This window comes from Strigops habroptila, chromosome 3 (assembly GCF_004027225.2).
Source record: "Strigops habroptila isolate Jane chromosome 3, bStrHab1.2.pri, whole genome shotgun sequence".
In the NCBI taxonomy this organism is placed as follows: Eukaryota; Metazoa; Chordata; class Aves; order Psittaciformes; family Psittacidae; genus Strigops; species Strigops habroptila.
In genome coordinates this window covers 5,229,777-5,373,955 of record NC_044279.2, presented here as the reverse complement: position 1 = coordinate 5,373,955, position 144,179 = coordinate 5,229,777, and positions in this window count along the sequence as shown.

Below are 144,179 nucleotides of genomic sequence, written 5' to 3'. Positions count from 1 at the left end.
AACCCACTGTGATGTTCTGTGAGCACTGTGGTTTGGACCTCCTAGCATGGCTTTGCCTCTTTGGGGTGCTGTGTAGAGAATTGAGTGGTTGTCTTTCATAATCACTAAAACTGCTGCAAACTTGACTTTTTTTTTCCTCCAGATGAAATTTTGTGTTTTCTGGGATTATTATGACAAAGAAGAGAGAGTTTTGCAGACTCTGTGCCAGAGCTTTTATGCCCACTGGAAATTAAAAAAACCCCAAACAAATAATCACACAAGGATTTAACCACACATTTCACAAGCAGGACTATGTCTACAGGTATTTTATATCAATTACAGTGGCTGCTGATGAAAGAAATTTACAGTAAAAACAATCAGACTTGAAGGAAAACAGCAGTTGCATGAAATAACTGTGAGACACTGTTTGCAAAAGCCCTGTAATGAGGAGCTGCTCTTCCAAAGTACCACGTTATCTTTCTGCAAAGTTCCAAGCTTCTGAGTCCTTTTAAAGGTCTCAGCTGCTCATGGGTGATATCAGCCTTTAGCTGGATCACTCCCAAAATGAGCCACCCAAGGATCAGACCACACTGTTTGCAGCCAGGACCGTGCATGCATAGGCAGTTACTCCAGGAGAAAGTGATGAGAGAAAATGTAATGTAAACTCTGCACTCAGCCAATAAATCTTACAGTAGCCTAATTTCTCTAGGACTGATGCCTCAAGCAATACCTGTGTGGGCCGGAAAGGAAGGAAGAAAAAAAAGAGTCCTGAAGTTTCTAAAATTCCCTTATCCTGTTTATCAGAACGCTGCTGCTTCTCTTAAATTGTGACCTTTCCCTTGGGGATTTTGCTCTCCAGATGACACTTCAAAGCTTTTGGGTTACTGCAGGAGACCTCCTTATCCAAGAGTAGACCAGAAACACATAGCGCCCCACTGCAACTAATTTCATGCTGTCAAAGTGGAGTGTAACCCCTGAGTCAGCAGCCACTGCCTGTTTTCAAGTGACTTTTGTAAATCTGACCAATGTCAGCTGACTGAGGTTGAGAAATAAAATCTTTCTTTTGGGGTCATATTCTCTACTTTCTGGTCAAGTATTGCATATTCAACATTTCAAACAGGTAGCCAGCCCAGCTGCAATCTACTTATGAATACTATGCACTCAAAACCAAAAAGAGTTAGTTGCAGTCTTCAAGAATACAATCCCTTTTCCTGTAATGGGGGGAATATATGAGATGACTTCATCTCCCTCAGTCAATGAGGAACCCATTGTTTTTCAATAGTACTCATCAGTGGAAGTAAAAAATGGCAAGATGAAGAAATCGTAATAATTCTGAAGGACTAAGGTTGTTTCTGTTTTGCAGAGAAGAAAACGGACAGCTATTCACTTTGTCCTACTTTCCCCAGAGACACTCCCCCCCCACCTCAACCCACTTTCTTAGGTTTATTTCTTTAAACAAAACATGAAATCTTCAGTTATTGACTTATCAGGCATCTGGTTTCAGTCAGTAAAAGAAAAATTTCAATAGCCAGTTTGAGAAAACATTTACTGAAAGTTTTTGCCAAATGAATTTTAAAACATCATTTTTGTTTTGCTAGATTTTTTCAGTTTACTAGAAGGACTTTTGTATTTTCAATTTAAATAAAGTGTCAGTGGGGACAAAATATCAAACAATAAACAGATTCCCCAAACTTATGTTCAGCTATAATTTCCCACAAGAATGCAAGAAAACTCTTGCACCTCTTAGTAGAACATAAAACATACGATTTTTCTTAAATGGATAATGTATTTTATACCCATTTCATATTTGCACTGTATTTATTCTTACTGAAATATAAAGTTGAATTAGCAGAACTCCTTTTCCTGTGCTAAGCCAAACTTTGTTTTGTTATAATCTCTCACTACAGCTCAAAATCACATACAGGGACAGTTAAATCATAGGTCAAGTAAAGCATTGCAACTTAGTATGCTATGATAACTACTTGTGAGTCTGAGCCTAAACTTGCATAAATTAACTATATTAAATTCATAAGTTTAATTAATGGAACTGTGCCTATATAGACAGTTATTGTGGTTTAAAACCACCTAACCTGAAAATACTTAACCCTGTTTTGCTCTTAGTTTAAGTCAGAAAAATCATAATTTTAACCAAATCAGGTATATTGAAGGTGTGAATAGGAAATTAAAAAAATCCAATGTTTTGATAAACTCTAATTTTCATCCAGGAAGGTAGAAATTGTTTTCAGCCTGAGTTGGGGTAGTTGTGACTTTATTGTAAATTACTCAGCTGCCATGAATACCCCATCTATTCTGTGATTGTGGGATACTTATTTATATATTGAGTGTAAGGTAAATTAATTGACAGACCTTAAGTATACGTTTTCAGAGCATGAAAGACTTGAGGTGCATTTTCATGTTGTTAGCAGCAATGTAAAAACTCTTAAGCTTTTTCACAAAAATTAACCTGTAAAAATAAAAGTAAACCAAACTAATTCTGTTAGTGGTTGTGCTGACACAAGCTGAACCTATCTTTTCTGGTCTACATTTTTAGTTCTTGCCCCTACTCATCCTCAGTCTTTTCTATCACGTAATAGTGGTGTTACATTGTGAACAAAAAAAATTTTATTCACTTAGACTAAAACAAGCCTCTTTTTTTTTTTTCTTATTTTAGCAGTTCTGTTGACATTTTGACTGCTTATTTTTCAGCAGAATTGGTTACTTGATCCAGTTTTACTCACAGTCCCATATCAGCACAAGTTGCATGAAGACAAGCAACTAGCAGGGATGTGGTGGGGGAAAGCTTGTCTCAAGCCTCACAGCCTCCAGCAGGAAGGTATGTTTAACCATCCCCAGGAGTTTTATGCATCAGCAGGGAGGAGAAAGACAAGGCAGTGTCTGAGCTTCAACTTTGAAAATGTCATGGTAGATTTAGGTATGTAAATCCCTTTAATAACCCATCCCTAAGTGATTTGACTGAGGTCATAACGACATTTTACAACAAATCAGGGAATGAAGCGCAGATGTGCTATGGCCCATACTGGCATCCTAACTCCTATTCTAGGCTTCCCCTTTTCCCCTGAACTCAACAAATATGCCTGCATTGTAACCTTTCCCTAACATCTTTAAGACGGGCAAAACTTGCAGCCTCCTTTGGTGGTTTAGAGCATCAAGGACCATCATAAAATTACCATGGGGGACAGGATTTGAAACAACAACAACAACAACAGTGAGCATGCAGAGTTTTTTTCTTTATTTCACTCCCAAGGCAAGGAATTTTTACAATACCCTCTGGAGTTCCCCTGGCCTCAGCATCAAACATAGAGTGCAGCAGCCAAGAACAGGCCCACACCCTGCACAACTTGCCAGCAATAATTAATTAACTAAGGAGCAAACAGCAGCAAATATTCACTGCATAGGATCACACGATTTCATTTGGTTACATTCCAGTGATTGGAGTGTCACTCCATCTCTTTGTTTTGCTTTTTTCTTTTTTTTAAATGTGTGGGTGTTGTTTTGTTGTTCTTGTTGTTGTTTTCCTTTAAATGAAAACTCTCAATCTGATTTAATAACCTAAATCTCAAAGCTGGGCCCCAGGAACGAACATAGAAATCCAGCAATTGAATCTCTCTTACTTTACTAAACTTTACTGCTCTTACCTCACTAAACTTGAAATCTTAGTGGCTCATCAACATCCTTTCAAAGTGATTATTACTCCTGCGTGGATAGGGCAACTACATCTCAAACTCAAGGATCTGCTCCTACAGTGAAGGCTTCTGGAAGCATTGCTCCTCAGCAGGTATTTTGGCACAGCTCTGTCAAGAGACTTATAAGGGACTTTGGTAGTTGGCTGTCAGCTTGTCTGACACTGCTGCTACCTAATAGTAATGTCCTCCTTGTAGAAGTGAAGCCACAAGTGCTCACAAGTACCTTACACAGAAGTACCACCTCACCAAGACATTAGAGTTTGGCTTGTATGTCATTCCTAACCCAAAAAGGTAAATAAAAATTAAGTGGTTTTCTATGTGCTCACAGGGGTCCATTTGGTAGATGTTTCAAAACACATGAGTACAAGCCATCACTGTCAAACTAGTAGTATGTAGAATCATAGAACAGATTGGGTTGGAAGAGACCATCAATGCTCATGTAGTCCAACCCCCCTGCAATAAGCAGGGACACCTTCATCTAGATCAGGTTGCCCAGAACCACATCCATCCTGGCCTTGAATGTCTTCAGGGATAGTGCATCCACCACCTCTCTGGGCAACCTGTGCCAGTATTGTACCACCTCCATCGTAAAGAATTTCTTCCTCACATCCAGCCTGAATCTCCCCTCTTTTAGTTTAAAACCATCACCCCTCATCCTATCTCAACAGGTACTGTGGTCCACTTTTGTATAAGGACTACCCAGCTAGAATATACCCCACTGCCAAGGACCTACACTCATTTCTGACCCTGCTCCACAGCTCTCATCTAACAGGTAGGCATCCTAACCAGGAGGTTATAGGGAGCAGTGCTTCTCCTTTCAGGAAGGTTCACATCTCTTGCAGACAATCACACTGCACAGCGTGTATTGCTGTCCCAGGAGCTTTGGTGGGATTAATTGATTATGGCTGATTGTAAGCAAAGTGTAAGATAAATTGGTTGAGGTTGACTAGGGACATAGATGATCTCAGATCTCCTGGCTGAAGCCATTCCAGTTTTCAGGCAATAATTCAATATACCTTAACCCAAAGTAGAAGTGCATCAAAGAAGAGTAAGGAAGCTGCAGTTGCTGTGTGCATATGAGCTACTCTTGGAGTTCCCCTTCTCCTTGCCTCTCCAAAGTACACATTGCTGTGTGGATCTTGGCTATAAAGAGATCTTGATATGGCACTGTGTTGTATCATAACCTAGTTAAGGCACTCACCTGGCATGAGGGGAGGGAGAGTTTGGGCTCTAGCCTGGAGGCCACTAAATATTTCAATACCTGCTATTAAGTATTCAATGCGGTAGGAACTTGAGTCTCTCCTGTCATTAAACTGTAGATCTGTGTTTAACTGTTCTTTTCCTTTAAGTGAATTGATGAAAAATCATGCAGAGTGAAATAGCCTTGACCAGAAAGATTGTGGGAACTTCCCCCAGCACTTCACAACTCACACTTATCAACAGAGTGCTAAATATGGGTTAAAACAGTTCCAGAGAGAGAAGAGATTCAGTTAAGCATCCCACTCTTTGAATAAAGGAACCACATTGAATTTTTTAAAAAAGAAAGGATTGGTGCATTTTTTTCACCTATCTTTGCAAAGAAAATTCTGGGTGTCTAATTCAGAAATGTTCTGGGAAACACAACTTCAGTGCAGGAAGGCTTGCAAGACCCAGGAATGAGTAGGCTCTACTAGCACTGATTGGGATGTTGTCTATTGCCCAGGCCTGCCCTTTGTACAATTGTTCCCATCTAGGCAAAGCAGTTATAAAACCATCAACAGTTCTAGAAAGCTCAGATTTGCTACATAATTCAGCTCCCAAATTTGTTCTTTCCTTTACTGGATTACTCGAATGAACGCAAACTAAGTATCCACTTCTCTTAAAACTCATTGGGCCAAGTCATATTTAAATGTATGTTATAATATACAGCTTGTCTCGTCTTGACCAGATTTTTAAATGCAAAAGAGCTAAGCAAATGAACATGACTTTAGGTACATGCTGATAGGCTGAAGAAAGCCTTAGTCACATAATGAAAGTGGTCAGAATTTATTCAATGAGACATTCTTGGGAAACCTTCCCTAGCTGTAGGTGTATCATTTGAAAGCCTAGCTCTTGTATTTGCACTTTATTAAACTTTGTTTCCTATCTGTACAGTGTAAGTGAGGGTTTGTTATGGAGAAGAGGGTGAAATATTCTTTCGCTCTCAATAAAAATTAGGCAGTTGAGCTCTTCTTGCTCTGTTTTCAACCCAGCTCCTTTTCTGTGTTTGCAACAGTTCCCCTTCACTGTTCTTGAATTAAATTTCAGATGATGGCATATATGGAAGATTTCCCAGACCTGACTTATGAGGGAATGTGTGTGTAAGGAATTTCAGTCTAACCTGAGGACCCATCATCCCAGTACAGGAAACAAAGGAAAGGAAAAATATGTAGACCAGTCTTCAGTGTTATGCACTGCTTACAGCAGAAGGTTTGGCAGCCAAATGGCAAACTCATTTCAATTAAAAGGTGAATGATAACAGGGGAAAAAAATGAAAAGAAAAAAAAATAAGGGGGATAGAGTTTTCTAGAAAGGAAAGCAGCAGCTATAGTATTTGCTTTTGCTGGGCTCTTTATTTACTTATTTATCATCAATTAATTAGCAGCACTGCAGAAACACTAGCTCCCAAACAGCTTGCCACTTGTGCTCAGAGTAAATACCCAGTACACACAATGTAATTAAAAATGTAAATAATGCTATCGTCGAATACTTGCTTATGTGTCAGTAGAAAGGACACTGCAGGACTTGGGAGAAGGAATAACAACAGTGATCTGAAGGCTACAGATCTGCTCATTGTGTGTGTTGACCATAGGGTAGCACATGGGTCTAATCTATTTACTCATCATGGTAGTACCTCATTGTTGATCACCATCAATATGCACACTGAGCACCAGCCAAAAAGAGAGCAGCCACTGTTGTCATGGTGATGTTGTGAAAAGAGGCAGCAAAGAAAACTCATCCAGTTACGGAAGCGGTGGCTGGGGGCTTGGGAAACCTAGGTTTGAGTCCCTCCCTTGTCACAGGGCTTTGAATAGGATGCCAGCAACCCACTCCTTGGCTTGAATGCCATTCACTTCTTTGAAAGAGGCATTTAAATACTTTGGAGAGTCCTGCCTCAGTTCCCCATCTTTACTACCTCACCACTCACCAATATCTTTACTACTTTGGTGTCTATGACCATTTATATTTTTCCTGAGTTTCACCTATATGTAAGATCTCCTTTCCATGTTATTTCTTAGGTTTCTAATTTATAACATCTTTCCCTTGAAGGGGAGAACTAATATCAACTACCTTCTCTCAGTAACTTTTGGTAAATTGCCAGAACATGAGTATTGCAAGCTTTAAGCTTCTATCTTAAAAATATTTTGAGGGATGTACTCTGACATATACATATACACAGAACCTGACTAGAGATTCCCTCCTGCCCCTCCAAAAGAGAGAGATTGAAAATGGCAGAAAAATTGTTGTCTCAAATTACAGTTGTTATGAGGGAAAATCTGTTGAAATCTCATTGAGACTGACAAAAGCTAATGCTGCTAAAGCTTTCATTTTGGTAGGATTTGAGATCAACAGGAAGGCTGAGGTTATAAGGTACAATGTGTGTCTTTGTGAAATGTAGAATAAAAATGTTTTGTGATTCCAGCATTAACACTCATCCCTTACTAAAGGATGAAAGTACTATGAGTCTTTTTTGCTCCTGTTTTGTACCATACCTGCTACAGAGGTGCCAACTGCTTCTCCCACCTTGACCCCAACTTCTTGGAGAGCGAGGGTTACAAAAATCTCAGCACTTTGCTTCTAATTGGAGCTAGGATCTGGACAGGTCCCATACCAAACCAGCATGGTGGTTCTTCGGGATCCTGTAGGGTTGCCGAGCTCCAAAATATCATCAGTCCTCAGCTCATCTTGTTGAAACAGGCTGAAGAACTGTGTTTGTCTGTTCATGTGGTGAATCAAGAACTTTTCCAAGGAACTGGAGACATGCACTGGCCTAAGAGGGGCCACCTTTGCAACAAGGTGTGATGGTCCTTCCATAGTGTTGCAGATAAGGCAGCACTTCTAGCAGGACCCCTCTCAGCCTCTCCGCCTCTTCAGCTTAGATACATTACAATGCCCTGCTTAAATTCCCATGGTCTTCCAAGAAAAAATGTAACTTCCTCACAAGGAAGAAATCTTGACCAAGTGTGTGGCCACAAAAGCCAAATTTTCACCTTGAAAATACTGAGAAACAGTTCTGTGATTATGTTTCCATGATACTATGGAACTTGTAGCTAGCCCCCAAGCTAACACTTACTGTGTTGGTACTGATTTGGATTAGGTGGGCTATGCTGATACAGTTCCCACAGCTGGGCATGGTCTGGATGCTGCCCTATGGTCACCCACTCTGGAGAAGAGGGTCTCCCTATACACTCCTTCCTCACCATGAACACTGGACAGCCATGCAGGATACTGGCTTCATGACCCTGACACTAGGGTGAAAAGTATAGACTCTATAAACTTTGAACATCTCCTTGTAGGCCTCCTCCTACAGAAGTGTTACATCATTCCTCATCCTCAAAAAGAAAAATCTCACTTTGTTCTTTTCCTGACCTGAGTTTGATTTTTCTCCCTGCCCTAAAGAGCTGTGAAATCTTGTTGCTGTAGATCTATCACAGAGCTGCCTTCCTTGCAGCAAGATATGTAGGAAACCCAATAAAATGGATGGTGTGCATTTCCCCAGCAGCAATCCTCAATTTAGTTCTTTGAAACAGAAATGGTTAGTTAGATGACAGTGAAGCATTATTATCTGTCTATTAATTAAGTTATTGAACTGGATTCCCATATAATCACAAAAAAAAGGAAGTTAAGATGGCAGTGTATTTTCTGTAGATTATTTCTATGAAGTGACACCAACCAATACGAACAGAAGCAGTAAAAGGTTTGTTTTAATTCTCCTTTTTATTTTAGATCCCATCACAAATTAAAGGAGATTTTCCACCCCTAAGATAAACTACCTTATTTTTTAGAATTAAAAAGAAATCCCCCCTAAACTTATGAAACTGCCTCTTTGTGTTATGAAGTTCGGCTCTGAAAAACTATCCTTCTTTGTCACTGAAATGCTCCGTCCCTGCACAGTCCTTAAAGATGAGCAATTGCTGTTGCTGTTAACCTGCTGTCTCACAGGAGATTCTTTAAGCATGTGTGTATGTGCATAAACATGTATGTATGTGTGTATATATTAAGCATTTAATCAAGTGCATTCAGTCTCTGATTGGGGCCACTAATTGCAACTATGATATTAAATAATAATAATAATAAGTAATCTTGGATATACAGAAGAAAAAGAAAAAGAGCTTTAAAGGGAAGTCGCAAGATTAACAAAATCACTTTTTTTCTATTTCTTAATGCATGTTAATTTAATATTCTGATCAGGAATGAAGAAGGAATTGCGCAGAAAGCTTTGCTTGGTTTATGCAGGGTTTTTGCATCATTAACACTATTCCTTGATATTAATATTTTCTAAACTGTGGACACCAGGTATGCATTCTGCTAACATACCACATAGATGGTGTCCTGGGTTCAGCTATAGCAGTCATTTTTCTCCTGCTTAGTAGCTGGTGCAGTGCTGTGTTTTTTAACTTTCAGCCTGGGAACAACGCTGATAACACCGATGTTTTTAGTTGTTGCTAAGTAATGTTTATTCCAACCAAGGACTTTCTCAGTCTCATGCTTTGCCAGGGAGGAGGGGAAGCCGGGAAGAAGCAGAGACAGGACACCTGACCCAAACTAGCCAAAGGGGTATTCCATACCACAGCACGTCATGCCCAGTATATAAACCGGGGGGAGTTACCCGGAAGGCCCAGATCACTGCTCGGGTCGGGCTGGGTATCGGTCGGCGGGTGGTGAGCAATTGTATCCTCTCCCCTTGTTATTTCACTAATCGTTATTATCATTGGTGGTAGCAGTAGTGGTTTTGTGTTATACCTTAGTTGCGGGACTGCTCTTATCTCAACCCGTGGGAGTTACATTCTTCCCATTCTCCTCCCCATCCCTCCGGGAGCGGGGGGAGGAAGAAGGGGGGGGGGAGTGAGCGAGCGGCTGTGTGGTTCTGAGTTACCGGCTGGGCTCAAACCACGACAGTTCTTTTTGGCGCCCAACGTGGGGCACGAAAGGTTGAGATAACGACAGATCTGACCAGAGTGTGTTTAATCATATTTGTGATAAGCATTCATTGTTACTACTCGTCACAATGGTGATTATTTGGCTCTCAGACGTGTTGCGCTTGATCTCAGAGTTTCAGCATGTTGTACCTTACTTACAGCCACTATTTGCTGTTTTAGCGTTTATCGGCTGGGGGGCCTGGGCTAAGGTTCTTGTTTCACTGTACTTCATGGTAATGACTTGTAATACAATAGACTCATTGATCATGAAACTGGTCTGGTTTGTGCTTCCAGCGTGGCCATCACCACTATACATTGGGAGGTATATAATGAAATATTTTAGCAATTGCATATCTTTTTTTTTCTCCTCGGGGGGTAAACTTACGAAGGAAGCATTCTCTTTCACCCCCCGTTCCCCCACCAGCCTATTTGCAACAGCAATTGAGAGTTCTGAAGGTTTTAGATGGCCTTTGAGTACCCTTGAAACCTGCCTGCTGATTGTGCTGGGGATCAGCATGTTGGCAAACATACGGAGTGTGTTTTACCCACGGCCATCCCGTCGTAGGAACATCCTATTTCGTTTAATGTCAAAAATTCAGCAGTATCAGGTTCGAATCTGGTCTAGGGTTAGACGACGATATAGGAGGACCACCAGGAGATTTTCCCTGAGGCTGGACAGTTATGAGTGGCAGGGTGTGTGGGATAGTATGGGCAAGTACCTAGGCCAGTGGGCCCCTCCAGTGCTTTGGAACTTCACCACTGAACAAGTGCAACATCCGGAAAAACTAGTAAAACACTTAAACGAGGTGTGCTGTCGTCCTGGTTATACCAGAGAGGGACAAATTTTGGCAACGTGCTGGGGCTTGGCCTATGCCTACAGAGCCCTGCTCAACACTATCCAGCACCTTCAAAGGGAAAAAAATGTCTCTGGATCTGATGGCAAAGCAACAGACAACGCAGCTATGCCAACTACAAGCACAGCAGCTACTCAGACCCTGACCACAACAGTCAACACAGCTACTCCAAGTACAGCAGCTACATCAACCCCAGTGACAAGCACAACAGCTACTCAAACCCTGACCACAACAGACAACGCAACTACTCCAACTTCAAATACAGCAGTTACACCAACCCCAGTGACAAGCACAACAGCTACTCAAACCCCGACAGCAACAGACAATGTGGCTACTCCAAGCACCGCAGCCACACCAACCCCAGTGACAAGCACAGTAGCTACTCAAACCCCGACAACAACAGACAATATAGCTACTCCAAGCACCACAGCTACACCAACCCCAGTGACATGCACAGTAGCTATTCAAACCCCGACAGCAACAGACAATATGGCTACTCCAAGCACTGCACCAGCTACTAAGCAGGAGAAAAATGACTGCTATAGCTGAACCCAGGACAGATGGGTTTAGCAGGTTTGTGCTACCTGCTTTAGCAAATAAAAAGTATCTTTAAAAAGCTAAGAATTTTTTCATAACATAAATTGATAAAAGCATATTGCCCATGATTCATTATAGATACTGCTCAAACTAAAAAATATGTATTACAATGTTTGTATTGGCTTATTCTACACATCAGTAGAAAAAAAATCAAAATATGATCTCTGCTTAGGGCCTTCCCATGTTTTCTTGCAACTTTCATTAATAAATAAAGTAAGCTTGAAATGACTGTGAGGTGTATTTGTTTATAGACTGCTCCCTGAGATATGTCGTTTGAATACTAATTTATTTTTATTGGGAAACAGCAGGAAGATTTTTATATTTCTTGTTTAAAAATAAAACGGTACATTTAGTCACTTATATGCATGTAAAGCCTTTCTTCTTCCCCTTTGACAATAACATTCTTGCTTTTCCCCTCAGTTTTTTCCTAGTGCTGTTTATATGCCATATTACACTCTCTAATTTCCTTTTATCTTTTCTTTATTTTGCAATGTCTCAGTACATGTCTCTTTAAGACAAGTTAATTTAGTCAATTACTTCAGTTTGGTTTCAGATAAAATCTTTAATTTATCCAGGCCCCTCTTTATTCTTTCTAAGATCCTCTTTCCATTAATTTCATGAAACATTCTAATTCTCCATTTTAGGAAAAAGCTAATTTCACTCGCTTGCACAGAATTCCTCAGTCTTTTTCTTCTATTGCATGTTTTACTTAAACTAAAGCATATGGAGATTGCTGATGCTCTTACATACTAAGAGCAGCTTTACTTTCCTGCACTGTCTGAAAAACAGTCACAGATCCATTTGCCTGCTCCTGCATTTCTGTATAACAGGGAAAATGATGGGTTCCCAAAAGGGTGAAAACTCTTTCTATCCAAGTATGGGAGGACACAAGTACCACAGTCATTGCAGGCAGGCCATGTCTTGCAAAAGCACCCCGGAATGGTATGGTATTGAAAGAATGTTGTTTGGGACTGGATGGGACACTGGTGGGATGATAATGCTGCTGCCTGCAGATCAGCATGTAGAGGCAGGTGCGTCACGCAGTCATGCTAGGGTTTCTCCAGTACTGGATATGGATGCTGCAACTGTGGTAAAGCTTTTCCCTCTCCTCTTACCTAGGATTTTGTTTTTCATGGGTATTTCACATCCTGGTGGTTTCCTTGCCTCTGCCAGGGACTTGTTTTGCCTCCTCCAGCAAGTTGCTCTCCTGTGCCTCATTTTGCTCGCTTATGAAATAGGAAAGATAAATCCATTGCAAAACAGCTTGACCACCAATAGCACCAAAGGGCATGAAGCAATGAAAAGGCAGCGATTGGTAGTTACTGTAAGTAATTATATTGCTTCAGAAATATCTTTCCTTGTTTAGTAATTTTCTCATTTACCTTCACTCCTCACTAGCTTCAGTTAAATGGTCTTGGAGACAGGGATTACCATGTGACAAGTCCCTGACTATAGTCCCCTTGTACTATCACAAAGTGCTACTGTATTTGTGCAGAAGAGTGGTTCCTGCTTTACCATGCAGATGCACAGACAAGAGGATCAGGAAACTGAACTTGCTAAAACTCAACTGAAACAGTTAAGCTAAAAAAACCCAAAACCCAGCAGTTTTTGGGTTAGGTGGTTTGTCACGCTGACCACAAATCTAGCTTTGAACATAAAAAATGGAATCGAGTTGGTGGCTACAGTGCTCAAAACCTGGAAGATGTGTGGAGGACTTTGAAGAGGTACTGACTGCTAGTAAAAAGAACACCTAAGTTCCTGGAACTGTGGATTAAAATGGATCAATTAAAATTGTTAATAAGAAAAACTTACAGCATTGAGCAAAATGAATCTGTTTTTTTAAGAATAATTTTTCTCATTTTTGCAGAAATTAAAAAAAACTTATCCAAAAAACTTTTTAATCAAAAAACCCCAGAAGACCTCAAAAAGGACTGTTCAAATTTTGAAATGCCAGCGTGCTACCCCATAGGATATGTGTTTTGAACTGTCTTCTGCTTTCCATCTTTACAAGTGGGTCTTGTGAGCCAAACTACATTTTTGATAAACTATTTCTCTTCTTTTTATTGGGAGTGTGTCAAGGACTGGAATTTCATATAGTGAATTTTTCAGAACCCCAAAATGTATTTCAAAAGATTTTACAAGTATAACTATGCAAAGTATTAAAAAATATGATCCAGATCCTCATCTGTAGGGTACAGGGTATTTTAGACTAAATCCATTTGGTTCAGTTGAGCTGTGTTTACACATACAAAATCTCTCTATTTCTGTGCAGCATAGTGGCCGGAACTCCCCTAAATGAAACCCATTTTTGCAAAGGCACTTCAAAAATAACCGCCTTATAGAATGCCACCCGTTTGAACTACATTTGCAGAGATAACCCCATCACGGTGGACTCACATTTGGAATAATATTTACATATTCAATTTTTTCTATCATGAAATGCTTTATCAACTGTTACATTCCAATAACCATGAATGTAAATGAGTGCAGACTTCAAATGGACAATCATTAACCTATGCTGTAATGATTATACAACATCCTTCAAATACTGAATGTTTTGAATGTGATTAAGTGATTCTTTCTTGTTATTTTGACTTTCATACTAATTATTAAACTTTAATTACACATTATGGGCAATTATTAATATTCATTGTGCATTATTGTCATTGTTCATGGCTTTTATAAAAGGAGCTATACTTGATACAGAAAAAACCCATTAAATTAAATATTCATTTACATGATTTTGCAGCAACCTATTTTTAAAACAAATGGCTATGAGTCTGTTTTTCTATTAGTTGTTATGTTTATAAATATTGGTTTAATACCCATTATTCTTCTTGACGGCACTTCCGTGACTTTCTATACCTTTATGCTTTCTCTATAAGCATTTTCTCCCTTGTTGAGATTACAAATGTGAACAAAAAAAAAAAAGATGCTAGGAAAAGAAACAAATAGAAAGTTTCTACCAGTCACATTAACACTAAAAATTGTTATACTTGGGGTAAGACAGAGATAAAAAATACAATCACTGAGTGTTTAATTAAAAATTAAATAAATAATGAAATGTTTCATGTATTATTTTCTCCAAAATTGAGACCAAATAAAGCAAACTGACTCCTCAAGAGGTGTGCACATCTTAGCTCATTTTGAATGTGCTTAAATATAGCAAGGCACCCAGAAGGACTTTCAAAAGTCTCTGTGCCTGGACCAAGAATAAGGGGTTTTCCTGTTATGTTTTCCTGTCACAGAATTTGGCATGGGGGTGACCGGTGCTAGGACATTTATGCTATATCTCAAACCCATCCCCTCTCTGGAAAGTATTTTACTCAAAGTTGTAAAGAATAATTTCCCAACATCCCCATTTTTTGGTAGCCACCAACATCTCTACTTTCAAAATCCATATGGTGCTGGATTTCTCTGTCCTTTTGAGACACAGCTGGAAGTGTTTCATGGCTAAAACATTTGCTATGAATATTCATAGAACAGGACAGAAAAGAACAGAAGAATAGGACAGGACAGGATAGGATAGGGTAAAGGTGAGTGTCGGAGTGAAAGAGAACTCTCTAAGGGTTATCTCAGCTTGATGAGGCTTCCTGTGACAGGATGCCTTACAACGGTAGCTGGTGGGAGTTGGGGGGGGGGGAAAGGGGGTGCCCAGGCAATGGAGGCAGACCGCAGTGGAACACCCTTTTTCCCTGCTCCATCATCCTCACAAAAGGTGGGGAGACTCTGTTTGTTCTCACGGTCTTTCTGCTCTTCACCCAACACCAAACTGGCATCTCACTTTGTCTCTGCTATGTGTGTGCTTGTGCAGCTAAGTTAACTAGAAAAAATGGGGCCATACTCACAGGAATAGAAAGAGTTATAGGTTTAAGGACAGAGAGATCAATGGGTCAACCAGCAAATGAAACACGCCAAGGTATCAGATTTATGGGGTGTACCAGAACCATGTTGCAGAAGGTGAACAGACCACAATGAGTAGGTTGGTTTTTGAGGACTAGGATGAGATAGTGGAGAATACAGCAGATTTAGACTGGGACAAAGCTTTACGAGTGGGATCATGGTCCGTGGCTTTTTTTATGTTTAAATGGGCAAAGTGTGGTATCACAGATGTCCCATGCCAGACAGTAAAGCAGCACATAGGGTCCAGAGTTATTTTGGCCATCAGATTCTTTGAAAGATTGTCCAAAATTGAGCTGTGAATTAAAAAAATCCTTAAAATATAACTGTTGGTTGCTTTTGGCCTTCAGCAGTTCGCTGAGGCAGCCTCCAGCTGAATGTTGGTGTAGTGCAGTGCCACCATGCTGTATCGTGTTGGTATGTGTGTTGCCCAGCAGGACTGAGCTTAGGGCATGCATTCACTTAGAACAAATACAAATTCAAAACTCATCCTCAGTCGCAGACCTGACCACCACGCACTTGTTAAAAACATTCCCAGCAGGAAAACTCATATTTTGAATATTTATTAAAAGTGAGCACAAAATGGATGTGTGTGTGCCATTTAAATGAATTTTTACAGATGATTTTGACTAAGAGTATACAAAATAAGTTTTTGCAGCACCTCACCTTGAACATGCCAAGACTTGTCAGAATGTATCACACATTCATTTCTGCTGGTCTGATGACTTTAGGCCTAAGTAGAACTACTCATAGGTAAGACCTTCATCACTTTAATAGATTTGGCTCACATAGGGACCAGTGTATGATGTTGTGCCTTTTAGTGCTAAAACAGGACTTCATCATCTGTCATTTTATCTAAATGTCACATAATCAGATGCCATATTTAGATTTGAAAAGCCTTGGGGTTTTGTGCATAGCTGGATTGCTCCTGTTCCCTCAGAAGCCCATAGGAACATTGATTTGAAGCAAAGCACACTCAGCATGCAAGGAGACAGGAATAGCATCTGGTTTATACACACTTGCATGCATAGTGATATAATTCTTAAAGGTTCATGTAAAAATAATCTCAGGATTTACTTCCAAATAGTCTAAATCCCCCTTTCCCTTTATGATAGGCTGCACTGTGCCTTTTCAGATTTCCAGGTGTCATTTTAGAATGTGAATTGCTCCTGAAAAAAGAGGCACAACAGCTAAATCTGCTTCTGAAGTAAATGACCCCAGCTTCTCTGTACACCAGATCTGGCCAGTGGATTTGACTTGAATGTGTGTCCACCTGTTTTCTGAGGGCAGAGGGTCGATATTTTATTGTGTTTTGCTGTTTTCTTTAAATATTCTGATTGAAATCTGAGTAAAATGCATTAAAAATAATGAATGTGTATCATTTAAAAAAATACTGCAGAGGTGTAATCTTTGACCTGGTTTCCCTGAAAATGTGCAAGAGATTTCTATGAGCACAGCAGGATTTTTACAGCTCACATTTCTGCTCCATGGTGCTCTCAGAGGGGTAAACTGCGTAGAAAAACATTAGATGCTCGATTAGATAACAGCATTAACATTTGAGATAAACTTTCCTTTCTTCACAAAGATAAACCCTCATTATTTAAAATGTGTTACATCCTCTAGTTCCTCCATAGGAGATACTTCTGTGAGCTACCTGCCAATAGCAATTAAAGCTTAGTTTGCAAGGAAAGTGGGTTTAATTGCCAAAGCACTATTTATAGGAAGTCTCCCATGAGGATTACTGAGCTGCAAGAATGCAGATTAAGCAAAATGAGGGCAGCAGAGAACGTGATGCACTTTGGCTAAACAGTTCCGTCAGGCTCAATAGGTATGGGTGCTGTTAGCACCGATGACAGTCTGATGATGCTTCCCCAACACACAGCTGGGTGTTTCAGACATTGTGCAGCACGACAGCATGTCCTCAGAAATTTCATAGCAAAGCATCTTCTCTTTCCAGGTATTTACCCCCTCCCCACCCAATAACCATCATAGCTGACAATCTCATCCTTGGAGGTTTGCTGACTTTGTGAGCTGGGACATCGCGGTTGTCCCCGTCTCAAAAAGATGGGGGAGCCCCAGTTCTGCCCAAAGGGGGCTGGAAGGCTTCAGACAAGGGAATTAGTCCTGCATTTCTCTGTGTGTTTTGCAACAGCAGACGAGTGAGTTTATTTCCTGCCTTAGCATTGTCCAGAAAACAGGGAATAGCATGACAGGAATGAGAGAACCGCAGCCAACCCAGGTGTAAATCTGGGGCTTCTTCAGTTCTCTGTCACTGCCTTCCCTGTGATCTCCAGTTGCCTAGTGCAGAGCAAAAACTGGACTGTGTAGAAGGAAGACCATAGAATGGTTTGGGTCGGATGGGATCATCCAGTCCAAATGCCCTGCAACAGGCAGGGACATCTTCAACTAGACCAGGTTACTCAGAGCCCCATTCAACCTGACTTTGAATGTTTCCAGGGATGGGGCATCTCGGGGCAAACTATGCCAGTTTCTCACCACCATCATTGTAAAAAATGTGTTCTTTATATCTACTCTAAATCTGTCCTCTTTTAGTTTAAAACCCTTTAGCCCTTGTCCTATTGCAACAAATGTGCTTAATGCCCACTCTGCATCTACCTCTGATCGTCTTCAGCTTTCCCTTTTACCTGCACAGTTTACCTCCCCATTTGCTTTCATAAACAACATCTTCCCCTCATTCAAGTGTAAGCCTGCTGGGAAAATGGGAAATTTTCTTCTTTGCTGTTAATTCTTTGTAATCTTCATTATCATCATCATCAAACTGAGCAAGAACATAAATGTTGGGACATTTTGGCAAAGCAGGCGCTGAAAATATAAATATCTCGGCCTAACTGATCAAGATCAAATGCTTCACTGAGCTTTAAAATGATTTCTAATTGTTTAAATATTTTTAAAGCAATCCTAGATAAAAATTAATGAGAGTTAAATATAAAAAGTTAAATTATTTTATTTTTTCAAAACATTTTCAGCTTTGGTTAATGAATAATTTAGCTCATCTGACAGAAATTCACAGGAAAATAGATGTTGTCAAACCTACATTTTCACCAAAGGGGTTCCAGCTGAAAAATTACATCCTTCTCTGATTAAATCCCTCATTAAGATTCAGGTCTTTTCTGCCAGTAAATCAGTAATCTGTTAAAAAAGGGTAATACCATCATATGCCTTGTTGGCTTGTCTGTGTCCATATTATCCTATCCTTTTTATACCCTAAACTCCTTGCAACAGGGATTGTGTTTATAACACAGTCCATAACTTGCCCAGTTCCCAGAGCTCTGTCATTGCCTATTAACTCTTATGCTTCCTGAGCTGCAAGTGCAATACTTTCTACAATGATAATAATACATCAAAATCATGACATTTAATCTCTTTTCAGGCTTTTACATTGCCCAAGCTTATGCTTGGATCTAGGGAACACTTTCAAAATTGCTCCATGACTCTGAAAGTTTGACAGCTTTGTTTACATTCGTTTTTAAGGAATATTAAACGATGTCTCATAATGCCTTGATTGTTGGAGTCAGAACTTTATGAAAAAGAAAACACAGAGGGGAGGATTTAGACTGAAACAAAGGTTGCCTACATAGAATCATAGAACAGCTACGGTTGGAAAGGACCTTAAGATCATCTAATTCCAACCCCCCTGCCATGGGCAGGGACACACCACACTAAACCATGTCACCAACATGCGTCTACAGGAGGATAAGCTGTCTCAGGTTCTCTAACAGTTCATGGAGATAGTCTGTTGAAAGTCAGCAAGACCAACAGCAGAACCTAGCAATGCCATAATACTTAATGTTCGGTTTCATAATTTCCAAACTGTCTTTTTGCTTGAACAGGTACAACATCTTATTTGGTAGCATGGCATTACACGGTTCATTTGCAAAATCGACCCATACATGTTAAGCAGAGTGGGACAATAAACGTCCTTGATTTATTTGCTGAAACCCACCTTGACCTAGACCCACCCATCTCTCCTGATAGTGCAGGAGCAAAATCCTAATGAGTGCAAGTTATATTTCAGTGCTGATATATAATGACCTAGATAGAGAGATACATAACAACAGCTCTCAGAAGCCAAATTCTTAGAAGAGTAATCCATTTTCTGCCATTTTCTCTGGGGCAATCTGGGGAATGGAGTGTGTAGATGCTCATGAAGTGAAGCAAGAGCTTAGTGTCTGCAGGTGAAAGAATACGGGATCTTGCATCACTCAGCATTTCAACAGCCAAAAGTATGTCATTGTTTTTCACAAACATTCATTCTCATCCATATTTTTCTCTATTTCTTCACTCTCTTAACACCTGCTCTGTCGCAGGGATCAATGGTCGCACTGACTCTCACTGACTTTAAACTGGAGTTCAGAAACAGATGAGCCTGAATCCAGGAGTCTCCTAACTTTGAGGATATCCAGATCTGATCTAGGCTTGGCTCCTCCTCATTCAAAATAGTTCTGTATTTTCCCATCCTTCTGACTGGATCTTTCTTCTTAGCTGGCAGAGGAACAACATGGTGATACACAGCTGAACCACGCTCCCCAAACAGAAGGCCAACAGAAAAACAGGGTCTGCCTCTACAGCTGACGCACAAGCACCAGGAACACACTGTAACACAAAGGTTTCGATGGGGAGCATCTTGCTCAGAACCCTATGAACTGTGCTCTCTGTTCTGTATGTTCTTGCCAAAGATTATCACTTCTAACTAATCTAAGACAAAAGGAGAACTATTTTTTTTAAACAAACCTCTGAAATAATTATTTTTAAGGCTGGTAAATCTATGCTAGCCTGTTATTGGTGCCATGTTCGGAAGCTCAGACAGAGCTAAATTATGCTTCAGATTAATGTATTGAGCAGTTCAGAGGTTAGACAAACAGCTGTTTCTCAAGCAGGCACACTACAAAGCTTAACTGTTCATTGGAAGGGCAAATACAGCCTCACTAAAGTCCCAGTGGGCTAACTTTTATTTGTTTCTGATTGGGAGATATCCAAAGCTGACTCCACGCTACTGATGACCTCCCTTAGCAGGGGCAGAAAGTTGAACCTCTGGAGCCAGTGTGATTTTACCAGTCTCTGGGAAAAAAACACAACAAATCTTCGGTGACTCCGAGATAATCTGTAAAATGTTGCACATTCAGAAATGAGCTTTAAAAATTCAGGGGAAAAAAAAAGTATATGTAAATAGAGACAGACTGCAGGGGAAAACGACATAAAATTCCTGAACCAAACATTGCTTGTGACTTTTTGCAAAGCTGTTAGTTAACCATGAACAACCATTTCTTCAACAGCGGTTATATGAGACATGCATGCGGAATTAAGTGTATTCTAAATGCCAGATTATTCAGAAGGAAAAGCATAACACAGATTGTTTAGTTACCTGATATTACTGCAAGTATTTCAGCAAAGCACTGAGATCTTCAAGCAGAGCAGCAGTTACTCACTTCAGAACAATGCTTAAATGCTTACTCTGTGTAAAAGAACTGGCTGTATTAAACAAAACAACTACCCCCCCCCAAAAAAAAACATAGATTGAAACATCATTTTTAAAAAACTAGAATTAATGGATTCAATGGCAGAAGTCCTATTAGTTGCAATGAGTGATTTGATCCCAGCCTGACATAGATCTGCTCCCCAAACCTCATGGGAAACATTCAGATGACATGTTTTAGAATTGTCCTTCTGCCTAATATTTAGAGGGTTGTGTATCTAGCATTGCAGAAGAAGTGTCTCCATTCACTACTCTGTCAAAAAAAAACAAACAACAGGCTAAGCTAGGTAAATGACTCAATAGTAACTATCGAGTTTTCTGAGCTTCATGGATACCCTTTCAGATGACTTCAGTGCAGTAATTTGTTTTATGTGACCTGTAGTGACTTTTCTGAGAGTTTTCATGCTACTACCTTGTCTGACCCAAACATGATGAGTTGTGACTAGAACTTACCTCTGGACGCTTTCAGAAAAAGTTCTAGGTTTCAGGAAAACCTATAACTTAATTAAGTGATGTCTACTGATGACTAAGAAAAATGGTTGGTCCAGAGAATAAGAGAATGTTGCAACCTATATTCAGAAGTAAAGAAAAAGAAACTTATCCCACCCAAATATCCCATCTCTAAAACTATTCATATGCTTAAATTGAGATGATAGAGGCAAAGTACATTTCCAGTTTTATAGGCTTGAGACAACCTAACTGGGTTTATTGGCCTCCTAAAGGTGTTATTGGTGAGTATTTCTTCATTCTCACTGCTCACAGTCCATTGCCTTTTCAATGCCATGCTGCAGTTCACCATGCACTTAGAGGATGGGAGCTAAGCTACGTTTGCCACCCGGGCAGGCTGAAGGACTTTGGTTGACAAGGTGAGAGCATGGACCGTACTTGTGGAGGTCAGGCTGTAAGAACTCTGTCTGCTATAACATGTCAGCATATGGCTTGATGCAAACTCCCTGTGGACCTGTGCTGCCTGCCTTTCATATACTACTCCAGCAGAAGATAGTGTAGATACAGTGCCTGCAAGTCAAGTTAGCTGTGCAAGCTCAAGCCCACCAAAAGCAACAAAGCTCAAAGAACGCGATGTGATTTATGTACATCAAAAGTATAAAAAAGTATAAGTATCATCAAAAGTATACCAGTTCTAAATTCAGACAGTCTCTCATCAGAGTAATGGACCATCAAGGAATGCCATGCTGCAGTTGGATGAGTGTCTGCAGCCGCCTTTCCATCAGGGGTTCACCAAGAGGTCTAATGGGGGGTTCAGTATGACCGAATGCTGGGGTGGCTTGGAAAGCTGTCTTGTAGTTTAAAAGCAAGCAACACAGAGACAAATCATACTGAGAAATCCAGGGGGAATAACTGATTATTAGTTCACTTCTTGTGGGCAGTATGGAAGAAGTGAGTCATTACAAAGGATAAACTCAAATTGCAACCGGCTTTACTTTTATATTGATAACATCTATTGCTAAATTATAACAATAACAGTGACGTTATCTTGAAAAAAGTGCTTCAAAGTGCCACTTCCCATCTTATTTGTTCTCTGTACCAAGAGGAACACTAGTCGTCTAGCTAAAGCAGAGAAGAGATGTGGGTTTGATTCCTGATCATGCTACATGTTTCCTGTCTTGCCTTGGGCAAGTCCCTAAATCTGCCTGTATTTCATTTCCACCTCTGTGAAATGGGGATCATAGCACTGTGTGCCTTTCATCCACCTCTATTTAGAGGGCAAAACCTTTGTGTCGCAGCCTGCTTTTAACATATGCATATTGCTATGTGTACATGCACAGAAGGAGAAGAGAGGGCTTAAAATAAGACTTGCAGTTTTGTTGGGTCCCATTAAGTACTGAAGTAATAGAAACACTGATAAATTATGGGATTTATTTAGAATGTACTGTACAAGCAGAGTGAGATTCTTCTAAACAAATGTTAATTTTTCCACCTGAGCTCGTAGTCTAGAGTCACAGCCATCAGGGATTAGGGCCTTCTTCCCCAAAAGTATCCTGGGCTGCATAAAAAGAAGCATGAGCAGCAGGTCAAGGGAGAGGATTCTTCCCCTCTACTGTGCCCTGGTGAGGCTCCATCTGGAGTATTGCATCCAGTTCTGGGGGCAACAGCACAAAGGGGACATGGAGCTATTGGAGCAAGTTCAGAGAAGGCCACGGAGATGCTGCAAGGGCTGGAACAGCTCTGCTCTGGAGCCAGGCTGAGAGAGCTGGGCTGGTTCAGCCTGGAGAAGAGAAGGCTCCAGGGAAACCTTGCTGTGGCCTTTCAATACTTAAAAGGGGATTCTAAGACAGACAGATAGACTTTATACCAAGGCCTGTAATATCAGCACAAGGGGCAACAGTTTTAAACTGAAAGAAGGGAGATTTAGATTAGGTATAAGGAAGTTCTTCACTATGAGGGTGGTGAGACTCTGGCACAGGGTGCTCAGAGAAGCTGTGTCTGCCCCATCCCTGGCAGTGTTCAAGGCCAGTTGGATAGGGCTTGGAGCAACCTGCTCTAGTGGAAGGTGTCCCTGCCCATGGCAGGGGGTTGGACTAGATATCTGAAGGTCCCCTTCAACCCCAAACATTCCGTGACTCTGATTCTATTATTCTAGAAGTAGATATCATAAACAGTTACATATAAAGTCATCTATTTCTTATAGTACCTATAAAGGAAACCTTTCCACCAAAAGTTAGGTGAAATATCTCCCCCTATTAGCATGATTGTTCTTTTTTTCCATATGGCAACATCACTGGAGGCCATTTCAGAGCACATTTTAGGCCCACAGGGTAATGGATGTTTGGTGCAAGTCAGCAAAGAGAATTGTAATAGGAGAAAGTTGAAAGCCCTGTCTAAAGATAATATTTTCATTTGGCAAAGCTTTGTTGCCATTAGTAACATGAAATGGGCAGCGAGAGCCCCTTACCTCCAGCACTGTGCCTCTGACAAAGTCAGTGCTGCCACGTTGTTTAGAGGAGAGTGGGAAAACCCAGAAGCAGGTAGATTCCTAAAACCTACAGCCTACTACACCCTTGACCCTGAAAGTTGAAGAGGAGGCTAAATCCTGAAATATACTCTTTTTAGCTTTATTCTGAAAGCAGTGCCCATTTTTACTGTAGTAAGCCAAGATATTTCCTGCAACCCTTGGATCTGATTGCTTATGAGGTTCTTGGCCCAACCTTTCTTAAAAGCTGAGATCTTTGTAGGAGTTGATTATTTGCTTATCAACATTAGTTAAAATCATAGTCAGTTCCCAAGGTCAGTGTTAAAACTACTTTGAACAAGATTCACTACTGCCATTGTTGGCAGCTGTCCAAGGGAGAGACTTACTTTAGCCTGTGTCCTTACTTAGGGTGGTGGATGTTTCCTCTTTCCAACCTGCACCAGCTTAAGCACAAAGGCTCCTCTCTTGCCATCCTTGCAAATGGTAATTCTTTTTGGCTGATTTACCCATTGGCCAAGCTCAATGGCCATGGTCCTAAACCCATTTGTCAGCAGGTGGGTGGAGCCAGTGTTTCGCTGTTTGGATATGAGTAAAATTTGTACAGCAACGTTCCTACCCTCAATCTAGCTAATATGCAGAAGTGTGAAATGCAGCACAGAGGCAGTTTCTACACCTTGCTTCATATGCCAAGCTTGCTATGGAAATGATCCTACACCCACTGAACACATCATGCTTTTTACTGACCTCAAAGGTTGCACATTGAGACCTAAGTGGTTTATCATCTCCTGCCAGGAAGTGATATTGTTTCAGCCTGCACACTCAAGCAGTTAAATTTTATTTTATTTTGTTTTTATTTTTTTGCCTCCTGGAAAATGGAATATTTATCTGGGAGCTGCATGAACTGCTGAAAGCTGTCACCACTTGCTGGGGTTTCCAAAGGATAAAATGTCAGCACTCACATGGATTTGTACACTCTTGGGGGTGGGGAGGGGGGAGGGAAGAAGAAGAACAAAAAAAGAAAAATAATAATTTTGTGATCTTTTTCCATGAATAGTTACCTGTTGTTGCATCACTTATATCAAATTTACTTTTTCTCAGTCTCCAGTTTCCTAATATTCATCACAGCTAAACAAAAATAGAATATAATAGAAAAATAATGGAATCCTGGCTCATCACCTGGGCAACATAATGCTGCTTTATTGTTTTTCGCCAAAATTAAACCAAATCCTTTCTCAGTAGGAGAAAGGTTCTCTCTCATTCCCATTCTTGAATTTCTAACTGAGTTACAAACTACATACACCTGGAATGACAAGAAACATAAGCTTCATATTCACTCTGGGTCATAAAATATTACTGTAATGAACAGCCAGCAGACTATTCATGAACATAAGGGTCCCCTTGGAGCAAACCAGTGGACCATCTGGCTCAAGAACTGTTCTCCATTAATGTCAAGTCAAGATACTCTTTAGGATGAGCACAAGATCCTGGCCACTTTCTGCAGTCCATTATTCCAATTACATTTCTCAAAATGCTTGGAGCCCTTTAGAGTGAACAGCCCTGAGACATGTCATTCAATGATTTGATTAAGATCAAGCAAGGATTCCCAAGAATATACTCCAAAGGCAGAAGCAAATTCTGTACCATACAGGTGCATTTTCCCATATATTTTCCTTCAAGGTAACATTTCACTCAAAAAAAGGAAATTTTGTTCACTTGATATCAGAATTTCATCATGTTATGGACTCCCGTGTTACCTGCTCATGTACTCTAGTAATCTTCATCTTTCAGCTGCAATGACAGCATAATCATGGATTGGCTTGATACTTTCCATAGAAAGATGGGCCTATAATATTAATAAAGTCTTAAATTCCCCTTCCCTGGACCTCATATTTCTTAGATTAGCCTCTGCAATCACACAGGACACCCAGCCCTGATAATTGTGGACCACAGAGTCTTCAGCAAGAATCTGGCTTGCCCCTTCTTGCTGCCTGTGACCATGAGTTCCTTCCTGGATTAGAGAGAAGTGAACACGGATGGAATTTGGCACATCTTTCCCTCACTCTGTGAAATTATGCAAGGGGTGATGAAGCAATGTCTGACTGATTAAAAGGGGGAAGAAGTTATTTTCCCAGGGGAGCAAGTAGAATTTTATAAGGGAGGGAGCAATGGAAAGAATTTTACAAGAAAAATCAGTAAAGCATAATATATTTTTATGGATGGTGTGAAGTTGTATCAGATTTCCTTCCTTTTCCCTTTCCCTTTCCCTTTCCCTTTCCCTTTCCCTTTCCCTTTCCCTTTCCCTTTCCCTTTCCTTCTCCCTCTCCCTTTCCCTTTCCCTTTCCCTTTCCCTTTCCATCTCTCTCTCCCTTTCCCTTTCCATCTCTCTCTCCCTTTCCCTTTCCATTTCTCCCTCCCTTTCCCTTTCCCTTTCCCTTTCCCTTTCCATCTCTCTCTCCCTTTCCCTTTCCATCTCTCTCTCCCTTTCCCTTTCCATTTCTCCCTCCCTTTCCCTTTCCCTTTCCCTTTCCCTTTCCCTTTCCCTTTCCCTTTCCCTTTCCCTTTCCTTCTCCTTCTCTGTTTCCCTCTCCTCTCCTCTCCTCTCCTCTCCTCTCCTCTCCTCTCCTCTCCTCTCCTCTCCTCTCCTCTTCTCTCTTGTATGTGTTTACAACCTGTTCAGTGTTTTGTCTGAGGCTGAAAAAGAATTCATACCCAATACACAACTGGTACCTGAAAAAATCATGTTTCTGCAGGTTAATGAAAAACAAGGCATCGTTAACCCCCAACTCAATGGATTTGGAGCAAATAAACAAGCAAATAAAATGAATGCATTTCTGGTTTGTTCTTGGGGGGAAAAGTTCATTACAGGGATCACACTAGGGGGAAAAATACAACTTGCTTATGAAAATGATGAATTCAAGCCTGGGGCAATTGCATGACAATTCTTCATTTACCTGAGAAACATAGATCTGAGAGATACTGCACCCAAGGAAAATCCCAGTTCCTATGTATTTCCATAACTTCTTTACCATAAACCAAATATATTTAATTAAAATTTTGGACTGAACCTGACTGTTTTTATAGGCAGCCTCCTGTCACTGATCAAAACCACTTTCTCCTCTTTGAATGTTTTGTCTTATAAAAAATTAACCAGTGCAGGTTTTTCCCCTCTGCTTTGCCTGAAGCAAAACAGTATGTTTACCTGCCAAAGGCAACCAGTTTTGAATTTGTTTTCTTACGAAACGGAGCCACCGGTGTTCAAAGCAATCAGCATGAGCTCTTTTTCCCTTGAAATGTTTTTATGAGCAGCACAAACCCACCCAACATCTGGAAAACTCCATCTGCTCTGTTCTCTAGTTGATCACCATGAAACATATTGCAAACAAAAAAGTAGATTGAAAGAAAGATGGATGTAAATGTGTATGAGGTTGGATGTGTGAGAAAAAAAGAATTGAGGGAAAACACAGTGAATAATGAGGGCCAAAACCTTATCAATCCTTTAGAGTACTTGATTTTTTGATAGCGTTTGTCAACAAAACAAATAGTTGTGAATAAGGATGCCAAAATATTCCCATCCGTGTATTTGTTGATGAAGTTGTTTGATTTAGAAATTGGGGCACAGGCTAGAAGAGACTATGAAGTACTTGTAAAACTATGACTATGAGGTACTGGAAAACAGCACAGAGCATTAAAATAAAACATTGCTTTGATTTTCTTTCTTGATTTTAGCGATTCCATTGCTAAATTCACCTTATGGTATGCACCAAGACAGTTGAAAGTACTTCATCCAAAGCATCCAAAGCTTTGGAAATGGTGATTTACCTCAGATAGTTTCAGGGTTCCCCACTTTCTTTTATAAACTCTAGCACACATTGATCAGGACAACACCAAAAAATAACCATTTAGAAAGGGATTTTTAGGAAGAGTGAATTTGCACCTCAAATACAATTCTTCAATGCTTTTCCTTACAATGACTCATATTAAATCACATTTTTAGAGGACTGAGAAATTGCAATATGTAAACTGAAAACAGGTAAACTACTGATCCTACATCCTTCATGTTGTCAAGACAGAGAAATAGGGTTCAGGAGGTGGTTCGGTGTCCAAATTAGAAGCCTAATTTAGTACTGCATATGGAGTCTATAAGCCTCTGTATGCCAGTCAGCGGTCCTGCATGCGATGGGAAGGTTCTAAAACCGGTAAATACGTATACCTGGACCTTCATCCTCCTAGAATTAGGATACTGAGATCTTTACCAATTTTAAGGTTAGTGGACTTGTTCAGCAAAGTCTTCTTAAAATGTGTTTGGAGCCACCTTGGGGAGATGTATGAAGAGCAATGTTTTGATCAGTCTATGGGGAACCCTTGGGGTTTAGGCTCTTACAGAGCTATTTCACCACTCTACCATGTCTGGTGAAAGCTGGGACTTCAACGAGTACACCTGGCTGATGCTCAGTCAGGACAGTATTGAGCTGATACTAGCAATGGGGACAAGCTGAAGAACTGGCTATATCAGGGATTCCTTTCTCAGGGTCTATTTGTTGTCAGGTAGTGTTTCTAGATTCCCAGATATTAGATATCTGTAACTCAGAGCAATTCTGGGTTCCTAGACTTCATTTGGCAAGAATGGTTATCCTGATAAATCCAGATTCATGGCTATTTCATCCCAGTCTGGGTTCCTGTATGCAATATTGAGCACAGAAGATCTAACCAATGTAAGCCTTTTATCAGACACTGGGGAGAAGAGCAAAAGTGCTTGCACTTCAGTATCCTCTTAAAAATAGGAAGTACTTTTAGAACAGGAGTTTTGCAAAAGCTTTTTTTTTTTCTTTTCACTCAAACACTCCCTGCAAATACTGAGTCTGCAAGTAAGACAAAGGTAAGTTAACTGTATAGCCATATGTTAGATACCAGCTCCTCTTCTCTTTGTGCTCTTAGCCATAGGGTTCACAAAGTGGTATAACTGGTGAAGGCATGTGACTTTCTCATAACATTTTCCTCTCTGATGCAAATGGATCCTTTCCAGTTATTCTAAGTAACTTCTGAAGCTCCTGGTGGTAGCGATGGATGATCCAAGGTAGTTCCCACACTGCCAGCTTTAGATATGTGGTTGGGATACAAAGGGAGCAATTGAGTGTATCTAAGCGTGTAGGTCCACCAAAGTTCATCTGATGCCTCTGGAGATCCACTGTTATCCTCAGCTGATGTGTTAGCTGTACATCTGACCCTTTCTATCACCCACTAGCCACTATGCAGTATTCCTGTCATGGTAGAGATTTCCCAGAACATAAAAGGGGAGTATGAATTGTGAGAGAGTGTATTCATAATAATCAGGGCTGCAAGTGGAGGGAGCCTTAGTAAATCAACAGGAATTACCTTTCTCAAACCAGCAACTAGTTTGGGGTGTTCAGTTCCAAGTATGGACTGGTTTTCATTTCTCTTACTTTTTTCTGTTTCTTATATCTTAATATCATGTTGAAGAAATTGAATTGTGCTGAATAGTTAAACACACTGCAGTGTAGGCAGGAAAGCAGAGACCAGTAGATCAGTTGTGAAGAATCTAATGGTATTTACTGAAGTAATTCAGGGCTTTTTTCAGGTCCCACTCAATGACCAGATTCTCTTCAGTGAGATCTTGTAACACACCTAATGCCTTTGGGGAGAATACAAGCACCTGGATCTGATGAATAGCTCAAAATTGAAACTTGCCAGAGTTAAAATTAACAAAGTAATTCATCCAATCAACAGGTACAGCTGCAGTAAAATACTTTTGTAGGATTAACAACATACCAGGATCAGAGCAAATGTAGGAAATAAGTACCATAAGAAATCTGGGAAGCAAACAGTCAGCATAGACTGTCTGAGTAACTCACAACACAGTGGTGATTTGAGCTGACAAAATGTTATTGGAGGGATCACTCACTTCAACACTGTTTGCTTTGGGAAGTCAGGGAGAGATTTATTATGGCTGAAAGCCTTTACAGCTGTCAGATATAAGTGCTAGTTAAAAGGAGAGAATATAGTAGCTTGAATTAACAATAGGAGCTTGGGTCTGAATACATGCTAAAGCACAAGGTTTTATCTGACTGAGGGTATCATCAAAATCTTGCTTGGAAATGCATTACTTTTAGATCGCCTTACATACAGGCAAGATGTGTTTACTTTTCTTGTATTGTGCCTTTATTAGAATATGTATTAGTGATAAAGAAGTAGTGTTACCATCAGACTAAAAGCTCCTAATGAGATCCCCAAGCTCTGTCTTTCTTACAACATAGCTGTTAGACATGTGTTTCTTCACCACTGACTTTAATAAGACTGAGGTATATGGGTAAACACACACTACTAAAGCACTGTTCATGGATATTACCTGAAAGATCATTAAAATGTAGCTACTTCTGTTCAACGTTGATGATGGGACTGTAGTAGTAGGACAAGGGGTAATGGCTTCAAGCTTAAACAAGGGAAGTTTAGATTGGATATAAGGAAGTTCTTTACGGTGAGCGTGGTGAGGCACTGGAATGGGTTACCCAAGGAAGTTGTGAATGTTCTATCCCTGGCGGTGTTCAAGGCCAGGTTGGACAGAGCCTTGGGCGACATGGTTTAGCGTGAGGTGTCCCTGCCCATGGCAGGGGGATTGGAACTAGATGATCTTAAGATCCTTTCCAACCCTAACTGTTCTATGATTCTATGAATTTTTTGGACCCATCCAGAGAAGCAAATATTTTGGGATAAACATAACATATATGAAAGTTCAGAGCTTGCCTTTATATAAACTCAGCAACAAAATATATAGCTTTATATTTGCTTTGGAAAAAACATAAATTCACACATAAGTAAACACTGAAACCTGAAGCTATATTTTGCAAGGAAGTGGATGACTGATGGAGGGAATCTCAGTTTATATTTTTATGGTGCTTTGGCTCAAAATATACTTAAACCACGGTCAGCAGCCCTTCTCAGAACATATCCAAATTTCTCAGGAAGATGATCTCTTGCATTACTCATTCTCCCTTACTCAGATGAGTTAATCCAACATTTTTTTCAGTCAGACGACCTGAATGTAATGACCAACTCTATCTCCACGGGTACAGACATATTATGTGCATATATCTATGCATTTCATAACAATGAGATGGTGAGATACAGAACTAGTCCAGAGGAAGAACCAGATAATCTAATTTAAGGATAAGATTATAATTACAACATCATATAATTATTTCGGTTGAAAGGGGCTGCTGGAGGTTGGAACCAATCCTCTTCTCAAAGAAGGGCTAAACTAGAGGACTTTAGTTTCTTGCATTCCCCAAAATAACAGCAATAATGCAACCAGACCACATAAATACCGGAGAAAAGCATATTTTAACTATTTTTTAATGACTTTTCATTTTCTGGGTCACTGTGTCCATTTCTGCCACAACTTAAATAAGTGAGTATTTGGCTTGACTTGTTTCTGTTTCTGTATGTGCTGTGGGACCGAGTGGGAAATATCCTTTCTGTTAAAAAGCCTGAAATCTAATTCACAGAAACACATATTGGCTGAGGTTGGCATGGGCCTCTAGAGATCATCTTGTCCAATCCTCCTGCTCAAGCAAGGCCACCCGGAACAGGCTTCCCAGGACCATGTCCAGAAGGCTTTTGAATATCTCCATGGATGAAGATTAAACAAATCAGTCAAATAATGAAACAAATCCGTTAAAAAGCAGGAGGAGAGAGAGAGCAACTCCCTTCCAAAAGTGATGTGCTCTATAGTCACCAGACAGTTCAAATGTAATTAGAAAGCAGCCCAAAGTCTATCCAAAAATCAAGGTATTTGTAGGCAAACTACATTACCATCCTCTTTAAAAGAAATCTTCATCATGCCAGATTATCCAGCATTAGAAGTTCCCTTTAATAAAGCCTATTTTTTTTTCCCATTTTACTTATTAACACTTCCAAGAAATACGAGGGCCCTGAAGTCTGCAGCAAAGCGATGCTTTAAAGCTCATGAAACGTCTGTACGTTCCTTATTATTAGAAGTGACACCATTGTGCCGTCCAAATGGAGGACTGCCAGAACATGCTGCCAGTCACATTCAGAGCAGCATTGAGAACTCTAACAAAATGCTCTCCTCTTGCAAGTGCTCTCCCAGTTCAGCTCACAAAAATAATTTAGAGAGAACAAGGGTTGTCTGAATTATTAGTGAGCTGTTGAGCAGAAAGAGATAGCTTATAGTCACAGCTGGCATCGCAAGCTTTTGAGGTCATGTGGCAAGCCAGTCTCCTTACACAGACTTGCTTAATGTGCTGGGTTTGTTTTTGTGGCAAAAGTCCATTTTTAATAATATAGACATTATTGCAGATTTTATATGAGAGAAGGTGTGTGGTCTAATGCATTGAAAGCTTTGGCACAGGTTTACTGTGTGACCAGGCAATGTGTCTATGCCCGAAGATTGCCAGCTCTTGGGTGAGGAGGGAATAGCATCCCATTTTGCATATATATAGTGCATATCACAATGGGAGCTCTATCCCCTGACAGCTAGTAATAAAAAACCCAGTCTGCTGCTTACTCTGGGAGTTTAATGAAAGGAGGTGCCAGCCAGTCACATATTTGTTTTCCGTTAATATGTGATATATATGATTATCATATTTGCTTGTGTAATGGCTGCTTATGTTTCCCCAGATTTCTCCCTGAAAAACCAATAGTGTGTCCATTATTTAAAGTGTTGCTCATGGCCAGTCAAAAAGGCGCGATTATACAGCAAGACCATTGCATATGCGATGCTGTTACGCAAGCAAATATGGTTATTTTAACATGCTATTTGGCTTGAAACATGTTGGCTAGAAATAATTTGAGTTGTGGTAGATGGCAGTAGATTCAGTCTAGTTGGTGGCTTGTAGTTGAAAAAGTACTAGAAACAATAATAAAGCCAGGCTGTGAAGGGTTGGGTGCTTTTCCCGCCCACTAAGGACTAAGATTAACTGTGCAAAATCTTGACAGACATTATTATTTCTCATTTTAATAGAGAGCAGGCTATAAAATCCAGTGGAGAATCAGTATCCCAGTGGACAGGGGTTGCCATAAACAAGAGACAGTCCCCGAGCTGGCAAGCTTACCATCTGTATGTCAGACAGGATACAACAGTAGGTATTAAATGGACAAGTGGGGGCTGGCCTGGGAGTGTGGGGAACGAGGCAACAATAAAACCAAGTTAATTTAGTGGGATAGAAGAGGTCTGGACTTGTTGCTTGTCTCACCTGAGTACTCCTTGTGTGCCTGGGAACAGCTCATGAGCTCTACCACAGAGTAAGAAGTTACAGGCTGCAGGTTCTTAAGTCTGGTGCAAAGAGACAGGCAGAGATGCTCCATATATGCTCAAGATTCACAGGGCAATAAGTTTAAACTTGTGTACACAGAATAAAGAGCTTTTCTAAAGTATCTGCTGCCCAAAGGTGTTGAGCAGCTGCCTCAAATAATCCTAATGCATGATTAGTTTAAATATGGGTGTGACCCAATTTACATTATTTTAGCCCTAGATTTAACCAAAGAGAGAGACTAATTCTCCTACCCCATGAAAAGGGTATTTAAGATGTTCAGTACTGAAGATTTTACAGCAGTGGTAAAAATACTGGTACTCTGGAGTCAGGTAGCTGCATTTGTATGGTAAATATTATGTATGTAAATATCTAGTATTTATGTCCAGTGCACAGTCATAAAGTCCTTGGAAAAAGATTTATTTAAACTCAGGTAAGCAAATAGCTCCTTTGGGTTGATAAGATGCTTGGCAAGGTAAAGACTAGGACAATTTTGGCCTTATGTGTGTGTAAAGGTGGGAAATAGCAGAATAGAGTTTGACAGAGGTGTACCCAAGACGAGAAGTGTTTAACATGCAGATTTATTTTGCTTTGGTGACAAGAGATGTTGGTTTCTGTTTCAACCAAAACCTGGGGCAATGATTTGAGTGCTGTGGTAGAACTCAGTCACAAGCTCTTCCTAGGGAGTTTAAAAGTCCAAATTACCCATTTTTCCTCACAGAGGGGAATTTTTTCCATTTATTTTCATGTCCCTAGAGGGATAGGCACCGGTGATTTTTTAGTCTACTGTCCCACCAAAAAAGAGAGGGGACTGAGCCCAAATGCATCCCAAAACCAAGTGGCTTTGAGAACCATTTCAGTTCAAGTTCATCTTGCCTTTAGTAGCAATCCTGGTGTTGCACAATCCTCCTTCAATTTATTATTAATTCAGTTCATTTTCAGTCTGTTCTTTCTGCAATTTCTGATAAGATGGCAATAGAACTATTTTGTTTAATGAAAATAATCACATACATGCCCACGCACACACATACAATCAATCACATTTTAACCATATTAAATAGTGGTGCCATAAATACTGTGGGAAGTAAGTGGGTTTAGAAAGCATGACCTTAAAACAACTGTTAAACAATTTGTTGCTGACAACCTTTCTTTATAAGGAACAAGTCTGGATTTATTGTAGTTAAATGGTCTATTGGGAAACATTCACTATTTTCGATGTCACATGCAGGAAACCCACCACATATTTTACTAAGACAAAATGTGTCCTTTCAGATTGTAGATTTTGAATGAAACATTGCTTATGTGTCTCATGAAAATAACTCTTTATTTATAGCAATGCAGATTAATTTTAACATTTATATATTAATAGATGTATGCAAGAGTTAGGCAGTTGACCAAAATTGCTAAAACTTTTTTTTCTACCATAACTCTGAAGTATGAAACAATAGAAAGCTGAGCTATGCTAGGGACAGACCTCAAAATTACAATAGAGCCCAGCCTTCAAAGATGAATATAGGCAGATGTGATCTTGTCTCCTTCTCTTGAGAGTTGGGTAGGTGAAAGCCAGCTCTGGTCTGGAATAGCTATATAGCTGTGGGAGATTGCACAGTTCTTTCTCAGCATGGGCCTCTCACTAGAGGTTTGCGTGCAACACCATGATGATGCATCCATGCTAACTTCTGAATTAGCCTGCTCATGTGCAGCCAGGTGGTGCTTTGCCTTTACGGATGCTTTGCACAAGAGTGTAGTGGCTCTGCAAAAGTTGTTTCCTGTTTGCATGAAAATTATGTATGAAAAGGGTCTGAAGGATTATCCAGAGTTTGGAATAACGGTTTGGAATAAGCTGTGCCCTGCCATCGAATGACATGCAGCAGGACAGGGTGGAGCACAGCTCTCTGTGGTTTACACATGGCAGGTCCCACATTTGGGCCACAACAACCAATGCAGTGCTACAGGGGAAGAGTGGCTGGAAAGCTGCTTGGCGGAAAAGGACTTGAAGGTACTGATTGACAGCTGCTGAACATGAGCAGCTTGTGCCCAGGCAGCCAAGAAGGCCAACAGCATCCTGGCCCATATCAGCACCAGTGTGGCAGCAGGACCAGGGCAGTGATCATCCCCCTGTAGTGGGCACTGGTGAGGCTGCACCTCAAATTCTGTGTTCAGTTCTGGGCCCTCGCTACAAGAGAGACGTTGAGGTGCTAGAGTGGATCCAGAGAAGGGCAACAAAGCTGGTGCAGAGCCTGGAGCACAAGTGTGATGAGGAATGGCTGAGTGACCTGGAGGGGTTTAGTCTGGAGAAGAGAAGGCTCAGAAGGGACCTTATCGCTCTCTACAATTACCTGACAGAAGGATGGAGTAAGGTAGAATTGGTCTTTTCTCTCAAGTAACAAGTGATAGGACAAGAGGAAACGGCCTCAAGATGCTACAGAGGAAGTTTAGAATGGATATTAGGAAAAATTTCTTGACGAAAAGGGTGGTCAGGCATTGGAAAAGGCTGCCCAGGGAAGAGGCGGAATCCCTGGAAGTGTTCAAAACCACGTAGATGAGGCCCTCAGTTACATGGTTTAGTGGTGGCCCTAGCAGTCCTGGGGTAATGGATGGGCTTGATGATCTTAAAGGTCTTTTCCAGCCTAGTTGATTCTATGATTCTATACTGGATCCAGCCATTACCATGCTTTGTGGCACAGATCTGGGCCATGGCTGCTGAAACTCTCCCAGATAATGTTCAGACATAATTTGGGGGATAGCAAAAGCCAAGCATTGTTCTCAATAGGCTATTTGGATGCAACCACCCTGGGGTTTTTTTGTCTGGGAGGGAGGGTTAGGCATGTGGACATGAGTCAGGCTGCACCACTTGGCCTGAGGGCTGAAGCACAAGGCTCACCTGTGTGGTTTAGCACTAGAGAGGTGCTGTCTGAGTGTTTCCATGTCTCAGGCTTCTAGCTGCAAAACAATTCATTGCTAAGAATGAGAGCTCTTTAAATAAGTGCATTAAAAAATAAAAGGCGCTACTTTCACAGAAAAAGTACATTTTAATGCATACTTGTGACTTGAAGGATAAGCTACTGCAATTTCAAGAGGAAAAAAAAGCAAACATTTTTATTCTCTTTACCTTACATTGTTTTGCAAAAATGCTTACATTAAACCAAAAAGTAAAACCAACAGAATTATCATATTTTGGGTTTTAGTTTTTTTTCCTTTGTTAATTATACTGTTATAACTGCAAACTCATGAAACTAGTGCTGAAATCTGTATCTTTCTAGTCTTCTGACATCTGTGAGAAACCTGATTTTTCTGTAGTTAATCTGAATTCCAGGGAACTGATCTCCTTTACATTTAAAATCTATTTCACAGGCATTCTTGCAGTCAAAAATTTTACACATTTTCAAGCTGAAAACAAACTGCCTATAAATGCATGAGAAGTAATAAAACTTTTTTCATTCTTATATTCAAAGTTCACACAAAAAAAGAGGGAGCAAGAGAGAGAGCAAGAAAGAAAGGGGAAAAGCATGAAAGGAAGAAAGAGAAAGAGGAAAAGGAAAGAAAAAGACATTCATTTGTCACACAAATGGGGGAGAAAATAAATGTTTAATGAGATGTTCTTGGAGTATCTTATGTCGACGCTTCAAACACTGGAGGACAGTATGTCTCACAGCCCCAAGCAGGATACTGGTGTGTTTGATTTTATGTGAAAATTGGGGGGAATTAGTAACTTTGTTTATGTGCTTTTGCTCCATGTTACAAAACAAATCTCTTTATTGGGTATAAAAGGTGGAAAAGCAGAGAAGGAGAACAGAAAGCCAAGCCCGCATGGCAATGAGCAGTGGAACTGGCAAGGGTGATTACTTTACACTCTCCTTGTCTGAAATTATCTATTTCCATTCTATAGTATCTTTGTTTGTCATTCCCCTGCTTATGTGGTTGCACATAGACTTTCTTTGTTTCTACATCCAAAACCGTTATCGTGTTACCTTTAAAGTTTGGCATCCAGTGACACAGAGGTCACCAGTGCCACTTTGTGCAGGGTTGTATGACTTCATTAGCTGAATAGAACTGTGGGAACAGATTCTGGGTGACCCTCAAGCCACAGGGAACTGTGGTTCGCTCTTTTTTTTTTCTTAATATGTTGATCCAAAGATGCCAGAAATATTCTTTTAGTGGTGTTTTCAGTGACAATCTTAGAGACACAGATTTGCTGGGAATATAGGATACATCTGCTTTGTACACAAGGCCAAATTCTGGTCCACCACAGGTAGCTCTGATCGTATGGACAGAGTCTTGCACTTTGTTTGTCTGCTGCGACAAGTTCCTTCAAATGCACAAATTTAATAATGTCTTGATTGTTGTTGCCAGAAATCCTGGGTTTTATTCAGAAATTTAACCTATGGAACCAAGCTACTTTTCCTCAAATATCTGGAACCAGATTTTGTACCTAGAACCTCCTTCACATGGGGCTGTGCATGAGTCTCACACGTGGTTGCACATTTTTGAAATCAAACCTGCTTTAGTGAAGAGAAGTTTGAATGCAGAAAATAAAGATGGAATGGCATGATATTTTTTCTAACCATGGGGGTTCAGATCTCATAGATAGAGGCTGGCCAGGCAGCATCATCCAGGACTTTTGCACTGTTATGCAGGTGTGTTTGTGTTTTGCTGCCAAATCATTTTCCTCATAACTCTTCAGCTTCTACTACACAGGAGGTGCACATAAGAGAAGTAATTGCAATTTGTTGATTACTGATGTGCTGAACTGTCAGCATGAATTTCATGTGTGCCTTTGTTGAGTGAAGATACTGGGGTTTTATCAGAAACTTCAACACGGCCAAGATTCAACCTCTTGTACTCATGACAAGGAAAAAGAGAACCATTTTGGACTTTGTTTCACATCCTTTCTATACACCTGTTCACATAATGTTTTGATGTAGTTACTTTCTTCAACAAGTAAACCTACTCACGGCATTAGGAATGGTCATCTGGGTACTGAGGGGTCTTCTGGTCTGTAGTTTTCAACCCAATCCTGTGACATGTGCTGGAAGTGACCCTATATGAATAAGACACCTGAGAGGCAGGTATGACACGTTACACTGGGTGAAATTATTACCCAACATGCTTCAACTGCTGGGCTAAATTCTTATTCTCCCACATGCTTCTCGAACTTTGTTTTATTTAAATACATTAAAGCCCATCCTTACTGACATCATTAATGACCTACATAAAATCAAATGTGTAGGAGATCAAGTGGAAGAATCAGTGTTTATATTTAGATGTTATTGTTTAAAGCAAAGCCAGATCATTAGATCAGTAAACAGTACTTTACTTTAGCTAGAAGCTTGGTCAGATGATAAGCACATAGTTTATTATTAGATAGTACTTTATTAGACTTTCAAAGCCGAACTGGATTAACTGGGTGAAATGATCATTTTCCACTAGTAATTAAAGTGATGTAATATCTTAAGAGCTGAACAATGATGAATTTTGTAGGGAAATGGATTAGAATTTCAACATAGAACTGGATCCAGACTTGCATGGGAAGACTCATCTTCGTGCTGTTCACATGGAGCTTCACAGCTTACTTCAAAAGGCTACTAATCCAAAACCAGTGTCTGTTTAAATGATCTTTATTTAAAAACAATACTTAGCATTACAGTGCCAAGGTCTTTCAGAGGGTTAAAGAAGGCAGAAATAAGAAAGAAAAGTAAACAAGATTTCCAAAGATTCTTGATTAGATGTTCAGTTGGTTCATATCTCTCCTTAGTGCCCACACATGAATAAGGACCCAGAGCACGATCTCAGCCTCCCACTCTAACTTTCTGATGAAAGTAGATATTGACATGAATCTTTGGGGCTGAGCCAACCTATGAGGTCTGGCTTTTGCTTCAGATCCAAAATTGATAAAAATTTCTCTTTTGGATTCGCTTTCTATATAGTTTTACCACAGCAAAACAAATGAAGAGATTTCTAGCTTGTCACTGACATGAACCTAAACTCAGATCACAAGCTGTGTTTTGTCTTTATGTGTTTCTGTAAGTTACCTCCTGGCCTACCTCTGTATGGTAGGAAAACCCAGAGTATCAGAGGATTTGGGATATTCCGCCACCGCAAACACATCTGCTGCATCACTTGGGCTATTCATTGGCTTCAGCTGCCTTTGAAGCATTTATTGAAAAAAAAAAAAAAATGAAATCTATACCTTAGTTTCTTGTTTGTGGTTTGTCAAGCTATGAATTAAAGTCCCAGAGTTATGCATAAGTCACTGATGTGCTAATTTGGTTAAAGCTAGAGGTGAGCAGCTCATCCTCGTGACTGACAGATACAGTATTAGGGTCTTCGTCTGTCTTGCTTGGCTTCTCTCTCTTTCAGTTGTAATTGCATCTAAAATCCATGTATGGAGAGAGTCAGAGTCACACATCAGAGTCAGTCTCTCCTGCAGAAGTGGTGGCAATAGCTTTTGCTTTCAATTTTCATTAAAAAATAAACAAATTAAGGTTTTATTGTTGTGCTGATCTCTTGCTGCTGGAAGACAGCAAGTCGATTTAGCAATACCTACTATTTCTCAAGTTTCAGCTGTTTCTTACTTAGTTCAATATGTTGAGGTTCGCTGTTGCAGGATCTGGGACAATTTCTCACTGTCTCTTTGTTGATCTTCTGAAGGATCCCATCTTGAGTTGAAACTTTGCAGCCTTGCTCTCAAGTGAGGGTGAGTTTAATACACGGTTCTACACAGTTATTAAATTTTTTTTTCCATGCATATGGGGATGCCTTCCAGTGCAAACCAGCTCCCCAGTCTCACATCAATACCACTTTATTCACTGGAAGGAGAGGGCTGATTTCAGCAGAACTGGGCCCCATTCAGGACCCAACATGTGGTTCATGTTCCGTATCTGCCACTGATGATAATTCATGTATTTTCTGCATCTAAAATCACTCTGAATATATTTCAGTTTACTTCCTGGTGTTTAAACTTTACATATATGCTCACTGAAGACATGCGGGAGATACAGAAAGGTGGACACTGCGGGTCATAAAAACATAGGTTTGTAGCATGAAAACAGGAAAACAACTTTTGTTGGTTTTGTTTTGTTGTTTTTTTTTTTTTAATCAAGGGGGTTGAACATCTACATTTTACTTCATAGCATTTTTATTCGTGTTTTTGCAACAACTCTGCTGTATCTGTATATAGCTAAGCAAAACATTCACATATGCATAGGTGTTACTCTGAATTTTGCTACTCAAAATAAAAAATATAACTTTTCTTTTTTTCCAGTACTGATCTTAAAAGTACTCAGGGTAATATTAGATACTTATCAGGAGCTTTCTTAAGCACAGAAATGTCATCCTCATCCATTTGACCTGCTGAGGAATTAATCTCACATCATCATAAGTTTGAGAGAGTTTTTAAGAAGGTAAATGCATTTTTTTCATTTTTTCCCCCTTTCAATAGCAAATACTATCAAGAATGTTTGAAAACTTTTAGAATTCCCATCCAAGTTAATCCTTTTAAACCTAGCTATGCTTATTAGCTTTCTTTGAACAGATAAGGCTTAAACAGATGTGTCATTTGAAGAACTGAAGTCAATTTAATAGCAAAGAAGGATACAAAATAGTGGCTACAGAAGGTGAAATGTGGCATTTGATGAAATAGTGGTGATACATTTTTAAATCTCTTCTAAAACTATATTGTTGAAATGACAGAAATTACTAGTGAGCTGTTATGGTTTTAGGAATTATAGGCATCAACCTATTTAGTGGTGCTAAGAAGCAGCTTGAATCCCTGGCTGTCTCTCTCAAGTCATTCCTGATGGCATGGCAGCTTCTGCAGTTAGCTGTATGTGCCGACAAGAAGTGCCTTGCATTTATCAGCCAGTGGGTTGAAATGTAAAGATAGGAAACCTCTTTATCCATCTTTAGGAGTAGAAGGAAATTCTTAAATCATCTGAATTAAAATGGCAATTTTAATTGAGTTCTTGCCTGTATCTCATTGTATATCCCCCCCTGAATTGTGGCAGCTGAGAAATAACATCACGTCGTTTGGATTGTCCTTTTGTGCCAGTGGATGTGTCTGCTGTGGCTAGGCAGGGTGGTTTAACAGGGATGCATATAACAAGTGTCTATGGAGTTGAAAGACATTTCATTAGACGTATCTGCAGCATACATGAACAGGAGAACTTTACAGTAAGGGCACATTGTGCTGCATCGTCAAGAAAGAGTCAAAGGAAATTTTTCCACTTCGCCATACAAAGCTAATCTTGGAAGGTTATTTACAGCTAATATTCCAAACAGAAGCTTCTGAGTTTCAGAGAGATTTCTGAAAGCACGCTTTGGGAATTTAAAGCAGAGGCAGTTTTGGAAACAGGAGGAGCTGGAGGGGAAGTTACTGGCTGAACAGCTTTTATTTTCTGCCTGAAGCTTAAAAGGCACTTGGGGCCCAACTCCTTAATTCAGCAGCCTACTCACCCTGGAAGAGACCTCAGTGGGTGCAAGGATGTATCCCCACTTTGGGGTCCTCAGCAGTGTTACAGAGGGGCAAAGAAGCCTTACTCTAAACGTAAAATAAGTCCTTCAGGGGCAGCTTCCTTACAATTATAAGTCATAATGACTGCCTTAAAATCTCTATGCCTCATGCTGCGGCACTGTAATCACACAAACAAGCTTTGTGTGCTTTTTCTAGCATTGCTCTATCTGAGGACAATTCATAAACCCCTAAGTTTCAAGTAGTCCCTCTTTGCAAATCCTCCCAGCAGTAACCAAGAGGTTGGGGAAGGGTTAACACCTATGTCCAGATTGGACACTCTCCCATGAGGATCAGTCCAACAGATGAGGTAACAGGGTTTTGCTGAGGCAGAGGAAAGGGATGGCTTAACGAGTGAGGAACAGGAGACAGAGCCAAATATAAATTAATTAACTTCAGCTAGACTGAAATTCTATTGTGAAAAGTCAGTGGCTGGGGCTAGCAAGCAAAATTGGAAACACCAGGGTGGGAAAGGAGTAAAATAATTAGTGAGGATCTCACAGCGATGCTGATAACAAAGCCTTTGACAGTTTGCAACTAATGGTACAATGTGATCTGCCAGTACCATTTCCGGACCCATTTCTGAGTGACCAGTGTTGCTAAGCTCTGAGTGGTAATACACACCTGCCTTTGCAAATTCAGCTTGAGAACTGGGGTGATCCTTGCTTTATACAAATCCCCAGCTCCTGGAATAAATTTATCATAAGGTCATTGCAGCTGTTTCTTAGGTTTTTTGTTATTTTTTTTTCTGTATTTCTGGAGGGGGAGATCTAAATTTATACAAAATGCTTCAGACATAAGCATGATCCTGTCATTCATTTATTTTGCTATTTAAAGTTATTTTAAGCTAACCTCCCGATTTCGAGTGCATGAAATTCACACCACTGTCATGTGACAAAAGCTAACATGGAACAACCAAGCTCTCCATGACTGAATCTTTTAATATTAATGCTTTTGTTCACTTTCAGTAAGAAAATCCTGGGCCAGATCCTCAGCTATTACCACCAAAAAGAAGCTTTATAGAAATCAGTCATACTACCCCAATATGTGCCATTTGACAATCTTACTCTGTAGCAGGGTTTTTTATTTTTTACTTAAAAAACCCCACTAAAAATTATCTGTACAAGTGCAATTCATTTCCTCTCATTTCATTAATCAAAAAGTCACATCTTGTTACATATTTTGGTCCCCTGGCTAGTCAATGGAGATAGTACCAACCTTTCAAAGACCTCTGAAGCCCCTGAAGATGCCCCTTTCTCAATAATTTTTCCAGAGGCAGCCTGAAGGATTGACTTTGGAAGATCCAGACTTAATGGAAAGAGTGGCAAAAATCCTAAGAAAAGTATATACAAGAAAGAAACTGCAAATTTGGAAAGGTCTCTGATCTTTGTTTCTCATTCAACGAAGTAATCTAAATTCAATACATGACATAGTGTTGCATACGTGAATTCACATGCTTTGAAGAGCAGAACTGGGCTGAAGGTATGGGTGCCTAACTGTGTAGCTGAGCCAGACTTCTAGTCATCATTTTTGGTAGTCAGGGTGATATTTTACCATGAACACTAATTCTAAAGTCTGTTAAAAGCATAAGCAGAAGGTCAGTTGTGCTCAGCAAGGTGACTGGCAGCGAAGGACTGCCAATGTCAGCTCAAGGTACTAGCTCAGGTTATAACACAGATTCAGTAACATGGACTAGCACTCCCTGTGTGCTCCTGCTCTCCCCTTTAACAGACTAAACACATATGTCTCTTTAGCCACTTAGAAAAAGATGTTATGAAATGGCTGTAGTCACAAATGGGGTTTTAAATGGTTTTAACATAATATGACAATCTGTTCACAAATCCTGATGTGTTCACAAAACATATCCTTGCTGCCTAATACGTTTATTTTAACACTTTATTCAGGCTTAAATGCCATTTTCACATGCTAGGTTTGTTTGGATTTTGCATAAGGTCGTACCACTTATTCAGGAATGTCTGACAATAATGCAGCATTGGGAAAGAGTTCAACTTTTGTTTGGGTTGAATCCCATTCAACTTCTGTTATTCACCATTTGGAGCCTGAGTCATCAAATAACAAAACACGTGGGTTAGGACTGTTTAGTTTCTGCTCTCAGCCAGGACAGGTGACCTTCTCTTTAGCATGACCACAGGCGGCAGAAGTTTGTCTCATTTGGACAGAGCAGGTCAGAGGTTAAGTGATTTCCAGCATAATCAAGTATTTTGCCATGGAGTAGTTTTATTCAGTTGGGAACAGATATCTGCAACTTTCCAGTTTGCAAGATAGCTGGATTCCTCCCCAGTTCTGTACTTTTTGTTGTCAGGGTCCACGGTTCTCTTTTTTCCCCCTGTTTTCAGTAGGTGAGGGAATCCTGTTCCATCTAGCTGAATGATTACTTGGCATCGGTTGTGTTCATAGAATTATAGAATAGTCATCCTTTCCTAGGATGACTTCAGCATGTGCCTTAGCTGTGTTTCACACCATTTACCTTCAAATGGTGTGGAATCCAGCCACTGTGAATGCCATAAGGTACCAGGCAGCATCTCTTCAGCCACAAACCTGATCCTTCTTCCACGCTACACAAGGGATTATCATATAGTAGCAAATCAGGTCCACAGCTTTTTCCTTCAGAAGATGCTCAAGGGCCAACATATCTAAATTTAGGATACCAAAATTATACAATGAAGAACATGTGAACATTTTTTTTCTTTGATATAATGAACTTTCTTTGATATAATGAAAGGTTAAGCTAGCTTGTGCTGGAGAATGACCATCAATCAGATGTCTGGTTGTCATGGGCTTTTTTAATGATCAGAGCAATTAATGTCGCTTCAAGAACCTCTTCTAATGACAGAATTGACTTTTTGCCTCATTCAGGCTTTGCATTGGTTTAACTCCTACAATGTTAGAGTAAGCAATAGGCAAGTTGAATACAGAATTTACAGACATGCTCCAATTTCCGTATTGAAATATTTGATTATTAGCAAACTAGAAGTAAAAGGGCAAACTATTGAATTCCTGATATCACCTTTCCTCTTATTATCCTTTCCCCATATTATTAATTTCTCATCTGTCCTAAGAAGAATGGAGATCTAATACTTTTCACAGGAAATTATCTAAATATGTATTTATAACATTTATTTTCACAGGAAATTCTACCAATATGTCATAGCTTTGTCAACAGAGAAATAATAAGTGGTATTAGAAGGAAAGAATTTCCAGTCCTTACCGCTTTCTATGCCATGGATATGGTATATATCAAATACAGGTTTTAATATATCTATTGTCATGGATCATTTAGTGGTTGGACTTGTTGATCTTAAAGGTCTTTTCCAAACTAGTTGGTTCTATGATTGTATGATTTAGATCATATTTATCCACAACTCATCTTTATTGCTAGTGAGAAGTTTATCATTGATGCTATCCAATGGTAGGGATTTAGCCTTCCCTTCGTCATGTTTTTCTAGCAGGTTATTATTATAAATTCCAAACTTGCAGCCTATATAAAGAACACAATAATTGCATGACTTTTTTTTCTTTCTTTTGGGTTTTTTTTTGTTGTTTTGTTTTTGTTTTTTGTTTTGGGTTTTTTTTTTTTTTTTTGGCATTTAAGCTAAGGAAGTTCCAAAGGAATTTCATTGCAGTTTTCTTTTTTTTTTTAAATTTCACCTAGCCCAAGTCAACCTGCCCATCATTCATGTTAGCATGGATTCAGTACAACAAGGCAGCAGTAGACCACACCACATATGCCACAGTGTATTATTCTTTCTAATCAAAGGGTTTGCTTTGGTTTCCAAAGTGTGGGAAACCTGACACAAGATGCCCATCGCAGATAGGGAAGGATCCTCCACTCTTCAGCACAGTGTAATAATAACAACAACAATAACTTTGATTTCGTTTCAAGACTTCTCACTTGGGATCCTGCAGAGGTTCTAATATCCCGCCATGCCAGCATATTGTTTTTGGATTGAATGACTGGATGAGCTTGATTTACATCTTATCTCACTCCATAGCCCATAATGTGTTTTTAAATCATGTCTAAACAATTTACCACACAAGCAAAATTGGAGGCAGGCGGTGGGAAGTATCTTGAATAAGTTGAGCATCAAAGAGAGAAACCTCAGAGGACGAAGAGGGGTTTATTTGCAGCTGGCTGAGTCATGTTTCATGTGGGGTATGGTCCCTTGCTAATAATAAGCAAACTGCTAAAATACTATTCCACACTTTATTAACTTGTTCAGTAAGTTAGTATGTCCTGTACAGACATGTTCGCTGGTAACTTCTTTTCTTTAAGAACTTTTCCCCTGATAGCCTTTCAGATAACATTAGAAAATAGCTTTTTTCCTACGCTTCTACTGTCTTATGTCACACAGCCAACCCTCTGAGGAGGCTTCCATTGTTGTACTGTGATGTAGCCTGCATGGTGTTTACACTGCGAATCTACAGCAAAGTGTCTTCAAAGAATAGTGATAATCACACCAAATGAACATCTGAGATTTAAAAAAAATAACATTAGTGGGGCTAGTAAAGGATGTTGATCACTACTGTTTCTGAAGAAAGATGGGGATTTGGGGGAAAAATCCACAGGTTTTCAGAAAAGATTTTGTTTTCTTTAGAAAGTTTAGATTTTCTTTGCTTTTCCTACAGGATATATTGTTTCAATGGGAATTTATTATTGTTATTACTAGTATTATTATTATTATTTCATTTTTAATGGATTATATTTCCATCAAGTGGATATTTTTTCTTTTGTTTCCCCAAAGAAGAAAGAAAAGGAAAACAATGTTAGAGAATAATAATTTATCTTATGTCAGTTTGGGGACTTCTTAGTTTTCAGGAACTGTATTTCAGCCTTCGAGATAGCTCTCACTTATCTCTCAAATATCTGGGCTTATGGAATTACTAGTTACATTTGGGAAAAACTGATTGACTCTTTAGCTAATCAGGCAAACACCAGGATAGGGGACAATGGCTGTCCAGAGTTGTATGTGACACAGTCATGGACACTCATATGTGAAGCCCTTTCATCAGTGCTGGTTTCGTCTGCCCTGATACTATTATAACTATATAAAGGAAAACTTTTACTCATATAATTTGAGGGTGGGGAAGAGAGAGGCTTATGGGAAGCACTACACCTTAAAATGCTCCCTAGGATGTGGTTTTGTAGCTGTTAGGAACATAGAATCATAGAATTATAGAATCACAGAATCATAGAATCATAGACTCATAGAATCATAGATGGTTTGTGTTGGAAGGGACCTTAAAACTCACCCAGTTCCAACCCCCTGCCCTGAGCAGGTACACCTTACAGTAGACCAGGTTGCTCCAAGCCCCGTCCAACCTGGCCTTGAACACTGCCAGGGACAGGACAGCCACAGCTTCTTTAGGCATTGCTATTATTCAAACGATATATTTTAAACAAGTGGTGCACAAAGAAAGATACATGCTTCTTAGCACAGAAAGTTTATCCCATTTACATGAAAACACTCTAATCTTAAATGGGTGAGAGCTGATGCAACTGACTCACATTGGTGATGGTGGGAGACAGGGCAGTGTGTCTCTTGTGCTGTGATGAGAATAGACCCATAGTTTTGCAGCTATTCAGACACATGAATAACTCAAGCATTTAGGTCAGCTATGGCTCTCAGGCTGTGTAAACAGATGTGCAGCCAGAACAGTACAAAAAAATGATGGCCCAGAGGGTACCTGCTGTGATTGTCCCAACAAAACAGGACCAAAAAAGCTACCTCTTTTTCTGCCCTCTGGCTTCCATTGGGCCAAGGCATCTCTTGTCACAGCTAAACCCCACAACATGTGTTTTGTGTTGCATTTTAGAAACAGCTATATTTGTTACGTAGTTTGTTATGTTATGTGTTGAACAGTGGCAGATTTTAAGCAATAATATTATGACTCCTAAGAGACCACAGTCCATGTCTTAAATACACTGCTGGTGAGGCTGTACTTTATCTAACACAGGTCATGGTTCTCCTTAGATAACTGAATATAATTTAAAGTTTCAGGAGAGAAAAATGCAATACCTGATGAAGGACAGAAGAAAAACCAAAAAAAAAAAAAAAGGAAAGATTGAACTTTACTTTTAAAATTAAGAACTTTACTTTTAAAATAACCAGTAATCCTGTATTTAGGACATTGTGATTGGGATGGAGGAGGTGAAAGCTCCTGTACTGAATCAGACAGAAAAATTATTTGACCTTGTGGATCCCGGTGGTTTTAAGAACTGGAGTGCAGCAGTTCTGAAGGATGATGACCACTTCGATGAAGAATCCCATCATTGCTAAAGAAAACATGCCTTCTATGGTCCACATTTGTAAGTGGCATTTTCAGAGGTCAGTGATCCTCTCAGTTGAGCAATAGGACACTCAAGTGTCTTTTAAGCAGACCTCAGGTGTTGCTTCACTGGCTGCTCGGATTTCTCACACTATAAATTCTACCCCACAGGACATACAGCATCATCTCCTAAGATGAAGTCACGCTGCCTCTCAGTAGCGGACCTGAGGACCCATATCTGCTACAAGGCTTGGATTTGTCCTTAACACTAGTAACATTAGAACTTCTCCTCTGAGGGTCAGCACTAGAGGGCAATACAGCCACACACTTAGCCACACACCAGTGATTTTTAGTTGGACGGTGTTTGCTCCAGTGACATGAAAAAGAGAGGGTGGAGATGAGTTGTCAAAACCATGAGTCAGAGAGTAAACTGGTCCCACCTTAACCACACTGAAAACGCCAGCCCTCTGCCATGCAGCAATTTACCTTATCAGACTACTACAAGAAATTAACACTGGGCAAAGCTGCAAGATAAATATCATTAATTCCATTATTAGAGATAGATGATATAATACAGAGAAGTTTCACAATGACCTTGGAAATTAAGAACTTATATTGCATGTATACTGTATGCAACCAGCAAATCCAGCTTTATTCTCATTAATTAAAAAAAAAAAGGTTTCAAGACTGGCCAAAAGGGTTAAAGTACAGGTGGTTAAACAACAGCAAATAAGCGCCCTCAGACAAATAAGTAAACCCTATATTACTACTGCCAATCTCTGTTCAGGGTGCCATTCTGAACTTGGCCTTGCCCTTTACTGAAATTCTATACGTAAAAATGAAGAGATGGCTGATACAGGACAGGCTAAAAAGTTCAGTCTGTCGGGACCAGGATTCATTTCAACCCATCAGTGTTCATTATTCCGCTAAGTGGTGACATAATTACAGAGCTGAGGTCCTCAGGGACTAAGCTCGAGCTGGCTCCAATTTGCTGGCCATCCAACAGCAGAACAGTTCCAGCTCTGCTTTAAGCCAAGCAATGGGTTTTTAGTGAAATTGGTCAACTCCAAGATGCACTGAACATGAATTCTTTCCTGGAAATCTCTGACGGTCCCCCCTATTAGACTGATTTTCAAACTCAGAGAAGACTGGAAAGAAATAGAGTTGAAGTAAATGCTACCCATCCTGTGTTAACCCATAACACTGCTCTTTTACCCTCTCCAGAATAGTAGTGTTCATTTCATTTATCATTATCACTCTACTTTTCGTGGAAAATAAACCCAACACATAGCAGGATAGGGAATTGCTCTTATCTAGTTATATTTTAGTACTATTATCTTCTTGGTTTAGCAGGTAGAAATCTCTGTATTTATATAAACATCAAGATTGGAAATTTTACACCATGGAGGGATCCTGCCAAGTATTTTTACATAGGTTCATACTCAGGGGCTCACTATGACCCAAAACCTGGTAAGTATTCACTAGTAAGGTAACATGGAATGAGACCTGCAGAATTGTGTGCTTTTGATCTCTTTTCCATGTTTGCACAGTGGAACTGTGCCAGATTTGCTGCTCATTTGTCTGCATCTTTGTAACCAAGATGGGATGGGTACATGAACGTGTTTACCTGGCATCAGATGCATCAGTATGTCCTACATACACAGGGAAAATATGAAGCAAGGCTTCACTGTGGTTTGAGCAACATGGCCACTCAAATTATTTATTTAATGGTACAGTGCTTCTGCAGCTCCCTGTTGGCTTTACATCACCTGCAGTGCTGCTTCAGCACAAATCTATATAGTGATTTCAAGTTAATAGAAACTCACCAAGGCCCAAAAGGCCATGAGTAGAAAGATGCAGCTCACAAATAAACATCCTGAAACACTACAGTTTAAAGGACTCATTATTACTGAGGAAATGCAGAGAAAATAGTCAATATAGAAGAAGCTATAGAGACATATCAAGATCATTGCCTAGGGTGGTATGCAGTCGTGAGTCTTTTAAACTTGTCTAGATCAGTCTAGAACTTCAGGAGCTGCAAACCGGCAACAGACAAATTTATGTTACAAATAAGGCGGTTGCTTTTAGGTAACGCTGACTGAGCATTGACATACGTTATCACAGAAAGTGGTGGATCATTTTTTTGAATGCACATTCTGAGAGATATGTTTCATAAGGTGGAAGTCCTGATTTAGTTATACAAGCTGCAACACTTCTTGCAGAGGTAGCTGAATGAAATGTAGGGGCCCACTTTTGTATAGAAGGTCAGACTAGTTGATCCAATAGTCCTTTCAAAGCTTAAAGTCTCTGGGAGCCTATAGTCTGAGCTACAGACTTAAGCCTCTTACTGAGAGTTGAAACAGTTTTGTATTGTCCACAGATCATGTGTAGAGGAGACAGCAGACCAGACAGTGAGCAGTGGGTTGCATGCACCAGGGAAGGTGTAATTTGAAAAGGAATCCTTTGTTATACAAAGTCATAACAGAAGTTTTATTATTAACTCTCCATGTGTGGGTATAATACCTTATTTAAAGTTGGAAATACCAGGTAACTCTGAAGTAAAGATTACAAAGCAGAAAGACTTTAGAGTGGTTAACAAGATATCACATTAAACATAACCGTATGCCAGGAGGTGAAAGGATAAAATCAACAGAAATGCAAACACTTAAGAGTTGCTATTGTTGTTTTTAAATATGCCCATCCTCAATGAATATATAAGCCCTGGGAGCTTATGCTACTCTCTGTTTGCTCATCCTTGGTCTTTCTCAGCTCACTTACTGCTTAGGTACATTAGAAGTAAATAGCACCTTAAAAAGAAAGAAAAAAAATCACCTCTGATTTGCATCGAATCAAAGGAGTTTGTAGCTATCTGAAGTTTTACAAGTGGGGACTTCACTTTAGTGATGAAGGTTCAATGGCTTATTTCCTGGTACTTAGAGGAGATTTGTGCTGCACCAGTAGCTTGTTAAGCTGTTACCCTGTTTTGTTAGGTACTAATTTCTTTTAATGTGAGTTTACTTTGTCTTGTTTTGTTTGCTGTTATTTCTTGAGTGGGTTTGGTTATCTCGTCTTTAAAAGACGATTTCAGACTGATAGTATTTACCGAAGTGAGCCATGGGCATTATCTTAACCTTTAACGCATTTGTCACTTAACAACTATTTGGGAGGACATACTTTCTACTGACTCCAAATAAATGCTTCTGAGTTAATAGGTGAATGTAAAAAATTTCTCCAGAATGACATGTGAACATGGTCAACATCATCATATTAAATACTTTCTAACTAAAACATCAAAAATTTATACGAAAAGAGAAACTGAAAATCGTAGATAGACAGACTTGTGTGGTGGGTGGTTTTTTTGCTTCAAAGCTCAGTAAACCCCAGGAAAGATCCCATTTCATTCTGTTAATTGAGTCCCATAAAACACAAGTCTTGCATATTTAGTACTGTATCTGTAAAACACACAAACCAAGTAATGTGTATCCAGCAAAAGCAAGGCAACAGCAGGTCCTAGATGCCTCTGAGAAGCTAAAGAGCTGCACATAAGCCAAATGCAGTGACTTGAATGTACAACTTGGTGAACAGCTCAGAAAAAAAAATGTCAGTAAGAATTTCCCTCACAACATTTACAGCATATTCTCGCCATATTGTTTTTTGTGGTCCCAGTTACCAATGACAAACACAAGTTAAGACATGGGCAAAAGATGAGATACACCTAGTAAGGTCTTCAGGAAACTTCCATGTCAGGTTTTGGTGTAAGAGTTTGGAGGGACTGCTGGCCACAGGGAGGGGGAAGATTACCCAAATAGACGCATCTCTCTCAAAACAGATTTATACAGTCATTCTGACAAAGTTCCTAAACTTTACAATCATCTTTCTAATTGCAGTTACAGTAAATTGCGCTACTTACAGATAAATAGCAATAGCATGAACATTATGTTACTCTTCAACCCTACATGATTTCTTCTGCTGCAGAGAAGTCCAAGGAGCGAGTACACACTCGCACAAGCAAAGCTGTCATGAATCTAAAGGTGATCAGCTGCAAGGGTTTGCCATGTCAATAGATCAGATTCAACAGAAAACTTAGGTGCTTTAAAGTGTGAAGTGTTTTTAAAAATATTAATTTACTTTACCAAGTGACTTTTTAAAGTAAAATGTGAAAATCTGGGAATAGAAATCGAAGCCTAAAACTCTCTTCTTCTAGCTGAATATCCACTCATCTCTGCTCTACATATTAGCATCTTTTAGCAGGTTTAACACAGGATGACTGTATCAGAAGTAGAAATCGATGGGTCTGCCGTGTCAGGCCAAATAGAAAACACCAGCCAACTTCCATCTGAAATATGAATTTCCACAAAGAGTTGAAAACCACACTCTCTTCTCTTTCCTTTCTTTTTTCTTGTGTTGAATTTTAGCTTACACACTTCCCCCCACCCCCTGATCCCCATATCCACCACTTTTTGCAAGTTTCATTCTTGAAAAGTGAAAGAACCTTAAGATGGTTGAATTAGGAAAATTTTGTATATTTGTCCAGGTAGAGAACCTAAACACCTAAAATTAGATCACACCATGTAATTACTAAAAAATTACCTTAAGGAAAAAGCTCTGGAAATTCATATTTTTTCATCATTATTTGAATCTCAGCTGCATAGAGAAATATTGAGCATTCACAGATTGAATAACAAGCATCCTCCATCCCTTCTTTCTCACCAATTTACCGCCTTTGCTAACCACCGTATAGTCTCAACAATTAATCTTCCTTCTGTCATTTGGAGAATTTAAGATCCAAATGGCCAAAAAACATTAACAAGTAGCACATTTAATAGGAGAGAATAGAATTACAGGGAAGTTGCACTGGAAGTCCACTAGGAAGACAAAGATTCAAGCCTGGACCTCATATGTCAGCCTGCAACTCAAATTTTCAGGTTATTTACTTATTTATCTTATTCACACATTTTTAATGTAAAAGCAACAGTTTAAAGTCCAAAAATACTCTCAGAAAGAGTTTTTTTCTGGCTCTAGCATACATTTTTTTCAAATTGGAAGCCCAACACTTTAATGACTTTCTGATTATCATTATTTATTACTGTAAACTGGCTTATGTGACACCATCTGAGATTGCATTATCATAATGAACCTGAATAGAGCGCCCACAACCCCTTCTACGCAAAGGAATTAAAGATTTCTAAGAATGCGATTTCTAAGTAAGATATTTGGTGAATACCAAAGAAATATGAATCATTTGTCATGAGTCACATGAAAATGTTACAAGGCATAAAACAAGAGCTGTTCACGTGAAACATTTTGCATGAGAAAAAGGTGGCCAGCTGACTAGGTCAGCAAAGTGCCTACAGGACCTGTGAATTTCCACTGAGATTTTTTTATTTGGAAAAATATAAGATCTCCTTTGCTCAAGACACTGATGCAGTGGGAAATGTGAATTGTGAGTAGCCGCATTTAAACCAAAGGGCAGCAAAGAAAAACCCCACCCCTGTCAAGACCAATTTACCACACCACAAGCTTTTTAATGGATGTGAGAAGCAGGTTGATTCTGAAAACAAAACTGGTTAATAACAGGTTTTCTATTGTTCTTACCACATTAATGCCATAGATTCAGTGTCTAAAAGGCAAGCCATGTATCTGTCTTTAACCCTCTCTTTATTACATGATTCACTGTTGTGTCTGCACTATAATTTTGATATATCTGGGCTAGCTTTACAGTAGTAGGTCTGTAGTGTGGTCTGTACTGTGTGAGGGCTGTTGGTATCTATGTGAGCCAGTTTGGAGATGTCTTGGGAATCTCCACCGAAACCACAGCCTCTTTGGGGCGGACGTGCCCAGAACATTTCTTCATGGATTTATTCACACCAACTGCCTGTAAGATAGAGAATATCTTCTGTCAAATCCATTTTGGTGTTGATAAACTGCTGCCTGGTGAAATGGTGGGGCTTGCCCACAGTCAAACAGAAAGTTTGGGGAAGAGCAAGGAGCTTCCCCCAAATCATCTCAATCTTGCTCGAAAAGTGTTTTGCTATCATAGCATTGTTATCCCTGAAAGCAATTCCAGGCAACTCTGGTAATAGTTTAGCTATCAATTTTCTGATTGGGACTCTTTAAAAGACCAAATTTGAAATGAAAAAGACTAATCTGATAAACTGCATTGTGGATAAAGGTTTGATTCACCAAGGACAGAGCCTGACTTTGCTGTTTGACAGACTACACAAATGACAAATAAAAGCAACAGGAATAGTTTTGGCTGTCTTGAAGGTTAGGGAAAACATATTGGCATTTTTGGTACTTGATCTGGTGGTCTGCTGGCAAATGAAACAGGAGAAAAGAGCAGGGAGGACATGACAAATCCAACCAGATTGACCTGCATCTATCATGAAACAAAGGGGGTTGTCCCCAGAAAATGTTTAGAATAACTGATGCTGCTCCAACAAAGCTGACATAAAAGTAATAAAATAGCAAAAATGTAAAATAACTTTTCAAAGCATTCATTTTTTATCCCTATTACAATGCTTGCTTCTCCTTTAATATACTAAAAAGATTTACATCCCAGAGGAAAGTTCTGGACATGCTATGCAATGCAGTAACATTATGCTCTAATGTTCCAGTCATCTAAATATTGTTTTTGGGATTACTCATGGAAACTTTGCAGTGGAAGAGGAAAGGGGAGGGAAAATTGCATGGAGAAGGGAGGGGGGAAACATCCTTTATTAAAGCTCCATTAGCTCCAAAAAGGAATTCTGTGAAGTGCATGAAAAATATTGTGGATTATTCAAAGACATCTATAATTTGGGTGTCTGTTTTCAATGTCAAGTTTCCTCCTAACCCCTATCACTGTATTTTTTTTTTTTTTAAACTCTGGTGTTTTATTTTTTTTTTTTTTTTTTATTTCTGCAGTGGAGGATAATGATTATTTCAGAAATAAGTGGGGAAAAGATGGATTGTCTTTATATGAAGTGTAAGTGTTGGGTAAGGCAATTAAGCAGAACAGAAAATGACTAGGATTAAAACTCTTTTTTAGATTCCGCCAGGGCTGAAATCGTTGTCACACGGAAGATGTGTTTAGGCTCCAGAAAAGTTTGGGTGAGGCAGTTGTGAAGATGACTGTCTAATGACTGTAAAACCTTCCAAAGGGCAAAGGGAGGGGAAGTCTTGCTGCAAAGGAAGGGCACCTTCTTTTTCTGTCTTCTCCCCCCTTTTTTAATGTCAGATGCAAACTGCACACCTGCGATAAATATAACCTTACAGCTGCCATTTGGGGCTGGGAGCTTGGGGATGAGTGGGCTGTTGGGGACAACAGCTCTCTTAGCTCCCCACGCGGGCTCTTTTTGGCTGGGGTTTCAGCTTGTAGTTCCAGCGAAAGCAGGTGGTGGAGCTGGGGTGAATCACTGAGCTGGCAGCCTTTGAGTCAAGGTTGAGGAAGGGGTTGCTACACAGCTTTCACGTGTGGGGTGGGGAACGATGGGTGCTCAGGAAAGGGAAAAACCCACACAAACCCATCAGCTGCTGGGGGAGGTAGGAGTCTTAACCCTTTGCTCTCGCTATTCGCCCTCGTGGAGCTTGCAAGAAATCAAAGCATATGGGAGGTTACAGATAAAAAGAGAATATGTCAAATTACACAGTGGTTTCTGTGATGCTGATTATCCATCACCATCGGATCAGTGCTTTTTGCTTTGGAGAACCAGTTTCAGAACGCTTCAAACCACATGGAGTGAGAAAAAAATCAGAAAAACAACCCCTCATGTACATGCACAGAGGGAGGAAGCAGATTTGTAAAACCACCTCCCATCTGAAGCAGGGCGCAAGCCACTGCCACAGCAGTTTCCCCTCCAGCTGCTTCAAAACAGCTCCATTTTGCAACCTCAGGTGAAAGATCCCTGGATGCTGAAGCCCTTCCTCCTCTCCTTTATGCCTCCCCAAGACCCAAGGCACCCCAGCTCCCCCCTGCTAGGGCAGGATGATAGATCTAAATAACAGGAATAATGACAGCTGATAGTATAATTAGAGCAGTGAATTAAGTGTGGGAGTCCTGCAATTTGAGAGGTAGCTTGTGACCTCTGGGCTGTATTCATCATTGATGTGTGCCCTGGGACACCCCTTTGCAATCAGTGGGATGGCATGGGCAGAGAGTGAAGGCAAGTTTCATCCTTTTCAGGGAATAACACACTATGTAGGAAAGAAAGACCATGTTCAACCTGCCCCACAGTTAAGGAAAAAAGTGAATTTGATACTGGGCTGAGATATTCTTGCTCTAGTCGAAGATAATCTGCTTTGGTATTCCAATTTAATAGTAGTAGTGTGTAATATTTCTAAATTGCTTGTACTCAAGGTTGTGTGATCAGACCTCACTACGACCTTCTTATCCCCAGGCAGCAGCCTGAACTTACAGACTGGCTTCTGGTTCTTAAAATCACCACAGTTGCATATACAGCCTTTTCTGCTGATGTGATCAAAACATTGTTTTTTAACTTGTGTTACACAGTGAAATTTCAGACCCAGAACTTTCTGGCATTTGCTTCTGAAGAGAAAGTGGAGAAATTAATCTGTTCTGTTTGTTCTGGCTTAAATATGGAAACATCTGTTAAACTGTCTCCGATTGCCTCCTGGCTGCATTAACGTGATGACAAATTTCACCACTGATTACTGAGTATATTTAATACTTTTTCTGCATACGAGATCTGTGTAATGCTCAGGACTGCTGTACCTGGGCGCTTGGCTGCCTATAGAATGAGGTGGATTAGATCTCTTGATCAGCTTTGTGCGTCCTATCGATGGGCTTCCCCACACCGTGCATCAGCACGAAACTCTGTCAACTTTCCAGGAAGGTTCCAAATGTCTATGCATTTGTATTATGTTAATTATATATATAATCTATGCAAGCTTCATATATACAACCTATTCTAATATATTTAATTATATTTATATATATATGCACACACACATGTGTATATGCATATCTATGCTTGTACCTTGACTCTAGGTTGGCTTTCTGACCAGAAATTGATTTGAGAAATGGGAAAGGATTTGAGCAGGAATCCTATTGCTGAACACAGCTTATTGGTGCTAAGAAAATAGTTCAAAATGGAGGTGTGGAACCAAATAACCCTGGCAAGGACTGAGCAGCACTTTGCTAGCGGTATCGATCAAGTTCAGCAAGAGATGGTCACTTCTCTCCCGGGAATCAGAAGACAACCTGTAGGCTGGTTTAGTTCTACAAGGTCAAAAAGTATTTAAAAGAAAGGGAAGATTTTAAGGGAGCAAGAATCTACTTGCTATTGTTTCTGGGTTGGAGAAAAAGTTCCTGAGTGTCAGAGCAGAGCAGAGCAGAGAGAAAAGCATTTAAAAATGGAGGAGGAGGAACAGGGGAATTAATGGGCTGTGAGGTTTGGGTCTGTACTCAGAAGTCTGGTTCACACCTCGTGCCCTCAGGAAAGGGCACTGACGTGCAGGACAGGGCAACAGTAATCCTTCCTCAGCTGCTGAGGCAACCCAGATTGCAGAGAGCATTTAAGTGGGCTGACTATAATTAGCTGATTGCATTAAGTAACAGTGCAATTAGCACTTTTTGGCACATCTTCCTCTGAACATATGGTATTCAATGCTTTTATAAATAAGATATTTATATGACACTCCCAGCAATACTCTTAATAATGACTTTAAAGGTTATTTTCCATATTTTCTAGGAGTAGCATTTAAATTAGGGGTGCTGGACAGCGGTGAATTCTATTGTACTGAGAGGTTGAGTCAATGGGCTAAATCTGCTGACTGGTGTAAACTGTGGCTAGCGTCAAGAGCTTTAGTGAGACAACTTTTGAGGCTGCAGTGGTAGAAGACAATGCATTTAAGGCCAATCAAGGAAATTCCTTTTCATCTGTGGAACCTGGGGAATTCCTCACTGCACAGTGAAACTGAAGCAAGATACAGGAGAATGACTCAGGATTATTGAGAGGAATTATTTTAACATAACCTATTGGACATTTAAAATCAGGGAAGTAAATTCATTTTTGTTCTGTAGCCGTTTGCTTGGATCTAACAATTAATCCGAAGTTCCATAATTTGAACAGTATAAATACACTGCTTCAGCGCATTTGCTGCAATTTGGAAATAAGTTTCTAGCAAAATAGTGTCCCAGATCATCACTAAAGATTCCCATTTGCTGATAAGAGAATAGAAGTAACAATCTCAGAATATTATGATTATTCATGCTGTATAAATGCCTTATTTTTAACTGAGATGCTTTGCATAGAAAAATATTGCTATCTCTACCTATAACTTCAAAAGGTTAAGAGAGAAGTTTCCCTTGGGTTGTTTAATCACAAGCTTTCTACAGGGCTTCTTATATATTCCTTGTTAATGGCTGGTTCTGATCAGGTGTTGGATTAAGCTTCCTTTCTGGAGGATTAGGAAATATGATGGTTTCCTCTTGTTCCAATAGAAATGAATTTGTTAGGCATTTGGTGGAACCCTACTGCTAACCATGAATCACAACTTTTGGTCAATCACCATTCAATACCTGTCTACAAAATACTGGGGGAAGAAGGTAGGAGGAATGTAATAAACTCTGTGCTTTCTCTGCAAAATTAAATTATTGCAGTGAGCTTTGGATGACGTTAATAAAGTGACACAGTGAGAAATATAACTTTTTTCCCTTTATTGCCTTGAGTCAGTTGATAATTCACAGTGGTGAACAAAAGAAAGCCAGTGGATAACACATGTTAGCAAGGTCTCTGCAAAATTACCATCCGTATTAGACTTTTTCTTTATCACTGAGATCCGCTGCCAGTTCACATTAAAATTCAGAGTGCTGACAAATGCATTTCTCTTAACAAGATCGACATTATTTTATTCTTTTTACCAGGCAGGAGCAAGGCAGCGACTAGCAAGCAGGGCTGCTGACACCTCCTGAAGGTTGTGTTGTGAGGGGGAAGGATCTTATCGTTTCAGGACACCTATATCCAGCTTATGGGGTCTGAAAGTCATGTAACCATCAGCATGAAGAATTTACTCATGGTCCCCTGTAACATCTGGGGAGTGCATCATCTGATGGTTTACTCCCTTCCTCTCCTCCTTCCCTTTCTCCCCCTGCCACTGCTGTGCACCACATGCTTTCTCAGAAAGGGATTATTATCATGATTTTGCACCTGGAAGTCTCAGGGGAGGTCAGAGCCCCACAGAGATGCAGATTGTCCTGTCTCAGAGAGGGAGTTTGTACTTTAGCTTTGTCCACCTCCTGAGCACTGCTTAATGGTCACCAAAAAAGCCTAAGTCAGAGGAAAGATGTTGTTGTTGCTATTATTGCTATTTTTATTATTATTATTACTACTATTACTACTACTACTAGTTTGCAAAAGGGGTTGTAACGGCCTCACATGATGCTGAAGTTCCCACCCTTTGCGGATGTTTTCCTTCTGGGGAAGGTTTACAGTTTTCCTATGCTTCTATCCTGACCCTCAGCTGTTACTGAGTCACCCAAGCAGTGAACTCAGATACCACGCTGCATATATCTGGCTTTTACATGCAAATGTTTTGCTGTACTAGGTTTAAGTACATATTTAAAAAAAAGGTAAAGATATCTTTATGAGGAACACATACAGGGAATCGGCACAGATGATCAATTTTGAAAGATTGTTAGAATGAGTTTCACCTTTTGACCAAAATTGACACCTCTCCTTTCAATAGTAAAAGTTCCAAGGAAGCAGTTTTTCCCTGCTTTGGAGTGAGAAATTTTCCACCTGTTTGCAAGGACTGGAACTGTCAAACCTGACAAACTGCATGTACCTGCTGTTAAATCTGTGCTGATAATCAGTGTCTTGATCTCCAAAGATCTGAATGCTTTCAGGAGATCATCTAACCTCTCTAATACAAATATCTAACCTCACATCATCTAATCAAATCCCCTAACCTCTCAAACCTTGCTAGCTATTTATGAATCACACACACACCATCAGAATGCTTATGCTGATAACAAATGTAATACTCCAAAACCCAAAGAAAGCATTGGTAAGACAACTATCTGCACAGATACCGAGGCCCAAATTGCCCGCCTAGTGTGGCCATCAGGAGTTGAATATAATAGAAAACAACCCAGGGCAGAATCTCTCACCTGCTGATATGTGGTTCAGGGTTTTTTTTCCTTCGTGGCTTGCAAGCCAGTTTTCATTTTTCGTTGACAAAATCTAAAAAATAAAAATGCATCCCAAAACCCAAAAAAATACCCACTCCACAAAAAAAAAAAAAAACAAACAAGAGAGGAAAAATACTGAATATGTGGTCACATTTTTACTCTTACTAGCTGTACTGTGCACCAGCAGGCTTCTGTTATTTTTGCACTGTTTTTTTTCCTGGCCTCAGGATAATCAATGTTCAGTTACGGAAAAGGAGAAACCTAGGCTCTGCACACACCATATTTTGTGTATCACACAATTAGGTATCGAATTCATGATATTTAGCTGAGAGCTTGAATTCTTTTGAGATGCCTCTAATTTTCCAGAGGAAAAGAGATTAAATCTGAACTGCTGAGTCTCTTTCAGTTTCAGTGATGGTTGGTGAGAGAAGACCTGACACTCTTGCTTTACACTCACCATTGGTCATACATAGTCAGGCTTCAAATAGGTAATTAAGAATCATTTCACTGTTTACTTAATATGATAACCATGACTCTAATCTAGAGTTTTAAAGGGTTTATTGCAAGGCAAGGGCATAAACATCCAAGGAAGTTTCTTTCATGATTGCTCAGTGCACTAGATGGCACTAAAGCATGGCTTTTATATAGAGGGGAAAAAAATCCCCACAAATATTGGTATGTAGGTTCAGCAAACCTGAACTATTTTGGTCAGGTATATTTTATGAAAGTTCTTTGATATATTATTTGTCATTTTTCATTTTAATTTTCAGATCATCAGAAACAGAGAATTAATTACACCCACTTTGATATTAAAAGAATTTCAAATTGAAAATAAATAATGCTGGAAAGCTGAAAAAATAAAAAACCCTGAAGAAACTAATTTACCCCAGGCTAGATGCAAAATTATTCTAAAGTTCAAAGATTAGGGGACTTGATGCAAGTAAGAAAAGTTCTGTACCAATTACATGGCTTTTTCATGAACTTTAGATATCAAAAACATTAAAAGTCACAAAAAATGAATAAAGTCTTCGGGTTTCCTATATAGAAAAATCATTCTTAATACACAAGCAAATAGTTAGCTCCATACTGTCTCCCAGGCATATCACATTCAAAACAACAGGTAGAACCGTCTTATAAGAGCAGGCCACTTTTTCTGTCATATAGCTAGCAAGGAAACAAAATTAAACTTTATTTTTTCTTTACTTCTTCCCCTCCCTTCAAACGAGGAGTAATGTTTAGCTCGTTCAAAGTTTCTCTTAATGTAGTCTTCTGTGTCGTATACAGCACTGTTTGCTTTCTTATATGATCATAATAAACAACAACAAAGGAAATATGAAGGGTGGATCCCTTGTAAAACTAAGCCTTCTATACTAAAGAAATATGTCTTAGGTCATCTTGGGTATTTTTGCCTTGTTGTAATGCTGAGGGTGCTTACGGAGACATTTCAAGTCTTTATGATGTTTAGATGATTCCGGGATTATTCACTGCATATTTCTTTGAGAAAGAAAGCAGGAAGAGAAGAATGAGGAGTTAAAAAGAAGAAGAAAGAAAAAGCAGTAAGGTGTGGACTGCATTTGAGTTTGCTTCAGCAGTGATCTTGTAGCACTTTATTTCCAGCAGCTATATAGCAAAGTGGTAGTTGCTTCATTTATGCTGCAATCACAAAGGCGAGATGTGAAGCCCAGGGTCTAAATACCAACAGCCAGGACCATATACAGAGCAGGCTGCAAACGTTACGGTTTCATGCTCAGGACTGTCATTGATTTGACATCAGTTTCAAAAGCAGTCAGTTACCTGCAGGGGCTGACAGGATCAGTTCCTTCTCCAAGAGATGTAGCTTCATTTAGCTGTAAAGCCAGTTAAGGGACTGATCCACCAGACACCAACTCTGCCATGGGCAGCGTCGTTTTATTTCAGGAAGAGACCTGTGTATCTTTGCTGAGAATTTACCCTCATGTTTCTAACAGAAAGCTCATATATAAACACTATTGAATTTATTATTTTTCTGTCAACTCAATCAAAGCCTGCATCTCAAGAAAAAGTATTTCATAGGAAAAACCTAAAACACCAGCATGAAATTATTACATGTGACCCAAGAGCGCAAAAGTCCTTAAATTACAGTGTTTGCAGCAGTCAGCTCATACTATTCTGAGGGCTAATATTTTTAGCACCTCTGCAGAAAATAACTTCCTTGAGAATCAAAAGTTAAACAGTTTCAGGAATAGTTGTTTTTGGCTTCCCAAACATTCATTTTCTGTAGTTCAAATGCATAATCATAGAGGAGATGAAGAGAAATGCACCAATTCAACAATATTTTTAAATATATATCTGGCTAATGACTTCACTAAAAAAAAAAAAGAAAATAAAATAAAAAGAAGATAATAGAGTTGATCTTCACTAATGTTAGTTCGTATAATTTCACCATACAACATACAGTTTGGACTTTACTGTTTTAAATATGATAAATGGCCTTGTCTGTTTCATTGGGATACTATTGATCTAAAGTGAACATCTTAAAAAAAATTACAGACATTATTGATAACACCTCAGGTTATTAAAAGTGAAAGAACGCTAAACTTCTCAATTTCCTTTCCAGCGTGTTGCCTGCAATTCCTTCAGTCTAGACAATTGCATTTCTTTTCTCATTTGGTTTCATTAGCTGATCCTAGCCTGATAAGTTAAGGTTGCAGTTACCAAAGGGGACTTTTTTAAAAATAAAGCTTCTTAACAAGAAACAAACAAACAAAAACAAAACAAAAAAAAAAAAAAAAAAAAAATTAAAGGCAAACTGCTCATTCTGATTCTCTGTCACCTTGTTTTTGTGATAAATTTTTCATTCACATGCAAGGGGAATCACAGCATGCAATTATTACACACAGCCCTTTAAGTTCTTGGCTCCCAAGTCACTAACTTCACTGCTTTGGCTGAAGGTTTGGATACTTCAGGTGCTCTCCCAAGCTCCATAGAGTAGGTTTTCATTCCACCAACCTTCATAATCTTAACTGGAGAACCTTCTTTAGGACTAACTAAATATCCAACATGAGTCCACTTTACCGAATTTCTATACCTGCTGAACACCGGTGGCACATTTTTTTCCCTCCTGCAAGCTCCAAGGGCCATCTGCACACTCTTCAAACAGAGGAAAGTCACCCCTAAAATTGGTTCCAGCCCCAGGGAGGGAAATATCCCATGTAAGAGCACTGCAGACCCTTCTTCTTGAAGCTGAACTGCAGGAGCTGTGGGGTCAGGAAGACACATGGGTTGCTGGTGGCACAAAATGTCTCCGATCCTGTCATATCTTTCTGTTGTTTTGGGAGCAAGACTAGAAAATCACTTTTATAACTAGCTTAAATGTCATATAGAATCTTTCCACAAAGTCAGAGTCTGCGGATTCAAGACAGCAAGTAATTAAGGACACAGTTATGATTATGTGAATGATTATTTAAGTACATGATTAAGTACACAGTGTTGATTAGTGACTATATAACTATGTCGTATAACTGTACCGTTTGTATAACTTCAGGCATGTACCTGGTAGATTACTTTAGTATTTCAAAGCAGGACATATATTTTTCCATCAAAAATACTGCCAACTTTTTTAATTAACTAAATTTATTTTAGCAATGGTTCTTCCCAAATTCTGTTTATTGAGATTTTCCTATTTTTTCCTTCTCCAGTACCACTTCTTTCCTCTTTTTCAATAAGGAAGAAAACAGACGACAGAAAAGTAGAGCAAGTCATTTAACCTAAACTATTAGCAAACAATGTTTCAAAGTTTGGTTTCAGGTTTTAACGTTTTCCCTAGATGATTCATACACAAATAAATTATTTTATTCAAGCAGCCATATGTTAACACAGCCAGCAGCTGAGGTCTTAAATTAATACTAAGAACAGGTTTAATTTTTCATTTTAGAAAATAGGTAAAACAGCATCACTGAAAAGGAGCCTGAAGACTTTGAAACAAAATACTGTTCATTTCTTTATAATTTCAGTTGATGTTAAAAATATGCATGTAGATTACATTGCAGGATAGAGACATCTTTTCTTTGCATTTTCATTATGCGTTGAAGGAATTCAATTCTGAAGCACCAGATGCTATGAACAACTAATGAACACCTTCAGAGAACTAAGTTAACTGAAACCCCATCACATCAATGCCATATTCTGATACCTTTTCTTTTTCCTGTGTCTGTTGTATTCTTACTATTACTCTCACTACCTAGTGGGAAATGTTATTAAAAGAGGAAACACTTTTAGACCACTGATGCTAGTCAAACCTAACTGTGTAAACGCAGGGAGGAAAAAAAATAAAATTTAGAGAAAAATCAGTGCAGCATAGGAGGCTGTTTTATGTAAGTATTTTCAGTATTCAACATAATTTTCAGTAATATTTCAGTCCAACCTCAACTGACAGGATGCAGTGTAGGAATTACTGTGTGGTATTCTAAGTCCTGTGTTTGCAGAATATCTGGCTCTATCACAACCATCCTCTCCAACCTTAGAACCTATGAATCAATGAGGGGAAGAGTGGTGAGCTCCAGGGAAAGAAATGGGTAGCTTGCAAATGTCAGGTTAAGGAGATTCTGCTGCGTGTGTGAGATTTTTATAGACATACCTAATGTGTACATGTGGGTCTGTATGTGTCAGAGTATATCTATCTATAAAATAAGAGTTGGTTACAATAGATGTTCTTATCTGACCTACTTAAAATTGTACATGAAAGCACAGTTAATTTCATCTCCTATCTGTCAGATTGATACAAATCTCCTGTTCAGTATTAATTATTGTAAGTATGAATATTCTTCATTCTGGGGGGAGACCTGATGATTAAAGCTACTGCAGACAGAAATCCCTAACTCATTAAAATTCCCTCCCACACCCCCTCACTGAATGTGGGTGCAACTTTTCAGACAGGATTCATCACTGTTCTGGCTGTCATGCAGTCTTTTGCACCTTGAGATAAGGAGTGTAAAATGCTACCTCTGTGAAACATTCATGTTTTGAAGCTCAGTTTAAGTTCATTGTTCTGTGAAGTAAGCAGGAGCAAAGTGGTCTCAATTTTCATCTGAGCCTCCCGTAAATGCTCGGAGCTCATTTTCCTTCTGTTTCTTTCTGCTTTTGAATCCTACGAAGTGAGGATTCAAAAATTCACCAATAGCTCATGAGGTGATGCAGGGTGTTAGTGACATTTTTTCTCTTTTAATAAAATATGTTCCCATCCAAAATGATGTCAGTGATAAGTGTAGGAATCAGGAATTCAAAGCTAAGGTTAATGGACCATAGTACTGTTTGAAAAAAAAATCCAGAACAAAAACTTGCTTTACATCTGGGTGTCTGTTTATGGCTTTAGACCCCATAGGATGGGGTTTCCCTCTACCTGGACATGTCGTCTTCTACCATGAAGGCACTGATGCTGCCAGTGCCTTTCAAGCTGATGTTTCCAAGCATCAATAGGATTCTCACAGACTTCTGTCCCCTATTGAGCAAGAGGATCTGCCTTTCACAGGATCTGGTATCTGAACCACATCAACAGTTAATGCTTTCAAATTAGGGTGTTTAGGGAAAGTAGTAATGAATTGTGTTTTAATGTTCAAGAGTACTGAGAGATTTTAACTGTCATCTGCCTTGTACCCATTATTTTAACAGGGAGAAGTGTATTTGAATGAAGAACATCCCCAAAGGAATAGGGGGGCTGCAGAGAAAGAGAATACAGTTTCCAGCAGAAATGCTTAGTTATAAATAGCTGTTTTCATTAGATGCTTTAAATCAGTGTCGTTAAAAAAAAACAAACCCTAATCAGACACAATCACTCCCCCTAAACCAAGAAAGACACATCCCAGAATGGTCAATAGACTCATAATTACATGTTCAGCCAAGATGCCTGAAAATCAGGTTTAGCTCCCTACTCTGTCAGAGATGAAACCAGAACTGTTTCTGACTTATGTGAGTCCTAAAATTGCTGGACTGCTCTGGTTATGAGAGAGATTCTGAAAACAGAACCGTGAACATCGATTTTTTTTTTTTTTTTTTTTTTTTTTTGTGTGTGGAATCATAGTGATTATGATTAGATTGTTTTTCTTAAAAATTTAAGCTAGGAAGTGCCTGTGCAGGTCTTGCTCTGAATTCATAGAGCCTGATTTCTCAGTGTTGCCTTAAAATTTTCTTTCCCAGGAACATGAACCCTTCCTGTAGAGCAGATAAGGAGTGTCACCCCTGAGCCCTGAAGAAGATGTTGTCCAGAGAGGTTAACGTAGCCTCTAACATGAAGATGAATTGGTCATGAAAAGAAGAGCTGCATAAGCAACACTGAGCAGAAATCTTTGCATCTGCAATTTTTGTTTATAGCACACATTTAATATTTTAAAATATTAAAAAATAAAAAACATTTAAAAAAAGAGAAGAGTGGGGAAGAATATCTTTCCCTGTTCTGCTAAAATTAAAGATAAAATGTGATTTTTAGACTAGCTAGTTCTAGGTACCTTCGAGTAGCTTCCCTATTCTCGCAGCCAGGCGTCTCTGAGAAATATTTAGTAAATAGTCTCTTACGCTGTAGTCAACAACCCTCATGCCACCATTTCCAGTGGGAAAAGTACCTTTGCAGTGGCCAGCTCATAATATTTGGTTTAAAAGTACTTGGTCAGCACAAAGCATCTTTACTGAATTAGGCATGTCTGTCAGGGTCAGATTTGAAGGTGAGATTTTGAAGGAAAAAAACAGAACAGCAGATGAAGGACAACATAAACTGGTTTAATCTAGATATTCACTCTCTAATCTCACAAGCATCTATGGTTTTCTTTAACTCTACATGAACCTTTCCACAGTGTGCTTAGCTGAGTAGTGCACTGTTTTTTCAAAGCCCTTTGGTTTGAGAGGGAAAAAGAACGAAAAAAACCCCTCTCGTGTCAGAGTCGTTCTACAAGCCATTTATTCATCAGAAATAATTGTGGTCAGACATTTAGCTGAGAATGCTGGTATTTGTCCTAATGTTCTGTAAATGTTTATACCAAACTTAAATGAATGTAAATACCCCATCTCTGAGCTCTGTGGTAAATCGTTTGTTCTGCACAGAGAGCGTTTGGTGGGGAAATTATGCTACAGCCCATTCCTACTGAAATAGTTGAGACCAATGGCAACTGGCCATCTAATCCCTGAGCTCAAATGTAAACACTTTGCTCCACAAGCAAAACTGGAGAAAAAAAACAAGCCACATTTTGGTCACTTTTGTTCCAAAGAGAAACTAATCTGTACCAACCCTTTTCCTGACACAACTTATTTATCTCTGCATGCTGCTGAGCTCTGCAACCTGATGTATTAAAAGTCAAGTCTAGGCTCTTCCTCTTCTCCCTCCATCTCAGAGTGCCGGTATTTGCTTGTCTCCCCATGTTTTAGCTCATGAGTCAAAGGGATGAGTAGACAGCAAAAGTTTCAGTTTGCTTTGGGTGAAACCTTGAACACTTGTTTTCACTGCAGGGAAAACTCCCATTGATTTCAAAGGGAAGAAGGACTGCAGGCGTGTGCTTCCGACTTCTGAAAATTAGAGCTCCCAGATGCAAATTTAAGACTTGCAATAGACAGGTATCAGTTCCGCTAATTAAGTCTCATTTATCTTAACCATTTCACTACTTAATCAGATAGCACAGTGATAAGACGCTATAAAAATATATGACAGATAGTCAAGGTCTAGACTTCTCTAATGTGGAAATTTTTTATATTATGATCTTTCTTTGTAAATGCAGATGAACCGCTCTTTTATTAACTTCCCTTTGGAAGCATTTCACACGCAAAATATCAGATAGGGCTTTGAGAAAAAAAAGCTTTCCAAAGTGATGAGAATGAATTAGCCCATAATTGGACTGATTGGTAAAAGTTCAGTACAATGCAATAAAAGTGCACCATTATCAGGATTTAAACTTACTATGGGGAATTTTTATTACTGCTCATTTAAAAAATATCATCTTTGGCTGCACTCTGCCTGGACTTGCTAGTGTTGAAGCAGGTAAAGAAATCTGTAGGATGAAAGGTCCCCTCATACAAATGTAGATAGAGCAAACATTTAGCTGTCAATATTTATTACTTGAATTACATTTGTTTTCAAGGGCTGTCATCCGAGGTTAAGGATTTGTATACTGGATGTTTTCCATAAAACTGGACAGTATTTAGTAGACAGAAACATTAAAGAAGAGTATCTCTGCTACAAACCTAACCAACAGTCTAAGAACATCATCATGTTTCCCCCATTAACAGCATGAGCGAGCATTACAAAAGAGATCTACTCTATAGAGAAAAAAGATCACAAGATTTAATGCCTAGAAACTGAAGCCAGGTGCCACCCTGACAAGAAAACCAGCACACATTTTTGGGTTGGAGGCAGATCAAGTATACCAATTATGTGCCTGGACTTTTGTTGAACTTTTTAGCTTGAAATGGGGAGTGTTTCTCACCATGTTGTTTTGTCTCATTCAAATGCTGACAGGGTAAGTGTATGGATTCTGCTTTCTAGGTTATCACATTCCCTGTGTTTTTCATGATCCTATGATTTTCAAACTTCTGGAAACTTCCAAATGGAGAGACTTCCTACAATGAAGGTTCCTGATGAGAAATTTTACCCAAAGAAACTTACTTCTGTTGGTTTCTTCTGGGGGCTCTCACAACATCCTCGTGATCCCAATGAATGCCAAGGGCCCTTCATGACTTCCGATGCATTAAAGAAAGAAAGTTTGCCATTTTTCAATATCCTATTTCCCCCCCCGACTCTTGGAGAGATGGATACTCAGTATGACCTGAAGGTTATCTCATTGGAAATATTTCAGAGAAGGAGAAAAGTAAATTCAAAGTGCACACAGTGGATATATCAAATGGCTCTTTTTAATGCTAACAGACCCTCAGTTAGCCCATAGTTGCGCCAAAAAAAGGCAATATTTGGGGTAAAAAAGCAGAATGTAGGGGAGCTACCAAGATGAAAATTAACATCTCAACGTTAACCTAGAAATTCTCTGGTTCTCATGGAAAAATCTAGTCATAAATTAAATACAAACAAAAAAAAGAGTGTGCCTAAGCAAAAAACCCAAATAACCCAAGCACCAATCAAAATATGCTTAGTAGGAAAGGAAATACGCAGAATAGCCCAAAATTTGAAGGTCCCTTTTGGTGAACAGGAACTCCCACAAGCAGCCAAGCTACGTGATCCCACTATCAGAACCGCATCTTTTGTTCAAGGCAAGTTGCCACAGCTTCTCTGTATCTCTCAGGCTGCTGAGCATGACCTTTTGCCTAACAGGCAAAAAAGAAGACTGCAAGGTTTACAAATATTTTTGCCATAGAAAAGTACCTATGTCTTACACAACCCTTTCAATCTTGACCTTCAAAGTCAAGATTTCTCCATTCATACAAGGTTATCACTGACAGCACAAATAGGTCTTCAGTCTAATATTGTAACTTATTATTTTTTACAAAATGGGGAGGAGATTTGCAAAAAATACTTGCTACAAAGAACGGGTTTGCTGTTAGTGTAAGAATTTCCAGGCTACTTACCAACTTGCTTCATCCTGAGCCTCGATATTTTGCTGGTAAATAAAATGTCATATAGGTGAAGGAATAACAGGGTGAAGTATCACATCTTGTTGCAAAATTAGTTTGTTAGGTAGGACAACTTGAATCTTATTATCTGAGATTTAAAACAAAAATCTAAACTATTAATGTCCATATTTTTTCTGTAGTGCTTTAATCACTAATTGAGATTTCACTAGTGAGAGGAGTATTACAATGTTCCTATCATAACTTTTATTAACATTAATCCATTAAAGAAAAGAATTTAAAACTCCATTTTCTAATAATCATCAGAGACTGTGGCTCATAATTCCCTTTTGAGATTTGGAATACCTGGCATGGTTCATAAGTTTTTGCTTATTGAGGTCATATAGTTCAATAAGAATTTCAGTTATTATGACAGAAAGGCTCAAGACATTAGGACTGCAGAGAGAGAAATTTTTATTGCAAATACTTATATATAAAAAAATAAAAGCAAATTCTTAAATACAGGAAAGCACCCTAAATTTACTATCTTTCTTATTTCTGAATCTCATGATTGTGTGGCTTACCTCAAGATTTAAAGAATGAGGTGACTTATGAATATTGAAAGACTGAAGAATTAAAATTTTAACAGCAAAGAAAGACCCTCTTAGATCCTGGTGAACTAAGCCATGCTTTTTAACTGTGCTTTGTAGACTATTTTTATTAAAATTATGATGATTTATGATTAATTGACCCAAACCAGAAAAATGCAATTAAAAAATCAGAATTTCTCACATTTTTTCTTCCTCTTCTTATTTCTTGACATTTATGTCTTTAACTGTGAAGCTATTTTTTCTTTGTCTGACAATCTCAGACTTATATTGGAAACATTTTTGAATAGCCTATGCCTGTTTCTTTGAGATTGCATTAGGCTATTGATGACAGTTAAACCAGAATGCATTTTTAAACTGAAATTCAGAGCATGTCAGAACAGAAACAGAAGTCTCTTAGGTGTTTGAATAGATTATCAAGATGATATTTTATCAGCATTAGGAATATTATTAATGTATTTATATTGCAGGAAAATAGATTCTAAGGCATTTAACACAAAACATACATTATATTGATTTCTACCAATCCCTCAGAAATTCCATTCAGTAATATTTCTTATCCTGTGGTTCTAAAACAATATAAAAAGTGATAGATAAGAGTATTGCTCTTTTAATTGCCCTCTCTGAAAGAGAAATTGCTCTGCAAACCCTTTACCTGGTTGTTGCCTGAATGCTTCCAAAGCAGAAGCCTGTACTGAAATAATAAAACATCCTGAAATTGTGTTATCTTTATCTTATTGGAGAAGAGCTGAGCAGATGTGGTACAGACACCCCTTCCCCATGCTTCATTCTTACACACTGATTAAATTGTATCACCCATTTTTGTCTGACAGTAGATAACAAAAGAACAGACATTTGGGAGAATTTTAGCTTGTTTATTTTAATCTCCACCTTGTTCTTCCTCTGCACCAGTTGCTCTCCCTGAAACCAAATCTTGTCCCTGTGGCTTCAACAGAGTTGGGCATTGGTGGGACCTGGGAGCCAGAATATACTGGCTAGATTTCCATCATTGTAAAACACAGAACCTCACTTCCTTCCTGGTCCTGGTGCCCTCAATTTTCATATTTTTCTCTTCGCTTCTCTTTGGGAGTGAGTCCTCTGTAGAACTAAACACAACTGCATTTCCAGGGACAGCAAGAGAAACACTGCAAGGGTGAAACTGCTCCAGATTTGGGGTTTTTTACCTTATGCAATCCTTCAACGCTATTCCAGCGAGCTTTCTATCCTCACACACCTAACTCAGCCTCTTAGCGCTGGCCAGCAAGGGAACACATATTTTCAGGTTCTGCTATAGAAATAATGCTTTCGTAGAGTTCAGCATAGCTCTTGCATTATTTCAGATGCTTTAAAAATAAACCAGCAACAGAAAAAAACAATCATTATATTTTAAGACTGCATGGCACCTCTTGCGAACCAAGTCTTTAAAGATGGAAACATGGCATGGCACAATGCTACCGTGGCTGTGTGGTGAGCTCCAAGCTCTGAGTAACCAGACGCTGCACCATTTAACAAGGGCGACAGAGACTTCTCACTAGTTATTTAACAACACATATTCAGTCAAAGCCTCTTTCATTTACATTTGCATCTGTCACAGCCTGACCTTCTTATGACCATGTCCTGGAGGGGGAAGGAGATGTGGTGTTGTGGCAAGAGTGACACTGAGTGTGCCCTGTATGCTCCGCTGAAAGTGACAGGGTCCCTGATGGAGGTAATGGCTGCAGTCATTTTACCATGAGCAGCAAACCTCTGCATAGGCTGTTAGAAGAAAGAATTGCATGGTCCCTTCTGTTGGAGGGCAGCATAGTGACTCATAACAGCCTTGATATTGCTCAGCCTGAGATCGAGGAGTGGGAAGGGAAGAGCCCTCCCAAATACTGAGTTTACAAATAAGAATGAATTACTGATTCCGATACTTACTGTTGTGAACTCAGAGAATGTCACTTTTTCTCTGTGTGCAGTCCTGTTCCTCCCCCTGGAAATCCCTTACAGGCTAATGCAAGCTGTCTTGATGATGGCATACTCTTAAGATAGGTGCTCATAATCCATTCTGTTGTAGCCTGCTTCTTCCCTAAGCATCTAACTTCAATTAATTAAGTGCCTGAATGTAGACCGTATGGACAATCTGTCTCTTGTTTCCCTAAGTTACGCAGAAGAAAAATGCTGCCAAATTCAAAGGGTAGACAATTTTCAAGAAAAAAATAAGAGAGTTCTAAGGAATTTCAGAAAAATATTATATCTGTTTTACAGGTGAGTAAACAGAAACCTAGAAAGATTTAAACGAACCACGCTCAGTAACAGACTTGGATAGGAAGGGAACCTAATTTTTCTAACATGTGCCTACTGTCTCTCACTGTCATGCCACTCTCACTAGTAAAGCTATCACAGAACCACTCTTCCTTCCTCTCTCATGCTTTGTATGTCCTTTGAAAAGGCAAAATATCTTCCTGATACAGATTTCAGAAAAATAAATCTGTCTAAATGTTTCTCTAGGCATCTTTTTAAAATAAGGTGGACCATTTAGATTGGCATGTTCAGGTCCTGCCACCTTATGCACACATATAAACATTCCAGGCATTGGAGGGGTCAATTAGAAGGAATTTCCCAAGTGTGGGTTTTAACACAAAATTGGATGAGCAGAAGACAAGATTCAGATTTCCTTTGGCTTTTTGTCAGTTACATCTGCATGTAGAGTTATTTTATAAGCCGCGAGGAATGAACCAAAGATCAAAGATCATAGCCAGGAGCTAATCTGTGCATTTAAAAAACATTTGATAATTAAACTTTACTACACCAGCAAGGATGATTCTGACCTGAATTTATGCAAGAAATCCTGCACCTTACTCCTACTGTCTAGTAGGAGAACCAGCAGTACAATGCTGCTCTGCAAAGGATGCACAATGGACTGGGAGAGCTTGCACAACTTCTTGGGGTGTCCAGGGAGAACTTGGGGGCACACATAGGAAAAAAAGCCATCTTCCTTCTTAGTGATCTTAACAAAGCAGGAGTTTACAGTGAGTGGGTCTCATTGCAAACAATGGGCAAGGTAAGATATTTCAAATACTATGGCTTCAGGAGTGGTAACATATGTTTAACACCTGCAAGCCTTGCAAGATGTGGTTGAGTGAATTGGCCTCCTGCCTCAGTTTCCATTTCTGTATGGCAGAATAAAAATGCTGACCTCTGTTTACCACCACGATATAGATTTGTTTTACAAAGAAACACTCTACAACATTTTATGAATGTAAAAACCCATTTAAGGATGCAGTTGGCTGATGCAGCTACAGTGCATCAAATGGAAGGTCCCAGACTCCACTGAGCTGCTGAACACTCCCCTGGTCATATCATATCTGGACTAAGGATTTGACCCTGTGGAGTACTGCAGGGCAACTACCCAGTGTTCACTTGTAGCAGATACGGCAATGTTTTCTAGTTCTCCTCTCCCTCCTGCTATGGGTGCTGCTGAGAGATAAAGAGCAAAGGAAACCAAGATGAGCTGATGGGCTTCCTCCTTCTCTATCACAGAACACTAAGTTTAATTATTAGAAGGAACTGCAGCAGCTTTCACGAGATAGGTACATAAAGCTTTAAGCCCATGTAATCACCATTGCCAAACTAGTCTGCTCAATGGGATAAAATGTCTTCCCTGTGCCTACTGGGTGGGAAATCTGTTGATTAGAGGCATTTGCAGAACCAAAAAGCTGTTTTGCACTCTGCTTCCAGACGACCTTTCATAAATCCCACCAAATCCAGGCTGCTTCCCACCATGTTGCTAATAGTTTGATCTGTGCCCTGCTAATGAGGTACATACTGTTTCACCTCCAGTAAAGGTATTAGGGTGTCTACTCCATTCTGAAGCATGATGGAGATTATAGTTGTTTGTGCTAGGAGGAAAAGGAATTTCCAGGGCATAAGTCATCATTTAGAGTTATTAACAAGAGGATTTATTATGTTGCTCTGTTTCAAACAGCAGTATCCATGATGCCTAGAGCACACCAGAGTGCAACTACCTACCACATAATGTCTTAATGAATCACTGCTTGCTGAAGGAGCTGCAGAACCTCAACATACAATTGAACGCTTCTCCCACACACACCAAATTGACAAATAAGGCCATAATGGCTCTGCACTTTTATCAAGTAAAACTGATCTCAGGAAGATGAGTACATTGAAACCGCGTCAAGAACTATGTGGGGTGGGGGGAAATCCACTTTTTGAAAAAAAAAAAAATATAGAGAAAAAAAGTATTGGTGAAGCAAAACAGCTCTATGACAAAGTTAAAATGCTAACTCCTAGCCCCATAGGCGTCAGGGGTCTGTTTCTGTTCCCAGGAAGTCAATGGAATCTTTAACCATGACTTTAGGGCTTGCAGAGTCAAGTCCTACTGTAGAAAGAGCCTTGTTTTCCAGAGCTGTGAAGATAGGCTGACTAAAGGCTATTGAATCCTGCTTGTCCGCGCTTGCCCTTTGTGTAATTTATAGTAATTGAAGGCCAAAGGCTCTCTCCTTTAAAATAAGCAGTTACGAAATAATTCTCCTTTTACTAAACCAGGGTCCGGTGCGGTTTAATTAAACAATGTTTAGAGTACATTTAGAGTTCTTCAGGTTACAAGAGAGACAAATTATTATTTATTTGCTTTTGCTCATTTTATTTGCATTTTCAGGCTTAAAGGCTAAAATGTCTTTGTTTTGTTCTGATTTTGCTTTCAGTAAAGGTGCTATAAATTTTCTTCTTTACTCCGTATAGAAGCAGTCTCAATTAGTACTTATTTGTCCATGGTTAATAGCTAAAATAATCTCTGAAACACCATAGTCCTCTCTGGTTGTGTTTTGGGACAGATGGAAAAAAAATCCTAATGTATCATTTAGCCCTGTTTGATAACTTAGAGAAATGCTGGCATTTTTCAAAACTCTTTAAATTTCAAATTCTCACTAATGCTTTTTTAGGGACAAGTCTTCCCCTGGCAAAGCCTTTTTTCACCCTCATGAAAGTAAGTTGTTTTGTCTTGGAATGTTATGAATGCTATGGAAGCAAGCCAGCCTTTAAATGCCCTAAGAAACAAGTCCATCTCCTCTGTAATCCCTCATCCTCTTCCTCCCTTTCTCCTCCCTTTCCTAACCACGCTATGTGTTAAGAAGTGGGGTTGAAAAAAGTCTTGTAGTCAGTCCCCTTGGCAAACCCCAACATATATCCTGCTTCCATTTATTTATCCTTCCAGCTGATGAGCCTTAGGAGTGTGGACTTTTCCTTTTTGGTACATTATTGATTCCTTTTGACAGCTTACGAGGGAGAAGGTTGATGGCATCACAAGCAAGGGTTTTTAGGACCATTTAGCATCTCAAAAGAAAGAGTTTCTAAGAGGGGAGATCAATGACAGGGGTAACAGTCTATTTTTAAAGCAAAGGATGGGTCAAATTCTGCTTCCACTGAACTCTGTGGCATAGCTCCCAAATCTTGTGCTAAGCGGAAGCTTGGGCCCAGGGGATGATGAAGCCAGTGATTATATAGCACATTATGCTAAAGAAAAATTAAATCAAATGCAGCTGCTTTTATACAATTCAAAGACAGAACTCTGTGTTTTCTTAAATTATTTTTGGTTCCTTTTCCTCTCTCCCCTCTCTGCCCACTGATTCTTTGCCTACAAAGGAAAGCTTCAAAGAAGATAAACAAATCCAACCCTTTTATTTTAAGTTTTGCTTTTTTACACCCTCTTCTTTCCATTTAATAAAAAAAAAAAGAAAAAAAAGCTTCTTTTACATGACTCTGTTGTAAAGAAATATTGCTTTTTAGTTCATTCAGTGATGTCTTTGTAATGTTAGAGACTCAAAAATGCTTTAATGTGGGACAAGGTGTTGCTTTGGAAAACCACCACAATCTATTGCAGTCAAACGAGGCTTGCACTAGGTCATGTCCATTCAGAAAGAATTCTTTTCGAACCAGAATCTACATGCTACTGGTTACTGAAGCCTAACCTGGCTAAAAAGTAGATCAGAAACTCACAGTGGCTTTGATAAAAGGTAAATAAAACGAGCTCAAAATTCACACATTGTTACCAAGTGAGAAAAAGTCATCATATGAAGAGGAAAAGAGCTTTAATGCAAACAGATGCATTGCAAAGTGCAGAGTATTATACCTCCTCCTAGAGGAAAGTCTTTAGCTGAAAATATTTGAGTTTTTATTGAGTCATTAACATGATTCCACAGTTAAGGGCATTTTCTTCTTGCTGCTCAGATGCTGATTCAGCAAACTTCTTAAGCCTGCATGAAACCTGAGCATGTTTGTGGTTCCACTGAGTTCGACTGGGGCACAATCACATGAATAAAGCGAGATATGCAAGTGCCTTTCTGAATCAGGGCCCGGTGCCAATGACAAAACTTCCAATTGCAAGATGCACCATCAGAAAATTTCCACTAGAAGCTTAATTTTTGCCTTGGTTTACTAATTCAGTTGATATGTGGTTCTGTAATCATACATAAGCAAACATTTTTAGCAATTCTTGATAACTAGTGTTTGTGGAAATAACATCAATGTTATAATCCTGATTAACTTTTAAGCTTTGTAAAACTCTGCCGTACTCTACACCTCTTTAAAAGAGAGCAAGAGAAATCGCCTAAGCAAATTCCCCAAAGATCTGGAAGAAAAATATCTCTGATGTAACTGTACTATTTTTATTAATTTGTGAAACTTTTAGAACACTTCTAAGAGCATCTGAACTCATGACCAAGTAGATAATTTTACCCATACTGAGATCAAAAATTTAGCACATGTATTTTTAAGAATCCAATTCTTTTATTTTTGTGTGAAGAGAGAAAACTGCCAAGGGGTGGGGGGAAGAAAGAAAGAAAGAAAGAAAGAAAGAATAAGAATCAACTTTTTCTGTGGAACTGTTAGAGAAATTACTATCAGGTTGTGTGCATTTATTTTGCACATACATAGTACTTTGTCCTAGAAGAGATGTTCATAAAAGCCTCTCAATTTAGTCATTGAACAGATGAGATCTGTTCTTGATGTCAGTCACTGAGTTACAGGTCTCTTCCTCTATTCTGCCACTGTGATTCTTATTGTTTATCTTTGTGCCCACACAGTATATCAGTATAAATTTATATGTTTGTATGCATATTCTATACAGACAGCCTATCTTTATTATGCAGATGATAGCAGTGTTAAACTTGCTGCAGAGGGCGTCTCTTTCATATTTCAAAGGAATGCTAGGCAAGGAGATCTGTTCTTGAAGCCCACATTATTAGAATAAGAATGAACCACTTTCATAGCAACACGGTGGAGAAAAAACAGTAAAACTCATAACAGTAAATGCAGAGCCTTTTTTACGAGATGTGGCAAAACAAAACCTGGTGTTGAAAACATTTAGAGCAACCTCAGCGCTCAGGAATGGAGTTACTGGGATTGATTCTAGTGGAAGGTGTCCCTGCCCCTGGCAGGGGGTTGGAACTAGATGAGCTTTAAGGTCCCTTCCAACCCAAACTATTCTGTGATTCTATGATTCACCACTGTCCTGTGCTCCGCACAGAGTGAAGTGGGTGGAAATTGTAACCCAGCACAGGCTTCTACTCCCACCTTGCTTGGTGCAAATGAGTACAAAGACAGAGCAGTGGAAACATATAGCTATGGTTCTGTGCAAACCAGCAAGTTATCTTTTTTTGCTTTTTATATATCTTTCTACTGTTCTTCTTTGTTTGTTTATTTTTAAATTGATGTCAGTGCTGCTATTATTAATGAATTAAAACCAACACATTCATATTATGAGTTCAGGGTTCTGTTTTCTATTGCACACAGAAAAGACAAACTTATTAAGCAAGTTCTGATATTTGTGAAACTACTGATGTCTATTTCTGAAGACTTTCAGTGTAGGTTTCCCACAGGTTGGACATTCAACAACACCTATGTCTTCCATGACCTCCCTGGCACCAAGTACCGAGGCCTTTCCCTCAGTCCAGACTAATCAGCCTCAGTCCAGACTAATCAGGGCTTTCTTATTATTCAGCTGTCTACTTTTAAAGAATTCCTTAGGATTCAGTATATTCTGAACCTTTACTCTTTTGATGAATTCTGTTCAAATCAATCAATCAGTAAGTTTAAAAACCAAAACATCGCCAAAACCTATGGGGGAGAAATGGACATCAAACAGACAGTCAATCAGTGCGATTGCCTCAGGTTTGTTCTTTTAAAAAAACAGTTTTTTAGTTATTCTTTTTTTGCACACAAAACAATTTTTGAGCTTTTTACTATCATCCTCAAAGGTTGGGATTAATTTGACTTGGCCCTAGTTGCCTAATAGTCAAGTATTTGGAAGCTGTCATCTAGGATGAAGATGCATGGAGAGAAAGTATAAGTACCGCCTACTCCTGAAATAGATAACTCAAGCAGACACCATGACTTGACAGTCTGGGGTAATTCTGCCCCCCCCCATTTCCTACCAAGGAGACACTTAAGTCTGGTTTACAGAAAATGTCTAAGTTTTAGATGAGAGTGGTTAGGTGGGTTTTTTCTAGTTCCTTAAGAATACTGTAGGAAATCACCATGAGTCACAGCAAGGATCTTCTGTATCTCCTGCAGTACAGATAGAATAATAGAATAGTAAGGGTTGGAAAGGACCTTAAGATCATCTAGTTCCAACCCCCCTGCCATGGGCAGGGACACCTCGCACTAAACCATGTGGTCCAAGGCTCTGTCCAACCTGGCCTTGAACACCGCCAGGGATGGAGCATCCACAACCTCCCTGGGCAACCCATTTCAGTGCTTCACCACACTCACTGTCAAGAACTTCTTCCTTATATCTAATCTAAACTTCCCTTGTTGAAGTTTGAACCCATTACCCCTTGTCCTACCACTACAGTCCCTAAGGAAGAGTCCGTCCCCAGCATCCTTCTAGACGCCCTTCAGATACTGGAAGGCTGCTATGAGGTCACCACGCAGCCTTCTCTTCTCCAGGCTGAACAGCCCCAACTCTCTCAGCCTGTCTTCATACGGGAGGTGCTCCAGCCCTCTTTATCATCCTTGTGGCCCTCCTCTGGACTCGCTCCAACAGCTCCATGTCCTTTTTATGTTGAGGACACCAGAACTGTACGCAGTACTCCAAGTGAGATCTCAAGAGAGCAGAGTAGAGGGGCAGGATCACCTCCTTTGACCTGCTGGTCACGCTTCTTTTGATGCAGCTCAGGATACGATTGGCTTTCTGGGCTGCAAGTGCACACTGCCAGCTCATGTTAAGCTTCTCGTCAACCAGCACCCCCAAGTCCTTTTCTGCAGGGCTGCTCTGAATCTCTTCTCCACCCAACCTGTAGCAGTGCCTGGGATTGTCCCAACCTAGGTGTAGGACCTTACACTTGGCTTGGTGTAACTTCATAAGGTTGGCATCGGCCCACCTCACAAGCGTGTCAAGGTCCCTCTGGATGGCTCTTTTAAACTGACTTTTCAGGAGTTCAGTGTTGCCTTGCACTTTGGCTAGCATAAACAGTGGTACTTGGTGATCTCAAAATCAAATCCCCTAGCACCTTTGAGATTCCTACTCTATGCCAAGCTCTTTGCTAAGTCGAATGAGGACTGAACTATTTCATGTGACATAACTTAAACTGTGATGCACAGTACAGCTTCCAGTTACAAGATAAAGCCAAGTGCCCGGAATCAAATTATCAACTTTCAGCTGCTGGGTTTGCTCATTCAGCCTGCAACTATGCACAAGCACAAGGTGTTTCATTAGACCTCTGAAATGTCTACTACCTGCCCTAGGGTCTTGCTTTTGAGGTGTTGGTATCTGTGACACTGGAAAAGTTAAGACAAGATTATGATAAGTTCTTGTGAAATGAATGAAATAGAAACCACAGCAGAGATCCCTAGACCTAGATTTTGAGGATGTTCAATCAAGTGCTACTCACATGCACTTCAGAGTTGAGACAGTTAGTGGGTTTAAGATGGGGTTACTTTTGGAGGTGGGTTGTTGTTTCTTTTTTCTCTAAAACAACCCAAAAGATCAGCTACATCTGTAAGAAGCTTCTAAGATGGAGAGGAGTCCTGTAATGCCTAGTGCGTTCTGATGGCTGGGTCTTAATTTTTACCATAGAGAGTGCCAACCTGCACCTGTTGAAGCATAGCTGGGTTTGGATTGGACTCACCAATGTGCACAGAAAATGCTGCACAAAATTTTCCTTTGATTCTTGTGAACTATGCACAATCAAACCTAAGAAAATCTGAAAATCGAGGGATTGCAGACTGTGGTGATTAAGAGAACAGGCATTGATTTTTATTGCACCTACAAAATCAAAAAGAGAGCTGGAAAACTGGCTGCCTTCCTTCTTGTGGTGGGGTTTTTTTTTCATTAAAACTAAAGTATCTCTGTAATTAATTAACAATGCAATTCCAATTTGTGAATGATGTGTAGAAAAGAGCTGCTGAGAAAGGATTTTAAAAGCTTCACTACTGTAAATCATTGCCATGTAAGACTTACTTCTACATGGATAACATATCCCCAAATGCCTTTGAAATTCTGCAATAGGTGAGAGGAATGTAAAATGGAGGGTATGAGATACTGTAAGCAAACTGCTTCTTAACATCTCTATCAAAACATCTCTACATTTCTATCATTTTAACTTGGAGAGTTAAAAATGCAAACAAAACCTTTAACTCCTAAGATCAATTGCAAGCATAGACAGCTTGGGTTTAGGAAGAGCATTCTATCTTGCCAAGCTCACCTTATCATCATGGAAGAATAAATAGCATAATTATTCTCACCTTTTTGTTTGTTTTCTAATTGGATCATTTATTACTTTCAAGAAATTCAAATCAACATCAGATTTATAGCACAAGGCTTCTGAAATACTGCTTTGGTTATAGAAATGTCAAAGCTGGCAGGTAAGCTGTCTTGTTGCCTCAGGAGTCTTTTGCATTAGAAGAAATTATGGAAAAGGCCTTTAGAACTGAGTAAGTTTAACAATTTGTTTCTGTGTTATGCATGATTAAAAACTCTGCTCTTTTACCGATATTTTGGCTCCATTTATCAGCCTACGGTTTGTAACGTGTGTGTTTGAATCAAATATACAAAGGATAGGATTGTAACCGTTCTGTTTTGCAGAATGTATTCTACTTCTAGGTTGGGCACTACAGGTTTTTGGATGACTGTTAACACAATTTTTCTGGTTAGTTACCAAATATGTACCAATGTTAAGCAGGGATGATCCTGAAATGGCTCCTATGTAAGTTGTTGAGTGCTCAGAGTGTATCTTATTTACCACTGAATGAAGGCTATGCTCTCTGCTGCTCAGCAATGTATGTTTCTGTTGTTCCTTTTACCAAAAATGCAAAGCAACACCCAAAACATAATTATCTCAAACACGTACATTCAGAAATACCATTTAACTCTCTATCTTATGATTTTGAGGAAGTTTATTCACAGATTCATAACCTCATTTCGTGAGTCAAATTGATGCTATTAGTTAGCATATAGGATCTCTTCCAGCCATAATTTTACTGCATTTTGTGTGTGTTAAAGGACTGATTTTCTATGTTCAGCAAAAATCTTGGACAACAAGAAGTTTGGCAATTGATCTAAATTTCACTGAAGTCACTGGAAAAAACCAGAGTTGAAATCAATCATCACCCTAATAATCTGTCATGACATAAAGAAAAAGCTTAACACAATTCATGACATTCTTACACATAAGAAAGTCCCATTGACACAAGTGTGACAATGCATGGAAGTGGCTTTCCATTTGACAAACTTTATCTCCACCTGTTGTGGGAGATGATGACTGTGTGTGCACATATACACTGCACTATTCTCCCAGATGCCCTTTACAACCAGCAATGGGAAATGGGTGCTTTTAGGGTTAGGTTCTCTGACTTCATTTGGAAGTTCGTTTTTAAAAAACAAGATTGACTAAACAGTGGAAGAGTTCATTTATCTTCACAGTCCATATTAGAAGAGTAATTTGGAAGTTGGTACCCATAGAGGGATGGCCAGAAGACACTCCCATTAGTTCTCAAATATCCCCTAAAACAAAGTCATGTTACATAGCGTACAATTGCAGCAAGATATGGGAAGATAGAAATAAAAGAAATAAAGATAATTTTGCTCTTTTTTTTTTAACTTTTTTTTTTTTTGTTGTTGTGCTTTAGAACTAGTGATAAATCAGGAAGATCAGAACTTCTTCTCTTCCTTTCTTCATACATACATATGCAGTTCTTAAAGAGTGTGAAGTTTTACAAGATGACAAGCAGAGGAACCAAAAGAGAAAGTAACAGTTCATATGTATGCTTCTCCTTGGAGCCTCTATTACAATTGTGTATTTTTAAATAGTAAAAGAAAATGTAATCCAATCCTTACATATAAAGATTATTCAAATTTGTGATTTTTCCCTTTCTTAAAACAAGACCAAATATTGTTCAAAAAAATCATTCCAAGGGGAAAACATATGAAAAAGCTTACAGTTTCATTGAACTTAAGAAAAAACATTTGTTTGGTCCAACTGACTTACCACTTATGAAAACATTCAGAAATAAGTTATTATTCTGTATATTTTGTGTGAAAATATTTTCTGTAAGGCAATGTGAAAATATTTCTCAGGCAAAATATCTCAACAGCCCAAGGTAAACAGGAACATTTGTAGTTAGGATATTAAAAGTTATTAGGCATTAGGAATGGGAATGTTATCAGTGTGTTTCACTCAAAAAAAAGCACACCAAAACATTAACAATAATAATAATAAGATGAAAAAAAAAAGGCAAACAATTGAAGGAAAAGGACTTGTAAAAAATAAGTTAAAAATAAACAAACAAATTAAGATTAACCATGGGGTTTTTTTAGAGGAAAATAAAACAAAAATGGAGAGTTTTTCATATATTTACACATATACTAAAGACAGACAAGCTGATCAGAGAAGGCATAGAATAAACCATGAGACAGCATCCCAAAAGCCAGCACTTTCATGTGCTAAGATAAAATGCTGCAATACTTTTTGTAAGTACACAAATGATTTTTAAACAAAGCTTGAAAACAGAACTAGCCCTGAGTGTCTGGACAGTATTGCAAAAGTATTACAAATTATTTCTGAATCCCTAAACCTCTGTTTCTGCAAATACAAATACATACAAAAGTAAATATATATAAACAAATTGTTGTCTCTTTAAATAACAAGATTTGTATGTTTATGTCTTTGTTCTGTTTCTTTGATGGATCAAGGCCAGAGTTTTCAGTCCTGGTCAGGAAACAACATCTAGGATATATCCTAGCACTGATGTGATTCATTAAGGTTTTATATCACATTTAGATCCATGATAAGAAATCCTCCTAAATGTAGCAAGAATGCGGATTGATTCTTTGCTTTAGCTTTTATTCAATTACTTGTCTAAATGACAACTAACAACCCTAAGCACAGGTGGGACTTGCTGCGGTTTAGTTATTAAAGCCAAAGATTAGCAGTCACCATGATTAGCAGTCACCATGATTTTAATCCTCATTTTTTTTTGGTTCATACTAACCTTAGGCAAAACGTATTCTCTCTCCTTTATTCACCTGCAAAACAACAGGTTGTAATAATTCTGACCAGCCTCCAGGTTGCTGCCTTGTAATTTCTTTTTCTTTTCTTTTTTTTTTTTTAAGTGTAATAAATACTTAAAAAATGCTTTCAGATGATAGCTGAAAAGCATTGTAGTACTGAGTACGATCACCATAATGACCTGCAGAGCTTTGCCTATCAACTGAACAAGCCCTTAATGACAAAGAAAGCTTGTAGAATACAATCTCTGACTTGGTGTAAGCTGGTACTGTTCACTGATACCTACTCTTGGAAGGCAGTTTATCCCAAGTGAGGATGTGTCCCAAGTCTTTTTATTCTTGGCAATTTGAGCCTGTGGTGAATCTTTAATAGTCCCAATGGCTGTTCTGTTTCTTTAACAGCTGCATACAACAGAGCACAAAACTCAGCATCACTAGGCTGAGCCGCAATTGCTCTCCTTTCCAGCACAACCCAAAGGGTGGTTATCTCGTTAAGGTAGGATTGCATTTTGCTGGGTCACATCAGGGTGTAGACATGGACTTTTCCGAACCCACATGGTGATCAGTTCACGCTCTGAAATGCTAAAATAGCCAAGTATGGCATAAAACCAGAAAAAGATTTGTGGTCTCCATCTGGCTACCACGTTGTTTTCCTATGCAAATCAAACCACACAAAGTGCAAAGGCTCTTCTGGTCCACTTTATTAGAGGAAGGAAAACCCCACTTTTTACCCACATTGGTTGGAAAAAAATGAAATATTCAAATTTCATTAAAAAAATTGGCACACTTTTTCACAGAATTTCTTTTCACCCTTTTCAAAGTATTCCTTTAAATAGATCTTTCCTTCTCGGCAGACTTTTTCCTGTATAATACTTCTTTTGTTCACTATCTTTCTCCATACACATCTTTTGTTCTAAGCAGAGAGAAAGCACTTATTAAAAAAAGCACACTTGGTCTTAATTCGCCTAAGGTCTTGCTCTCTTTCGTCATTAAAAGCTAAGTTAAACAATATTATTAAAGCATTTTCTTAATGTTTTTGAACTTACCTTATTTTTTCTTTTTCCCTCCACTAATGGGAAATGCTGTTACTCATTCACAGTCCATCTGCCTAATAGAAACTAGCTTCTGACGATTAAAGTGCTAGCATGTAAATTCTTGTATGACATGCCCCTATCTGAAGATTAATTTGTGCAATTCATGACTGAGAAAATGCATTATTATCTGGAAACTTATCACTTCTCTTACCCAAGTTTCACCTCAATCTGATCTTTGTTAAGACTTAATGAGAACAAATGCAGTTCTTAAGAACAACGGAAAAAAAGGTGCAAAATGCAATACATTTTGTTTAAATCATTTTTAGACATATTGTCTGTAGGTGTTAGTGTAGTTATGAATCATTTTATAACCAAACTTGAAACAAAACAAAACAAATAAAAAAACCAGAAAGGACACTTGTTCTTAGAAAACTAACAGTGTGTCAAAATGTTTCCCACTTTATCATTGAAGAGGGGAAAAATGGACCTTCAAAGGTTTGAAACTGTAATATTACAATTAGGGAACAGAAAGTCAAGCAAACGATCATTGACATTTGGAGGGTGGTTATTTTCATTTTAAAGAAAATTGATCTGTTTAGTCAATCTCTTTGGGGGATTGTTATGAGAGCCTTCCACAGAAAACACCTTATCTTCAACAGTTTCTTGTAAGAAAACTAAAGGTGATGCTTTATTAGCAAGACTGATACCTTATAGGATCTTCGGGTTTGTCTGAATGACTGGTGATGGCTGCTGCATTTTGGGAGTATGGACGTTCATACTGAGCTGACATGAAGGCTGGTCCTAAGCTACTGTTGTAACACAAGAGGAGATCTGGCCATCAGGCAGAATGGTAGAATCAAGATCAGCAGTCCAGCCCTGGTTGTCCATGGTCAACCTTACAGCCCAACCAACACACAGAGCATCGTTTAGTATTTTGTTCTTTATGTCTCAGCCTTGCATTTTGCAGTGGAGGCCTCAGCTGGTAACTGGGGAGTGTTGCATGAGAATGGTGGGAGATCAGAATTCCAAATTCCACATCTTCTACTTTGCAGATTAGTTATTTCATCTCTTTCTGCCTCTATTTCCCCTCCCATCCCTCATGTGCTTTGTCAATTTAAGCCACAATCTCTCTGAGCTGCTCTATTTTTCAGTGTGAAGTGTTTATTCCTAGAGATCTTCTCAGTCTTATCACAATAAAACCAAATCACTGCATCCAGGAGACACCAGAGATTGAAATCTGGCCTCACATGCACTGATAAATGCCAACATAGTCATCTGTATTGCAGTGGTATATCAAACTAGACTTGAGCTTCTCTTACTAACTACTATATTAGGGCGATACTTTCTTCTGTCAAAGAACTGCTCTGATTTGGGATACAACAAAACCTCCAGTTTCTATAGCTCTTTAACTCAACTGTCTAGACCACAGAAGTGGAGAAGAATAGCTAAAATGAGCAAAAGCTTAATGCAAACATCAGAAGGAATCTGCTCAGTGGCTGTGTTAAGGTCAGATCGAGGGCCCATTGGAAAGAAAAACCCAAAACCCAGAAACTAAAACTGGAGCCTTTACATGGGTTGGTTTCAGGGAGCTTTAGAGAAAGCCATCAAACAATTCTGCTACTTAGTTCTGCTGTAATTCTTGTCTTGATGTGAAGTATTCCTCTGTAGCTTACAAACTGTCAAGCGCTGCCAAGCACTGCCAAGGGCAACAGTTCTGGTTTGATATCACAGGGGAGTGAAAGGGCTGAGTGGGGAAGAGAAGCCTGAAAGTTCTCAAAGACTCTTGCAATGTCTTTTCCTTCCTGTGCTGTGCATTGACCAGCTTTGCTTAGATTAAAACCTCCAGCTTCTGAAAGACATCCACAACTGACACCTACCCCACTAGGCTGAAAACCATTTGAAAATCATGCTGCACTGTGGGTTTTTTAGTCACGCAGTGATAGGAGCGGAATAGATTTAAGACAAGGTTATTTACGTGAAAAGAATTTGATTGCTTGTCTAACAGCAAAACATTGTTATATGCCATTAAATGATAAAGACTGAATATGGCACAAGGATATCTGTTCATTTCATAACACTGAACATATTTTTTATCCTTCTGACATTACAGTAATTTAACTTTGCAAAGTTATACTCAGATCCCACTAGTTTCAAATGCTTTTGTACATGTTTATAGAATTTATACTATGTTATCCCTTCTCAAAACAACTGCCATGCCCTCCTGCTTTAAAGAAGATACAGTGTATTTCCCTGAAATGCTGTATATGCAGCACTAGAGCAAAGAGACTGTTAAAGAATTTAAAAACAATGATGTGGACTATTATTGCCTTGCATGGTAGAATCATCATTTATCAAAATCTCATTCAGCAAATTGCATTTCAAAAGAGATCCTGCACAGCACAGTATTGAGGCTTTAGCTTGTTTGGGAAGGGGGGAGTTTGAAGCCTTTTCCTCCTTCTTCTTTTTTTCATATTGCATGTCTAGGGACATGAGTAATGTCCCTGGATATGAGAAAAATGAACACTGCATTCAGCCCTCGTTCAGCCTGGTTGAGTAAGGAAATGCAATGCTGAATCCTAAAAAGCAGCGTCGTGTTCATAATCTGCTTAGAAACCCTCAGGCTCAGATTCAGCTCGCTTGGGTCTCAGCAGCCACTGAGTCACCTTGATCAGGATCCTGGTTGCTGATGGCTCCCCCTGTAGTCAATGGGGGAAGATAAGCTCTCACAGAGACTGACTCACATGCTAGGAGGCCTGAATCACCCTGGGGGGGTGACATCAGTGATATGGAAGAACCCATGCCCAAGAGGCATGCTGCTGTGAACCACCCCTTGCACATAAAACTCATTGAGTGAAATGAATTTTGGTAGAAAAATCCTTCCTTCTACCTCCCTTTTTAAATGAGGAAGTATGCTTGTTTTCAAAGGGCAAAACAGAGAAATAGTTCTTGTGTGGTGAGCAAAGACCGGGGAAATGAAGCAGATGCACTTCAGAGAACTCTTTCATGGCAGGAAAAGGAAATGGGTTTAAGATCATACGGCAGTACAGTAGGTTTGCTCACCTTGCACTTCAAAGCTTCACTCATCTAATCTTCTGTTCCTTGTAGGATAGATTCTTGTAGGATGGATCTATGGATTATGCCATTTGCTTGACTATGTTTGCTTGATTATGCCTTCCTTAAATGAGACAACGCTGTCTAACACCAGCCATAGTCTGCAACCCACTTTCTGTACTGCTCTGTGCCAAGTTTTCTTAAGATGGCACAAATATAACCCATGGTACAAAGCACAGGAAACTTCTAAGACAGCCTGAGCTAAAACCAAATCAAAAATAAATTCAGTACATTAATATCAAACCTTTTGCTTTGACTGGAAAATGCTATTGCAAGAGTGGTGTAGGTCAATGAAGATTTGAATACAGCCTTCAAATCCTACCTCTATTAACAGCAGTTATTCCCTGAAACTCAGAGGGTTTGGTGATCCTGGACCATGAGTCAAATCCTAGGGACAATTTTTTTTCTAGTCCTTTTTTTGATGTACACTGATGCAAAAATTTATTTGAATTTCTACATTCTGGCATAAATTAGAATTGGGTTCATTTATGTGTGGAATCTGGGAATATTGTTTTCTGGACTGTTTGTTACTCAGTGACAAAATACCAAGAAAAGTAGGAAAAAGGGGTATCATACAATTGAGGTTAACTAGCCCTGACGGTTTCTCTTCATATCTCTTAAATATGCCAGTGTTGTTCAAGCGTAGCTGAAATCAACCTGGAAAACTGAGAAATTTAACAGAAGTGGCCATTACTATTTATCCTGACTTGGTGAAAAAAGCCTGAGGAGTCTGAGATGAGATAATAAACATGACACAGCAGTGGGTGATCCCAGCAATAGATCATTAGCTGCTCACATCCTCCAATAAACACATAACCATCTGCAAAATGTCTTGGATGTCTATTTGAGATTGCAACTTAGTACAGGAGCAGGCTCATGAAATCCAAAAGTTTGGGTGCAGGTATCCCTGCAAACCTCTGTGGTTTTGTCACCTCAGGATTAGGACACTCCACACACCTTTGGGTTTATCTTAGCAAAACTGATATAAGATTAAGAACTTGTAATATTTTGGGTTTTTAACAAACATGGGCTGAACTCTGGAAGGCAATGTGTGGATGGCACTTTCCAGCTGAAGAGAAAAATAATGGGGAACAACAATATTGTCGATGAGAAGTCATACATTTCTGTGCAGGCCTTAAAGATTTGATTTTCCTCGCCGTGTGCTGAACATAATCCATGATTAATAACAGACCATTGATACTTCATGGAGAGATTTCTGTATTCTGCCAGGACTGGGACATACACCCATGCTGGGTTAACAACACATATGGAAAAGCTCCATTTAAAAGCTCTTCCATTTTGAAAGACTCTAAGATACTTTTCCTGTTGCTTATTAAGATGAGTGATTAAAGAATCTGGTAGATTCTTTTGAACCTTACTGGACATGTCAACTTTACTGACTAATTTAAAGAACCAAGAAGAGCTCCAAAGAATCATGTAGGGGGGAGGAAAAGAACAATCCGGTTTTTATTGCATGTGCAGATGCTGAAAAATAGAGAAGATTTTGTAAACTTCAGCTTTATATGGTTTACTGAAATCTAGAGCATCATCAAGTTTACTGTCCTCTATTTTTCCTGTGTAATGATTATACTGCATTTGAAAAAAAAAAAAAAAAAAAGGAGAGATAAACAGATAAAATAGGTCTTTTCCATTTCTCTAAATTCACTGTTCTTTGAAGTCATGCACACAATCACATGGCAATGTCATTTCAATAATGCCAGCTTTTCTATCAAAATCACTACCTTCATCACTGTTGACAGCAAGTGCAGCAGTATGTGGTAGCCTTGTGTTAAATACTGATAATCTGCTGGGTTGCCTTTTCATTTCCAGGGTGCATCCTCTGTTAGGCAAACAAGGCAACATCAAAATGGTTAATAGGAAAACATTTTGCAGAGAACTTAACAAGCGGGGGTTTACATATTGGTTAGAAATGTTCATGGCAGAATCGAGTTGAGCACAAGTCACTAGCCATGGTTGAGGAGCAACACACTGGGCTCTGCCAGCGAGCAGTGCCAGGGTAATGGAGTGTGCACAGTGAATTGTTAAAGACATTCTGGGAAATGTAAAAGAAAAAGACTTGATTCTGTCCCATGTACCACCAGGCCAATTAATCAGAGCCTGCTTGACAAGTCATGAAAAACAGATTCTGTGACATGGAGGGGAAAAAAAAAATAAAATAATCAGAATCTGTCATTGTGCCAAGTCAATCAGAATTTGCAGGCTGGATCCTGAAACTCACTTGTCTATATGTTAAAAAAGGAAGAAAAGGATAAAACTTTGAACTCTGTCAGTATGCAAATTCACTGGTCGAAAATGATAAAAATGGGTAAATCATAGGAATATAAGTAGTGGCATTCAATTATGTGATTTAAGATTAAAATCTGATAGTCTGTAAATCATAAACTTTGACATGCATTAAGGTACACAAGGATTTCTTTCATATTTGTCAAGCACCAAAAGAATTCATTGTAATGAGCTGCTGTTATCGGACCTATGGTTTCTGAAAATTGCTGATGTTAAGAATTTTGATCAGCATATCTGCCTCCAGTGCAAAATAGATATATTCCTCTCCTAGTTTTGCACAAAATCATAGAAGGCAGTAGTTTCATACTGATTTACTAGATTAAAAAAAGCTTATTAGTAATCTGTATCTATCCTAAAAAAACCCCAACCCCCCCCCAAAACCCCCAAAAGTTGAAATGTCAAGCACAGCGAAGCTAGAAATACTAGCATTTCAGGTTAAATTTCCAGAATTAACTGCATCTCAGAATTCAGTTTCCCTTTTCATCACTCATTATTGTTTGTCAGTTAATACAAGGATAATATGACCAATAGTACCTTTTACAAATTCCTGTCATGCTTCCTATTCAAATTGCTGTCATCTTAAGCTATCTCAGACTATGGCAAATATAGAAATGTTTGAGATGCAGTTGTTAGGGTTCTCCTAAATTGGATGCAAATGCTGAGCTCAGGCATATATGACTTTAGACCTAGTCGTCTGGTTTCCTTCAGACTCTATTTCTTTTGTAAATCTCACTGAGGATCAAGGAAAATTTTTTCAGTGGTTCCAGTCTTGCAGCTGCTTAAATTTTGCAAGATAACGATTAAACTGAGATTAATTTAATAAAAGATCCTCTGGGGAAAAAAAGATAATAAAAAAAAGGAAATAAAAATTCTTTTGCATAAATTTTAATAAAACTGCCTAGGAAAAATACCTATGTTTTTCATATTTCTTCAATGTTTTCCTACACATTTTGCTTAATGATTGGGTTACTATCTGAAAAGCAAGGAATGGTCCCCAATTTTGAAACAGCTGAGTGCATTCTCAACTTTCTGCATACACTTCAGCCACTTGAAGCCTTCAAAAGAAACAGGACTACTCACTAATATAAATACATCTATGCACCTAGGCATGCGTGCAGGTCTGTGTTTCAAGTTTTGATTGTTAATCATTTTTATTTGTCCTAATTAGATTTTTAATTGAAACATACTAGAAAATGATGTGTTAGGTTCACCCTTGAATAATTTACACTCAATCATCTTAACTTAAAAAAAAGAAAAAAGAAAACCCCAAACATTCAGCTTTCAGTTGAATCCAAGCATGGATAGTTCCAGCCCCTCAAATTTATTTTGAAGAAGTTATGAGTGTCTGAAAAGAAAGGGGAGGGAATAGGCTGGAACTGACTCATGAATGCCATATTGTGTAGCTAAATCCTGCTTCCCTATGTTATTACAGAATGTTGCTCCTTCCCTGCAGATTAGCAAATAAAGAAAAATATATACTAGAAAGATTCCAGTCTTTCCAAACTATGTATTATACACACTGCGTATGATTGCTTTGATCTTTTCAATTTCAAAATTGTAAGTCTATTAAAGGTTTAGTACACTAAGAATCAGGAGCTAATCTTACATTAAAGTGATTTGACTCACAATAGTGTAAAATGTTGATACAACCATATATATAATTTATTTAGATGCCATGCAAAGACCTCTGAAGTGGTGATCTCACTTTTCAATAACTAGAGGGAATGTACCTGCGTCTGATAGCTTCCTTCTGTAAGGTAGCCAACATCAAAAAATCTCTGAACACACACACACACACACACACACACAGAAACAAAAATAACAACAAAAAAAAACCCCAAACCAAACCAAACAACCAAAAGAAACATACGTTTGGGGTGGTGAGTGTTATGTTCTTGGTAAGATCAACCTAGTTTCTGTGTAGTCAGGAGGTGTGCTATCACATGAGTAATGATAACTCTTCAGGGCTGTTTCTACAGTTCTTGCAAAGGAAAAATCAACTCTTTTGTAATATACAAGATGAAAATATCTCAGTCCAGGGACTGCCAGGGTGTGCCTGAGATGTATTAACGTGTGTGAAGAAGTCACAAACCTATATAATTCACTGTGGAGGTAGTTCTGCTGCTCAAGTCTTAGTGTCAATCATTCATGTTAACTAGACAGTGAAATAATTCCTTGGAGAGTGTGTGGCTTGGTTTCCTCTAATGAATGGGCAACCTGAGTGCCTTATGGCTTCTAGTCCCAAGATGTAGGATTTGATCACACAAGATGTTGAGCAGTCTAGTTTGGATCCTGTATTGACTTAAAATGCACATGTAAGTGCCTTGCTGAGTCATTACCAGATTAGCCAGCCCCTTCCAGGACCAAACCTTCAGTGTAATCTGAAGAAGAGGTAAAAACTTGCTCCTTTGCTTTTGCATGTCTCCAGTTCTAAACTCAACTGTTAACACGCAAGCAGTTAATTACACCAGCTAAATTTCTCTCTCTTTCCTCTTGTGAGTGGTATTTATTGGTGTGATAAAAAAAACAGGACAGTGATAAAAACCAAAGGGAGGTTTCAGGCTTCCTTGTGCAACTACAAACACTTGTACAGATGCAGAAGACAAAGCCGTCATGGGAGTCAATTGGTTTTCTTCCTTCCTAGGCAGAGGTAATACTGAGAGAACCCCCAGATGAATAAACATATCCCTAAGCTTTTAACTCCCTTCAGCTTGCTTTCACTGAGCAGCACACAGGCAAGGACTCTTGAAAAATGCTTGAAAATTTCATGGTGTAGTTATAAATATTTTACCTTTGTCTATTATATTCTAATGTATATATCTGATAAAGATTTCATTTTCTAAGACTGCTTTCTTTAAACTTTTGATATTTAATACATGGATAAACTTTTAGTTGGGTTTTGGTCTTTTTTTTTTTTTTTTTGTTGGTTTGGTTTGGGTTTTTTTATTTCTCAGTTTTAAATGCATCAGACGTGCTGTCGTCCTTAGTAAAACTCTTTATGATAGCCTGCTATGTGACAAACCCATGGTATATCATCATTGTGTATGAAGAAGCAAATATTCATCATTCTCAATTTCAGATAAGACTAATAATCTGTACGCATGATATGGGGTCTGAATACTTCTGAAATTTTTGATAAAAAATAGCATCATTACTAATTGATAATGACTTTTGTTTTACAGATTTTCAGTTACAAATCATGCAGGATTATCCATTACCTGGGTTTGTTGGTACTCTTTCAGCGTCACAAAAAAATAAAAAAATAATAACTTAATGAACTTCTAAAGGGTAGAAATGGCATGTAAAGAGTTGTTTTCAGCTCTGAAAATTAGAATAGCTAAAGTATTGCTTTGAACCTAAACCTGAAATCCTCAGTCAAAACAAATATTTATCAATGTGACGATGTTTTGCTAAAGCAACTTATTCATTTATTTCATGTCAAGTGCTGCATAATTTTGCTGTTGGTCAAATGAAAAATACTAAGTTCACTTGAAAATATGTATTATCCACTTTGTTCTAAAAAACAGTGTCTGAGCATCACGCGCAAAGAAAAAGCTTAAGAGAAATCATGCAGAGACAGAGCTGTGTAATATTCATTAGTTTCAAATTGGGAATCTATCTGTATTGGTTTTAACCTGATCTGATAGTTAACCTGGTCTGGAGGGTTGTTGCTATAGAGAACATGAGGGTACTAGATTCATGCAGAAGGTCCTGAAGGAATGACTTGATAGGAAGGAGGAAAGAGTAGTAGAGGGACTATTTTGCTTGAGTGTTGTTATGAAATAGCAGAAGAGTTTATGTAACAGTAAAATCTCCTTCCTCTAGCTGCTGCATATGCAAACTGCAGGTTCTTCAAAGGTCTCAATGAGACAAAAGCATGGTACCCTATTGCAGTTAATTCCATGACCTAATATCATTTTATGGAAAATTGTTGGAAAATAAAGAGCTGGTTTTGAGAACAGAAGTATTTCATTGTTATGTGTTTCTAATCTACAAAGTTTTGGAAAGGTCAATTTTCCACTTTCTGCTTGGTATTTACAGTTGGTGATATTTTCATATCTTTTCTCAGCATTCCACATTATTTAATGAGAATCTTCAGCCAAACTTTTTTAGATGCCTTCCTTATTACCAAAACCATATTTTATGTTTAACACAACAGAAGTAGAAAAGTTGAATTCTAATTTGAAAATATGTAAGAAAAGAATTCTTAATTAAAATCCGATTAAAATTCATCAGAGTTTAAAAAAAGGAAGTACCAGTGCGGACACATCAAGAAAAAACCTTGTGATTGAACTGTGCTTGCACTTGGGGCTGTTGCAGAGATGAGAAGGTCTTACAACACATGTGAAGATGCCAATACTCTGTTGTATTTGGGTGATGTGTTGGAGCCTTTGAAGAAGTGTCTATGAGTAGAGAAATATTTCAACTTTTTTTTTCTCAGAAGGAATAAAGCCCAAAGTTCAACCCATTCTGGTGAGACCACACCTTGAATACTGGATTCAGTTTTGGGCCCCTGACTCCAAGAAAGACATTGAGGTGCTGGAGTCTGTCTGAAGAAAGGCAAAAAAGCTGGTGAAGGGCCTGGAGCGTGAGTCCTGTGAGAAGCATCTGAGGGAACTGGGGTGTTCAGTCTGGAGAAAAGGAGGCTCAGAGGAGACATTATTGCTCTCTACAACTTCCTGAAATGAGGTTTTAACAAGGTGGGGTCGGTCTCTTTTCCCACGTAACAAGAGGTAGGACAAGAGGAAACAGCCTCAAGTTGTGCCAGGGGAGGTTTAGACTGGAGATTAGGAAAAAATTCTTCCCTGAAAAGGTTGTCAAGCACTGGAACAGGCTGCTCAGGAAAGTGGCTTTATACCTGGAGGTGTTTAAAATACCAGGTGTTTATACCTGGTGTAGATGTAGCACTTAGGGGCATGGTTTAGTGGTGGACTCAGCAGTGCCAGGTTAATGGTTGGACTCGATCTTACAGGTCTCTTCTAACTAAATGATTCTATGATTCTGCTCCTCTGTGTTATAAAATAGTGGCCTCAGAACCACATAGTTTTGTGCCTTGCTTACCTATTGGCATCATTAGCCATTGGGGTAATAATTGATTAAGGCAGACTTTCAAACCTCATCTATTTCAAGACTGTCCCATGAGACTAGCCGCTTCTGCAAAACAGCTAAGGAAGAAGTGACTCTTATCTTGCCTGAGACCTTTGAAACGTGTTGAAACAGCTAAGGAGAAATTACAGAGCAACTAAAATTCGGTGAGTAAAGTATTTCTATGAAAATGTCAATAAGCAGAAAATTGACTTTTCATCAGCTTCTGATTGGAAAAGTGGCTTAATCTGAACAGTGACTGGAAAGAGTATTTTTTCTGTTTGTTTCAGAGCCATTCTGCCTTACTGAGCTCCCCTGCAGAATTAGAAGGAAGTTGCTGGAATGCATTGAATTAGGATTCAAGGTGGAAAACTCTGATTCTTCATGGCCAGAAAGCACAGCAGGATGTAATGGAGCTGGTATTTACTTAGTTTGGTTTGGTCTTCTTAATTCTAATAAAAATTAGAATTCTGAAAAAAGGAAAGAATGAGACAGAAGTGGAACATATATTTGGTTCTGTAAAATCTACCTCTCCTCTACATACAGCATGTTGCAAGGATGCTTACCTTTTCTTCCTGAGCTTGTCTCAGAACTGGAGTGGGGAAAGTGCTACTGAGCCGAGTCATGTTTCTGCTCAGTTCTGTCATTTCTGCCTCTGTGCCTGAAACAGTAAATCTCACAGGAAGGTAAAGCTTACTTTTCTCTACAGTGCAACTTATTTGCCTGCTATACTGATTCTGGACCCCAAAGCCCCCATACTGGATTTACCTGTTGACTGTCACTAGATTCTGTACTTCTGTGGTTCCTAGTCCCTTGCTAGATGTATTAAATGAAATTTTCCTCATTTAAAGAAACAGTAGCATTATGACTCTTCTTCCCAGGGTAGAAGACAAACATTTAATTCTTTGTTTGTCTCTTGGGTTACTTAGGTAAACTGTAGATGACTAGTGAAATTTGTTGTAGGTGACCACTGAAACACATTTACATGCAGAATTCACAATATCTTGGAGAGGACGGAAACATGATCTTAAGAAGAACTTAGCAGTACTGGCTCAAGTCTGAGGGCCATCTAAGTTCACTTTTCTACTCCTGATAGGAGATAGATCTGGTATGTCAGAAAAAGAAACAGGATTCCTTCTTTTGGGGCTACTTAATCAAAATCGAGTAAAGCCTCAGCTCCTCAAGATTACTTCTGATTTCTTATAGTAGGATGCCCTACTACAAAAATATACGCACATACACAAGCTAAGATTGTTAATAAGCAAACAGGATATATTTTTAATAGAAATTTCTGCAAGTGCAGTGCAGATTCAGAACATTCTCTACTTCATCCAATATGTCTGATGAGTCATTTGTGTTAGGCTTTTGGAGACAAATATAGTTGGCATTGGAGATGGGTTTCTGCAGTCAAGCCCAGCATGTGTCTGCTGTTCTTTGCAAAAACATTGGTCCTTATGACACTGTAGGATCAGGCATCACTCCAATGAGCTATATACAATAGCTCATTGTATATATATATATATACACACAATATATGTATACAATATATACGATAACAGCAGAAACGGGTTCTCTTCCAAATTTAAGCTTCAGTACAGACCTACCTACACATCCAAACGTAAAACTTTCTGAAATGATTGCTAAAAACAACAGATTATGACCTGAAGATTCCACTTATAAAACTAAAAAGGAAAACAGCAACCCAGCAACAGCTGTTGTTAACAAGTTTCAGATGCCCAGTTTGCAACTCTGCAAGACAGAGGATCTTATTTACACTAATGGAGGCAGGCTTCCTAACAAAACGACATCGACAAAACTATTCTTCAAGCCATGGTGGGTTTGCACAGTCACATGCCTTTGATCCTATGACTTTTTTTTCTCTTGTTTGTTTGTTTGATAGGTTTTTTCCCCAAAAAGTTTGAGTAGAGTTAATATTCAACAAAGAACAGATATAACTCCAAAGAAGCCATCCTAAGTTATATATGAAATTAATACTGTTATTTCAGCAGTATTTCAGTAACTACAGAGTAATGTGTCATGAAACTCACACTAGAGGCAGCTTATAAATCAGATACCAACTTCTTGTTGTTGTGGATGTTGCTTTTGAATGTTGTCTGGAAAAAAGATAAAAAACAAAAAACAAAACCCAAACCAGAATTCATCATGGGAAAGACACTAGAAGCTATACTGGTAAGGAACAAAATTATCCTTGGTTTCTGTCTGGTTAGAAGAATTCCCTACAGTTGACCTGGATTTGCAAGTACGTTTAGATAAATTTACCTGCATTTTTTAATGAAAAACTGATGGTTGAGATATTTCTTCTTTGTCTTTTATATACTCCATTTCTCAAGTAATCAGGTGCATTATTATTACAATGAGTTTTGGTTGGGGTTTTTTTATATATATATATTTGGATTTGGAATATAGCTTTATGACAGTAACATGGTATATTATTTCATAGCGAACCTCTGTGTTCCCACTACACAACACATTTTCTCACACATTGAAATGGAAAGAATTCTACTGTCCATCCAAAAGAGAATTACATTCTTTTGGTAGCAATTATACATATTCTTCCTAATTCTTTGCTAGGACAAACACTGATGAGTTTTATCCAGGTGACATTGAATTCCTTAGACGTTAATACAGATTCACTGTGTCCAACTGAGTTACTCCATTGATTATGAATTGGAGCATTATCAAGCACTCATGCTTTTATAGGTCACATCTCGATGGGGTTTAGACTCACAGTAATGTTAGGGAATAGGGTGTAGATTGTAAAATAACAAAAGAAAAGTATTTCGGTGAAAAACAGTCAATAGAATTTTTCACTTTCTAGCCAGACTTAAGCTACATAACAGAGTTCTGCATACCCGCTGCTTTGGAGAATGAAGATATTTCTGAAGGTCTGAGTCACTTTCATGCTGTGTAATGTCTGGGGGTGGCTTGCAGGCCACTGCTTCGCACGTATTACTTGGTTCAGATCAGCACTGTCGAACCCGTCCCAGACAGTTTCAAAATCATTCAGAATCCCAAACCTTCAAAGCGTGAACAGTGAATGAAAGTTGAACTCATTCAAGCACATGGGTGAAAGGGAAAGTTGCATGAAAAAATAGCATTTATTATTTTTCCAAGGAAAAGATGAAGCTTTTTTGTCTCCACCGTGCCTAAGAATAACGCGCTAAAAGACTAAATTCATTCTCTGTGCATGTGTGTGCTTAACTGATCTCCCCTTTTGACCTTTTCCCTTTCTCTTGAGCACTTGTTTGCTCCAAAACATGCAATGCACTCACCATGCTTTAACATTATTCATTCTGATTTAAAGCAGTTTCTAGCATCTAACACGGATTTTATTAATAGTAACATAATACCAGATCTGTTAATGAGCTGTTAATGTTAATTCTTCCCTCTGAACTCTACCTGCTTGAAAGCAGCCTAAGTCACCTATCCATGATCCCTATAGGTATGAGGCCAACCCCTACACACTATGATTCCTCTCAGTCTGAGAAAAATTGTCCAAAATAGACAGGCTGACACGTCTTTGGAAATGCCTGTGCTTGTGCGACAGCATTCAAATCTCTTTTCCTCAGTTAAGCCATTTTAACTCTGGAATTATTGTGCTGCTTTGCTTCACAAGACCGTCACTCAAATTTTCACAAACTGCTTTGAAGGTGGAAAGTGTTGTTATGACTCAGAATGTGTAATTTTGGCCTTCCTCTAATGACAATGGATACCAGTTTTGGTTGATGTGCTAAATAGAAAGCAAAGACATAAGTAAAAAACACAGTCTCTGTTAGATTGTGAAAGTATCCTCCGTTACATGGGTAAATGCTTCTTTACCTCGGTGTAAAAAAGCAAATATTTATACCTGAAAATAATGTACTTTTATAACAGTGAACTTTTATGAGATGATAGCTACAATGAGCTATTTGTATCATCTTTAGGATTCAAGAATAAAAAGAAAATTACATCTTTATCAAAAATGGATTTATAATCTTGGCCTTTGTGCTTGAAGACATCACTTTCCTATTGTGAAGTTAAACTGTTTGTTCCTTGAATTACTTCTCTTTTTCAGTTGTTAAAGCTTATTTTAAGCTCAAATTTAGAATTATGTCAAAGAAAGAAAAATTATTGGGAAAAGTAGTTGTATTAAAATCAGGTCATTTAAGGACAGCTGTATCCAGAGCCAGTAATGCAGTACAAGGGATGTATATATCCCATCTTCTATAGAACCAGTGGGAAAAAATTGACTTCATATGAGAAGAATACAGAGAGAGAGAAAGACAAAGTAAGAAAGAAACACAGTGTTACCTCATTTTAGCAGAAAAAAAACCAAGGAAAAGAAATACACCAAAGGTCATTCTTTTTTTTTTTCCTTATTTCTTATTTTCTTGTTAAAAGAGGGGGACTTGTAAAAAAAACAAAAAAAAAAACCAAAAAAAAACCGTAAAACCAACAAACAAAACCAACAAAAAAAACAGAACAAAAAACCAGAGAATCATAGAATCCCAGACTGGTTTTGGTTGGAAGGGACCTTAAAGCTCATCCTCTTCCAACCCCTTGCCATGGGCAGGGACCTTCCACTAGACCAGGTTGTTCCAAGCCCCTGTGTCCAACCTGGCCTTGAACACTGCCAGGGATGGGGCAGCCACAGCTTCTCTGGGCACCCTGTGCCAGCGCCTCAGCACCCTCACAGGGAAGAACTTCTTCCTTTTGTCTAACCTAATTATACCCTCTTATACTTTAAAACTGATGCCCCTTGTCCTGTCACTACAGACCTTGGTAGAATGTCTCTCTCCATCTTTCTTATAAGCCCCTTTTACATTTTGAAAGGCTACAATACGGTCTCCCCAAAGCCTTCTTTTCTTCAGGCTGAACAATTGATAACAATCACAACTAACTTGGTTTTGATCAAAAATAATGAAAACCTGAAGAGCAAGGGAAATTTTATTTAGTATTGTTGAGAGTTTCTTCACCCTTTAGGAAAATTTAAATGTCACACGCATACACATACCCTCCTCCTCATTTTTATTTAAAGAAAGGTTAAGGTGCCAATATTTGCCTGTCTTTATTTCCGTATAAATGATTCATAATAATGTGTATACATAGCAAATTCACATTATGTGGGAATGAAAATGCATGTTCTTACATAAAGGAGTGAGAAAATCAATTGTGTTTGGTATCAGTGTAGACAGGAGCACAGTTAGAAACAGGTGGGTGGCTTTGTGGTGACAGTAGGGAGAAAAATAAATTCTAAGAAATAAGAGGGGGTTAGCAGCTATCTGGAAAAAGGTGGGTTATTTTTAGACCTAAGCAATGTGTTGTGCTAATATGGATGTTTATGACTTGAATATTGCTGTGGTGTAAAAGGTCTCAAATCCCATTTTTTTAGGCTGACTTTTAACATACATAAAAAGTATTAATAATATAAAAAAAGGCAGTATTAATTCAGGTGCAATAATTTCATTTGCTATGAAGGATTAAGTTGCATCTTACTTATTATTTTAACCATTATTGTCATTCGTGGAAAGTATTGATTAAGGTCTATGATAAACAAACAACAGGTAGGACAAGAAATCTGTTCATCACTGTCCACGTTCAAGTGTCCCTAGAATTGATGTATCCTTCCACATCATCTACCCCTGTTTTCTCGTCTAGCTGACTGGGGCTGTGCCAACTATTCATGGCACACAGTAGAAGTGCCACATGGACAATCATCCAGTACAATAGAAGCCTAAATGCAGTGTTCAAAACATTTAGAAATGCTTTGAGGGGAGAGAGAAGGGAGCACAGGAAGAAAAAGAACATGAAGAAGAAGAAATATAAGAACGTGAAGAATGTGAAGAAGAAGAAGAAGGAAAGAAAGAAAGCAGGAGAAGGAGAAGGAGGAGAAGCAGAAGGAGAAAGAGGAGGAGAAGGAGAAGTAGGAGAAGGAGAAGGAGGAGAAGCAGAAGGAGAAAGAGGAGGAGAAGGAGAAGTAGGAGAAGGAGAAGGAGAAGTAGGAGAAGGAGAAGGAGGAGAAGCAGAAGGAGAAAGAGGAGGAGAAGCAGAAGGAGAAAGAGGAGGAGAAGGAGAAGGAGAAGGAGAAGGAGGAGGAGAAGGAGGAGGAGAAGGAGGAGGAGAAGGAGGAGGAGAAGGAGGAGGAGAAGGAGAAGGAGAAGGAGGAGGAGGAGGAGACGGAGAAGGAGAAGGAGAAGGAGGAGGAGAAGGAGAAGGAGAAGGAGAAGGAGAAGGAGGAGGAGAAGGAGGAGGAGAAGGAGGAGGAGAAGGAGAAGGAGAAGGAGAAGGAGGAGGAGGAGGAGACGGAGAAGGAGAAGGAGAAGGAGAAGTAGGAAAAGGAGAAGGAGAAGTAGGAAAAGAAGAAGGAGAAGTAGGAAAAGGAGAAGGAGAAGGAGGAGGAGAAGGAGAAGCAGAAGGAGGAGGAGAAGGAGAAGGAGAAGTAGGAAAAGGAGAAGGAGAAGTAGGAAAAGGAGAAGGAGAAGGAGGAGGAAAAAGAATCTCAGTAGGTGCCATTTATAAGCTCTCTCCCCTTTTAGGACAGATGACTGATTTCCTAAAGTACCTCTGTGGCAGATGAACAACTGTTGGTTCAGTTTAACCACAAATACTGTCCAACAAAACTGAAGGACAATTGCTACACCATATTTGCAGTATTTTCATGGACATAATGTGACAACTGTGCTGGGCAGATATAAAGGGGAAGTAGGGACCTTCAGTGCTGGGAAAAAAAACATTTAAAAAATATCCCCACAAACAGGTACAGTTTAGGTTAATGATCCTACTCCAGACATATGCTTGCTCCAAGAACATAGTTGGTGCTTCGGTTGCAAGTCAGGATTTGTACTCTTCAGAGGGTAACAGCAACACTAAGATATGCCCAGTTGCCTATTTATTGCTGACCCCAAGCTCTGCATAAAATACTGCACAGTCTGTAGGAACCTGACTGTAAGTCCCAGGTTGCATGGGCCAATTGAGATGGAGGTAACCAGTGAACTGCATAACACAGGGAAGTCAAAGTCTTTGCGTATAGCTTCTTGAGTCATTGGTAATAACAGTATGAACTAGATGAAGGTGCTTCTGTCACCCCCCTGAGTTCTTACCTCAAGACTGCAGTGTTTCTGTTTCATGTGTGGGGACACATGGGCAACTTTTCCTGTGAAATGACATTGAGAGGCATGTGGGTGATCTAATTGACCAAGAAGATCTGAGTTCTTCCATTTAACTTAAGTCATATTTGGTGTTGAAGTGAGAAAGTCCTATAGAGGGCTGTACAATACACTTACACTAGATGCCTAGTTTTTGCATGTCAAAGGAAAATGAAATTTTTCCCAACTAGAATGAAAATGAGCTAATAAAGTGATGTGGCTATGAAAAAAAAAAAGAAATTAACAGTTTAAGGATGTCACATCAGTTGTTTCTCACAGAGACAAGGAAGACAGTACCGTTTATGAGCACACCTCAGCCTTTATCTGGAGAAATATGGACAAGGATGTCTATACATTTACAAGAAAATTAGTTTAAAATAGGAGAGGAAAGCTGGAAAGGGGAATAAGTCGAAGAATAAATACATGGTCTACAAATATGTTTGGTAGGTGAATGCAAAAGAGAGACAATCTAAACCACAATGTTATCATGAATAAGGATGATATAAATTGCCCATTAGTACATATAGGGTAGAAATAGGGATATGATCATATGTTTTAGCAAGAGACTGACCTATATAAAGCAGGATTCACCATCCAATTCCATATGCCTATGATATAAGCTATGCAATCTCCTTAGCTATTCATGTCTCATTATACATGACACATCCTTCTTGATTCACATTAGACACAGAAGGCTGGTTTTTGCTGACTGCATCTTTCTTTTAAAAGACATTAAAAGGGGTGAGGGAAGTGAGAAGAAAACCCTTAACTGTAAAAGTAGGAAAAGAAAAAAAGAAGCTTAGCGCAATATGTCCACATGTGTGCTCATTTGCAGATGTCCCTAACACTAAACACAGTGTAAAACATATAGTCAGAAATGGATTAAGACATCAGGCTGGAACTGAAATTCAATTTTTTATCTGTCTCACAGTTCTTAATGGATTTGAGATTTCTTAGCTTATAAAGTACCTCTGAAAATACACTGAACACCAAGAAAAAGCTTGTAGTCGACCACCTTACCTTATAACAACTTTGTCTAAGATCTGTGTCCTCAGACATAAGATAGAAGTAATTTTCCTGTTTTAAACACAGAACAGGTAGACGTTGGGCAAAGTCTCAGAAAGAGTTCATTTGTCAGGCTCAATGGTTCCAGCTTGGGACAAGGTATTGAATTTCTAGGCCACAAAGACCAAGCACTTAGTCTTTGACCTAGTGACTAATCCAGTTACTCCTTGGAAGAACATCCCACCCAGAGGCATATCTTGAAAGGCAGAGTCCATGTTAATCAGTGCAATAGCATGACCTACATCCTACCGCAAAAATCCATGCATGTGAAATATCCCAGTGAGGCCTGGGGCACTCCAGAGGTTAAAATAAGAAACATATTTACTTAATAGTTAGCAAAAGCCCTAAGAAAAGCTCTTATAATTATAAAAGCTCCCAACCTCTTTTCCATCCCCCTTTCTTCCTCCTTCCTCTGAAACTACAAAGAGAAAGCACACCAAAATACTGATTTAGGGCACAGAAAGGCATCCAGTTAGATCTTTTGGGGTTACATGATGAGGTGCAACTTACTGTCTCAAAGGCTGGAAAATGTGATGAAAAATGAATCAAGAGACCAAAAGAGAAACCAAACAAATTTCAGCAGCAGAGACAGCAGAGCAGAAACTCTTGCAGATGTGACTAAGGGATAATACCTTTGCAGGGCAGGAAAGGGGTCCAAAGCCTGTCCAAAGCCTATTCAGTTCACCCCAGTGACGGTGCCAAGGTGTATGAGCAAGGGTCAAACAAACAAGTATTTCTTATAAGCAAATGCCACAAAAAATGCCATTGTTTATAGGTACAACCAGCTCTGGTTTTCCTGTAGATTGCCTTTGAATTGCATTATTTTGCAAAGATATCCAATAAAAAAGAAAACAAAGGAAAAAGCTTTTTGATATTTTCAATGCCTCATGGGGTAAAACGAGCTAGCAAATAAGCAAATGAGCAGAAAACAACAAGAAAACATCAAAAGAGAGCTAAAATGTTAAATTATTCACCTCTGTTGCCCTCATCTTCAACCATTTGTATCCCATATTTTTCCCTTACTCATGAAATACGCTACACCTTTATCAGTTTTGCTATGAAAAACATCTTCTCCAGGAGGGATTTAAATTAAAAAACATCAACTTTTTTAAGTGACTTTGCTGATTGTACCTTACAATTTAAACAATTCATTTTTTGCCATCAGAAGACAGTAGAAAAAAGTTAGAGGAAAGAAAAAAAGGATAAAATGTAGAAGGAGAAAAATAATAGGCAGGCAGATGGACATTACCTGGCAAAACCCTCTTATACTGCAGTAGAGCTGCTTACATGCTAAGCAAATGTTGAGGCGTTTACCTGGACCAAGATCTGAAAGAAGTCAGGGTGTGATGAAAAACTCATTGGAGTCAACAGGAAGTCTTCCATTGATGTCAATGGCTATTGACAAGGCCTAAATTTGACATACTACAGAACAAGAATAAAGAGATGTAGGTATCCATACGTATTTGCAGACTTCAAGTCCATCCTATAGTTCCTATGTAGAAACTCTAAGGCTATTTCACCCACACTGTTTCCTTTTGCATGGTGCAGTATGAAAGACATCTGAACCTCTCGTCCCTCTTCCTGAGAACAAACATATTATCCTGTGATGCTAATACATCTTCTGTCATTTGACATTATTTCAGGTAACTTCTTTGCTATTCAATCATGTGAGATAGCCAGAAAAGATAAATGCATTTGGGGATAGCAAAGAACAATACAGCAGTATTTTAATCTGTGTTCTGGGTTTCTCTATTTTTTTTTTTTTACTTTTAATTCCCCTCTTTAAAGTTTACTTGACAACTGCATTTATTTTGTGTTGCAGTTGCTGCAGGTTAACAATATTGTTTTATCGGGAAACATTTATCTTCAGGAAGAAAGTTATCCTAATACAGGACATATCTTATCCAAAGACAAATAGAAAGGGGAACTGTTCCAGAGGGTAATGTTAATGTCCCTAATGCTATAAAAATAAATGAAATCTGATTAACACCACTAGGAAGAAGTAAGTCATAGAATGTATATAAAATATAGTTGCCTTGATTGGAAGCATTATCTTTTAGCAGTTTAAGGCAGTGTATTGAAAGATGCGATGGCATTAAAACTATGAAAAATATCTTAGTGCTTTGGCATTATAAATAGAGGTTGCAATCTAGGAACCTGGAGACCTTTTAAAGTCAGCTTTTCTGCAGTAAGAAGGACGTAACACACTGCACATCCCCATACCCTCATTTTTCTGGGAGTGACATGGAAAATGACATTTACACTGTTGGGAAAGTTGGGCTGCATGGCAACGGGAACTCTGGGCACCTCTTGTTCCTGGATGTTGAGTCATCAGAGGGCTCCTCCAAACGCCATTATGCTTTAGAACAGTCTCTGATGTGCTCCAAGATGTGTTGAAGAACTTACCTTAGACAACTTCTGAGTAGAGTACAAAGAAGTGAAAGCAGCTTTGCATGTACCCTCCAGCCTCCTCATCTCTGCAGAGAGTGAAATGCGCAAAGGTGAGCTCTCAGAGCTGCTGGCATACCGTTAAATGAGGATGATCTTCTAACCAGAGACAAACATCTAAGATGTTAAGCCAACCAGGGACAGCAGGTTTGTCAGGAGAGGTGCCACCTTGACAGCAGAGCCTAAAGGCTATTATCATCCTGCTGATCACAGGACAAAGGCAGCTGAAAGTCACAGAGGAGATGGGGCTGATCTTACTCAAGCAGCCATTTTTCAAGTACTTGAGATAAAGATGGCTGCATAAGGATCTTGATGAGGCAGTGTACTGTGAGCAGATGCTTTTTCTGTCTGAGCACAGAATGACCTTCCCCGTGAGTCTTACGGCTGTGACAAGTAACAACAAAAGACTTCGTTCAGCCTCTGCACCATTTATTCTGTCTTATTTTCTGGTAACTGCATGCAAATTCACCCACACCTTGCATGCAGATTCAGGAAATGTTACATTATAGGGCATGTGTTTGGGAGGCATTGAGGAATTCTGTAAAAACACCTGAGGAATATGAGGAGGAAATAGTGAGGACAAGGAGAAAGCATTACTACATGGAGTCCAGCTCTTCCAAGGAGTGCTTGAAAGGAAGCCTGTATCCCATGAATGTGCCTGGAGGCTTCAGACAGGGGACTCCACAGAAGCAATGACCACAGGATGACAACAAACTGTATCTGCTGGTGGGTCTTTTGCAATTTCATCCACCAAGATAAAATTTCAGAAAGGAAAAAACACGTATCCAAAACACTGAATAACAGTTATCGCCAAAGAGGAATGCAAACAGAACTTCAAATAGCAATTCTTCATGTCCCTGAAATAATCTGTTTCTTCCTTTCTTCCCTTCCTCTTCTGTTTTATAACAAGTTCAGAGGTGTATGGAAACTAAATCACTGTTAAGGATTCTGGGCATTGGCAACTTCCAGGGGTATTTGAAAGAAATTTCATCAGACACAAAACTGAAATCCTGGTAGCAGATCCAGATGCAGTTGTCAGATCCAGAGAAAGTGAGATGACTCTTGCTTGCAATAAGCGGGGAGCTAGTCCACTGGGAGCTGGCAGCATAAATGCAATCTTGTTGTTATATTGCATCTTGCTGTTAGTTGATAATAATTAGTATGAAACCTGGGTAGAATCGAACAGGAATGGAAACCACATTCCTGTTATATCCTGTTACACTGATTTCAGGATACATTCTGAGAGAAGATGGCTGGGACCCAAAGTTCCCTGCTAAGGAGATTTGCATTGTGTCTGATTTGAATTGTGCAGATGATGCAAACACAAAAAATCCTCTCCTTCCTCCTCCCCTGCGACAAATATATTAATGGGCCAGATTCAGCCCTGGTTTTCAGTTTCCATGAACATTCCTGCGGTTACTGTTGTAGAATTAAATACAGAGTTAATAAGGTCTAAATATTTTGCACTGGCTGTTATCACAATGCCAAAACACTAATGCAAAGAGATGATGGGCATGACTGGAGGCATCTGGTCAACAAATTAGACATCTGCTTTGGATCTAGGTTGTAGGTGTTAAGTAAAAGAAGCTTTCTTAAATACCTAAATTTCCTGTATGATCAATTGAAAGAAAGAGAGGGTTTTGCAAGCCTTCAGAGATTCTCAGCCTTCAAAGACAAGTCTCTTAAGGATTTTAGGTGACTAACTTCGATAAATGGGATCTCACTCTGGAGAGCTTCAGAGGTTTGTAACTCCACATTGCACATAAGGATGTTGTAGTAGGTGCCAAAACTATGGATATACATAAAACATATAATGAGACAGACTATGTCCCACACTGTATGAGCATCTGCAGAACAGAGATGAAGAGCTCCAGTTTAAAATCAGAATTACAGCTGCAGGAGATTCTGTTTTTCTGCAAGAGTGTTGAAGTTCTCTAAAATTGACATCATCATTAGAACTGGAAAAGATGGATTTTCACTGGGAAGTGTCACTTAATGGAAACTGAAAATTTCCATGGAAATACATGCCTAATCTTAGAAAAGAATGGAATTTAAAATAAAGATCTTCCTGCTCTGGTAGTCTGACTTACAGGAAACATTTGCAGTCAAAGAAAACTAAGGTTCAAGTCCCTGCCCTATGTATCCAGACCAGAAAACAGATATTCTCGGTGTCCTACCCAGTAGGTCACTGGGGTTTTTTTAAACAGCTGCCATGAAATTCCAGTGAAAATTCTGAGTATCTGGAATTTTTTTTTCGTTCATCTCAAAAGAAAATTTCATCTATGATTATTATTCTGTTGACAAGCCATCCGAGTTAATCTGAAAACCAAAAGGTTTCAGGTCATCCTTCTGTTTCACCTATATGCCCTTCCGTCCATTCCCATATTTTAATTATAATGACAAAGTGATTCAGTGCTCCTTCATGAACATACCTTGAGTGCAACATAAAATGTTTGTATCAAAGATTTTAAACTGTAAACAGAAATGCTATCAATTCCTATATAGAAAGGGAATAATTACAGCAATGTAAGGTATCTTTTTTCACATACCAGCCCTTAGCTTTAAGGAATGACAGCCTAACTGATGCTAATTGAGAAACAGTTATTCCCCTGTGGAAAGAGGAAAACCCGCCTGCTCTCTAAGATACATTGCTTCATCTTTATTTATTGCATTCATATGCACTTAGGCACATCGTGAGGTTGCAGAATTAAGCTGAACTAAACTTACAAGACTATGGGGTCAACATTTAAGTCCTTGGCTCCAGCTAGATTTTCATAGTGCTGTTAGTCAGTGGCAGACACAGCCTTAATAGGTCAAGCCTGCTATTGTGAGTCTGCAATTGGACTAGTTCTAAGCATAAACCACACGGAGGAGACTCCCACTACTGGAAGAAGGCTAGTGTTTCCCGAGTAAATCCACACCTACATTCAGCAGGAAAAATATGAACGGAGCCAAGAAGAAACTTTCAAGACAACTATATGCTGAGATCCTGGAACAGTTTGAGGAGAGAAGGCTGCTCTTGTTTCACATCCATTCTTATTGCCACAAAATACTCAAGCAAAACTGTTTCCAGGAACAGGAGAGATCCAGGGCCATGTCATTTTCCATCACTGAATTAATTTACATCATTAAGAATTAAAATCTTCATATTCCCATTATTTAAAATTTCCAAGTTAGTAAAGCCTGTAAGCTTTTACTATTAAGCTTGGCCATACTTCAATATTTACATTTGCATCTCTTTTTCTGGTACATTATCCATTGGCTTATTTATCTATCCTTTTAATTTTTTGCCCATCTGCCTCATTATCTTCTTAGAGAGATTATCAATGCTTTCCATTTCCTTTGATGTCAATTTGAAAAGGGACAATGAGTTTACAGACAGCTATAATTCCGGCCATTTTGATGACATGCCTTGCCTTTTGACCAGCTTGGCAATCATCTGACCCTCCCTCCTGGCCTTTGCATAATTACCTATGCAATTTCCTTATCATCATTCTCCCTTTCAGTTCCTAAAAGCAATATAGCTGTGGTCACTGTCAAAGTCATGGTGACCTTGTTAGGATTCCTTCTATAGCCCTTAGAAGATAACCAATTAATGACTTATTCTTTTATCTCAATGTCAAGTAATTTCTAAAACTTGTGTTATGTCTTCTTTTTTTCTTTGACTAAGTGTTAATTAACTTGACCAACTTTTCCTCTTTTGTATTCACCCATTAGTTAAAACACAATATAATATGTCTGAATAGTTTTGTTCCTACATTTCCTCCAAGTATTCAGAAAGTCCAGTTACTTTCCAGACTCCTTAAATAAAGTCTAAAGAAAATTTGTGGGAGAAAAATCTGTGAAGTTCTTCCACAAATCATTCCCAAGAATAAGTATCAGGTCTTTTTCTAGATGGCGTAGGTGGAAAATAGATAGAAAGCAAGTTTCAGCTTACTTTCGAGATAAGGTTGGAAGATATTCTATGTGCCTTCCCTGCTTCCCTGGTTTCCTAAGTCTTTCAAAAACTCCAGGAGAAACAGACGGACCCCTCCTGGGGACCATTAAAGGAAATTCTAACTGGAAAAAAAAAGGTTATTTTGCTTACAGGTTTGCTCATTTACCATCCCTAACCTCTTTCTCTGATTCTAAAACTTGCAGAAACCACTATGTTTTATACTTAGAGGAAGTTGCTCCCATATAAAAGTTTCCCCAATTTAAATTTATCAGAGACAAAGGCAAGATGGAGGCAGGAAAGAAACAATGGACTAAAAAACCCCGTGTCTGTCAAGTCCATATAAATGCTGTAGAGTAGGTTCAGGAGATCATCATGCCAAGACAATGCAAGCTGTTGCTGTATAGCATTAGTCCAGGAGTATCTATAGCCACAGCTATGTTTACTCTGTTTCCAGCTTCAGTTAACAAGCTTTACATGCACATGAAACTGGCTCAGTTAAAGTCAGCTCAGATGTCCCTGGCCTATATCTTCTCCCAGGTCAGATGCCAGGGGTAACTTGTGAGAAGCCAACTCAGGTGTATGCAGCCACAGGATACGCACGTCTCAGGAGAAGTTGAATCAAGGCTGAGAGTACAGGATCTGGCATGTTGTTTGGGGATAGCAGGCAAGCTGGCTTTCAGAGAAAAGACAGCCATGGAAAGGAATATCTTCCAGAGGATGTCAGGTGAGACAAGCATTCTGTAGTTCTTTCATCCGAGTCCCAGACAAGCTATTACAATGAAAAATTGAAGTGAAACCTTCTGATAGATATATAAATTTTGAGGTCAAAAAGGACTGTTCTGATTGTCTGCTCTGATCTATGCATAGCAATGCTGTGGGCTCTTACTTCTCCCCCATTAGACTATTTGCCATCCAAGAATATTTACCTTGAAAGAGGTAAGGTCTCATCAATAAAATTTCTCTGCAGCAAGTGCTCTCAAGTTTGCCATGAATCCCTCCAAAACTGCAAGTAAACAATGTCAACAGATGTTAAATGCATGATCAATAGGCAAAGGCTGTAACTAAGTGGTATTCATCTTTCCTTCAGAACTGACATATTCGTGGAGGGAATCAGTGCCAAAACAAATACAAGCAAAGCAATAGCCTGGAAATACTTTAAACATATTATTTGAATTCTCAGAAGTATCATTTTTAACTTAAAGTAAACATTGGCATGTGAACCTAACAGTCTGCGTAATCCAGTCTTGAAGTATAACTTTATTTGTTATGGGGATTTGCTCAAGGAAAGGGGGAAGGAAGAAGAGGTGGAAAAATTAAATAAAAACACCCCTCCTTCCAAAAAAACCTTCTCTTCTCCTACTACAAAGAGGAACCGGTTGTTTCTGCAACACTGCAGACATTTTACAAGGTCATGGAAGTAACTATCTCAAGCTGCTTTAACAATTTGGGAGGAAGGAGGGATTGAATTGTGATGCACTCGGATGCTCATTTGCCACACCAGGATGGGTAGTTTTTGTTGCTGTTTCAATAGGAGTTGGAGGCTAGGACATGCCAGCCAGATTTCCACCCTCCCAAGCACAAGCACTGGGAGCTGTGGGATTGCTCTTATATGAGGAATGAAGGGCCATAACCCTCCTTCTTTGGGAGTTTCTTGTGTCATGCTGCGGCCCATCGGCTTCTCCTGAATTAGTGCTGGCTTCTGGCAATCTCCAAATAAAGTCTTCAATTAGCAGGGAAACAAAAGCCTCTGAGGAGTCTAGCCAGGATGTGTTATTAAATGGGAGATGTTGTGAGCACCTTTTCCAGCTGTGAGAGAAATGAGGAGAAACATAACAATAATATGTTAACAAGAGACAGTTGGCAAAATAGCCCTCCCTTGCTGGGGATCTGTTTTATGCACTAGTGAAGAAACAGAAATCCTTATGATTTGTCCAATCTAAATACTAACCAATAACCTGAATTAACTAATAAAACAGATGAGTCTTCTTGGCTTTATATGCATCAAGTCTCCATCTCAGCAGTTATTTGACTTTCAGGGCTCAGTATTCCCTGACCAGGCTTCCCTTCAACTGTATTATCTTCATTGCAAAACTAAAACTATCTAATTTAATATCATGCCCATTGGTATGTCACGATATACCATTTATACTTACCACCTAAAAAATAGAGGTTGACACTCTCAAAGTCATTTTATAGGAAAAACAAGTTTCATCTCCTTTAACTTTATATAACTAAAATTGAAATGCTTCTAGTTGAAGCTTATTATCTAGATTTTCTCTCTGGACAGAGAACTAGAAACAATCTATGAATATATTCATTCTGTCCTGAGATTTCAGTAAAATTGTTAACTTAGGACACCTCAAGAAGTATCCAGCTCTCTTAAGGGGAAGAAAGAGGGGTCCTCACAGATCAGCTTAAACTAATATCTTGACTTCTAGTTGACCAATGGTGAGGTGGTGAACCTGACCCATACTGGTCCCTTTTAAGCACAAGGTCATGTTGTCATTTACCAGTGGGAAAGCAGCCAGAACTGACAGCATATGTGACAGATTACAAAGACATCCTACAATAGATTTCTGCTTTCATATACTGCTTGCCCTGGTTTCAGCTGGGACAGAGTTAATTTTCTTCCTTGTAACTGGTACAGTGCTATGGTTTGAATTTGGGATGAGAATAATGTGGATAACACAGGGATGTTTTAGTTGTTGCTGAGCAGTGCTTACACTAAATCTTTGCTGTTCTTTCATCCCACCCCACCAGCAAGTAGGCTGGGAGTGCACAAGGAGTTGTGAGGGGACACAGCCAGGACATCTGATCCCAACTGCCCCAAAGGATATTTCAAACCATGTGTCATCATCCTGAACAATAAAACTAAGGGCAGTTGGCTGTGGAGTGGTGGCTCACTGCTCGAGGACTGGCTGGGCTTTGGGCAGAATGTGGTGAGCAATTGCATTGTGCATCAGTTGTTTTGTATATTCTCTTATCATTATCATTATTTTCTCTTCCTTTTCTGTCCTATTTAACTGTCTTTATCTCAACCCATGAGTTTTACTTCTTTTCCAGATTCTCTCCCCTGTCCCACCGAGGGGGAGTGAATGAACATCTGTGTGGTGTTTAGCTGCCTACCAGGTTAAACCACAGCACTAACTTCATATAGAAAACTGAGGAGAATTTGTCTCCACTTAATATTAAATAATTAAATATTCATTGGAACAAAGAGACAACCTGGTTAAGTAGTTAATGCTTTTCTATAGATCATATGGAAGATCATAAAAATAAGTCTCTGCCTTAATTTCTGTTCAATTATTTATGGAAAATAGAAGCAGTTCAATAGAAAGTTCTGAGAGACACCTACCTCCATACTGTCACCGTCACAGGAACTCAGCCAATCCCCTGTGTTTGTGGCTTTTATGTTGACTGTGAAAATACGAGGCTGAGTCCTGGACCTAACAGGAGAAGAACTTGAAGTTAGATTACATTCCTGTTGAGTCCCAGAAACCATTGTACATGTCAAGATGAACACCTACAACTTTTCCTCCCAAATTCAAACTAATTATTCCAATGTAGAATAGAGGGGACGGAGGAATCAAAGCAAGAAATGAAAGCTATATTCAGTATTTTAACTTCTTGGGAACTTCTGGTTTCAACTGAAAAAGCCTACAAAGAAGGTTTTAACCTGAGATTCTCAGCACTACTTTCAAACTGCAACATACTTTCAGCCTCACAAAGTGCTGAATGAACATATCCATTTGCTATGATTAAAAAGAAAATTGCAGACATTATTATTTAAAGAAAAAAAAAATAATCCCAACTCTTCTCCTCTTCCCTACTCTCTTAAAAAAAAAGAGTAGAAAACAAAAACTCAGCACAACCGAAAGCCAACTCACCTCTGGAAAATAATTTGGCATCAACCTTCATCAACAGCTGCACTTCACTTCAGCACCTGTGTGTATCATTTCAAGCGATGAATGATTGGGGAGGCTGTTTTGTTTTAATGAAACACGTTGTGGCAAAGCATGTATTTATATTTACAGGATGAGTTTAAGTTAAACCTGTCTTATGAGACTCAGATCTTGGTGGTAAAGGTGGGATATATTGGCTGTTTTCGGTATGATTAAGCTTAGGAGTGCCTCCAAATTCTAAGGTCTGAGTGGAAATGTTGGCTGTGTCCCAATTTGGTGTTAAGGTAAGATCAATCTCTGCCCTATCCCAAAGTCCTGGTTTTCATTCAAAGGTTACACAATTTCATTAGACAGAAGCAGTGTTTCTCATCAGCTGCCCTGCTTTCATGGTGATCATTTAGCTCAAATCTCATGAGTGTTTCATTTTGCCATCAAACTGTAGAAGCCCACGAGAAGAAAATCAAGATTTAGCTGTGGGAACCCACAAAAAGAAATTATATTCTTTTGTGCAAGGGTAGGCTGAAAGATAACCTTAATGCAGAAGGAATTGAAAGCTCGTAACTTGTGTGGGACCACGGGTTAGCCTCAATACACAGGAGACCTTAAGGAAATGTACTGAACACAATAATTTTAATAAACTCTCAAGTGTGGCGTCTATGAGAAGCATGGAAAAAATGTATGACAAGTAATTATTAACAAACTTTTTCAGAAATCAAAATTATTCACTGTGTTTTATGCCAATTTAGAAATAATTTCAGCTTGGATAAAGGTGAGGAGTGGAAAGAGAACTAAATGAAAAACTAGTCAATTATCTGACTATTGTATTTCAAAATGCCATTTTCACAAAGAGATTACCTTGCATCAGGGAAGAATCTTAAAATAAGGATAAATAATAAACAAGCCAAAAATTCCATAAGGTATTGGACAAAACACTTGTCCACTAAAACTAGAGAATTTTTTAACACACAAAAAAGAAAAGAAATAGTTTTGGCTTAATCCAAGCTGAAAATGTTTTTTCTGGAGATTTTTGTTTTTCTCATTAAATTGAAAGCTCTTCTTATTTGTACTGCTTTAAGATATTTATTTCCAGAAGCTTACTCCAAATCCCATTGAGATCAGCAAAACACTATCTGGTGACATTAGTGAGTGTTCATTTGAAGCTCATGAAAGTAAACTTTCCTTTTTCCTTTTTTATTCTTTTTCTTTTATACTTTAAAAACCTTGTGATAATTCTTTGAAAGAATGGCGGTGTCGAATTCAAGGAATGTTCTTTGTCTTACTCTTTCTTTATTGCATTTTGGAGAGGTTATATATGTTAATTGTTTAAAATGGCTTGCAAACAGACAAAACAAACCAAAGCTTTCTTCTCTTCTCTCAGTGGTACTCATCTTTGAGTATATTTGGCATAATGCTAGAATTATGGATTCTTGGCTGGTGGAAATTGCAACAATCTAATTGGTAGATCAACATCAGTTTATACCTCTTAAAAGTCTGCCCCGCTTTTTCTTCCAAGTCAGATGGTCATAGCACACAAAACAGGCAGCAACAGAATGGAGCAGTGTTTACTTCACTTAATATGCACTGATTCCAGGATGCAGGAATATATTTGCTATGCATTGGTTTTGTTACACATGCAATTTGCCTCATACCAATGTTTAGATGATGCAATATTTATGGTGGATCAATGTGATCATTGATTAACAGGTATTTATTTTGAATCTTCTATCTATTACTGAGGTTTTAGGTTGTAAAATATACATTTGTTCATCAGTACAGGATCAGTACTATCCCCAATAGCTACTGTACTTTTCTCAATTCCTACTAATAAAAATGATCATATATTAGTTATCAAGTACTAATTAAGAAATTCTTAAAATTTAAAGTCCAGAGGACAGTGTAGTCTTTGGCATGTGCTAAGCTGTCTCAAACACATCTCGACCTCCACTTACCCTCTAATTTGCTCAGCTGAGTCTTTCAAATATACAGCTTAGCTTGTCCATATTGAAGTTTTCCAGTGTGCTCCTTGGGATTTGAAAACCGAAAAATTCTAGCACAACAGTTTTAACCTCAATAAAAACAGCTTTAGGTCCCCTCTGTCTTGCTGCAAAATGCCTTTAAACATGAAGCAGTTAGTTAGAGTGATTGATGACCAGAAGGATCACAGGTTCCACAATGTCCATGGTCTATCAGTAAAGCTTTAGGGTTGTATGTCTGCCAGTGTACAGTGCCATTCCACCTGTGGTAAACTAGCTGATATATCAGGATCAGTAGAGCCCTAAAGAAGAGTAAATTAATTTGACCTAGAAGAGTTAATTTCACAGTTAATCTTATACACATAAGTTCATATTTTTCTATCATTAAACTTGTTTCTCCATCTTTCTTTTTATATCCCTCAAGCATGCATACACCCACCCACAGGTATTTTAACTTGAAATGGTGAAGATTGATGTTGGGGGGTTTTTGGGTTTTTTTAATGGGGAAAAAATGGCTTTTTCTCAACTGGAAAGAAGAACCCTCTGGAAAAATTCATTTTAACCAGATCAAAATTTGATCCTTTACACTACATTTTATACTGCATACTTGCAGTACACATAACGAAAAGAAATTTAAAATTAAAAGCCATTTTAAAAAAAAGAAAAACATCTTTTATTCAGGAATGGTAAAATTCAACTGTTCATACTGTCAGAAAAAATATTTATCTTAAAAATGAATATTTTGTGAACTTCACTCTATGAAATCTGTTTTCACTTTGAAGAACTACTTATGATAGAATTACTGTTATCAAATTCAGTTGTGTCCATTGATTTAAATTTTTTCTTCCTGAATAGTATAGTCTAATCATAATTTTTGTCATTGTACTTTAATCTCGTATTTTTAAAATAAAAAAAAATCATCACTGTCTATACTATTATTTTTACAAACGGTCTTTCATTTTTTTCATTTTTCAAGGTAATTCTGTATGTTACCCAAATAATTCATTAGGAGAATGACATGCATTTTCCTAATTACTACAGGTGTGATATTCCCAAATGAAATGATTGCTTTAAAATGAGTCTGATGCATGCCATCGGTGTCAAGGGGATTATCTATTTGCCTAGATCTAATTATGCTGAAGGGAATCTCAAATGCAATTAGCTGCTTCTCCCTGTTTCATACAGCAAGAGAAAATTAGTTGCTTAATTAATAATGAAAGCTTCTTGATTTTACCAATGGAAATTAAAAGTGTGTGTTGATACTTTAAATAATGATGATATTTGAAGTTTGGTTGAAGTTTACTTGCTTGTAGAACACTGCACTTGTTTTTATTAAAAATCTACACGCAATATTTAGATGGGAGATCATTTTTCCTAACCATTAACAGTGTAGTCCAAGCTACTCATCAGATACAGCCTTTTGGAGTCAAGGAAGACAGACATGGATGTACGATGTCAGTGGCTTCTTTGCTCTGTTGACAGGACACACATGGAATAATGCTAAACTATGAATTAAATAGGTTTGAGAATGATTTGGACTTATTATTGTCACAGGTTTGAACTGAAGTTATAGTAAGTCAGGGTAACTCTGCATAGTCAAACCTGATGGTTCCTCAAACACTGCAGTATCTGAACATCTTCTGGCCACCAAACAGCATGACAGCAGAGTTGTGATTTCCACTTTATTTCAGGTAAACTGGGAAACTGAGATTCATATGACCTAACTCATGTCAAACCTTCTCTGAAAAAGATAACGAAACCTGATAACACTCATCTACAACATGGGAGAGCAGTACAGATACAGATTTAACATAATTTTCTCTGACTGAAGTTATGTCTCCCTCACTGATGCCAGGAACTAATTATTTTAAAAAAGCCCATACCACTATCACAATTACCAGATCTTTTCATGAAACCATTCCTATGTAAAAACAATAGAATAATCAGGTGCAAAATAAGCTCTTGATACCTGTATCTGGTATATATCATGTGCATATTTCTGTGCTAGAATTTTTCACTTCTGCCTCCTTTGCTTCATCCTCCCTCCAATCCCTTTTGTATAAATTTTCAATTTGTTTCACTCTGCATTCCCTTAGGAATTTTTCTCTGAGTAATTTTATTTATTCCTTTCTTAACAGTTTAACTATGTTGAACTTAAAGGTCTTTATAAAAGATAAAGGACCAGATAAAGGTGTTTATCTGGTCCTTTAATAGTTCATCAAATTTTGAAGAAGACTAAATAAGATTGTTTACTGTTATTACAATACCCTTATTTTACTGCTGATTTTGAGGAAGTTTACCATGACACATGAGATATTAATCTATTAATATTTTACTTCATAATCAAAAATACTGTCAAAGCTGTTTTCTTATCCAAGAGGCTATGTGAGCTGCAGATATGTATGACTCAAGACGGTTAAACCAGGCAATGTTCCTTGGGACACTGTAGTTGGTTAAAGAAAACTTCTAAAAAATCCTCCATACCCTGGAGGTAGAATTTGTCAAGATGCTCACGTAATTGAAATTTTCTATGGCTGTTAAGAACCAAGAGAATAGTAGTTCTTCCCTTCAAATGAAATCTCACTGCCAGATTTGTATGACATTTCATGATCCAAGCTTAATTTGTTATACATTGTTCCCAGAAGGTGAGATGAGATTACATGGAGCCATACATTAGTTAGAAGATTCATTTTACACTTACACACTCAAAGTTCCTTTCTAGTTATTCAAATAAAATAGAGCGATCTTGATTAGTTAATCTCTCTACATCAGCGTTTTTTCCACAGAGCACTTCACAGAAATATTTTAAAATTTCACCACAATTAAAAAAGCAATTAAAAAGGATTATCAAAATCAAAGTAGACCTTTAATTACTGCTTATATCTAGATCTTTATTCCATGATATACCAGATAAAATACTCTTAAAAAATGCTTTGTTAATAGCTTTTATTATGAAGAACATAAGAAATTTCAGTCTTTTGAGGCACATCCTTTTTTAGATGAACTTCATTTTCAGGTTGTCATCTCAAACTTTTTTTCCATCAATCTTGCCTTGCCATAGCTGAGTAAGCCATTCCTTTATCTTCTGCCTACTGTAAGAATTGGCCACCTTGCAATGACTTGGGTAACATAGTTAAAGTACTACTGTAATTTCTCCAGTGAAAAATTACTCTCTATCTCCATTTTAGTGAGCAAATCTCTTCTGGCACCTGTTCGGTCAGGTCTGCCTATGTGAATGCCTACAATTAATTTTTGGTCATTTGGACTTCTAGAAATATTCTGGGTCATCACTTCTGTTTTTCCTCAGACCAGTACTGGCCTAATAGTGTGTTAAAAGTCTTTGCAGTTTTACAATTCTTGCTTGAAAACAGCTGTTGTTGAGCAGAAGCAATAGCAGAATAGCAGAAGGCTCTCCAAGGATGATTTCAGCCTGACTAGCTGTAGTATTTGGACAAACAGAAAAGAATAAAAATGCTGGTACTCAGGACTGTTCTGTGTTTGAACATATTCACATTTAAGACTATATCAACAGTAAAAAATTCTTCAGTTTTTGACTGCGTCTCTTCTGTTAGGGATAATGATGCAGGATTAATAAGAGATGTATCTTTCAATCCATGTTGCCTAATCCAAGGAAAGTTTAGTTTTATCCATATGTCATTAAAACAGTATCAGATGACACTGGTAAAGAGATCCAGTACATCCATTACAGGCTTTGTCTTTGGGCTTGACAGTGGTATCACACCATCACAGAAAATTTCATGCACATGTCCATTTTATAATCAAAGCACAAACATTTGCCTGGCTATGGGTGGTGTTAATGTCTTACACTTTGAGGTATTTGGGGATAGGCTGTCTTAGGCAAACCTTCAAAAAACCTTAAAAAAGACTCACGTCAACCTTGTGAAAAAAAAGCCCTGTTCTTTCTTTCTAAAACTCCTCAGTGGTTTGACCTTGCAAGTCCTCACAGTATTGAATGTTTTCATTGAAGTAAACTATTCATGTAGACAAATGCGTTGTAGCCCATATTTCACTCTTCACCGTCATGAGCAGACAAGTTCACGGAGAAGACCAGCATCTAAAATGAAAAACAACTTGAATTTTGAATTTTTAAAGTATTCTCCATGAACTTGCAGGAGGTATTTAGGCATATGAAAAATAATGAAGATATTTTGCTTATTAGTTTTTCCTTCATTGATCCTTTTTTAGAACAGAAGAGAAAATTGACAACAAAGAAGGATTTTCCATCAGATTAGCCAGACCTCCCAGTTAAGCAGAATTCAGATGAAAATAATCTAGATTTCCTATTTTAACACATTTCTGATGACTGGCATCATTACAGGTTGGGGACATCTAGGAACAGGATAGGAAAGAGAAGCAGAGTACTAATTATCATATTATTTATAATTCACTAGAGGCTAGAAGTCCCAAGTAATATCCTCTGATCCTCAGCATAGAGAAGAACTCTAGAAAATTTAATCTAGGTATGAAATAAATAAATAAAATACAAGGAGATAAAAGACAAAAGTATAAGCAGATACAGACATGTGAAGCCACTTTTTTGGGGAGGCTAAGTGACAAAACAAGATCCGATCTCTTGAGCAACCAATCTTGGATCTCACCATTAAATCTTACTGCACCCAAAACTTTTCACAGTCATTAGCTATATTTTCAATTAAATAATTTATCACTAAAAATCAAGCAACACCCTTTTTCTTTTCTCATTGAATGATCATGGGGTTTTTAAAATAAATATGGGAAAAACCTTTGAGGCACAATTTTCAAATCACCAAACTTCTTTCTATATTGATGAAGCTTTCATGTTGTACAACTGCTTTCAGTTACTCCATATTATGTAAGAATAGAGATCAATCTACATTATAACATTAATATCTAGATTGATTCTGGACACCTAGGTAGGGTGGAATTCAGCTCCACATTTAGAGCTCTTGCACTTAGAGTTGGGATTGTTAGAACTTCATCACGGAAAAGACACTTGGGCTCAAATCACTTCCTACGTGTTGATGTATACTGCTATTGGAGATGTCTTAGCTTAGCCCACCAGGTCCATTCATACTACTCTAGAAAACTACCAGTCCATCGTAGATTCTGTATTATATCTGCCATCCCCACATTTAAGTCTTGAATACTCCAGAGTATTTCAAATGACACTAGATAATTTAGTTTACAGAACTTAATCAAGCTTCCTTATGTCTGAGCTTGTAGCTAATGTTCTTGCCATAGCAACACTAACTTTCTCCTGCAGTTATATATTTACTAATATATATACTTACAAATATTTGTAGTTACAAATCTTACAGTGACTAAATATTTTTAGTCTTCTTTTTTCCTCTACATCAAGCTTGATTGAAAATGGTTAGTGATTTCAAAGTCTATTGGAGGGGACAGACAGATACATGCATTGATGTTCATTTCCTGAGCAAATAAAATTTAAAGGTCAGTAAAAATGTTTTATCCAGATTTCCAATTTAACAGTGTTTGTGCACAAGGTCTTGTAAATGTGACGTTTATAAGGATCATATTGGCACTTTTTAATCAAAATTGTATGAGTTTATGGTTAGTTTAGATAGATGTGGCTCCAGCTTCATGGAAACCTGCACATCCACGTTGCTGGAATCACACAGTGCCTCTAAGTTTGTTAGCAATAATGGATCCAAGAGCCTTTCTGATTCCCTGGTAAATCTGTGCCAGGTGTATTGAGTACAGTTTGAAATGATGCACTTTGAAATTCATTCTCTTGTCAGAGTCACTAAGTATTCAAACAACAAAGGTGAGAGAAACCCCAGTTGCTCCTGATGAAAGCCTGTGAGAAACAGCAAGTAATTCAAACCACTAGAATGCTAAATAGAGAGATTTTATTCTGGCCTTAGGGGTAAAACTTCATGTAATCTGTGTGTGACGGGATAGCAGGGGGCAAACTGAAGCTTTTGAATATGGAAAAGTAGTTGTGGCTCCTGCTTTGGGAGGAGTTATGTTTGACATTTAGAAGAGTTAAATATTTGTTTATGTTTAAAAAATATAGCACACTCTCCACAAAAATCACATCACTTATTTCTTAGATATAAAAGAAGCTTTTGGACTTTGTGAACTCGAAAACAAGCCCTCTAAAAAGTTTCATCTGCCATTAGGACTATTTTTATGCCAAATGATCTCAGTCATAAAATAACACAGTCTTCAAATACCCTGTGCTATTCAAATTCACTCGGATGTCAAACGTGGACATGGTAGAGGTTTATTTTTATTATTTTAGGACAGGTTATTATATTTTATTTTTTCTTCCACTCTAAAGGTTTGCTCTTCAGCAGAGATTAAGAAAATCGTCTACTCCAGACAATTCTGTATAGAATTTCTGCAATGGCTTGGAGCCCCACAGTGATGGGTGGAATTGATGTTTCAAGAAAGGATGCAATCATTTTCTCACAGTGCATCTTCCGACTGTCTGACAGGATGGTTGGCCTCCATGTCGTCTGAGTGAATGTTGGCTTAACTCCTATTAGGAATAAAAACAAGACAGACATTTGCAAAGAAGCCTGTCTACAGACTTAAGAGTATGTCCAGTGTGTAATAAAAATACAGACCTGCATTAATGGATCCCGATTCTTGAGTTAATGTCTCCATAATTGTGCTTTTTCATAAAACAACAAACTTGTATTTCTAATTTTGCAGTACTTTCTTTTCTGAATGTGTAACTTCAAAATCTTTTATCCTAATATTGTTTAAGCTATTTAAAAAACATGTTTTCACTTTAGCTTGCTGGTTTACATAATACATAACTATAACCGTAGCATATGTACTATGTACAAGTATGCATATACCTAAATGCAAACTTAACTTTACAAACTTAATAATATGTGAACATATTAAATACTCAAAGAGTACATATATATTATAAATATATAAATAAATATATTATATTTATTTATTTTCTGAAAAGTAAAAGAAGGATTTTGTGTAAAACTGGAAAAAAAAAATTAAAACTCAAGAACATATAGTTAGATATTGATATCACCGGATTGAAGACATCACTGTAGTGAAATTCCTGCTTTGTTCAATTAATGATTATTGTCTGCTAACTTCAGATTGCCAGTGAATTACGATTTCTTAAAAGAACTCCAGATCACACACCTCTTATGTTAAAGATAGTGAAGGTGAGGCTCAGCTCATCAAATTTTGGCAATTTAAAAACTGTGCGTTTGGTCTAATCTAGTCACCTAAGGCTTGACTTACCTCAGAGTGTCAAATGCCATCTGAGGTGCACTTGGTGTCCAGCATCTACCTGGTCTCTAATTACCTCTCCAAAGGGAGCATCTTTTGCAGGTCCTGTATCCCACCTACCAGCCCTATGTGAATATCTCAGATTTAGTAGGGTGGTGGGGAAGGGGGGTGCTTTTAAATGGCACTAGATTCTTACTTTGACCAACCTGAATGCAGACTTTGTTTCTGAAATGTTCTAGGGAGGTTGCAGCAAGGATGTAAAGTTGAGAGCTGGTTTATCTATTTCAAGTATCTTAATTTACATGCCAGGCCCCCTAAATTTTAGATGTCTATACATAGAAGGGTGAATGTGAGATGAGTATCTGAGGTCAGGAAAGAGTTAGATGAATGGCAGAGAAAAAAGAAGAAAGGCAATCAGCATATAATTATAAGAGTTATTTACAATTAAAGTTTTACAAAGTTCTTCAGAGTGAAAAAGACAAAGAGAACAATTATTCTCAAATCTCCTCCCCCCCATTTTGAGACACTAGAGAAATCCCATAATCACTACATTATACTACATCCTACTATGTAGAAGATCAAAAGCTCAACTTTTGCCACAATCTTGGAGTTTGTGGGACCCTGAACCAAACTTGTTTGGACTAGTACAAATTGATATATCCAAATCAATAAATCCCTTGTTGGCCTCTTTAACTCCATCTGAACTCGTTCAGATCCCAACCACGCTGAGCCCCTACCTCGACAGTGCAAGTACAAGGCAAGTAACAAACCTCAGGGCCAGGTGAGGCTTTTCTGAAGTGACAGCTGAGTGAGGACTTTGTCAAAGAGCTTTATTAAAGTCACTCTCCTTTCCAGCAAAAGTGTTAGGCCATTGGGCAATGTTTTCAGACTCTCTCTCTCACACAAGAATTTTGTGCTGCAGTAAGACGTGAAAACCTAATGTTCTCAAAATCTTTCCTTTTTAATATCTGGATTCTTTCCTAATTATTTTCAGATTAATTTCCAGCTAATACATAAGGATGAAATTTGGTGAGTGACCTATAACCCTAAGCATGTTGTAATTCTGTTACCAATCTCCTGATTTCATGGTGGGCTTAACAAGCACCATATGTGGAGCACTGTTTTCCTCTGCATTGATGTAGCCTTATGATCCAGGGAATCTCTCCGTCACTATTCTGCTTTGCCACACCATCAGCAGCTGAACAATGGCAATACTGAGGTCTGCTTGCATGGCTTTTTCCATGTCTGTGACCTCAACGCTACAAAGGATCCTAAGGCGCCGCACAAGCATGCATAAATCAGTCCAGAGCATGCTTAAAATGAACTGTGTTGGGCAACGTAGTAAAAGGAACAGAAGAGGGCTTTAGCTCCATGACTTGGTGTCCTGCTAACTGCCACCTTTCAATCAAGGCTCTAAATTCACAAGTCTTCTGTGTTAGTACTCAACTTTTTTCATCTGTCCACACATTTTCTCTTTCTCACTTGTACCATGCTCCTACCTCTGGGACACCATATGTCCACATATTGAACCTGATCACATTTAAAACTGATCTGGTTTGAAGAGGAAAAGTGAAATGTTGGCATTTTACTTAAGCTGGAGGCATAGAATCATAGAATTGTTAGGTTGGAAAGGACCTTAAGATCATCTAATTCCAACCCACCTGCCATCTCTAGGTCCACTTCACAATGTGGCTGTGTTAACAATTATGCCAGTGTGGGCCTGTTTGCCTGTAGTTGGTACCTCTTCAGATGACGCACAAGGTAAATTCCATTTTCCCCTAACTCCTGTGATCATCATGGTCATGCTGTTCAACTCTCGCACAACTGAGTGATGATGTAAGAGCAACAAAATTACCCTGTGCTGGGTTAAAATGGCTCACGCTGGAGGGGACTAGGGACAGTCGTAAGGGCAATTTGGAGGCAAGATCAACTCAAGTCTCTTCTTCCAGCTCTGACCTAAAGAAAAAAATCATTAACAGCAATAATGAAGAGGAACATGTGAAAATCGTATCACTTTCGAGAAGCACTTGTTCCCCTCTCCTCCTTCCTGGTCTGCAAGATCTTGACCTCCTCCTAATCGCCTGTCCCTGACACCAACCCATAAAACTTTGCCACCGTGGCTACACCATCAATGCTTTCTTAAACCCACATATGCAACAGCTCTCAGAAACTGCCATAGATCTAGAGTATTTTCTGAAAATGAGCTTCAAATTAAAAGGCTTGCAGCCCTGTCAGGGAGGAAAACCATTATATTCGATAGCTCTCTGCAAATGTGGGCAATTACAGATAGAAAAATCCTCCTTAGCACTGCTGAAACTCTCTCTGATCAGCTGCATTCATGGTTTCAACCTATAGACTGTAGGACTGAAAAGGCTTTACTAATGATGTCTACGTTGGACCAAATGATATCCTTGACAATAATGTAATCCTGAGAACCCTCACTCAATTCCAGTTGTTACCATTGGGGCCACAGGCTTGCACAGATGAGCCAACATGCTCCTCCAGACCTGCACTTATGTTTCAATAATAAAAGCCCAAATGCAGAACATTTTTTTTTTCCCTCTCCTCCCTCCCAAATGCTACTGATCGTCCTATTACCATGGCAACCAACTCCTGCTGGCACGATCAAGAAAAAACCTGATTTGGGATTTTAATTAATTGCTTGGAAATGGAAATGTAACAGTGACTGGCAGTTCAACTAAGCACGTTTGCAAAGTGAATAAAAATAGAGTTTCTGAAATACTTGAAATTGTTTCACTGGATATAACCCACATTTTTTACGAGACACCTTAATTTATTCCGCTTCATAAAATAAATCTGCCAAATGTACTAAGCCATTTTGTCAACACAAATCATTTTGGCAAATACTTTAATCCTTCTTCTTAACAAAACGTATTGTATCCAAAAATAAAAAAAAGTCTAACCCATCAGTATAAACCCATAGGTTTCATCTGAACGTATGCCTCTTTCGCCAGTAGGTCATAGTTATAAAAGGCTTTCATCTTGTCTTCACAAAAGAGGATGTGCTTCTTTCGATGCATGTGATCTGTCATTAACATCTATGGCAGCTACACCCCCATATTCAGTAGAGAATGGAATAGAAATGACTTTCAGTTGATTTTTATGGCCTCCAATCTCCCAGTTTTCAAAGGAAATGAAGTGGTCATTGTTTGCACATACCATCGCCCTCTTCTGGGTGCTGCCAGTGCTGCTGAGATGGGTATTTTCAGAAGTTCTGTTTGTCTCCTGATTTTTAGAAACAAGAGGATCAGGAGGAAGTTCTTGTTGTTTCTATGCCAGTTCCGACTGACCTTAGTTTTCATCATCATGTTAATTTTGTAGGTCTTGTAGTTTCACACTATTCATTTTATATATATGTATATATGCATATATAAATGGATACATATACCATTTTTTTGTTTAAGAAATTAGGAATGGTTGTGAAGGATTCAAAAGCCCTGAAACTGGAAGTAATCTTCATTGGCCGCATCAAGTCCTTTAGATAGCTCTCCGCCTTGAAATGTTGGCCTGGTGGGAAAGCCACATAGCATAAACATCATTGTACTGTGAATATGGCATGGACACTTCCCAGTGACAATGTGATAATGCAGTGACATATGGAGACAAAAAATTCCATGACGTTGCTCAAGGACCTCCTTATTCCCAAGCAAGGGTTAGGCTGCCTGGATGGAATCAGAAGCCTTCACTACCAACAGCTGCCTTACCTTCCTCCTCTGACATTTTAGCATTCCACCTCCTTTTATTCCTTTATAGGCCAATGAACTCTCTGACAGTCTAAGGTAAGTGTGAGCAATTCTACATTAACTCTTATATTTTTTACCTATTTACTAATTTTCCTCTAAGCAGCTTTTTTCAGGCTTACAGATTTAAAAAGCCCTGCAGCTCCCACTGCGAGCTCAACAATTCACATCACACAATCACGTTGCCAGCCCAGAAGATACTAAACTTCCTTACTGTCTTAATTACTTTTGAGAGGTGACTGTTCTTGCCACTTTTCACACATTCACAATGTTGCTCTTTAATGGACATTGTTCATTCATCCCTGAACTGTACTCCAATTCATAGTAGACAAGCTCAGTGAGCAGAGCTGTGCTGGATGAACTGAATTGAGGTTAATGAACTATCTTTAAAGATTACACATCACAGGGTTGGAAGAGGCCCTGGAGAGGTCTTCTTGTTTTCACTCTTGGGCAGTATTTATTCACTATACCCCAGTTCTCTTTCTTTCTCCCATGACATTTTTAAAATGTGGGTAATAATTTCCATTACTCAAACATATTTTAGAAGCTAAATATCATTAAGTCAGTAAAAATTGTGATGCAAAATGAAAACACAAGAAATCTGGTGGCTATCTATCCCTTCAGCTCTCTATCATTTATTGGTATTTCTAAGGCAACTATCTTGTGTGTTATCTAAGCACTGTAATATAATACAATTACTTGCAAGTTGTATCTAAGTGCAGTGGGTTTTACTTATTAATAACGTAGCACTTGTCTTCAAAGTGCTTCACAAACTAATTAATTCTCACAGCACCTTCTCCCTGTCAGGCAGGTGAGACAACTATTATTCCCATTATACATATCGTTATGATTATTACTTGAGGAAACAAGGTTAAGTTACTCATTCTATCTCCCAAAAGAGACGGGGAGTGTTAGAAGAGCACCTGAGCTCAGATATTAGGGAGCAGGGTTTTCTGACCTGTTTTGAGATCACCGCATCATGCCTCATGCCTGAGCAATATCACTGCTAACATCATAATTGCGTGCTTCATTAAACATTATCATGGCAAAGACTGATGGTATCCTTTGTCTTGGATTGATTATTTTTTGGGGTTTTTTTTTTTTTTTTATAGAAAAGGACCCTAACCAATCAGCCTGCTCCATGGTGTTGCATGAATCATCCAGATCTGCTAGGCTTGTGAAATGACTTACTGTCTTGCTTGCTTCAATTTCACGTGCTTCTTCACGTTGCCATTATTCCTCAGCCAAGCAATTGCTGCACTCAAGTTTCTGCATCTTCAAGGCAAGGAAGACACATAGGAAGGGTATTTAACCACCATGGAAAAGAAAGAAATTACAATAATAGAGCTTATTTATTGAACCATTCTGGTTTTTTGATAGTGTAAAAACATTTCTGCTTTTATAGCTCTATCCCTCAAGTTTATCTGAAGGTATTGACATCTGATGCCATATGAATATTCATTTAAGAACTGATTCCACTCCTTCCAGCTTCAATGGCTAGCTAGGATTTAGGACCATGCCCAGCAATATTACATAACCATTGGCAATAGCTAATAACATTCATCATATGAGGTAGTTGGACGAGTTAAACAAAGATAAAGGCATAACCGTTGCCCAAGTGAAGGAAGTTTTATATTAATTAGCCCCATACTACAAAGTAGCTTTATCAAGCTGTAGAATGGCCTATAAGCTACTTAAGCTGCCACTTGTGTAATAATGATATAGTAAGCAGAAATTCGCTGGCTGCCTTTTTTTTGTAAGAGAGTACCTTCTCTGGGGTACCTGCCAACAAAAACATTATGCAGCAGGATTAAAATGCATTTTAATTGTTTGCTGAAGGTCAACTTGACAGTGTAGCCATTAAGTATATATGTACACATACATACACATACAGACATACATAACTTTATTCCTATAGAATTAAAAACATGAGAAATTGGATATTGGCACACCTATATTCTATAAGGGTGAAGAGGAAACTTCAAAAGGTTGGTTTGAGTTTCAAGAAAACACTCCAAGCCTTTGAGGTAAAATTCATCTGCCCTAACTTGGACATCTTAAAGCTGAACAACTCAGTCTGAGCTCATCACCCCAAGCTCCCTTCGAGGAGAGAAATGGGCACCTCCAGAGTATGATTCATCTTATCCCATCATAGTTGTCTGAGGTAGATTGGATGACTCCTTCCCTGGAGGTGCCCGCTTGTGTCTGTTGACTCTGAAGTGAGCCTAGCTCCAATTTAGATATTGAACTTTTTAATACATAGCATTAGGTGAGAGAAATCCCAAACTTATATCCTGTTCTCAGACTTAGTTCAAGCATTTTCACAGACCAATGGTGCTGACAGGGAAAACGTAGAAAAGGTCAATGGTATTTGGGGGGGGTATTTGGGGACAGAGTTTCAGAAATAAGGTAGTACAAGAATAGGAAGGAAAAAGTACCTTTTTCTCCACAAGTTTCAGGCAGAGTTTGTGACATTCTGTAATTTAATAAAAGAGGAACTAGCTGGCAGGACACTCTCCATTTGATATATCTTTACTGAACCACAATATAGAGACCTCTGTTTTAGCAGGTGAGTAATGTCTTTTGACTACAGGAAGATCACACGGCCAGTGAATTTCGAGTACATACATCAATGTTTTTGGGATCAAGCACATATAAATTAATTAGAATTAGAATTACGTGTTTAAATACCTTTGTGGATTTTGGCCTTTGTTCATAATCTTCTTCAGGTGAGTCTCGAGTCTATAACCTTCACAGAACATGATACCACACACGCATTTTCCATTTGAAGGGTGATGCTGAGGATGGAGGAGAAAGGGAAGCAAGGCGGGTTTACAGTTTTGTTTGGACGGTGTGATCATGATATTATTGGCCAGATTTTTAGATTGTTCCTGAGATATTGCTATTTACGTAAAATTGCTGAAGACATATTTCAGAAAGAACCCCCAAACTACCAGTGGTAAGTATCTGCCAGGGGAGGTCTGAGCTTTGAAATGAGATGAGGGTACTCTTGGCATTTCTATGCATTTCTCTGCATAAATACACAGAAACTTGGAAGGGGGGGTGAAACCACAACTTTCAGTCTATTTCTACTCAGCTGCTAAGTCATTTAGCAATCTGCTTTAACTGTAATAAACTTTAACTATATAGAATCGGCTTTGAGTAAACTTTTCAGGCAAAGATTTTGTTCTGTGTTTGCACAGCACTTAGAGCAAAAAGTAATAAAACCGAGCACAATCACCAAGTAAAATATATTTTCTGTGGCCAAATCAATGGAAAGAAGAGAATCAATAATAATTCACCCATCTCCATCTCATGGCAAACCGTTTCCTTCACATTTCAGAAGAATTAGGTCTTGCAAGGGGTCCTCCACTACCAATTTCTTATATCTCACTTTCAAAATGAGAACTTCAAGGTCAGCGCAAAGCAACAGCATAAAAGCAACCAATTCTTGTTAATGTAGCCTGGAATAGTGGGTGGGCCGTCTCTCAGGTGAGAAAAAGCAAGCTGCAAAGCAAATACCTGAGGTGACTTCTGCTTGTTTGAGTCTATTACCCTTAAGGCTGTGTTCTTTTGGCTAGGGATATCTGTTGATCTTACTTCTTAACAGTAATTATGCCAGACAGCTTTTTGGCTTTCAGTAATGCTCCATAGGTAACATAAATCATACAAATTATTACCACAATACTAAACTATAATTACCCACAGACCCTGACATGCCAAAAGGTGTATTAATTTGATAATATAATAAATATTTTACTGCATAAAACTATAATTATTACTTCAAAATTGACACCTATACCAGTTTGATTTTTTTTTTCCCAGCAGGCAACTCAATTGTACATTGACCAATACCAGAAATGCTATTTAAATTTAATGAAAGACATTAAAATGTAGTTTGGTAGCATGTGGAAAGCCTTTCTTAAAGGAAAATGTCATTAGAGTTAGTTTGCTTTTTGGAGATTGTAATTGCATACAGTAATAAATTACTCAGTAGTGTAAGAGGAAAAACGTATCTGACAAATAGCCCAGGAAATGGGAACAATATCAACAAAATATCTGAAATACTACCAATGGGAAAATAATTCACATATCCACACACAAGAAAAAACCCTCAAAAAACCCCGAAACTTATTTGTATTGCTTCAAATGAAATTGAGAAAAATAAGTGACTGACACTATAGGAGATAAACGGAATGACAAACCATATCTGTGGGAAAGACTGAGGTCCCAATTCTGCAACTGCATGGGTGTGGACAACCCCTGGCGCAACTCCCAGGTTTGTTTTGTTCTGTGACTGCCTAATGCAAAATACATAAACAAGCCTGGGAACAGAGGTCAGAATCCAGACCTGCTGCTTCTCTTCAGGACACTGCTATAAGATCAAGTCAGGATCCCGTTTCCATTTTCTGTACATTTTTTTTCCATCTTGTCAATATAAACTTGTGGAAAGTGAATTTTATATGTACAAATCTTCTTAGACTCAAGGAAGAAATGAGCTCTTTTCCCCCTCCTTCTGATGGATAGTTTTAGTTGCTAGTTACTGTGCAAAAATCAGTCACCTCCTTTGTGCCATATTGAATTGATGATACTTACATACTGAGCAGTTTTGTGACAGGGTCTGATTTAGTTTGTCATTGTTATTAGTATTTTTAAAAATGTAGTTAATAATGGAAATCTTCATAAGTGTTGTTTCCATCTTTTCTTTAAAAAGCTGAGTACTGGTGATTTTTCATGTTTTATCCTCATTTTTTCCCCCCATTTGTACTTTGGCTTGCAAAAGGAGTGGGAAAAAATATCAAATTTATTTCAAGTTTTCATTCCTAACTAAGTCAGAGGATCTTCCTTCTGCAGGTGCTTTGACTCAAAAAAAGGGAGACTACAGTTATTAAATCAGCATCAGGGCAAACAAGTTTCATCCAGAGTTTCTGTTGCTTGGTTTTTTTCTACTTACCAAAGTAGAAATAAAGGAAAGTGGAGAATTGCTCAGAAGGAAAAAGTGAAGAATGGGGGACAAATGAAGGGGAAAAAATTAAAACACTTAAAAAATGAAAACTTCTTAGTTTCTCTTACTTGTTAAAAAAAAAAAAAAAAATTAATTTGTTTAAAGAGCTCAAAGAGACTGTGGAAAGCTCCATTAAGAGACTGTTATTTGTTTTGAAATACTTGAAAAAAAGTATTAACAATAAAAAGTTTATACGGGTAAGGATAGTTTGGTATTAAAAACATTTGCTAGTGAAGCAGAAAATCTTATTTCAGGAAGGTTGAATGATGACCTTTGCAGGTCTCTTCCAACCCAAACTATTCAATACCCTTGTCTGATAAGGACTTCTATTCAGAAGACATTTATTCTCCCACCTGCAAGATAAGTATGTTGTCAAATCTGAGGGATGTTGGAAGGATACATATTATTTTGAAAATTTCTCATTATGAGACTTGAGACCACACAAAATAGTGAAAAGGTCCTGATTCTGTTATATGTAAATATTTATTCAACTTCTGTGTTGAATAAGGTGAGTTTCTGGGTCCCCCTTAAGGGTCAGTGAGAATGGCTGTTGGACTGCACTTTCATTAGCTTTAGTAGTTGTTCTTCCATTGATTAGATTGAAGCAGGCAAATAGGTCAGTGAAACTGCTCGGCAAGCACTTTTTTTCTGACCTACAACATGTATTATATAAGGCTGTATGGACATGGTTCTCCTCAATCACCTGTTAGGAATGTATTAACAACTTTGGCAGAGCTTCTGGTGACTTTCATCCTAGAGGGACAAAGAGTGAACCATGCCTTCTGTGTGGAGACTGTAAGGAGAGGAGCTTTCCACAAAAGCATTATTATTTACAGTGAAAATCGAGCTGAAAGATCACTATATTGATGCTCAGATCTGAGCAGAAGTATTGGCCAAAACTGAAAAAAGTGAGAAACAAAAATTTAAAAAGGAAAAAAGCCCCAGACATACAAAGTAAGTGAGAATTTGGTGCAGAAGATGTGAAACAGGCTGTTCAAATACATTGCTTAACTTGTAAAAAAAATAGGACTTAAACCTGGAGGTATGAAGACTACCTTAGCTTCTTAGAAAAGAGCTTCTGCACACTGTCCAACAGGAGCCTAGAGATGAATTCTAATAATTTTCCAAATTGTAGGGTAGACAAATGTGCCTTTTTAACTGAATTTTTTGTTCCTTCTACTCATAGATACTCTTGATCTCAGCAAATTACTTGTTTGAACGTACATCCTGACAGTAAACACGCTAAGTTACAGAAAGTCAACCTAATCTCCTACCTGTCTTCGGTTTTTCCAATGTAAATGATTACAGCTATCATTTTGATGTATCATGTTGTTTGATGGAAATACCAGCTGACATACGCGATTGGAATTTCCTTTTCTTCTTACAGTACTTTGGGGGAAGGAGGGAAGAAAATAGAAAGGTAGCTGTGATTACTTAAATCTTTCCTTTTAATAATGTGGTAGACAGCGACGATGATGTAATTCATTACTTGCCTATAACGTTAATTATACATTATTAGCTGTTTCACAGAATGATAGCTGGCAATTGGTGATATGATTCATCAAGTGCTATTGTTAAGCAAATCTGCAAATCTCTTTGATTTAGGTTAAAAGAAAGGGCGATAGGTCATAAGAAGTTTAAAAAAAAAGAAAGAGTGAATAAAGAAAAGACACCAACATAATTTGTGGTTCTATTTTTATACGAACAACAAGGTTTACAATGAAGAGCTGTTGGATACAGTTTCGGTGAGCAAGGATTTTACAGAGAGATTAGATCAGTTACAAATTGCTAAATCTGATGACTTAGATAAAAATTTAACCAGAGGCTTTGAAGAGGTAGAACATGTTTCTGTGGAGAAGTGATCGCCCCGTACTTCTGAGATAGAGCTAATCACAGAAGGCCGCACTGACTGTATCCACAGTAAAACTGAACAGGGAAGAAATCATTCATTTCAGAATGGAGATAATTTCCTCCTGGAAAAGGCTGAAAACTTCACTCTGCAAACGCACCCTTTAATTTGGGTATCCCCCAGAAGCCAGTCCCGCAACTGTACTATAATGTGCTTCCTTCCAATGCAGCTCTATCAGATCTGTGTTACCAGCTGAATAAATAGAATAAAACAATTATTTCCTTCTCCACGGTCTTTGTAAGATTCCAAAACTTTTTCCCATTTCCACAAAAAAACCACCAACCTTAACCAACCACTTAAAAAACCCAAAGACAACAGATTTTTCCCAGAGATAACAAATACTCTCAAGGTTAAACATTCATTCCAGACTGGTTCATATCTGCATTTTATCTGAGGTAGGAAGGGGAATTAAACCTTCATCCTTCTTGCTTCAGCATGCAGTGACTCATTCAGAGTGGACCTCATCCTTTCACTTATGTAAGTTAAAAGTGAGCTACAGATCTGAACTTCTCTTTCCCAATAAGGGTACTGCCCATCAGGCCCATCTCCCAAACAGATTTCAATTTTTAGAAGTATATACTACCTGATTAAAAATAATTTGTTAAGGAAAAAAAAAAAAGCTACTAAAAAAAAACCAAACACCAAAGTAATAAAACGATTCAAATATTTTTTCTTTATTAATTTTCATATCCCTTTAACTCCTAGAAGAAGGAGTTAAGACTGACATCATATTACCTTGTTCTCAAAAGCTTATGTGTCTTCTCCCAGATAATGCTCCAAAAGAATAACATAAATGCCACCTACCACACAGTCCTCATCCATTTTCTCATATACCAAGCTATTCTGTGCAACAGCAAACCTTCTCCCAATCCGTTCAGACAAAAAAAGAACTGCTATGTTTTCAGAACTTCAACTGCCTTATCATACATGACCTAGAAATACTTCATGGAAAACATTAAGATCATTTGCTGCTATGGCTTATTTCTCCAGGCAATGGTTTTGAGGGACAAATATAGGCCTGGGAGCTAGGAATTCCTGAGTACTATCTCCACCACTGTCATGACTGTCTATTACCTACATATCACAGTGGTTGGGTGACTTATTTATAAAACACAGATTAGATTCATTGAAACAAGATTAAATTAGATAGAACAAGTTACTTAAACTCTCACTGTCTATTTCCTCATCTGTAAAACAGCAATATCTATATTTACCTGTTACACATGGTGACTGTGAGGATTACCTAATCTCCCTAAAGAATTATCATGATTATCATTACTCTGGAACACACAAAACAAGTCCCGATAAGGAAACAAGCTTGTGAATCAGCTGAGGTGGAGTAAAGGTACCAAAGCAATTCTTCCGCTGATCTGACAGTTAAGCATTCTTGATAAAGGTTTTGAGATAGCTTTATCTTACATTAGGCATCTGAAAATATATGTTTAATATAGATAGTTTTCTAAATCCCCTCTGTAGTCCAAATGTGCATAGACGGACATCATGCAGTAAATGAATCAATCACCTCATGAATCTGGGATGAATCACTGAATCACCTTATGGATTCTCTTCATTATCTGTAGAGGGAGCCTAGACAACTAAAAAAGCTGTATTTTAGATATGTAATGTTATGTGAGACCAAACTGAAGGATTTAGTAACTCGCTCAAAAGACTACAACCAGATCTCATATTCTTCCTGCACTGTAGCAGAATAAAATAGTGACCAGTGCCAGTCTGCTCCCAAAAGTTTGCCACCACCTCCCCACACCCTAAAACTTTACCATCCCTTTTGAACAGTCAACAAGACCACATGGTAGATTTGGGAAATATAATTTGAAATATTTGTTAATTAATATACAAAAAAGTATCACAATATTGCCAAGTATCACAGCATGTTTAGGTATTTTGTACAAGGAGCCCCTGTATTTGGGGGCAGGGGAGGCAGAGGGGAAGGCTTTAGGGTAAATTTGAGTTCTGTAGCTGATCTGTTGCTTTGGGAAGGAGCAGGACTTGCCCTTGGAAGAAGTCACTCCATTTTGGAGTCTTTAGCACAATGGGTCACTAGGACTCACTTGTTCCCTGTGGAATTTCTTTGCCACTCCACTAGGGAGTGAAGGTCCTCCTATATGACTTTCCACCCCAGCTCTTCTCTTATGAAGACTTATGCCCCTCTCCCTACTCAGAAACAACTCCACTTTTTTCCAGCATTAACATAAGGCAGAAGATCTTGCCTCCATTGAGAGGAAGAAGGAGCACCTCCCACATTGGCTGCTGCTCTAAAAGAGAGGTCACACAATAACTGAAGGACATAGGAAGAATGTGGACGATATGTGGCTGTAATAGGGATAGACAAGTAGTGGGGCTGGGATGAGCCTTGTTGCACAGGTTGGGTCAGGTTGAGTATGGGTAGTGTCACATATACTATAATTATAGCAGTTCCTGGTTGCTTGTGTATAGTTTGGTTTCACACACTTGTAGAGCTGCAGTATGATCATGGTGCTGCTACCTCCCACAGTCTCAGGTTTGCTTAAAAGTACTAGGTATTTCTCCTCCAGAACACCTTAACAAAACCTGATCAGGCAGCAGCTGTCCTGACAGCACTTTTTTGTGTGTATATTGGGGGTGAGAAGTGAGAAATACCTTCTTAGCACTGCAAGGGAGGGGGCTGGAAGAAAACAGTGAATATGAGCAGGTGGGAACAGGCTTACCACCCCTTAGCAAAGCTCAGCTGCAGAAAGGCTTTTAGGTTAGATCTAAAGCTTTTCTTAGTCAAGAGAAAAGCTGCTGTTGTTGTAAATCAAAATATGTGGGTGAAGATTATTGGAAAGATCTTTATGAAGGAAAAAATTTAAAAAGCCTACAAATACATATTTATACAGTGAGAAGCAGTTTTAAAACTACTGTTTCTTCTCAAGGACAATGACAAAAAGAGGAATAGGACTGAGCAGAAATTTGGAAGTTTTAGAAGCCATAGCATGGCTGGCCTTTAGTATCTTAGAAAGGGGTGTGGGGAAATATTTCTAATCCTATACTATTTTTTTGTTTTTTCTTAGAAAAAAGAAAACTATTTCAGATAAAATAGAAACCACCCTGAAAAGCCATCTGGAACTTGAAATTAATCCAGACTACCTGTGAGTAAGATCTGCAAAGAAGGGTCTGCCTTCACTTGTGTCTTTTACTGAACTAAGCATGCTGTCATCACGTAATAAATAATGTTAGGAGTAATACTTCTTTTCACACACCTTTTCACTTCTTGGTGCTGGCTGAGACTGGAAAGAGCAGAGCATTTCTAAATCGAAACGGAGACCAGTAAAAATTACACTTTAAAAACAAAAAACCAAAACAAAACCAAACAAACCGAGCCTGCGCTGAAGTTTTCAGTCCTTCAGTCCAACTTTGAAAACTCATTAGGGATAGATAGTTCAGATAAGGTATGAATCCAGATGTTTCTGTGTTTGTCTTCAGCAATACTGAGTCCAAAATTCTACTGAAAAAAAAAAAAAATGGCTAGGCTCCTAAACCTGAATTTAAACATGTAAGAAAATGCCTTGATGGGTAAGAGCATGAACACATGCAGCTTTTCTTGACCTTAATGAGATGTTCAAGGTACTTAACACTTTTGAAAAGCAGGCCACAATTCAGCAAAGCATTTCAACATGTGTTTAACATTAAACACATATTTAATCAGATTAAAGCATATACTTAAGCACATTCCTGAACCAGGATCAATTTAAACATGTGCTTATGATCTTTGCTAAATAAGGTTCTCACTTAAGTTTCTAAATAAGGATTTGGGAGCCTAAATTTAGGTTTTGATTTTATAAAAGCATCAGTCTGTTTTGAATGAAATAAAAATTTAAGCAAAAGTGAAAACACTTAATACCCTTATTTATTTTGCTAATCACATTCATGAGTGCTTGACAACAACCAGGTAAGTAAAAATTTGAGTCACATAAGGAGAAGTAAAAATATATGTTGTTGAAAAATGTAGATCTTTCATATGCCATATAATTTGATTCCTTAGAAGTGTTTTATGTCAGATATTTTGACCCAATATTACTAAAGATTAGAGATGCAATTGAAATTTCACTATGTATCTCTAATTTTATCCATAGTATTTTTTATTGCTAGTAATGGCACAAGGAACAAAAGGATTTTTTTCTCTGCTTCTTTATTTTTTTCTTCTAGCTTTTCTTTTCCTTTATCTTTTCCTTTACTTAATTTTTCTTGTTCTTGTAACAGAACAAGCTACATTCTGCCCTTTTCTGTTAACACCCCTGCATACATTTGAATTTCTATCAACCACCCATCAATCTAGCAGTTGTGCAATTACATGCGTTAAGACAAAAGCAGTGTTGAATGCCACCATTTTGATTAGGGTAATAGTGACTCATTGGGACAGCAGCAATTCAGAGCGTGTCTATGCACACATTTGCATGGATGTAAGTCAGCCAAAGCAGCATACAGACACATAAATAAGATTGAACAAGAAGGGTGAATTTGCAGTTTATTAGCAGTTAGACACACACCGTCAGACTGAATGGTAACAACCGTCCCTCCATTCTCTCTGTCTTCCCCTCAAGGTAGAGGACTGCAGTCCAAGCTATGGGATAGTCCTTGCCCAAATATCTTTCCTCTTTCCCCAGTTCATATTGGATATATACCAAGTCCTGACTGCTTCAGAGTATTTGATATGTGCATGTTTTCACCTTGTGTTAGAGGGAAGTAATTGGAAGTAGTTCTCTCAATGAAAATTAAGGTTTTTGAAGAGGAGGTGCTAGGGGTTAAGTGCACTAGTAGGTACTGTTTAATCGTTTGCAAGCTGTCAATTCATTTTCCAGCTTATGCTACAGTAACTTGCATGCACATTCATAGTGTTGGTTAAACTAGAGCAAATCCCAATGTGGACACACTAATTTCAGTTTTGGAGGGGCTTATCTCTGTTTATCGTAAACTTGTTCTGAATCAGCTTATGCTGAACTGAAATAAGCTTACTTTAAAATTGAAATAAAAGGATTAGAATAAATGAAATTGGTGTAAAATTACACCTTTATTTAAGCCAATACAACTCTGTATGCAGACAAAACCCTAGGACATGCATGTTTCTTTAAAAGTGACTATTAGAGAAAATAGAAAAAGACAATGAATGGGGTAAATATTTCCAACCCCTGTTGAGAGGATATTAGTAATAACAAAGAGTTAAAAATAATGCAATTTGAAAAGAACTATTTTAAAATTGCCTAATCTCCATGGTTCAGAGCTTCTCCCATTCAGCCACATTAAACAGCAAGACCCTGCAGGCACTTAATAATGCTTCTATATAGTAGCACTTTACATTTTCACTGTGCTGTAAAAGCATTAACTAATTAATCTTCACAACAACCTTCTGAGGTTAAGAAGTAAGGACTAATATCCCTTCCTTAAAGATAGAGAAGATAAAATACCAGGCATGACAAGGGCCCCCGTTTCTGAGTATTATGTGCTTTGCTTTGCAAGTGAGAAGACCTCTGACATATAATACAATGGGATAAATTTGGACACCCAGACCTGGAGCCTCCCTGCCCCCCATATGACAGGCTGATGTCGAAAATTTGGCTTCAGGAGATAGATTTTGCAGACTCCAAGACAGGAAGGCCCTTAAGCATATTCTTGTCATGAAATTCAAATAGTTTGGGGAAGACAATGGTCTCTTGTGAAAAATACATATGTAGTTTAGTGCTTTGGTAGTTCAAGTTCAGAGGAATAGATTTCTAGAAAGGATTAAGTGCCTGCATCCCACTGGGGAGATGATGAGTCAAAATTCCAAACTCCTGGGCCTTGATCTCCAGAGCCTGGTTAGAAACTCAAAAGATCCTGGTTCACATTTCAGTTTGCAGAATTTGGACCTAATGGACTCATATGGGAGGAGGAGGTATTCAGAGGCCACTAGTCCCCTGTGAAGACCAGGCTCTCCTAGACAGTGAAGATGTTCTTAACCACCTTGAAGGATCCTCCTCTGAGCCATCCTCTGGTGCAATTTATTCACTCAGCCTGCCCCACACAGGCTCCAAAATATGCAGTCTCTTGAAATGGTGAATTTTCTTAAGCTAGTGGGTGACATTTCTTCATTTCTCTAACAAAATGTTTCCCTAAACTCCCTTGAAGGGCTCATTTCCCTGCGTGATTGTGTTTCATTTAAGGGAATGGCATTCTCACCACTGGACTGCTCTTGCCTCAATCTTCAATAGACAATGCTTCATAATCTTCATGAGCTTCTCTTAGACCAGTTTTAAAACCAGGCAAATTGAATCTCTGAGCTGTTGTGAAGAATACACCTCACTGGTCTTCAGTCACCTGGGTACTTGGTGTTCAATCAAAACTACTTGGCTATGGTTCCTTTCTTGTCCTTCAAGACATATGGCACATCCAAGACAATTAAGCCCACCTGAAGTCACTAAAACTTATTTCAGATACCAAATTCTCCTTTTTAGTATTAGTTGAATACAACAGGAGCATCTTGTCTAGCAGAGTAAAGGTGCCTAAGAAGGAGAGCTCTGATCACGTTCTAGCACGCCAAGTTGAGAGTTTGGCTGGCACTAACAAGTGTTGCAACATTTATTAATTCATTACTTGGGAAATTGTCTCACCCAGTTTCTTGAGGCAGCACCTCACTCATTGCTACACGTTTAGAGAATAAGTTAAAGATGCCTCATGTTGTTTCAAAGCCTTAGTCACTGTTGTCTGGGTGTGGACACTCCTTAGCCTGTGCTTCAGAGATTGAAAATAAATCAGAGGTGGAGGTACAGAAACTATTCTCATCAAAACCAGGGGGAAAAGAAGAAGCAGAAAGATGAACCCTCAAGTAATTCATAAAAAAAAAGTTGTATCCTCAATTCAGAGGGTATAAAAGAAGCTATATTAGATACTGAAAATACTGGATATGTGATATCCTGGGGGACCACAAGTAGTTATTGAAATGTAAAGCAGTATAGTGCACATGGTATCTGATATATGTAATATCATATAATCTGATATGCCTCAGTATTTTGACATTCTTTTCAATGCAGACCTTAGGTTCAGTGGAGACATATGCCAACAGAAAATATATAGGGCTTAATAAGGCGGACTGGGCCTCCAAAGTGATGCAGCGAATTTTATTTTTCTGATGTTCGTCTGGTTTATCTTCTTCTTTTACAGGGCCCAAGAGATCTGGGAACATTTCATCCAAACAATTACCTCTTCCTGAAGGGGAGCAAGCATTTTTGGTGGTTCTTAGCCTTGACTCACAAATGACAATGTCTTGGTTTAGGACAGATATGGTGGTTCCTACCATTCTTCTCTCCTCCCCATCACTGTTTGAGGTTATCCACCAGGGACCAGCTATTCTTATTCCACTACAATTTACTGCAGAGCGTATTAACATAAACCAGCAGTGCCTTCATGTGCTTTTAATAAGCCAGGCCACAAAGCGTGTCTCTGTAAGCAGCTGAGAACTCCCTGAAACATTTCTGAGGACCATGAAAAAAGTGACACATGGACAGATACAAATAGGATCAACTGCAGCAGTTCCAAGTCATACCCACCTATAAGTCCAAGTCCTCCCTTGTCCCCACTCTGGTTTTTGGACTCCAGAGGACTGAGAACCTCTACTGTGACCACAGTTACGAGATTCAGTGTAAAAATAGCCAAGGCAAACAACCTGAGTTATAAAGAATATCAGATTCTTGTTCTCCGTTCCCCTTTATCTTTCATGTTTAAGGAATCTATATTTTTTCTATGTGATTTCACAATATCCATAAGATACTGCTAGGTAACTAACTTGAGTACATGCAGAAATTATATTCTAACAATAAAAAGAACCATAACAGGTAAAAATATAAAAAATAATTAAATTGGCTTTCTATAGTCAAACAATGCAGTTCGCAAATTGCAAAGCCAGACTTAGTCTAGGTTAGTCCATATTAAAAATAAACTGAAAAAAATTACAGACATTGTTAATTCAGCATGAAGGCAAAAACATTGCTGAAATGTAATGGAGTATAGTTACTGTAGTGGAGTATAGTTAATTCCATTCAATTCTTTTTCATGGTTTTTAAGGATAGGTCAGAATAAATATTAAATCCACAGGAGATTTATTGCTTCCTTGGAAAATCAATATGCCATGAATCAACATTAACATGAGCTTTGGACATACTGTGTGTTTTCTTTCCTTGGAGATTTTTTGTAACTCTGACTGTATCTGCAGAGATTTTGACCACGACTCATGAAAAACTGCATTTAGCATCATGCCAGCTAATTGTGATTAATACATGGATTTAGCTAGGTTTGATGAGATCTGAGAGCATTCTTAAGCAAGGTGGAGAATCAAGAGCTAGGCCTTGAATGCAACTGAGCTTGGTCTAAATTGACTTGGAGTCACAGTCAACATTGTGCAAGTGACTCAGACTTCACCAACATGTTAAACACAGCCAACATTTGTAATGGAGACTGCCCCACCTGCCCAGCCTTTCCTAGTATTGCAGATAATTATATGCCATCAATATTACCACCCTCCTTTTCTGTTATCTCCCTTTTCATCTGCTGTTTCTGCCTGTTGCCATCATTGATTGAAATTTTGCTCAGATATTATTGGAATGTAGGTTGGGTTTGTGTTGAATTCCGCAGCATTTCATGCAAGGTTGGCATACGTTTTTGTTACATTAACCTGTTTGGACCAAAATTCAGGAGATTTGAGCAATATTTCGCCTTGTGTACTCCCTGCCTGACAGAAATGTGCTACTAATATTAAGTCTGGGTTGGGTTGGGTTTGGTTCTGTTGCTGGGGGATTTTTTTACCCACAAATCTACATTCATCTGTCAGAGGTCCATTCAGCACAAGGCTTCATTAGATGGTTCAACTCCGGATTCAGACACCTAAATTTAGAGGTATAATTATGTGAACATAGACTTGAATCAGTTGCCCACATGGGAATTTAGTGCCATTTGAGTTACCAATGCGTATCTGAGACATGCTTATAGGTCTTGCATATTTGACCTGGGACTTATAGGAGGCCCTTTCAGGCCCTTCCTGATACACTAGGGTATCACAAATGCCAGTAAAAGCCCATAATTAGGCAGCTGGATTACATGCTTATATTTGGTCATCTCAATCACTCTCATATGGACAAAAATAGGAGTTTAAACACCAGTTGATATAGACACCTGAATGGAGACACCTAACTTGGGTATCTCTGCCTGGAGTCAAGATATGCCATCCACCTTGAATATCCTAGCACATCTCAAATAGAGGTAGATACCTGTGTCTAGACAGCAGAACTGTGTCCCTTCTGTCTTCAAGGCCCAGCTGTCACACTGCAGCTTTCCTGTTCCTCTGCATTCCCCATCTTTTCCACATGATATACCAGAGCATATAACATCAGTCCTTGTTTCTACACCACAGGGCTGAGCAGCTTTACAGACCCTAGGTAAGACTCGTGTAGCCCACAGGCTTTTTGATCATGCTGCAGGTGAGCGCTCTACAAATTGGCTCCGTTGGGAAGAGGCTGGATCTCTGATTCTTCTTATCAGAGATAATGCATTGCAAGCCTGATGAGGTCCCTGCAATAATCTCACTGTTGTATCTTGTTATACAGAAATGAATCATCTTTAGGAACAGATATATTTGCAGGTGGAGTGAATAAGAAGGAAGGGAGAACTGTGAGATATTTAGCTCTTTCAACTGACATCTCTTACTCGCCCATGATTGCACTCATGTTCCTAATCCAACGCAACACCAAACTTTCAATCCCCTCAGACGGATGCAGGGAGCTAGCAAAATGCTCCTTACACAACAAACACAAAGGATCTGTCAGGGGAACTGGAGATGGAGGTTCAACATCCTTCTAGCTGATGCCTTGTCCATCTCTTCCCCACCTGAAACACTCCCCTTTCTATACGTTTTAGTTTCTGATTGTGACCCATGTCGAACCAGTTCAAGGTTAACAAACTGATTACGAAACAGTTATTGGCTCGAACTGGAACTAAATAGGAACAATTTCAGTTGCAGCTGAAACTGAGAAATGCTTTGCCAAACTCTCTGGAGCAGGGTTTACCTCTTACCACTGAAATGCATAGTCATACAACAATTGGCCTTCAAGGTGTGTCCACGTTGCCAGTGATGGTAAAAAATGATAAGTAAAACTATGATGATGTTGCTGATGACAATATAATAATAATAATAGAAGATATTATTAGATTAATTTTGAGACGACCCACTGCCTGAAAGTACAGAACATGACATTCAGGTATCATTTTTCTTTTTTAATGTAATTCAACATTTTTGTAATTACTATTGGCTTTTTGGTTATCCATCAGCACATGGTGGGTGGAAATAACTTGGGGTGTGACTGATGGAGCTAGTTGTTCTTTTTTTAATTCTTCTCCTTTTTTTTTCCTGCTGAAATTCTTGATGTGTATGCTTTTCCATGCAGATGGCACCTTTGGCAACAGCCTGCCTGGCAGGATTTCAGGGCACCATTAATCTATCAAAGCAATGCTAATGAAGTTGGACTCTTAACAGTTTACTCACCATCTGCTTCTAACCGTCATCCTTCTCTGTGCAGCCCCTAATGCTTCCCTCGTGGAGGATGGGAACTCTGAACAGCACTGATTAATGTTCTTTAGCCTGGTGCAGCTACTGACTCCCTGCAATGCTTCTGCTGAAAAACAGCCGTAAAAAGTCAAAACCACAGCCATTGAAAAACTTTGCAGAAGCCAAAGGTCATGTTTTAGACCCTAAAAATTGCCTAATTTTGCCTAGTGTCGTGGGTTAAGCTGCACCAGCTACTAAGGA